This window comes from Podarcis pityusensis (assembly GCF_964106645.2).
Source record: "Podarcis pityusensis genome assembly, chromosome: 17".
Taxonomy (NCBI): domain Eukaryota; kingdom Metazoa; phylum Chordata; class Lepidosauria; order Squamata; family Lacertidae; genus Podarcis; species Podarcis pityusensis.
Window position 1 is genome coordinate 6,291,360 of NC_138042.1, and position 125,777 is coordinate 6,417,136.

General features: G+C 44.0%; 4 protein-coding genes across 9 annotated transcripts; all 4 read right to left on the reverse strand.

The window, feature by feature from the left end:
- Window positions 1-5,900: 5,900 nt before the first annotated feature.
- FDX2 (ferredoxin 2) lies at window positions 5,901-11,725 on the reverse strand. The gene is made up of 5 exons (XM_080988384.1): window positions 11,588-11,725; window positions 10,937-10,976; window positions 9,507-9,613; window positions 8,312-8,399; window positions 5,901-6,716 (listed from the first exon to the last, which is right to left on the reverse strand). Exons 1-5 carry the CDS (start codon window positions 11,700-11,702, stop codon window positions 6,560-6,562), a joined length of 507 nt encoding a protein of 168 aa, XP_080844510.1. The 5' UTR covers window positions 11,703-11,725; the 3' UTR covers window positions 5,901-6,559.
- Window positions 11,726-14,624: 2,899 nt separating this feature from the next.
- RAVER1 (ribonucleoprotein, PTB binding 1) lies at window positions 14,625-37,788 on the reverse strand. Of its 3 annotated transcripts, none has more exons than XM_080988116.1 (15): window positions 37,564-37,788; window positions 31,167-31,233; window positions 29,381-29,850; window positions 27,056-27,247; window positions 26,235-26,364; window positions 25,451-25,551; window positions 24,791-24,874; window positions 22,895-23,006; window positions 21,264-21,499; window positions 19,763-19,856; window positions 19,201-19,343; window positions 18,589-18,666; window positions 17,735-17,860; window positions 16,405-16,488; window positions 14,625-16,308 (listed from the first exon to the last, which is right to left on the reverse strand). In XM_080988116.1, exons 1-15 carry the CDS (start codon window positions 37,771-37,773, stop codon window positions 16,162-16,164), a joined length of 2,274 nt encoding a protein of 757 aa, XP_080844242.1. In that variant the 5' UTR covers window positions 37,774-37,788; the 3' UTR covers window positions 14,625-16,161. The 3 variants fall into 3 exon arrangements, with proteins under 3 accessions (XP_080844242.1, XP_080844241.1, XP_080844243.1); XM_080988115.1 differs by having other exon boundaries at window positions 24,791-24,877; XM_080988117.1 differs by lacking the exon at window positions 24,791-24,874.
- A 3,236-nt stretch (window positions 37,789-41,024) lies between these two features.
- Window positions 41,025-94,391, reverse strand: TYK2 (tyrosine kinase 2). Of its 4 annotated transcripts, none has more exons than XM_080988055.1 (24): window positions 94,269-94,391; window positions 80,210-80,414; window positions 75,534-75,657; window positions 70,853-71,012; window positions 69,764-69,927; window positions 69,199-69,583; window positions 66,755-66,943; window positions 64,369-64,526; window positions 64,151-64,268; window positions 62,674-62,866; window positions 61,135-61,241; window positions 60,294-60,470; window positions 58,813-58,900; window positions 58,274-58,401; window positions 57,027-57,162; window positions 54,860-55,011; window positions 52,803-52,953; window positions 51,448-51,545; window positions 50,047-50,239; window positions 48,705-48,823; window positions 47,259-47,431; window positions 46,455-46,572; window positions 45,232-45,342; window positions 41,025-45,142 (listed from the first exon to the last, which is right to left on the reverse strand). In XM_080988055.1, exons 2-24 carry the CDS (start codon window positions 80,391-80,393, stop codon window positions 45,008-45,010), a joined length of 3,561 nt encoding a protein of 1,186 aa, XP_080844181.1. In that variant the 5' UTR covers window positions 80,394-80,414; window positions 94,269-94,391; the 3' UTR covers window positions 41,025-45,007. The 4 variants fall into 4 exon arrangements, with proteins under 4 accessions (XP_080844181.1, XP_080844182.1, XP_080844179.1 ...); XM_080988056.1 differs by lacking the exon at window positions 94,269-94,391 and adding an exon at window positions 93,994-94,246; XM_080988053.1 differs by lacking the exon at window positions 94,269-94,391 and adding an exon at window positions 93,744-93,851.
- Window positions 94,392-99,480: 5,089 nt separating this feature from the next.
- On the reverse strand, window positions 99,481-113,619 carry CDC37 (cell division cycle 37, HSP90 cochaperone). Its single transcript, XM_080988258.1, has 8 exons — window positions 113,437-113,619; window positions 108,772-109,053; window positions 106,341-106,446; window positions 104,526-104,641; window positions 103,417-103,539; window positions 102,733-102,915; window positions 101,342-101,413; window positions 99,481-100,030 (listed from the first exon to the last, which is right to left on the reverse strand). The coding sequence occupies exons 1-8, from the start codon at window positions 113,536-113,538 to the stop codon at window positions 99,878-99,880; spliced, it is 1,137 nt and encodes a 378-aa protein (XP_080844384.1). The 5' UTR covers window positions 113,539-113,619; the 3' UTR covers window positions 99,481-99,877.
- Between the last annotated feature and the right edge of the window lie 12,158 nt (window positions 113,620-125,777).

Genomic DNA, 125,777 nt, shown 5'->3' on the forward strand with positions numbered 1-125,777 from the left:
GGGGACGCTTCGGCTCCTCCCTCCTTTAGGGGCAACTGATCTGGATTCGCCCCGTTCTCACGAGCAGGTGTCAAGAGGAGCTAACCTGGATCCTCTGGGAGCGGCAGCTTCTGGCTCAGCGCCCGCCGGATTGGACCCTCCGGAGCTGCTGCTTGCCTCGGATTCCAGGCAGGGCGGGCTGAACAGATCCTGCAGGACGGAGAATTCCGGGAGCTGCCCGTCCACGAAAAGCTCGCCCTCCATGCTTAGCCGGCCCAGAAGGAGCGGGGAAGCGCGGCTCTCAGATATTGCTTGCAGTGGGCCGGGGAGGGCGTTTAATTGGATACAGCTGAAAGCCCAGGGCGCCGGCAGCCATAAGGGGAGGGGGGAGGACCATTAGGAAGACTACAAAAGGGCCCGGGTCGCGGGATGAGGTGTGTGGAGAGAGGGTGGAGGCAGGATTAGCATCTCTGAGAAAGAGTGTCTTCCTCCGGAGTCCCGTTTAGGCTGCCAAATGGTAGGAGGGATGCCGTCAAGGTGGGACTTAGAGGCGGAGATGCTCAGTGCCCCACTTAGCAGAAGGAGCAGCAGGGTCTCTGCCCACCAGCAACGCCACAGGGCTAGCTTACCACATTTTGGTGTAAAGCACATTGCACCTGAATTGTTGTCGTTGTTGTTTAGTTGTGTCCGACTCTTCGTGACCCCATGGATCAGAGCACGCCAGGCACTCCTGTCTTCCACTGCCTCCCGCAGTTTGGTCAAACTCATGCTGGTAGCTTCAAGAACACTGTCCAACCATCTTATACTCTGTCGGCCCCTTCTCCTCTTTCCCAACATCAGGGTCTTTTCCAGGGAGTCTTCTCTTCTCATGAGGTGGCCAAAGTCTTGAAGCCTCAGCTTCAGGATCTGTCCTTCCAGTGAGCACTCAGGGCTGATTTCCATAAGAATGGATAGGTTTGATCTTCTTGCAGTCCATGGGACTCTCAAGAGTCTCCTCCAGCACCATAATTCAAAGCATCAATTCTTTGGCGATCAGCCTTCTTTATGGTCCAGCTCTCACTTCCATACATTGCACCTGAATAGCAAACCCCAAAGGTTAAAATTACCTTAATGCCTTCTTTTACAGAGAGGGAAACTGAGGCAGCAGAGGCATTAATTGAGGGTACTCAGTGTTTGTGACTGAGCAAGAAATCCTTTAAGAAGAATGAGGTAATGTAGTGGAAGGTTGACTTCATATGGGGCTATTAGTAGCCATACCTAAACAGAGCCTCCATGTTCAACTGCAGTGTATCTGCCTGCATATGACTTTCCAGAGACAGTATTGGAAACGTATGTTGGATCTGGTACAGCAAAACTCTCTCAAAAGCTAGAAAATTGAACCAAGGCCTTTCTGGTGCTGTTTTCTAGCCAGCAACCTTCTTTCTCTGCACAGCCCCAAGGATTATCTAGTCCAACCTCCTGCAATGCAGGAATCTCACCTAAAGCATCTGTGATGGATGGCCAACCAGCCTCTGCTTAAAAGTCTCCAAGGAAGGAGAGTCCACAACCCTCTGAAGGAGACTGTTCCACTGTCAAACAGCTCTTACTGTCAGAAAGTTTTTTCGTATGTTTAGTTGGAAACTCCTTTCTTGTAACTTGAAGCCATTGGTTCCAGTCCTACCCTCCAGAGCAAGATGAAAGAAGCTTGCTTTATCTTCTTCAAATAGCTAAAGATCTATCATATCTCCTCTGTCTCCTCTTTTCCTCATAAGACTTGGTTTCCAGACCCTTGATCATCTTGATTGCCCTCTTCTACAAATGTCAATGTCCTTCTTAAATTGTGGTGCCCAGAATTGGACACAGTATTCCAGGTGGGGTCCAACCAAGGCACAACAGAGCAGTGCTATTACCTGCCTTGATCAGGATGCTAGACATCTGTTGATGCAGCCAAGAATAGCATTTGCTCTTTTTTGCCTCTGCATCACACTGTTGACGTTCACCTTGTGGTCTTCTAAGACCTCCAGATCCTTTTCACATGTACTATTAGCAAGCTAGGTGGCCCCCACCTTATATCTGTACAGCTGTTTTTTCCTGCCTAAGTGAAAAACCTAATGTTTGTCCTAGCTGAAATTCTTTTTGTTAGTTCTCCAATCTGTTAAGGTCTTCTTGAATCCAGATTTTGTCTTCAGTGGCATTAGCTACCCATCCCTGTTTGGTGTCATCTGCAAATTGAATGAACAACCTCTCAATTCCTTTGTGCAAGTCGTTTAACAGATTTCTAAATAACAGCTGGCCCAGGACAAAACCTGAAATCAAGATACAATATGTCTACAGCATTCTTCCACCAAGCTTGTAACTGTCAAAAAAGAAATGAAATTTGTCTGGCATGACTTGTTTTTGAGAAACACAGCATCCTTTCTTAGTACTTGCAGACCAACTGTTCTAGGAACTGTTCTAGGAACTTCCTGGTTGGTAGCTGTGGTCTAGTTTGCAGACATGGGCAGGTCTTAGACTAGTGGGATTTATGTTCTTGAACCCTGAGGTCCACCAACCAGAGCAAGATGCAAAATTCTGGCAGGGGTGCCAACTTAAATAAAATACTGGGGGGGGGGGGGCTCAGGTGAGCCCTGCCCCACTTAATCGATCACATGATATGGTGCATGCATGCACACCATTTGAATGGCAATGCCCATCAACTTAAATCTAGGGTTGGGGGAAGAGGCAATTATCTACGGCCCTCCAGATGTTTTGGGACTACAACTCCCATCATCCCTAGCTAACAGGACCAGTAGTCAGGGCTGATGAGAATTGTAGTCCCAAAACATTTGGAGGGCCGAGTTTGGGGATGCCTCACAAGTCATACAGAGGACTCACCTGTGTGTATGTTTCGTTTCATTTCATGCATGCATGCATTCCCTGCCAAGGAGCTCAATGTGGCATGCATAGTTCCACGGTCCCAAGTTTATCCTACCAACATCCCTGTGAGGTAGGTTAGGGTGAGAGAGAGCAGCTACTCCAATATTTCCCAGTTGAATTTAGTGGCTGAGATTTGAGCAGGTTTTCACTACACCACCTGTTACAAATCTATATCTGAATTACTACAGATCAAATATTCCAACAGCCTAACTTATGGCAATATTTTTGTTGTTGCTGTTGTTGTTAAATATCATATTCAAAGTTGATGCTATGCTACAAATCACCCAGCAATCTACCCTTCAGTCCAATCTACCTTCTGTCCACCTTTGGACTTGAGTGGTGGGTTTGGATGTGATCATTGCAGGGTCAAAACCATACTTAGCCACAAATCTTTCTCAGCTGAACCTACTTTTCAGACTTCCTGTGAGGATAAAATGACAGTCCCCAGTGTACAGGTCTAGACTAGTGGGATCTATGTTCTTGAACCCTGAGGTCCACCAACCAGAGCTAGATGCAAAATGCTGGCAGGGGTGCCAACTTGAATAAAATACTGTAAAAACCAGTTCTGGTGCTCTAGACTTGTGTCAAGCAATTAGTCTTCCTATGCTTTGTCTGTATTGTATTAGCTGAGCCATCTGCTTGTCAGGTTTGATGACAAGCTGCCCCATTATGGGCAAATGCCCCATTTGCCCTGTGCTCCTAGCAGCCTTGTTGCAGAGCAAAGCTGTAAGGATGAATGAACCCCAAAGGAGCCACCCTCTGATGCTGTATTCATGCCTCCAGAGTTAAATAATGCTTGGGCTTGAATTATGAAAATCCCTATGTCGGGGAGGTGAAACCTGTAGCCCTTCAGATCTTGCTGATGGACTACAACTCCCATAATGCCTGAGAGCTGGAGTCCCAACATCTGGAGAACCACAGGTCCTCTGCACTGCAAGCCTGGGAACAGGTGAATGGATAGGGAAATGTTTCCATTATAAATGGACAGAACCCTCCTCATAAACACATCATAGCAAATCTCTTTCCCCATCAGAAATCCTCTCCCACCCACCACAAAAAGCAGGGCACTTTGGACTCTGCTCAGATGTTTTGCTTTGGGAAACACTGACCCCAGTTCTTATCAACTTGGCTCCCTGCATGGAGAATTTATTCACCAACCTGGACTCTTGTTTAAGACATCCAGCACTGGTGCAGGCAGATTATACGTGTAGCACTCCCTGGGGATGTTCTCAATCTTTTAAAAGTTCTTTTTGTGCACTTCTCTTCCCTTATCACAGGAATAGACAAACTTGTCCCTCCAGATGTTTTTGGCCTACAACTCCCATGATCCCTAGCTAACAAGACCAGTGGTCAGGGATGATGGGAATTGTAGTCCAAAACATCTGGAGGGCCGAGTTTGCCTATGCCTGCCTCATCAGATGTTTCTCCTGGACAACAAAAGGCCAGGACTGTGTCTATAAGTCGCTTTGAGTCACTTCCTTGAGCAAAGCAATTAACAAATATTAATAATATAACTACTACCTGTGATCCTCCAGATATTGTTGGACTACCAAGTCCCATGTGATGACCGCTGCAGTTCAGCAACTTATGCTCAGCGCCTCCCTATCTCTGCAGTTTAGGCAAAGAGAAGCAGGAACTGCCAAATTCAATTTATTGATTACCTGGGGGGCTCCCTGTGTAAATGTCTGGGCATACAGATAGTTGCACTGGTCCAACTATATTGTGTACCATATTGAAAGTATCTGCTTCCAAATACAGTGGTACCTCAGGTTAAGTACTTAATTCGTTCTGGAGGTCCATTCTTAACCTGAAACTGTTCCTAACCTGAGGCACCACTTTAGCTAATGGGGCCTCCTGCTGCTGCCGCACCTCCGGAGAACAATTTCAGTTCTCATCCTGAAGCAAAGTTCTTAACCCAAGGTAATATTTCTGGGTTAGCGGAGTCTGTAACCTGAAGCGTCTGTAACCCGAGGTACCACTGTACTTAATTCTGCAGCTACAGTTGTGTGTTTCTGCCAGTCAGTTTCTAGTTTTGTCAAAAGTTTAAAGACATATTTGCAATCAGGATTGCTATGCAGTAGGATGAAATAGCCAGCTTCAGGCAGTACCAGGAAGGCAAGAAATGGTGTGTGAATGGTGCACCAAGTTTTTAAAACTATTGACCCTAGCCAAGAGGGCTGCACTGCTTAACTTGGCTGTATGTCCCACTCTGTTCAGTTAGGCTTACTCCCAAATAAGTGTGCACAGGACTGGAGCCCTTGTTATCTGACAGTAGCAATAATTTTATATAAACAGCACTTTTAAATGAGCGCACCGCAGAAAACATTTTGAGTGAAATCCACCACTCATGTACAGATGTTCACCTCTGGATTTAATCTTCTGATCATTTCAACAGTAGCTTAAGCTCAGCATACCTTTAATGCTGTCTCCTTTCCCATTCAATGTCCACTACTAATGGTATTATCAACTTCAGTCAGGTTAAGTGTATAGAAGGAACTGTTTCTGATGGTGTATCACCACTTGCACTATAATGGAATTATTTTCCTTCCTCCCCAAACGACTTGCCAATATGCAAGCTTGTACATTTTTTGAAAGCATTGGGAGACCTAGAAGAAGAAGAAGAGTTTGGATTTGATATCCCGCTTTATCACTACCCGAAGGAGTCTCAAAGCGGCTAACATTCTCCTTTCCCTTCCTCCCCCACAACAAACACTTTGTGAGGTGAGTGGGGCTGAGAGACTTCAAAGAAGTGTGACTGGCCCAAGGTCACCCAGCAGCTGCATGTGGAGGAGCGGAGACGCGAACCCGGTTCACCAGATTACGAGGCTTTTGCTCTTAACCACTACACCACACTGGCTCTAGTTGGAATAGAAGAGGGAGGGGTTATTTAAATGAATTTTAATGTGAAGATATTATTGAAGAGTAGATGGATTGTTCTTGCCTGTATGGTATTCCAATCAAACACAACTCTGTATATAATAAAAGTATAATGCAAACTGAATGTCACAATGCAATTTGTACACAAATGCAAGAACAACAGTAATAGGCTGCTTTTATTTTTTTACTGATAAAAACCAGAGGAGGTGTGGGGCAAGTGCCTTCCTCCTCTCAGCTTCTTTGGTGCTATGAATGATGTTGCTGACCGATCTTCTCAGCAGTCAAATGGCAAGTGAAAGACAAGAAGTCCCCGATGAAAATTAATGCACTTGCTTGTGCAGCAAGAGAAAACACAGAAACAGAGAGAAAGAACACAATCAAAGTGTTTGTGGAGGGTAACCCACTCCCCTCATCCCTCGCTTTCCTTCCATGAAGCCAGTACTTGATGTGCCCACCTTAAAATAGTGGTGCTGGAGCCTCTTCTGCCCTTGAAACATTTCCCACAGGACTTGGGAAAGTGCTTCTAGGTTGGGGGAGGTACATCTCCCAACATCCTTCTCAAGCCATGAATGCAGTTAAGCAATAGCTTAAGGGAGGCTCAGAGAGGCAGAAAGCTCTGGCCTTACTCAGAATGCTCTCTGGAAGATACACATTTCTTTTCTTTGCATCAGTCTTTTGTTCATAGAACACAATTTTATTTTTTAAAGCATCATGCGTGCTTTGACCGCATCGCTGTCTTGCTCTCTGACGGCTGCTTAAGAGATCAGGCTCACTTTGGAGATTGGTCCAGCCTTTGGCTCCATGGCACTCAGTGGGGCTTGGGGACGTGCCCGTCCACGTAAAAGTTCCTAGTGATCTTGGGGAGGGTGAACTCTGCTCCTTCCAATTCTTTGTCGAGGATAATCTGGCAGCCAAGGCGAGAGTTCTCCTGAAGCAGTGGTGCCATGTCTAACATATCTTCCTCCCTGTGAGAAGAAAAGAAGAGTGACTTCCAGCCCATAACCCCCAAGGTGGATAAGAAGATGAAGAAGAGTTGGTACGACCAGTGCTAAAATACCAAGCAAGTCCACATTATAGCTCATCTTAACACATTTTAAACAAAAAACAAGAATCAAGTCACTAGATGAAATTCAACGCTGAACTATGGTGAACGTTCACGTCAGTGCAAGCAGTGCAACTTGCCAGAAAAAAAAATCCCCATTATCCCCCTCTGATCAATATACATCCTGATGTATATATTGTGCTCTAGGGGGCTTAGTTTGGTCAGAATTAAGTATACACTTCCAAAGGTAACACTAACTACATTACTACTTGTTACAGGTAGGTGTTGGTCTGCTGTAGTCAAAATAAAAAAAATCCTTCCAGTAGCACCTTAGAGACCAACTAAGTTTGTTATTGGTATGAGCTTTCGTGTGCATGCACACTTCTTCAGATACACTGAAACAGAAGTCACCAGACCCTTATATATAGTGAGAGGGTGGGGAGGGGTATTACTCAGAAGGGTGGTGGGAATGGGTGATTGGCTGATAGGTGTGGTAAACCTGTTGATGACTGTTAACAACTGCAATTGGTCTTACAGGAAAAAGCAAGGGGTGAGATGGCTAAAAATAGCTATATCATGTATAATAAGAATCCAATGTGTCTATTCAGACCAGGTCTCTCCATGGTTTTAAGTTTGGTAATAAGTTGCAATTCAGCAACTTCTCTTTCCAGTCTATTTCTGAAATTCTTTTGTAATAAGACAGCTACTTTGAGATTTTGTATAGAATGTCCTGGGAGATTGAAGTGTTCTTCTACTGGTTTCTCTGTCTTGTGATTCCTGATGTCAGATTTATGTCCATTTATCCTTTGGCGTAGGGTTTGGCCTGTTTGTCCAATATAGAGAGCTGAAGGGCACTGTTGGCATTTGATGGCATACACAATGTTAGAAGATGAGCAATTAAATAGTCCTGAGATGGTGTGTTTGATGTTGTTGGGGCCAGTAATGGTGTTGTCCGGGTGTATGTGGCAGCAAAGGTGGCATCTGGGTTTATTGCAGGCTTTAGTACCAGTGTCCATGTTAAGTCTGGATGTGGTATTATTGTGGGTGAGGAGTTGTTTAATGAGCCACCATAGAGGGCCATGAAAATTTGTGTCCCAGGCCTTTTAGACTCTCCTATCCATGTACTATCTGAAACCCAATGGGGGCATTGATTGCCCGATGTGAAAATACCCCACTAGAGCGCTCTCTCTCTCTCTCTCTCTCTCTCTCTCTCTCTGGCACTGCCTCCTTTTTTTTGCACCAGAAACCTGCCAGTTTCTTCAGGCTTGGACAGCAGGGCCCTCCCAGCCATTGCTGAGGAAGTTGTGGAATGCCATCAGCAGGGAGCTAAGAAAGGCCATTTCTGCTACAAGGAGAGTGTCAAGGGATGGCTCGGTAAAGCATGGGGCTCTTAATCTCGAGGTCATGGGTTTGAGCTCCACATTGGGCAAAAGATTCCTGCATTGCAGGAGGTTGGACTAGATGACCCTCAGGGTCTCTTCCAACTCTACAATTCTATGGTCCTAAGGTGGTCCTTACCGTTCATCAGGCTGGGGGAGCTTGTCTACAACATCATGGCTCACATAGACATGACAAGTGGAACAGGCTAGGGAAGCTTCACAGGCACCTGTGCAGATAAGAGGCAAAGACAATGAGAGAGATTTTGCTGCCAAATCAAGAGAAGCCACTCTGCATGCTGTGCACTATTCCAATCACCTGGCCTCTCAAAAAGTGTATCATAAAACAAGAAAAGGGCAACCAAAATGATCAAGGAGTTGTGGCACCTTTGATATGAGGAAATACCAGAGCTGTTGGGACTTACCATATTTTTCGCTCTATAAGACACACTTTTCCCCTCCTAAAAAGTAAGGGGAAATATGTGTGCGTCTTATGGAGTGAATGCAGGCTGTGCAGCTATCGCTGAAGCCAGAAGAGCAAGAGGGATCGCTGCGCAGCGATCCCTCTTGCTCTCCTGGCTTCAGCGATAGCTACACAAAGCCTCTTGAGCGCAGCAGGAGCGCTTCTGCTTCTTCGCTCAAGAGGCTTTGCATTGCTTTCTTGTTTCTTGTTTTCCTCCTCTAAAAACTAGGTGTGTCTTATGGCCGGGTGCGTCTTATAGAGCGAAAAATATGGTAGTCCCCTCCCCCATACAACAAGGGGAGAGATGGGGGGGAGGGAGGGTGTAATATTTATACATTGATGAACAGTGTGGAGGAAGGGTTGAGTTTTACTCCTTCCATTATAATACTAGAACTTGATACTGTGACCAGGTTACTTGAAAAAGCACCCATTGCCACACAAAGTGAAACAAGTAACATTGGCTAAGTATTTTAGGGCTTTGCCCTCATAAAGCAACAGACAGGAGCAAGTCATTATACAATAGCCACATTGGCAAGCACACAGAATAATTAAGAAGCTGCTCTGTAACACCCAAGTTATTTACAATCTCAATTGAACTTGCCTAAACAGATGGGATGAGTTGCAAGTCAATAGGAAGGGATTTTACAGTGCTGGGGCACTACCAAAAAAGCATACTTGCACATCATTGTGCATACCATTAGCCAAAATGGCTAAATACTACCTCCATGTGCAGAGACAGTACATATCAGATAACAAAGCATGCAGGAGAAGCTATATTTGGACTCCCCAATGGCATCTGGCTAGCCACTATTGGAAAGAGGATGCTAGACTGGACTGCTACATAGCCGGATAAAGCAGGGCACTTAAGACCTACCTTCTAGCTCAATGCCATGTTTCTGAGCCAAGCGCAGCACATCATCCCCAATTCTGCCTTGCACTGGGATCCTTTGCCCAGACCGGTCTATAAACACCACATTCACTCTGAGGCAGGATAAAAAGCATAGGCACATCTTCAAACAATTGACCTTCCCATAATTGTCAGGTGCTGAAAAGCTACAAGCATGGTTGAAAGTCTCCTGTGTTTCTGCATAAAGGCACAGATTACCAAGCAACAACTAACAGCTGACTTAGGTTTGGAATTCCAAATTTTCTCATCCCTCTATACTATATTTTCACTCATCTGTTGTCATGCTGGCATTGTTATTGTGACTTTTTATATAGGATCTGATTGTTACTATTAATGTTTGATGATGATGATGATGATTTGTGTTGGAAGCTGCCCAGACTGGCTGGGGCAACCCAGCCAGATGGGTGGGGTATAAATAAAATAAAAATAAAAATACAAGGGTGCGTGCATGCCCAACAGGACAAGGAAAGCCTAGGACCTGAGTAGGCTGGAGGAAGGAGTGGGTGGCCCCACCGCTGGCAGAAATAGGAGGGAAAAGTCTTTCTCCCTTTTGTTCTTCCCCTGCTGCTGTGATACATTGCCAGTAGAAGGAAGCCTGCATTCTATCAGTGGTGGTGGGACAATGACTTTCTCCTCTTCATTCTCCTCTTCACCACCACCACCAGCAGCAGTGGGTGAAGGAGAGAAAGCAATATGGGGAGCATGGCACTTGGGGACTTTGAGGGGGTGGATGGGGGCAGGGTTGGGCAAGGTGCAGAAGGAAGTTGGCAAAGGGGTTGTGGGATGCAGCAGGTAGGCAGAATTGGTAAGCCAGTCCCCAGTAATGTTAAAAAGAAACAAACAGGAAGTGCTGAAGACTCAACAGAGCAAAAAGCTCCTCTAGCCAATTGAGTTTTAAGTGTTCAAAGTTTAGCACTGGTGTGTATCAACATAGCAGCTGTAAAGGGAGACAGATGTACATCTGGTATGCAGTCCAGATGCACTCAAAGCAGCCCCCCCTACATGGTCCTGCCAATGCATGATACAAGTAACAAGTGGTAACTGCAAGACCAGCATAGGATGAGCCACCACCCCAGTAAGAGCTGCACTGTGAACTAAGCAAACAATTGTACCTAGTGTGTTTTGCTTCCTGTATTTCTGGTTAACACACACAGGTATTTGTGAAGCTGCCACCTGGATACACCACTGCAGAAATTAGGCTGCTAGGACTCTTGCAACCACCTAGCCTAAGTATGTACGCTACTTACAATTAACAAGCAATATTTCAAACTACGAATTCTCATTGAGATGATGCTATCAAAAGCACAAAATATGTCAACCGCCCAAAGAAGATCCAAGATTAGTTTAACCCAACCCACTCCCCAAAATTAAACCCGGCTACATTTTGTAGTACTCACACTTCTGCGGCAGAGTTCTCCTCTTCTGCTTGAAAGGTCACTGGGGGGAAAAAACACACAGCATTTTATTTATTTATATGCATTTAGAGCCTTGCCTTTTACTATTCAATCTCAAGGCAGGGTACATATGTTGGTGTTAGCCGCCCTGAGCCCAGCCCTGGCCAGGGAGGGCGAAGTATAAATAAAAAATTATTATGATTTATTATATAGCTTAAAGCAACAAGGCACGTCATGCGTAACACTAAAGTGTGGACTAGAGCCCCCAAACTTCTGGAGGGCACCAGGTTGGGGGAAGGGAGGGAGTGATCCTCCTCTGAATTACTCCAATTCGGAGCAAGTTTGTTTGGGTGGCCAAATCGAACTTCTGACGAAGAACAATCTGAGCTGTTGGTTACACAACAGGGGGAGAGGGATCCTGCTGGAACAAAAACACCGCCGATGAATCCCGAGGCGCCCCTCGCTTCGTGACCAAGTTGTGGTGCTGTTGTTGTTGTACATTTATTGACACACCGCCTTTTCCCCGACGGGGACTCACGGCAGCTTACAGGGAAGGGGGAGGGGAGGGAAGAAAGAGCAACCAGCCTCCCCGCATCCCGGTAGTCTTTTCCTGACCCCCTAGGGAGAAAGGAGCCCCGCTCTCTCCTCGCCCACCTGCAGTGCGGAAGCCCCGGGGCAGGAGCCGGCCGGCCGCCGCCGCCAGGACCCGACGGCGCCCCGGACACCGGGAGACGCCAGCGCCGCCCTTCGCGGCCCAGGAGGCCGCCATGACAGGCGCCACGTGACCGCCGGGGTCAGAGGGCGGCGGCTGTTTCCGTGGAAACGGAGGGGAAGGGGAGCCTGGCTCGTTGCGCGGGGATCTCCCCCACTCCTGGAAAGCAGCGTTGTCTTATTCTGCCTCCGCCCCTTTCAAAGGGAGTCTCCCTTGCTTATTCCGGGTGGAAACATTTGTGGGCGGAGGCTAGAAAGTGTTGGCTGAGAAGCGTTTCGAATTACCAAATGCAAGATAAATAATGTCAACAAATCCACTTGCTCAGTTGATGGAATGTCGCCTGGTCGCTGATCTGGCCTTGGGAAGCATCTGCAGAAGGATTAGTACTGTAGTTTTTATGTGGATATTGTTGTAAACAAAACCTGCCCTTTTCCCTTATGGGGTATCCAAGATCCCAACTAGAGTTCTTACGTAGGTTCCCTATTGTTAGGAGAAATAACAGAGACCAACCAGAGAATACTGAGAAGCAAAGCAGCTAGTAAGCCTGATCTCTATTGATCTGTTGCAACAGGGTGCTCCCCTCACCCGCAGGAGAGGAGGAGGAACCCAGAACAAAGGTGTGCCCACCCTTATATAGACATTTTAAATTCCCTGCCCTGGAGTCCAAGACCACCCCCAGAAACATCATGCATATATCACAGGAGGGGTGTAGCTCAAGACCACCCCCCACATACCTACATCACAGAAAAGGTGGTCTAAAACAGAAATGTGAATGTTGTTTTTCCTGTCTGCCAGGTTATCTGATAGTCTGTCACCCATTAAAATGCCGATTATGCAATTCCTGAGACAATGGGAAGGCTCCCTGACCCCCTCCCTCCTTGCAGAGGAAACATTTGGTCAGTTTGGGAATCAAAAATGGTTTCAGGTCGGTCTTCCTGTGCTGATCTATGTACGTGCTTGGTTGGTACATTTATAAACATTTAATATATATCTAAGACCTTAACATTCTTATCACATTATGTAGTTTTTAATGTGTGTTTTTAATAACTACTTCGCTATTGTAATTATGTATCTTTTCATATTGTAAGCCGCCTTGAACATTGTTTTAACTGTGGAAAGGCGGCATACAAATAAAATGATGAAGACGCTGATGATGATGTACTCCAAAGAAAAGTGTCTTTCAGTGCCCTCTTGTCTCATTATGACATCTATCTTTTCGTGATATATTATGCCTGGAGAGAGAAAAACTTCCTGCCAAACCTGTCCGTATCATACTAAAAGGCTGAGATAAGTTACTTGCCAAGAGCAGAATCACATAAGACGCAAGAGACTGAAGAGATCAGATGCATTTTTTTAATTTAAAAAGCTGCAAATCAAACACAAATTGTTTGTTTGTTTGTATTTTTAATAATTTTTATTAAAGAATTGTGAGTGGTTCCACAGGACTTCTTCATTCTTAGAAGTAGTTTGGGTGAAGCGGAACTGGATTTTGATCAAAGCAGTTTGTCCAGAAGAATCCTCCAAATATTGCTGCTTTTAATGATGTTTAGAGTCCACCCTTTCCACCTTCCTAAGCTGCTTTTAAGTAACAAGTCAGAAGACCCAATCAGATCTGTTTTATTGGAAGTCATTTGGGCACAACGCTACTTGAGAACTTTCAGTGCTTCTGTTTTAGCATCTTAGAAATGCAGGATATCCCCTAACTTTGCAGATGCTGAAAGGACTAAAATAACCATTTTGTTAGTTCCTCATGGACAAGGGAAGTACAAGGTATTTCAGTGAATGACAGTCTTGGCTGGGATACATCTAGAGCAGTCAGGCATATTTAAACATAGGAGGATTAAGTCCAAAAGGCCCTGTGCTTGAATTCACTTAAATTCAATACCAAAATAAAGCAGATGAGCATGGCAGCCATGGAGGAAGCAAACAGAAAGTGATCTATGAGGCAAGAAGGCCTACTGCTTAGCAACGGTAGCAACCGTTTCTCTGGGAAATGGCAGATCTTAATATTTTAATCAGAAGCCAATGGTAGCCCTGTTCCATCTTGTCTCACATAAGCTTATGGATGGTCCACCATTAAATCTTACCTGTTTTTCCTTTTGGGACATCACTATGTAGCCTTCTCACTCTCTTCTGGTGCATATTGGATTTATACACTAGTTAGCACCAAAGGTGTAAATAAGCCCTTCATCAACATTGTTGTAACAAGGTCCATTTATCTAATCTTGAATATTTTGACAGGTATTATGTTTAAAATCTATGGAACAAATGGAGATACTATCCCTTCAAGAGTGGTTGAGGGCCGACAAGCCTTTCATAAACTAAGAGATTATTTCCTTTGCCCAGTGGAGTGAGAGCACTTTGCACAACTTGCATTGTACACTGAAGCAAAGCAAGTGTATGTGTAATTTTGTTTCGATACAAAATTGTTTCGTTTTTATACAATATGTTACAGAGGAGGGAATTAAGTATACCTTACAGGAAAAAAATTCTTATAAAAGACGACACAAATCTATGCTGGAAGGATATCATTCAAACTTAATCCAACTTTTCCCAAAGAAATTAGAAGTTGTAGTATTCATTTAGAGGAGCCTTTGTTGAAACAGATACTTTACCTGTAGTCTAGCACCTTTGCACTTTAATGTGGTACTATTTGAATAATAATTCAACCTGTTTTGTAGTTACAAGTTTGGGGGGGGGGAGTAAACCTTTCTCAGCCAGAGGGTCATATTTTCTTCTGGACAACTTTCCAGGTGTTGCATTCTTGTGGCAGGCAATGCCAGAGGCAAAAGGAAGAACAACAATGGATGTGACTCGTCTTTGAACACAGCCTACAATTTAGTGCCAGTTCCAAACACACACTCACCTCTCCATCTTCTATTTAAGCCAGCAAGTAGTATTACTTGCTCAAAAACATCTGCTTCCACTGCTCATTATTCTTAAAGCTCCATGCACAAAGAATGAAAAAGTGAGACAAGGTTTGATATAAATATAACTTTACTTTGGAAAGTTGGTATCCAGCTGCCAATGGATTTCAAATCCCACGACATATACAGCTAACCAAGCAGTATCTACAGTAGAATCATCATAGCATGTTTATAAAACAGAAAATGTATATAGGCTAAACTACAAATCCCCCAGGAAAAAGGCCACAGACCCCTTCTCTGTCTCAAAGCAAACTCCACACACTGAGAATGGGTAATATGGAACTACTGTGAACCTAAGATGGTTAAGCAACTTATAGGGCCATTTATTTATCTCTGTACCAAGCTAAACCTGGACATTGTTCAGAAAATGTCCTGGTAGAATAGGGTTGTGCTTTCCATCTTTTCACCCTCAGCCCAGTGTAAGGGGAAGAGGATCATTCACAGCCCATTAAGTTCAGACTGGAGCTTGAAAATGCCAGTTCAGTGGAACCCACTCAAAAATCGTAGCTCTGCAAAAAGTGCAGGTGTAGCTTCAAAGCTGGGTCCTCTCAAAAAGCCAAATGGAGGACTCCTGTTGCCACCAAGATGGAAAAACACTAAGCAAAATTCTAAGTCACCCCAGGGAACAACACCCAAAGGCAGACCCAGCCACAGGAGCCTGGCTTAAGTGTTATCAGACTGCAGGATCAGCATTAAGACAAAACCACACTCACTCAAAAAACCTTTGCACCCAAGAGGGAATTGGTCTAAACCAATGAAAAAACAGCAACAACCCAAGGAGGGAGAGAATTTAAAACAAGTAAATCAAGTTCATAGAGTTTACCAAGATCACACACTTCTAAACTATGTATTTTTAAAGGAAGTAACTAAAAGCATGGATTTTTTTTAAAAAAAGGTAATTTACAAATTAATCATAACCAAAATAAGTACACAGACTTAATGTTTAAAAAAATAAAAGCAAAGTCAGATTGCAGGGGAGGCAGAGTCATGTCTCTACCTGGGGGCCGCAGGAGCATAGTGAAGGTGACAGGCTGCAACTGACCAGGACCGTGTTTTCCAACGTGACGCAAGAGTTCTCTGTTGCCATCTTCTTCCTCTTTAGTAGTTTGCTCTATCACACTGCAGCAATCCAGAGGCACCTACAGAATGCAAGTACATTCCTTCGCTGGAAAAAGTGTTAAGGCAAGACACTCGTATCTCTAGAAGACAAGGCCCTTGCTCAACAGGACCATGCAAGTAGAATATACTGCAATAAGAGCACAGAACAGGAAGGAGCCCAAGTAGGGAAAAGGCATCCAGTTTCATTTTGGTCCAGCTGACTGAGAGGCAGTAGGGAGCTGTCTGCAGTTTGGTGGTGATTCTCCTGATTGTCGAAATAGCCTCACTTAGGGAAAAGGGGAATTTGCTGCAAAAAGCACCAAGGGTTCATCTTCAAAGCCCAGGATGTGCTTGCACTGGATCCCATGCTCAGAAGCCAAGTCCTCTGCACAGAGTCTTAAAACCAAGTCTAAGCAAAACATTAAAAACATTTTTACAAAAATTTACATATTTGGGGAAGGAGAAAAGTGAGTGCTTCTATAGGAAACTGATTAAAATATCCTCTTTCGCTTCATATAGGAGTCTGCGTAGTGCCCTCCCAGGCCTTGAGAATGCTGACCCACATAGCTCCCTTCTGGGCTGGGTTCTGGGGATGGGAGCAGGTGGGAAAAGGCCCGTTTCTGGCCACCAACCGGAGTCTGCAAAAGCAATGAGGGGGAAGAGAGGCAGAATTAGGGAAATGACAAGACATGGAGGAGCTAAAGGTTTCAAAGGTCAAAGCGGTACCAACCCACCTTTGAGTAGGTGCTGTGTGAGTGACTTGTTGGTCCTAGTCCCATGATGCCATCTGCTGCACTCACAGGTGGCATCCCAACTGCCTGGAAGAAAAGGCAAGAGTAGAACTAACATCATTTCTGACTGCGAGGCTGACACCCCCCTCCACTACCCAGCGTGATACTATGAAAAACACTACACTGATAAAGGCAAGATGTCAGTCCTTCAGGGATATGGAGGAAAAGCTAGGTCTCACAAGTGGCCTGAGTGAGCTGGCTTGTTTGCTTAGAATGGCTGTAAACCTGCCCCCCAACCTCTCTGGCTGTCCTGTGAGATTTCCTTCCAAATACTTTTTCTTTGAAGTTCCTGAAGAAAAGCATCCAAGAATTTCACGCTAACAAATGAAGCCAGAAACCCCCTGTGCAAAATAACAGCATGAAATTAGACTAATTTATATCTTGGGGTCAATCTACAGAAGGGTCTGCAGTTGCAGGTTTTGAGACTGCTAGTAATACAAGAACAGATCACTACGCTTGCCAAGGCATGTCCATCAGGATCTTGCACTTTAAACAGATCAATGCAAGATCAGAATGCTTTTTAAAAAGTATCATCAGTTTCCAAAAGGTTTACAATGTATCATGGGGTCTGCTGTTGGCAAAGCAAGCCCAGAGCACAGTATAGGCACATAAACTAGTTCTCTTGTTATTTGGATCCCAGCCAATGTTTCCAGTCTTGGATAATTATACTAATATTTTCCTTCTTGTTCCAGGCTCTTGCCCTCCAGGTATTGTTGGGACTACAATTCTTGCGATCCCTGACCAGCAGCCGTGATGGCTGGGGCTGATGGGAGCTAGAATCCAACAACAAAATAGATTCTCTATTCCCACTATAATAATCAAAGCAATTCCATGTTCACCTTTTCTTTTACAAGATCTGCAACTCATGCACTTTGTGGGTTATATCTGAAAGTGTTTGCAATCTCCCTTGATCATATTCTACTGAGGTTTGGCCATTTCTATCTTCAGCTGTGTGCAAAAGCTGTTATCATAGGGAAAACCAGTGGCCACAAACTCAAATGAAAAGCATGGGGGGATGCTTTCAGACAGCCAATGAATGAGTTTGTCTTTGTTTTGCTTTTTATGTATTTTGTGTTCGCATTTTGTATTTTTATGTTGTGAACTGCCCTGTGATCTTGGGGTGAAGAGAGGTATACAAATTTAACAAATAACAAAACAAAAATGAGACCACAGCAGCAAGTGACTGGAGCTGTTTGTGTGCCAGTGTAGCATCCAAAACTATCCAAATTTGCTTCCTAACACAAAGCACAACCATCATTATGGGAAATCTTACTTTGTTTAGGTGGCTCTGTCTGAGCCCAGCCTGAAGGCCGCTGGTGAAATAGGAGCTTGGGGATCCGGAATAGAATGGAGGCAGAGGGGCTCCAAGGCTGTTCCGTTCAAACCCAGGTGATGACACCTGGAAAAGGGGAACAAGATTCACACCGGCTCCTTGTACGCAGAGCTTCTCACACCCCTCTCCACACTGTAGGACAGCAACAACTAAAAATGACTGAGCCCCTCCCACCAGCCTATGCAGCGCTTCTAAGTGACAACTTGCCTTGGAGAGGGAGAGAAAGGAGGATGGCAGCAGGCACTTGTCACCAGTTCAGCACTGCAGGATGGCTAGAAGAAAGAGTCCGTTTCCCGCCCACAACCTTCCACAGCTCTGTGCCCTCCTTGTGCATTCTGCTACACAGTTAGCGACCGTTTCAAGTACGGCTTGCTCTTAACCGCCAAGTTTGTGGGTCTTCCTTACCAGGCCATCTTCCATGCACATTAAACTAGCGCAAATCACAACACTTCATAACGACAAATCTCATAGTTATGGCATTGCAGCATTCTAAACCTACTGCCTTTCAGGGGATGAGGCCAGTAGCCGACATTTTTTAGTGCCACCATATCAAATACAACACTGTATTTAGGAATATAAATATGACAGAGGCAGCTGCCTTGGGACTAGCCCAGGGGTAGCCAAAACGGTGCCCTCCAGATGCTGCTGGACTCCCAACTCCCATCAATTCACACCAGCATGGCCAACGGCCAGCAATTATGGGAACTGCAGTTCAGCAAGGACACCATGTTGGCTGCCTCTGGATCTACCCCAGCCAAGCTAGGTAGAGGCATTTAAAACAATGGATGTTTTACCTTCTGCTTGTTGTGTGCAAATCCACCTAGCTGGGGCCCTGTCTCTCTGGCCTGCGGATACATTCGCGTTCCCAAGTCCTTTTGATAGAAAAGAGAAAAGGCAGGAACTCTTTAATCCTGAGTTGTGTAAACTGGATATAGTGATGCCCCAAACTTTTCATAGCTGAGTTGGTTAGAGTGTGGATCCTCAGGGTCCCTTCCAACTCTGATTTTATGCTTCTATGTCATTTGAACTGATATGGTCACCAGTAAGGACTAGAAATCTGTGCCTACAGGAACATAACATTTATTTCATAAAATTCATACATCACTTGATTGCAAAATAACCTCAAAGCACTTTACAAAAAGATAAGGCAATAAACTCAATAAAAAATTACAACCCTAAAACATACAAAAGGTAAAGTACTAAAAGAGATTAAAATTACACCCTAAGCATCTGGGCAGGCTTGTCTAAACAAGAATGTTTTTAGCAGATGCTGCCACACAGAATAATAATACAGAATGAAGAAGCAGAGCCTAAAGGGCATTAAGATAAATGAAAGCAACTCCAGCGCTTTAAACTTGCTGTTTATATTCAGAAGCCATGGCCATAATGGATCTTCAAGTACTCACTGGCTGGTAGTCAAAAGCACAGCCGTCTCCTGTCAGCCCAGAAGAAGGCAACACAGCATCAGATAGGGAGGCCTGTGGAATTCTGGGATTTGAAACATTGCCCAGTACACCAGTCTTCAAGCTGAATGCTTTGTTGGCCCCACCTACAAAGACAAAAGAGCTGACTAACAGCATGCAGGCAGCACGGTAGAAGAACCAGGAATAGGAAAGGCTTTGTCCCCCTCTAGACTCACCTCAGGGCTGCAGGAAACACCCTCATTGTCTAATCATGCAAGGCCTATAGCTGCAGGCAGAAAGAGCACTAAAAACTGCCATGCCTCTGCCCTGGTATTACCCATCCTGCCTCCATAAGACAGCTCAAAACACACCAGAAATTAGATTTTCTAGCAAGTACTAGAGGGCACAGTTTTGTACTTTTATTTCCCCTTGTGCCAAATAAGGGGTGGCATTCAGATAACTTTTATTCAGTGTAGACCCACTGAAATTAACATGTCTAAATTTGGCCCATTAATTTCAACAGATCCACTTTAGCCAAATACCACTTAAGATGTGGCCACCTTACCTCCAGGCTTGTTCGTAGGGAGAAGACTTTGCAGATTTAAGTAAGGATTGAGTGGAATCTTGAAGTCTTTGGGTGGCTCTCCTAGCAGAGAGACCTGTAAGAGAGGCAACAGTGAGCACCATTTTCTAGAGGTTTCCAGCTGGTGCCCCTAACAAAGGCGAATCACACATTGTGTGATAAAAAAGTTAAACAGTTTTATTTTTTGAAGAAAAGGTGGATGCATCCTCTATTAAAAAATAAAAAGTTAAAAGTTAAGTCCAATGTTGGCGCTTGGTGAAGTAATCTATTGGTTTTAAAGAGATTCTCAGCAACAAACACTTGGCAGTTTTTCTTCTAATAAAATGTCCAAGAGGATATACATGCTTTTGACATACTGATTACAGAAGTGTGGACAGGCTAAACACAGTGCCTACACTATGCTGAACATCTTCCAGCTGATCACTTGCAGCCCAATTTTGGAAACCCCTGGAGTCAGTTATGCTATAAGGGGCTCCTCTTGGTAGTTCCACCTCCTGAGGGATATACCTCCCTCAGAAGTTTGGTGTGTGTGGCCCAGGGGGAGTGCCTTCTCTGCGGCAGCTCTGAAGATGAGGAATATCCTCACCACAGATGTGCATCTGGCTTCTTCACTATACAGGTTTTAGAAATGTTTTTTACCCTGGCCTATGCTATCCAAGAAAGGGACGCGGGTGGCACTATGGGTTAAACCACAGAGCCTAGGACTTGCCAATCAGAAGGTGGGCGGTTCGAATCCCCGTGACGGGGTGAGCTCCCGTTGCTCGGTCCCTGCTCCTGCCAACCTAGCAGTTCGAAAGCACGTCAAAGTGCAAGTAGATAAATAGGTACTGCTCCAGCGGGAAGGTAAACGGCATTTCTGTGCACTGCTCTGGTTTGCCAGAAGCAGCTTAGTCATGCTGGCCACATGACCCAGAAGCTGTACGCCGGCTCCCTCGGCCAATAAAGCGAGATGAGCGCCGCAACCCCAGAGTCGGTCACGACTGGACCTAATGGTCAGGGGTCCCTTTACCTTTACGCTATCCAAGATAGGTGTTTTCAGGGCACACCCTATTCCTGTGACTGTAATTTGCTTTAACTGTTTTCAATTCTGAATTTTAAATAGTTGTTTAAAATTAGCCTGCCCTGGGACCTGCTGCTGAAGGGCAGGTAATAAATTTAGTGATAATAATATCTAGAAATCTAGGAACTGGTTACGTTTCTATCCAGTTGCAACAGTTTCATCCCAGGGTTTCAATGCGGGCATGAGAACTGAAGAATTCAAAAGCAGGAGGAGAGCTGCAAGGGAAAAGGGACAGGAAGGAAAAGCACAACTGAAGCTGTCATGCAGTATAAAAGCACTTCAGTCAAGACCCTCACATGTTTCTGAACTACAATGATGAAGGACAGGAAAGCACCACATAACATATACTCAGATTTTCACAAACATAAACCTTCACAAGGTACCGGATTCCTCACAAAAGTTCATTGATAGCCTCACACTTACCCCAGATGATGGAGGCCCATTTTCTGTCTGCTTTGGCTTCTGAAGCCCACTGATCACAGACCCCAGGATAGAAGTGGTGAGGCCTTGCAGCCCAGGTGGGGTCAGGTGGGGTCCTATCCCAGAGTTCTCCCTCTCCATTCCCAATGGTCCCAGAAAGGATGGCAAAGGCAGGTTTCCTGAAGGCAAGATTGGAGACTTCACAGGTCCTGGAGCCATATCAGAAGGTAGGGAGCCACCTAAGGAGAGGACATGCACCCAGGTGAGAGCCACTTCCTAAAATAAAGTAGTTTTGGAACCCAAATCATCAGGCTGGGACAGTCAATTTACTGTTCAAATGTTGTCAACTAACCACTTCTTTAATTCATGGTGGTTAAAATACCTTAAAGAGTAGAAAGTCATTTGCTGGACTTTTGCCAGTGAGTAAGGGAGTAAAATGGGGCTACCCAACCTGCTAGGGATTTATACATAACCTGCTGGTCTGAGTCCTTTCCACAAGAGCAATGAAAAGCTCCAATGGGGGCAAGAGCACAATGGGTGGGGTGAAAGTTTGCTACCACCTTCAACAAAGACATGGGTGGGGAGACTCCTTCAGAGAATGCAAGAAAGGTAGCAAACCCTACTCTTCTTCTATGTTCCCCAGGTCGGTGGCTTCATGTGGAGCGAAGACTCAAAACACCCCTTCATTAAACACTACGGGACTCACTGCATGGAAGGAGTTAATTTGCTCCCTTCCATGCTATCCTGCTCCGAATGAGGACTTGCTGAACAACTTGCTGTGCAACTAGCCTGCAACCTCTCCCTTCCTCAACAACTGCAGGCCTGAGGATATACTTGTTGGATCTGTTAGCAGAGTTCTTTGCTCCGCCAATCTTCCTCTACACAACTTCTGTGAGGAGTGGCGCCACCTACCTAATTTCCACACGGGGCTGCAGGAGCTACTCTGAAGTGAAGAGAAGTAAAAATAAAATGCACAGAAAGATTTCTCGTGGGCCAGAACAAGCAGAACATAGCTGAAGAAGGAACTGCTGCTGCTCGCAAAAATAACAACAGAGTTACTGTAGTTGCTGTATGAGTAGATCTTGATGAGATGAAGTTGCTGTGAGGTGCAGCACCAATTATGCTAAGATTTCAAACAAACAAAAAATATTTTGCCTTCTCACTACATCCGAAAGCCTTCTCCTATTCAAAGGACAGTCTGCTATACAGCAACCCAAGTAAATACTCTCCCTTCTGTTATGATGAAAGAATTCTGGCCTTGGATCAGCAAGGTAAAATTCACACACAGCTTTATTGCAGTCCATAGACCCAAAATACAAAGTATAACAATTGTGTATGTTAACAGTTATTAAGGTGGTTTCTCTTCAGATTGTATAAATCGTCACCTTTTACTAAAAGTAAAAATCTATAAAGTAAGTTAAATGAGAAAAATAAGAACAGATAAGCTATATTATGTGGTCAGTCAGTTTCTGAAAGAATCAGGAGTTTCCTTGATCCATAAGTTTTTCCATACTTTCACTGCCTAGGTATTGACTTTATAGAACATAATTTCCCTAGCTTCTAGTAGAAACCATCACTCAAAAATTAAATTCTGCAGAGGATGTTGTTATGACCCTATACCACAAAGCACTTACCTGAGGACATCTCACTCAGTAACTGATTTCCTGTCTGAGAAGTTGGTGTGTTTTGCATTCCCAAAGCATGCTGCAAGGAACCCAGCGGAGACTCTCCCAAGATTCCTGGTTTCTACAAACAAATCAATATGTTCCCACAATTAAGACAGGAAACAAGACTGTGTGTGATAAAAATCCAACACACTCAAGCCAATAACCCACTACAAGCCACTAATCTCAAGCAAGGCAATGGCAAAGGCATACTGATCCAAATGGTTAAGGAAAAAGGGATCAACTACATACAGCCACATCACTCATGTCTCTAGAGCAGGAGCAGTGGTTCCCAAGCTTCCCCCCCCCCCCAACGGACCACTTGAAAATTGCTGATGGACCACTTAATGATTTTTCTGCCTGTTGCAGCAATTGTGCTGTGCTAGGTGATGTATGGTTTTAAAATTAATTTTTTAGTGTTTCTTTTATTTCTAACATTTTGCATTCTATTAAATTCAGACTGCAACACAATAAAGTACAATATAAGAATCTAAAGAAGCAGTAAGAATACAATTGAAAACCAGTATTACTGTTTAATGCATACATGCTGCAGATCACCTGAATGCAGCTTACAGACGCCGGGCAGATCATTTTGCTAAACCAGTGCCCAGGTAACTGAGTACCACCGGACACTCCTGGCAAGCTATGTTCAGATACAGAACATAGAAAGCTCCTGAGAAAGATGGCGCTTTATAGATAGGAGAGAGGTGCACCAATGTCTTTCAGATGGACTTCACAGGACTTTGCGGTGAAGACTTGAGTTTAGCTGTTGCAAGTGGCCCAAATGCAACACAAACAGGATTCTACAGCACAGTTAGCTTAAATTCCATCACACTCATGGCCTTTTCCCATTCTCCAACTGTTCTTCTACAGCTGTATTTCCATTTCAAAGCAACCCTCAGAGAATCCAGTACAGAAAGTCCTGGCTGCTAACTTCCTTGCATCACGGTTCTGAGTATACAAGTTACTATTATTTGAAAGATCCTGTACAGTGATAGTTGGGATGGATTTTGCTGTTCAACTGCAACAGGGACAACATTAACAGCAGGCAAAACCACAACATTCAAGGCTATTTAATTCCGATGCAACTCCACCCCAACCATGGCAAGTTCTAATAGTTGTTTGTGGCAGATTCTTCCATCAATGGTTGGAGGCAGCAAAGCAGAATAGAAGCCTAGAGAGCTATGCTCTGAAACCCAACTTGTTGAGAACAAAAGTCTGAAGTCTGATAAGCAATGGTTTTCAACAAGGAGGCATCAGGAAGAGGTTTACCCCATCCAAATTCAGAGGGCCTATGTCAATCCATTTGGGTATACTTCCAGAAGGAGATGCAGATGTGGAAAACAGCTCTACCTCTTTGCCCTCTACTCCACTGCTCCTTGTCAAATAATGCTAGATATTTGGAAAACTTCAGACCACCATGTACAGAACTGCTCCATCATGCACAATTAATTTTGCTCCACAACGGTACAGCTCAATTGATGGTGCATAGGCCCACATCACTCACTGGAATAAATGTGCTCCCATTCAGCCTTAAGGAAGCGAAGAGGCAGTGAAGAGGACTTGCATACTGACAAGAATGCTCCTCATCAACCAAGAACCCTCTCTTTATCAGAAAGCCTTCTACTAGTCATGCTAAATGCTACCGCAAGCCAGCCCCCCTGAAACTATGGGGTTTAAGGCTTAAACAGGGTGAAGTCCTAGATCTAGGAGGATGTCTTGCACAACACATCCTCCCCAGTGAGACTAGAATATGATTAAAGCTGGAGGATGGTCCCTGCAGTGCACCTTCATGCAGCGTACACACAATAAACACCCACACACAAGCAGCGTGATTTTCACACACAGGTCTGGCCTACCACTCACATGGAATATGGCCTGGTTTTCCTTGTTCTGCAGGAGTTGTGTCCAGACCTGGTTTTGGACTAAGAGCAAGTTTCCAAGAAATGCCTTCTGGAGCAGAAAGCAAATAGAGACCAGAGACAGGGTTACTAAAAGCCAAAAGAATTAAAACAAACAAGAAAAAACAGAGAAGGAAGTTGGAAAGTAAGAGCCTGCATCAAACTCCTGCTGTTTGCAAGCCACCCCAAGGACATTTCTATTACCAGGAGATCAAGCAGACTAGATTTTGCCCTGTAGGAACCAGATGAAACCACAGCTGATAAAATTCTCCCTGCCATTCGGCATAGCATTGCAACAGTACACAGAGAAGTTCCAGTGAAGAATTAAAGAATAGATGCAACTAGATTCTTTTGAGTGTGAGGCTAAAGTGAGTTAGGCTGCTGGTGAGTAGTGGAAGAGAATGATCCCCAGGTATAACCCCAAGGTACTTGTTTCCAAAGCAGTCGCTGCCCCTGCAGAGATATGTATCTGTATATAGAGGGGGTTTTTTAGGAGCGGGGGGGGGGAGAGAGAGACAAGGAGATTGTTCTTTATCTTCTCGCAATCTGGAACACCAGCCCATCCATGGATAGGGCAAAGATTAACATCAACGTTATTTTACCTGCAACACTGAATGGCAGTTACCTGTTGTGCTTGTGTTTGATTTTGAAGCGCTAGCTGAAGCAGAGCTGTGGACAGGGCAGGGTTGCTTAGCAGGTGCACTGATGGAGGGGCTCCTAGGATTCCTGAAAAAGAAAAGGAAAGTTTTAAAAACTCTCCAATGTAATGGGGTGGGGAATCCCTTAGCAACCTCTCAAAATACTGCAGTAATGCAAACTGAACCAAAAAGAACAGCCCAAACCGTGAAACCCTTCATCTTTTAAAGTTATCAGAATACCTTATTCACTTTTGCTTTTGATGAATGAGTCCAAGTTAGGTTTTTTTTTTTTCTTACTTGACAGCACTAGTTTGTTAGGCACAAACCCTCACATTAGATAAACTATGAGTAAGAATGAACACCATTTTGGTTGCCTCATGAAGAACTCTAAAGCATATACTACATCTGTAAGTGCCATCTTATCCATTCTGTATCCAACACAAATATTTGGTAAGAATTCAAGCTCTTTCTGATCTGAGGAAAGCTTCCCATCTTTTTGAACCTGCTCTTCTACAGCCCAAGATAAAAACAACAACTGTCATATCTGTATCGTGAATACAAACAATCCCTGTCTGATTGCAGCTCCAATCAAGTCAGTGACAACACATCTGGCCATTAGCAGATGCCACTAGGGCTGAGGAGATCTAACATAGGGCTGAGATCTAACATACTCAATGGGCTCACAGTGGGAGGAAACCCCAAGATCACATAGCTCAATACCAAAGGTGCTTTCAGAGACATCCTATTTGAGGGCCACTTACGCATACTTGCCTTGCTTTCCTCCAATGGCTCCATGAAGGAGAGGGTTGAATAAGAGCTGGACTGACGTAGGATTCCCTAAGCTGTTCAGAATCTGAAGAAGATTGGGCTCGGGAAGAAGCCCTTTTCCACGGTTAAGTGCCTGTAAAAGCAACAGCAGCAAAAAAACAAAACAAAAAAAAAATCAAGAGGCACCAGGACTCACTAACTGATAGAAGAACCTTTTCATGATTATGACTCTAACCATGCAGGAAGGGAGCATCCGAGTGTACAGTTAAGGTTTCAGATCACAAAATAACTAACAGTTTACAACACAGAACACTTAAGACAGACAGCCTGCCACATTGGGCCATTGGAGGGGGACCTTTGGGCTTCTGTGAGCTGTATTTTGTTTTGATTCAAACATGTACCCTTGTAATGAGGTGAGCTGAAATGTAATTAAGTTGCTCTCCTTTTTACTTAATGAGTCTATCAGTATCAAACCATCCGCACAATACAGTGGATGCCCATATAGAACAGATAATGGCTACAGGAGGAAGCCTTGTTGATGAGCAGAAGTCTGTCCAAAACCAAAACAATGGAGGCATTGTGTCAGTCCCTGGAGATGCAACACCCAGCTCTGGGCCAAAGTATAAACCTCTTAAAAAGATACAGGCACGAGGAGAAAGGTGGATAAAGGAACAAAAGGTGGTACACTATTGGCAAGGAGATGATTTCAAACTACCCACAGGAAGAGGCATCATTTAACATATTTATACCACTTGCTATGAAGAAAATCTCAGTGCAGCTCACAACATAAAACCATACAGTAATTATTGTGAATTGAACCTTACTGTTGCCTGTGCTGCTATCAGAGCAGCTAGCATACTTCTCCCAGGAGGGCCTGGAGCACAGAAGGACACTCTGATGTGGTTTCCAGCAAGTGGCAAGCCATTGGTGGCCTCTTGGACCATCTCTGCTATCTCAGCTGACTCGTACTCGAGGACTGCAAAGCCCTTTAGCTGCCCATCCTGACCACATGCCAACTATGCAAAAGGAAAAGAAGGCAGTAAGAAGGTGACTCGGCACAAAAGAAAGAGGACATGGCTGCTTTATACGCTTTGAGCCAACCAAAGGGAATCCCAGCAAGATTCTGCATCAGTAAATCCTCCTGCGCTTAGGACAGAAGTAGTCAATGTGTACCCTCCAGATGTTGAATTCAAACATCCATCAGCCCTAGCCAGTATGGCAAGTAGTCAGGGATGATGAGAACTGTAGTCCAACTTATGGAAAGCACCACAATGGTTATCTCTGGCTTACTGGGACATGTATCACCTCATTTTGTCAAGAGAACCAAGCTACTACAAGAGAATTGCTAGGCTAGGGGTGAATGACAGAACAATCTTACAGCAACCCCCCACGAGAGTCTCATTAGCACGATCACAACAGCCAACCTCATTCCTCTTTTGCCTTAAGGTTGGTAACCAACAAGCACTTTCCCCCTCAAAAAGACCAACAATGCAGTCAAAGAAAGCACTATGTTGCAATTCACATTTTGTTATATGGAATTGGGGGGCAGAGGAAGGTGAAGTTATAGCCAATAGCCCTGTTATTAGCATGACCAGACTGTTACAACAGGTAATTTGGCTAATTATATCCCATTTGCACTGATGGGGCTTGTGCAGCTTTTAAAATATGCAACTGCCTGAGCCAGAGTCTTTTACATTTTCTACCCAACAGATTAATACTACTACTTAAATTGGTGTGGCAAACAGTCTACTAGTGTGGCTGCATCTGTTGCTACAGCTATCAGGTGGCAAAAAGGATATAGCCCATCTCACGTTTATAGAAAACCACAAAAAATATGGAGGAGACAGGTGCCAGTATTTCAAAACTATATAGAATTGAATAGAGACTATCTGTGGCCACAGAATTAGGCTTCTATGTTCTTTACATTTCCTTGACCCTGGCCAGAAGTGCAATCTAGTCAACATGGACTACATGATCCTTGTGGTCCCTTCCAACTCTACATTTCTATTACAGTGGTACCTCTGGTTATGTACTTAATTCGTTCCGGAGGTCCGTTCTTTTTTTTTTTTTTTAATAATATTTATTACTTTTATAGATTACAAAAATAGAGAAAAAAGAAAAAAAGAAAAAAACAGAAGAAAAAACAAAGGAGAAAAAGAAAAAGGAAAAACAATACAATATAAACAATACAAAACACAACCTAAACTCAAAACTAAACACATTAAACTAAGCTAAACAAACCCCACTCCCTAACCTTAACCCTGAATAGAACAAAACAAAAACAATTTAAAAACATACATCATCTCTTTTCCATACTCTATCTTTCATTCCCTTGTTTCCTCGACCTCCTCACACCTCCCTTTTTGTATTCCACTTCTATTAATTGTTTCAGCAAATCCTTTCCATCTTTCTCCATTTTCTGTGATATTGTAAATAATGTATTTTTTAACCTTATTTTCCATTAAAACTAAAATACTTATATGTGCTTAACTCCTTATAACATTTCTGTTAAGCCTATAAAAAATAAAAAATCATTCCACCATTTTTCTATCACTCATTAGTTTTACCATAAGTCTATATATAAACTTTAAATTTCGTTCCGGAGGTCCGTTCTTAACCTGAAACTGTTCTTAACCTGAAGCACCACTTTAGCTAATGGGGCCTCCCGTTGCTGCCACACGATTTCTGTTCTCATCCTGAAGCAAAGTTCTTAACCCGAGGTACTATTTCTGGGTTAGTGGAGTCTGTAACCTGAAGCGTATGTAACCTGAGGTACCACTGTATTCTATGTTGAGCACACAGAAAAACAAACTTATTGCTTTTGGGATAGGTTGTGTGATTCAAGCAAACCAATTTCTTTGAGCTGGAAATTATGCCAAATGTTAATCCCCTGGCAGTGAGTGACCAAGCACTTAGGACCAGCAGTAAGTTTCTAAATTTCATTATTGAAGAAATTTGTGACACAACACTGTTGTGCTATTCACAGAAGCAAACTGGAAGGGGTTGCAGCCTGATCTTTTGTTGCTTCAGAAATATCCTGGTAAATGGATTCTAAAATAAGTGCAATAAGCCTGTTGTGTGAAACTGCTTTGAGTGCTGCACTAAGGGCAGGAAGGGCAGCCCTCTTCCCTGTGGCCCAAGGTGCTTACCTGACAGAATGTTGGAGGGCAGATGGCAGAGAAGGTCTGCCTCAGTTCTTCTAGGTCATTGTAATTGTGTGGCAGTTTATCTATGCATAAGCACTTTGAATGAATGAGGTCCAGGGTCAACTGGTTAACATCTGTCCAGTGAACATACAGAGTCCGTGTTCCCAACTGTTTGCCCAGCAGGTCAGATTTTGCTCGGGCTGCTGAATCCTTTTTCATGTACTCCACAAAGCCATAGCCTTTGGAGTGCCCCGTCTTCTCACTATACACCAAGAAGCAGCGTTCCAGGTTCCCAAAGGGCCGAACCAGGTCCTCAAACTGTTGCTGCGTGTAAAGCTGAGGCAGGTTAGCAATGCAGAGCAAGGCATCTGTAGGTTGTAACTGCACTGTGATCTCTTTGTCTCGCAGCTTGCTCAGATGGAATTGCTTAATGGCCGATTCTGCCTGTTCCCCATTCAGTAACGTGACGAAAGCTGCAAGAGATCGAGGTTATGTAAAAGCTGTTGACAAGACGTTATATAGCAACACACAAGTCAAGGCCCACAAACCTCTGCATAGATTTCAAGGGGTATACAGTCAATCACCGTGCTTACGGTGTGAGTTACATATCCAGTTTAAGAGCACATCTGTGGTTACTCTTGGTGTTTCCCCATCCTAAATAAATTTTGTGCCTTTTATAAACTTGGTGACTACTCTGTTCAAATAATATACAAGTGACTTAAATTTGCTGATATTCATCCCTTGCTAAGTTTGCTTTCTTCCCTCTTTTTTCGTTAATGTATTTACACATACATCTAAATCCCAGTTTTACTCCATTTTAAATTAATATTTTATTAAGAGATGATTAAGTCTAGTCAAAGGTGACTATGGGGTGCGGCGCTCATCTAGCTTTTCAGGCTGAGGGAGCCGGCGTTTGTCACAAACAGCTTTCTGGGCTTCTGGCACAACGGGACACCATTACGAGTGCCAGAGCGCACGGAAACTGTTTACCTTCCTACCGCAGTGGTACCTATTTATCTACTTGCACTGGTGTGCTTTCAAACTGCTAGGTTGGCAGAAGCTGGGACAGAGCAATGGGAGCTCACCCCGCTGTGGGGATTCAAACCGCCGACCTTCTGGTCAGCAAACCCAAGAGGCTCAGTGGTTTAGACCACAGTGCCACCCGCACTCCTTGATTGATGTTAGGATTGATGGGATGAATGGCCCACTAGTAGAACCACCAACCTTCAGGCATGCATGCCAGAAGCTTTTCCTTTTCATGAACAATTTCTAATGCACAACAATACCTTACTGTTTAAACAAGGAAGAATATATGTGTAGCCTTGCCCAACCTGTGGAAAGTGAGTTATGGATATTCAGAAATGAAAAGAAAAAGCCAATGGTGTTATTTCCAGCACAAAAACCAGATACCCCCATATGGCACATACAAGACCTCATGGGGCTCCCGGGCTTCTAATTTTCCAAATGAAGTCACTAGCCACCTCACATATGGCTGAATGTGCAAAACTGAAGGATGATCACACGCAGAGGACAGTAAGACCAAGACAAACAACATGTTCACAGCAGTGAGAGCAAGCAAGAAGAATATTAGAAAAGACCTCCACCCACATAAACTATGTGCATCAACCCAATCTTTTAGTTACCCATGAATCTGCATTCAATGGAGATTAATTGAAAGGGGATGTCCATTCAGCTAGGTTCAGTAGATTATTTTTTATTTGTCAAGAGTTGAACAGAGTCAACCCACCCTATGACAGAAAGGAGAATTCTGTAATGCTAGTTTACTTACCAGTTCCCTTGTATTTATCCACAAAACAGTACTTTAGTTCGTAGTCACTTAGCAGATCATGAACTTCCTGTGTAAAGTCAACAGAAGAAATCCAGTTTGAGCCAGAGTGGGAAACATTACCTCTTTCATCAAAAGGAATCCCAGCCGCTTCCCCCACTCCAGTCCACAGAGGCCAAAATCTGCCCAGAGGATAGTTTCAGCAAAATACACCCAGTCCTCATTCCTGAAGCCAGTCACACCCCACTGCTAAACTGCAGAGCATGAAATGAGTATTTCATTTTATAGTAAAAGCTGCATCCACGTACTGGCAGCAACTCCAGCAAAGCCTAATCAATGCTTTGAGCATTTCCTGGTTCTGGATTTTTTATCTGAAGATTTATCTTGCAGGCTTGGACAAAGTCCAACTAAACATGCCACACAATTCAGGTTTTCACAGAACTGGTTTGAAAAGCTCTCTCTTGTTGAGCAGAAGAGTAAAAGTTTGGCAACATTGTGTGTGTGTGTGTGTGTGTGTGTGTGTGAACTGACAAAGTCAAATAGCAAATATGCTCTGCTCTTAAAAAGTCCCCTTTCTGGGTTCAAACTCAGTAATATTACTGGCCACCCCTCAAATAAAGTAATCAGATACACATTTTGATCCTAAGTCCATAAAAGCCCTATAATAATCAAATACGGTTTTGGGAAGTCTTCTTAAAAAATAATTCTTTGTTAAAGTGCTTGTAACTTCAAAACTGAATGTGATGGAAAACAGAAGTCCCTCTCTGTTTTATATGGGATACATTATTAGAAAATTATTGAATAAGCTGAGGATTGTGTTAAGTCACATTAAGAATAACTTTACTGTGGTGTGGTCTGACAATCCCTGTTGCCAGTTTATAATAAGGTTTGGTTGACATAGGCTCTTTTCCTTTTCACATGATGTATCTGAAATAGTAAAATATGTTTAAATGTTGTACCGTATTTTTCGCTCCATAGGACGCACTTTTTCCCCTCCAAAAATGAAGGGGAAATGTGTGTGCGTCCTATGGAGCGAATGCAGGCTTTCGCTGAAGCCTGGAGAGCGAGAGGCATCGGTGCGCACCGACCCCTCTCGCTCTCCAGGCTTCAGGAAGCTATCCGCAAGCCTTGCAAGCCCGGTGGGAGTTCCCGCGGGCTCACAAGGCTTGCAGGCAGCAGCCTGCAGCCCCAGCGAGTGTCCGCAAGCCTTGAGCGCCCGGCAGGAGGTCCCGCCGAGCGCGCGAGGCTTGGGGCGGCAGCCTGTCGCCCGAAGCACGGGGAGCCCTCCGGAGGGCTCCCCGTGCTTCGGGCGAGTGTCTGCAAGCCTTGCGCGCCCGGCAGGAGGTCCCGCCGAGCGCGCGAGGCTTTGGGCGGCAGCCTGTCGCCCGAAGCACGGGGAGCCCTCCGGAGGGCTCCCCGTGCTTCGGGCGAGTGTCTGCAAGCCTTGCGCGCCCGGCAGGAGGTCCCGCCGAGCGCGCGAGGCTTGGGGCTGCAGCCTGTCGCCCGAAGCACGGGGAGCCCTCCGGAGGGCTCCCCGTGCTTCGGGCGAGTGTCTGCAAGCCTTGCGCGCCCGGCAGGAGGTCCCGCCGAGCGCGCAAGGCTTGGGGCGGCAGCCTGTCGCCCGAAGCACGGGGAGCCCTCCGGAGGGCTCCCCGTGCTTCGGGCGAGTGTCCGCAAGCCTTGCGCGCCCGGCAGGAGGTCCCGCCGAGCGCGCGAGGCTTGGGGCGGTAGCCTGCAGCCCGAAGCACGCGAGGCTTGGGGCGGCAGCCGCGGCAGGGGGGGGGGAAATAATTTTTTTTATTCATTTCCCCCCAAAAAAAACGAGGTGCGTCCTATGGGCCGGTGCGTCCTATAGAACGAAAAATACGGTAATTTATTCTGAAATCATCCATTCTGAGATAAACGAGGAACAAACTTACCTGCTCAATGGATATGTTTTGGATATGCTATATTATTATTATTATTGTTATTATTATTATTATTATTATTATTATTATTATTATTATTATCTGCCCATCTGACTGGGCTGTCCTAGCCACTCTGGGCAGCTTCCAACAAACATAAAAGCGTAATAAGACATCAAACATTTAAAACTTCCCTACACAGGGCTGCCTTCAAATGTCTTCTAAAACTTAAAGGGTTGTTTATCACCTGGACATCTGATGGGAGGGTGTTCCACAGGGTGGGTGCTACTACTGAAAAGGCCCTGTGCCTGGTTCCCTATAACTTCACTTCTCGCAGTGAGGAGTTTTCTGCAGTGGCTCCCCATTTGTGGAATGCTCTTTACAGGGAGGTTAATCTGGCGTCTTCATTATATATATTTAGGCTCCAGGCAAAAATGTTCCTCTTCAACCAGACCTTTGGCTGAACAACATTCTACAGCCTTTTAAATGTGCATGTGGGGGGTACTGTTTTTTTGTTTCCATTTTAACTATTTATTTGTGCTTTTATCTTGTATTTTTATCTTGTGAATGGCCCCGAGATCTTTTGATGAAGGGCGGCATAGAAATCTAGTAATAAATGTCTCAAGGTACAATTCACAAACAAAACTGGCCTACATTCACCATTATAAGGATTAGTTGCCAAATGATTTTGTGTTGATGGCATTAAATGTTTTTCAAGTAAAAAGATGTTTTAATAAAAGAGAACCAGAAGGCACTATACCTCCACTTAAAGATGACATTATGCTCTGTATTTACTGAGGGAATTGCATAATCAGCATAAATCATCAACCAGAACAGCTGGCACCACAGGAGATCAGCTTCCTTTCCAGACTGCAGTCTTCCTGAACAGCAGCAAGCCAATATTTAGCATGTGCTTTATGCTGCCTGAGGCAACACTTTCGCTTATTGCTCAAGATACTTTTCACTTCTGGCAAGCAGGCGAGCTGAACAGGTTACCTCATTTGAGGCATGTGTGATCTTTTCACAGAAAGGAGTCAACCTCGCTCAAGGTCAAACTCTGCCAAGCCAGCTAGCTCCACCATTCTGACCATGAGACCAAGAGTGCATAGATGGATAAGCAAGACTCTGGTTTGAAATGTGCCTCTCAGAGGCAGCTTGAAACACTCCAGTGTACTCTTCCGACATAAACCTAGCCAAACTCTAGGGAGAGGGTGTTACTGACGCCCTTGAAAAGGCAGACATTCCAATTAAAGGCAATTCTAGAAGCCTGCCTCTGATACTTTGGCAGCAATCAATAGTGCTTGGGAATCAAGTGATCTCACCCAAACAATGAGGACAGGTCACAGGGTCAAACCTTCACCTGGTGGGCTGTTCAACTGTTTCTATGTAATAATGTAAAATGTACACAATGAGGATTTCCTATGAAGTTCCACTGTCCTTTCTAAAGTACAATTGCCCTTCCTGATCAGGCAATTCACTCCACTACAGGATGTGGATGCTAATGTAATCCTCACAAGAATATTTTTTTTAAAATGAGACATTTATACAGAGGTGCATCTTAGAACCTGTTTATAAAACACGTACAGTGGTACCTCGGGTTACAGACGCTTCAGGTTACAGACTCCGCTAAGCCAGAAATAGTACCTCGGGTTAAGAACTTTGCTTCAGGATGAGAACAGAAATTGTGCTCTGGCGGTGCGGCAGCAGCTGGAGGCCCCATTAGCTAAAGTGGTGCTTCAGGTTAAGAATAGTTTCAGGTTAAGAACGGACCTCCGAAACGAATTAAGTACTTAACCCAAGGTACCACTGTATCTCTAATAAATGGTATCTATCCATTTAGGAGTTTTGGCCCACTTATAGTGGGCCAAAACTCTCTGCCTTGCTTACAGAGCTCCGGGAGACGCCAGCGAGGCTGGCGAGTTCCCACAAGGACCTCACAGAGACCAATAAGCAAAGTGGAGAGCTTAAAAGCTCTTTCTGTGCCAGGAAATCTAGCACAAAAGGAGCTTTTAAGCTCTCCACCTTGCATGCAATTAATTGGCGGCATTTCAACCAACCGTCTTTCAACTGCTCAAGGTTGAAATCAGAGTTCTTCCGGCTTCAGCACTCTCCCCTCAGGTCTCTATGAACTAAATCTGAGAATGTGCATAGACGCCATAGATTCATTACATTTCTAGTCCACCATTTATCCAACTCAAGGTGGGCAATGACCAGACAACCCACACTTGATTAGTTTCAGCAAAGTTACTGCATCACATGTTCTGTGACACATCTTGAAAGAGATGCAAATATGTAAACACACAAAGACAAAATGTTAGCACACTGCTTCCTTACCACTGTATTTCCCTTAACAACTCTGTTGGAGTGCTACTATTCTGTAATAAAACATGCTCATTTGTTTCCTCAAAAGCAGACAACTATGGTCAGTTTAATTTACAGTTCATAGAGAAAGGTTTTCAGCAATGTATAATGGTGTGTTGTGTGAATAACTTGTCATCTTCCTTCTGTGTTAAAACTGCTGCTCATCAACCTCACTAAGTGGATGCCAACTAACTCAAGAAAACAAATATCTCTTTTTAGCAATGTACGCAGCAAAACATAAGAAGCCCGCCGGCACTTTAAAAGCCAACGTATTTCTTACTGCTTAAGTTTCAGAGTAAAAGCCACTTCAGCAGGTACATCACGTTACTCACTTGACAGGTGAAAGGGTTACAGAAGAAAAAAGATTGAGCATTAGGGCCAAATTCTATCCAATACAAGAGAGCAGCAGTAGATGTGTCAGAGTTCTTTAGAAAGTCCAAATGTAAACAAGATAATAATAAGCATTTTTTCACCAACATGAATGGTTATCACCAGTGACTGCTATTGTGACTATCTTGAATGTATTTGGACTCTGCATAGAAATACCACACCTTCTAATGCCCCTGGCACTTCTTCACCTTTTAAATTCACAGTTTACAACCCTAACTTCTGGTTCCTGCATTTAAAAACACAATGCGTAGGTTATGGGAATGTATTGTGCTATTATTATGTATGGTGACTTGACTTTATGATAGTTTAGTAATGATTCACTGGTTGTTGAGAGTGAATTTGGTTAATTATTATTTGCTGATAATTTGAGAATGATATTTTGTCTAACAGATTATTGAATATTACTTTATTTGATAGAACTTGTTTATTTTAAAGTTGTTCTTTTTATTATGACTTATTTTCATTGGATCAGATCATTATAAGACATGTAATCCTGGCTGTATATTCTGTTGTTTCTTCAGCTTGTAAGCCACCTTGAGTACAACAATACAGAAAGATGACGTACAAACTAGAGGTGTAGTGAAATATATTGATGATACATAGCTGAGGACAAAACAATGCACAACTGAGAGGTCGCCTCTAGCCCCATAGGATTATGTGCATTCTTCTACAACAGCCATAGAAACAGAAAAGATTGATGACGTGTCTGGCTCAATTCAGACATCATGCTGAATTATGGTTATGGCTTAGCTATAGTTTGTGGTATGGTGTCCAAGCTAACAAAGTCATGGTGTATAAGTGGGCAGGAAGTCAGATACAAAATCCACGGTCTGAAATCTGTTTGTGAACCATGGTGTCTGAGTGTCTGTATTGCAGAACACACATCTCTTCCCACTAGCAGCACGTTCAGAACATGCCCTTTCTTCAGTGAATGTGTGAGGGGCCAAGGTGGCTATATACCTGCTAAACACACACCCTGGACACCAACTCTTCCTCCCCTGGAGGCTGCACATTCAGTGTCTGTGAGACAGAGATGTACAAAGACAAGAGCCTTGTTTGCGTACAACTATACCTGTGAACAGAAAATATGTTGCCATGTCGGCAGGGGCTCATCTACAAGGTGTCATCCAATCGTCTCTCATGTGTTCACTGTGTGTGTGAACACCCCTTAAAATAGCTGAACAACATGTCAGACTCCCATTTGCATCTGTCCTGGGTTGCACCTGGGGCGTGAGTTTGTGAAGGGTTTGAATATTCCCCCATACTCCCTACACGTACAACCCTATGTCAGAGAGAAGGTTCTGTGCTAACTTTTCCTTGGCAGACTAGCTTTGTTTGCAAAGATCGATTTCTTGAAGGCTGAAGAAGATCCACCGCTTGCTGTAGGAAATGATACAGCCAGGAACAGATAAAATCGCCAAGGGCTTTTCGTTCGTCTGTTTTTCAGCTCTTACTTGGTGAGAACTGAAGTGAGAAAAGCAGTGATGATGCTTCGCTAGGAAAAGCGAATTACCTCACCCGGATCTCGAAACTTTTTCAGATAGCGCTTCTGAAAGGCAGTAGGTAGGGCCAGGTGCTGGGAATTGAGGGTCCACCCTCAACCAGAGGCAGATTAGTCTGCCGCTTTTCGAGAGCGAAGCGCCCTTCGCCGCGCGCGCGCGCAGGCTTGAGGGTTCAGCAGAGCTCCTCCGCAGGCAGGAGAAGGTGACTGAGAAAGGCGGCAGGGGGGCGGGGAAAAGGCTCACCTGGTTAGCGACGTCGGCGGGCAGCCCCCGGACGAGCACCTTGCGCCGGTTGCGGAACTGCCGGGCGCTCCTCTCCAGGCGGCTCCTCACCTCGGCCGGCTCCAGGCGAGGGAGCTCCTCTTCGCGGGCGCTGGCCAGGGCCGACGAGGCAGAGTCGGTCGCCGCCGCCGCGGAAACCCCCGCCACAACCGCCGCCGCCGCCGCCGCCATCTTGGGACCCAGCCGTCCTCTTCTCCCGCCCTCAGGCTAAGATCAGCGAGAGCGAGGGTTGGGAAAGAGCGGCGGCGGCGGCGGCACGCCGGCAGCCCATTGGTCTGAGTAAGAACTCGGCCCGCCTCCCGGGCAGTCGTTGGTCGGGCGCGCCAATGAGGTAGGGCCGGGCCGGGGGGCGGGGAGGAGTGGTTAACCCTTCGCGGTCCGCGCGGGAGGCGGCTGCTGGCTCTTCTTCTTCCGGTAGCTAGTCCCACGCGCTTGAGGGAGGAGTTTGACCCGAGGCCGCGGTGCGAAAGCCCGGCCGGAGCCGAATAAAGTGAAGCGAGCGCGCGGGCTGGTACCCCGGTAGGGCTCCGGAGAGGGAGAACCGCGTGCGCAGCCTCGGCGGGAGCTTGAGTCGCACCCAGCCTGCTGCCAGTTGTTGGCTTTTTCTATATATATGATGTATTTCCTGCGTTATTGTTGCAGAATGCACCAGTACCCAGGGCCGGATTTAGGTTTTAATGAGGCCCTAAGCTACTGAAGGTAATGAGGCCCTTTATATGTCCAACTGTCCTTTGTCACAAATTGTCGCTGGTTTTTTTTGTTGAATATACAGTATGTTATATGGTAATTTATGGATCTAATAGGTCTCTAAAGCCATTTGCACATAACAAAATCTGTATTTTATCAAATTAATTGTTGAACTGAAATACAATTAAACAGTGAAAAACTGTTGCTATATGTAGGTTTTATTTTATTTGTTTTTTATCATATTTTGGAAATGTACATCCAGGTGTTTTTTTTCCTTTAAAAATTTGTGGGGCCCTAAGCTATAGCTTGTTTAGCTTATACGTAAACCCAGCACTGCCAATAGCCATGGTTAAGGTGCAAGGTTTCTAAATGTAGATACCACTGCTAACATTTAAGCTAACATAATATCCTCCAGGATCAGGTATCCTGGTCTCACAGCGGCTAGCCAGATGCCTCTTGTGGGAAATCAGGGAGCAGAATGCAAGCTCAAGAGCAACCCTTCTCTTCTGTGGTTTCCAGCAGCTGATATTCTGTGGCACTCCTACTTCCAACTATGGAGGTAGAGCATTGTCATCATGGCTAGTAGCTATTCATAGCCCTCTGCTCTAGTCCTCTTTTAAAGCCATCCAGGGTGGTGGCCATCACTGCTTCCTGAGTTCCATGGTTTTTACTATGAACTGCATGAAAAGGAACTTTCTTTAAGCTGTCCTGAATCTTCTAACACGTTGTGGGTGTCTTTGAGTTCTAGTGTTAGATTGGAAATACAGGTGTACCTTACAGGACCCGCCTGTCTGTTAGCAAAGGGGATACCAGGAAAGGCTTTATTTGAATTAATTTTGGGAAGCATTTTAATCAATTTATTGCATGTTTTTATGTATATTGTGTTATTAATATGATGTTAGCCGCTCTGAGCCTAGGGGAGGGCAGGATACAAATAATAAATTATTATTATTATTATTATTATTATTATTATTTATTATTAATATGTGTGTGCTAAAGCAAAGTGACAAAATCAAGTTGCTATTGGGACATTAAGAACATGAGGCCTGCTGGATCAGACCAAAGCAGCCACTGTCTCATTTCCCCCGTGGCTGAGCAGCTGCCTGGAGGAAGCCCATGAGGACAGGAAGGCAATAGCTTCCGACTCCTATTTGCTTTCTTTAGCTAGTAGCTGGCTCTCACCAGCCCCTGAACCTTTTCATCATGACCAGCAGCAGCCATCAGCAGATGCAGCAAGTGGGCCTGCTAACTGGCACTTGGGTTGCTGAAAAATAGGGTTTCTCCTCTTAGGTTTTCTAATATGCATAGGATCTGGCCACTGCTTACTCTTCCTCACCCCATTCACACTTGAGAGTTGCTTGGTTTATGCCATTCTCAACACTTTTCACACTGTTAAGGTAAACTCCTACCAGGAGGATGGCTCTGTAACTGGCAGGATGGCTTTTGTCTTTTAAAGTGTCATGCAATGTTTCTGATTTAAAGTGTCATCCTTCCTGCTGCCACCCTGATTTCTTTGGGGATGAAGCTTTCTGTTATTCCTTTCTTTATCCTTTATCCAGCACCATTTACTTTTATAAGAAGAAAATTAGGAGTTTGAAATCTTCCATGAGGAATTGCTCAAGAGAAACGGCTAGACCTAAGAAAGCAACTGCTTAAAAATTCAGCCTTTGCTCATTTGCCTTCTTTTGCTCCTGAACTACTTTAATGCTTCACCTTTCTTCCTCCGACACACTGATCACAGTTTCTCAGCTTTCCTCCCCCATCCAGGTTTTTCTCTGACATTTCTGTACCTTTCTGATCCTAGCATTCTTTTTCACATGTCTCCTCTTTATCTTCTTCTTCCATGCCCTTTATTTTCTTCACTGCCACCCAGTATTTCCTTCCCCCTCATTTTTAGCCGGAAACAGGAAGAGCACTGAGACAATGTTTCCTCCTCTCCCTTCACATTAAAGTTAGCTCCTAAATCTTGCAAGAATAATAAACTTGAGCATCATTGTAGAATGCAGATTTACCCAGTCTGTCTGAAAACTCTTTATGTATATATTTTTCAAAAGTTACACAAGGAAGCTGTGGAATCGCCATTGCATGCTAATGGCATCTTTCAGTATGCAAAGATCAAGGGCATTTCCAAAAGTAAATACAGTGGTACCTTGGGTTAAGTACTTAATTCGTTCCGGAGGTCCGTACTTAACCTGAAACTGTTCTTAACCTGAAGCACCACTTTAGCTAATGGGGGCTGCCGCTGCCACTGCGCTGCTGGAGCACGATTTGTGTTCTCATCCTGAAGCAAAGTTCTTAACCTGAAGCACTATTTCTGGGTTAGCAGAGTCTGTAACCTGAAGCGTATGTAACCTGAAGCGTATGGAACCCGAGGTACCACTGTACTGGGCTTCTTAGGGAGGCTAAGATAGTTGTCAAGGGTACATAAACAAAAGAAGTATTGTGGCACCATAAAAACTAATGGATTTATCATGGCATAAGATTTTGTAGACTAGAATCTACTTCATTTAGTGAAGTGGACTCTAGTCCTTGAGAATTTATGCACAATAAAACTGCTAGTTTTTAAGGTGCCACAAGACTGTTTATTATTAATGGATTGTGCTGTAAACAATAAGCACAACCTGTTGAAATGTGTGGTTTCGACACCACACTTTGAATATACTCTAGATTGCCATTTTCTAGTAATGGTAATTTTCATAAAAGCAGCCTACAGTAATCAAGACTCCACTGAGCCATTAAAAGTTACATGGTGTTTATTTGAATAAAATTTAAAGGACATCACCAGGATCTTGTTACATGTGGTTGGGGATTCTAGCTGCTGCTAGAGTAGTACAGAATACATTCACATTAGAGCAGGGTTTCCAGTAGAGAGCTCTCAATCTCTCTCCTTCTATGCACACACCAACACCCACACCCGTTTTGGATGCATAAAAAGTGGGGAGGAGAGGGGAATTAAAACCTGCCCAGGCTTCTGTGGAGGGAGAAGTCCTTGCCTCAAATCAAGTGCAGTTTCAGATGCAAAGTTTTCCAGCTTAGCATTGTAGCCCAAAGACAATTTGCCAGCCAAAACAGGTGGATGGGCTGCCACACTCCATAGACAGGGCTGGTAGTGCAGGCTTGGGGCAATCCTGAACCCACAAATAACATGTTCCGGGGGACAGAAGACAAGTTTTGAAAAACAACCATTTAAGTTTATAGACAGTTTTGTATGCAATTATAAAAAATAAAAATAGAGTTTAACACCAAATGTCTCTGCCTTTTCTATCAAGTAGTCCCATACACTTGAGGAGTAATAAAGAATAACAGAGTTGGAAGGTGTCCCAAGGGTCATCTAGTCCAACCCCCCTGCAATGCAGGAATCTCACCTAAAGCATCCATGACAGATGGCCATCCAACCTTTGCTTAAAAGCCTCTAAGGAAGGAGAGCCCATAACCTCTTGAGGGAGACTGGCTACCAAATCTCCTGTCTCCTCTTTTCCAGGCTAAACATATCCAGTTCCTTCAACCACTCCTCATAAGGCTTGGTTTTTTTGCTGCTACATCACACTGTTGACTCATGTTAAGCTTGTAGTCCGCTAAGATCCCTAGATACTTTTCACATGTACTGCTAATAAGCCAGGTCTCCTCCATCTTATATTTGTGCATCTGGTTCTTCCTGCCTAAGTGTAGAACCTTACATTTATTCCAGTTGAAATTCATTTTGTTAGCTTGGGCCCAGTTCTCCAATCTGTTAAGGTCACTTTGAATTCTGATTCTGGCTTCTGCGGCATTAGCTACCCCTCTCAGTTTGGTGTCATCTACAAATTTGATGAGCATCCCCTCAATTCCTTAATCCAAGTCATTTGTAAAGATGTTGAACAACAATGGGCCCAGGACAGCACCCTGCGGCACCCCACTGGTCACTTTTTCCAAGGGTGTCGAGGAACCATTAATGAGTACTCTTTGGGTTTGGTCAGTCAACCAGCTACAAATCCACCTGTTACCTCATTAAACCTACATTTTACAAGCTTTGTAACATCACAGTCGAATGGATAACCGCCACCACTTCATGCTACGAACACTTTAAAGGATATGGAGGGATACCACTCAATAAAAAACAAGTATAAGGCTGTGATCCTATATACCTTTGTTTTTAAATAACTCTTTTGAGTTCAGCAGGCCATACTTCCCTTGGCCTTCAAGAATTAGTTTCATAATTCTTTAGAGATTGACTCAGGTCTGCCAGGAGTGGGAGACAACAGAAATTAAATGTTTCTTACATTCCTTCTAAGAGACAATGATAAGAACATTTGACCAGTCTTACCTATACTTACCCCCCCCAACTGTGCCCCACCTGCAGTCTCTGAAGTATTCTGGCATGTGTGGGGTGTTAGGGTAGGGGTACCACCTCTGGTGGGAGACACCTCATGCTCCTTCTGGGGTAGTTTGTTCATCCTGCACTCAACTCCTAGGACAGCCTTTCTCAACCTGTGGGTCCCCAGATGTTGTTGAACTACAACTCCCATCACCCCTAGCTAGCAAGGCCAGAGCTCAGGGATGATGGGACTTGTAGTCCAACAACATCTGGGGACCCACAGGTTGAGAACCGCTGCCCTAGGAGCTGTCAGCATGCAACAGTTGCCACACCCCAAAAAATGGCTTCAACTGGCTGGGTAAACCAGGTGAGGGTAACTGATGAGTCTCAAACCCTTGTAGAGTTAGAGACTTCCCCTAAATGTGAAGACAGGCTACAGCAGATTGAGTGGACGAGACCAATAATGGGCCCACATGTCAAGAAAGCGGTTTCTGCATGTGCTGTAGAGGGAAATGAGGGGGCAGGTGGGGCTCACCAACCTGGGAAGGTAGCCCATCTAGGAGGAGGACTGATCCTAAACCTCTCCTGCCTTGTGGGATATCTTCGGAAGAAGGCTAAGGAGTAAACCCTACACAAATCCAGAGTGGAGTCCCTAAGATGCTTGGACGGCACCCTGTAAGCCTCCTTCCAGCAACTCCTGCAGCCAAGCTGGGGCCAATCATATTGCTCTGCTTTCTTTTGGATCACATCAGTGAGGACGAGAAAGGGCCTTGTCATCTGGGTTGTACAGGACCTCCATACACACTGTCCAGGCTTGCATCCCAGGGAGGTCACTTCGGTGCTTGACACACTTGACTTCACCTCCAGAGGTCCACTCCGTTATCTCTCAAGACAGATGGATGCCAACAACAGAAATTTGGGCCTCAAGCTAGAGAAATGTCAGAAAGCTATGCTCTCATGGGTAGGTGACAGCTAGTTTTCATCATAGCTCAGTCCATAAAGCATGAGACTTGTAATCTCAAGGTTGTGAGTTCAAGTCCCACATTGGGCAAAAGATTCTTGCATTATGGGGGCCTGGACTAGATGACCCTCATGGCCTCTTCCAACTCTACGATTCTATGATAGACTAAGAATGTGGGCTTGATAGCAGAGACCACTGCGACGTTGCTACATAAGAATGCTTTTTGGGAAGCAGCAACCAAATTAGTGGCCAAAACACATTTCTCTTCTTCAATTTCCATACAATTTAAGGCCTGAAGCTTCCTTTCTGCCCCCCCCCCTTCAAATTCACATTTTCTGACTGACAACATCAGTGGATGGGTGTGTGTGAAGAGGGTTGTGGTTGGTTCTAAACCAACAATAATAAGGAGAATGCGTCTTGGTACAACAGAAATGGCAGGCTTGTTTATATCCTGGATGGTAGGCTATGAGGAAGTTCAAAGAACAAGTGAGGAACCTACTGCATTAGTTAAGTTCTCACTGGGGGCGGGGAGCCATATTTCTGGACAACAACCTTTTCTTTATTTGGGAGCAAGTAAGGATAGCTCTTTGGGAGCAATCCTTTATATACGCAAATACAATGACTTATGTATGATAAAGACATTCGCCTCTCCAGTATCCAATCAGCTGAGACCATATCTGGCTCCACACTGGACTTCTAAAGGGTAGATGAGAGCCTTCTCCAAAGAGAAAATACAAATATATTATAGGAAGAGGGGTGGTGGTGGTATGTAAAAGCTCCTGCAGTTCTGAAACACCTAGAAATCAGGTGGGGGGGGGAGGGTAGTTTATATATCTTTGGGAGTCCAAAGCATTTACTTTGAAAAGAAAGGCCAAAGGCAAGTCTCAGAAAAAGCACATTTCCTTCAAAAGTTTTTGCAAGGAACATGAAAGGGCCAGATACCTCGCCTCTGTTCCATAAGCAAGTGCAGCACTTAACATATTGGTCCAAGATGGTTATTTTCTATAGCAAGCTGGAGCACTGCGCTTGAATAGCTTGGGCCTCCTTCCCATTCTCTCTCTGCATCAGACCAACAGGCCCAGCAGTCTGTTAAAAAGACTGTGAGGAAGTCAACTGATTCACTCACTTTCCTGCACCTGTGACCTCACATACTCAGACCAGGTATTGTGGCATTCCAGGCACAGGCTGGGTACAGCAATTTACACTGCTTCATAAATAGCCTCTGCCTTTGTTCAGGGCAGAGAAACTTCACACTCATTACATCACATTTGGCGAGATCAAAAGGCAGAAATGTTCTGCGCTGGTTCTGGATACCAAAACAGCAGAAGTTAGAGTCTCAAGGTGTGCCAGTAGTCTGAAGCAGCTTCCATGGCACTGCGGCTTTCCAGGCACAAAAAAGACAGAACTGAGACACCGAGTGCAGAGAAGTGTGTGGTCTTTGGCCGAGAATCTCTGCATCCTGCTCAACACACGCTGAAAACGGAGGGGGCTTGAGCCCTGTACTTTTCATGGAAGGCTTTGAGGATAGGCACAAGGTTTGTGAAGGCCGGGCGGAATGAAGCTTCCGATTCCCAACAGTTTTTCATAAGACGGTAAATCTGTAGAAAATGGCAAAGGTTTAGAACAGCACACAGAATAAAAAGAGAAAGAACAATAAGAGAAGAAAGAAAGGGAGAAGCAGACTCGCCTCACAAGGACAGTCCTTTGGGATGGGCAGCCTTTTCCCTCTATCCAGTAGCTCTATAAGCCTCAGCACTGTCATTTGTCCCTGAGTTGCTCCAATCATCTCAATGAATTTCTAAGACAACAGGGGAAAATATGTTATTGAGCACTTTGAGAAAGAGACAGGGAGATGCCATTGAGATACATACACATACCACACATGGTCAGCTCTACCAAGGGGTGGACCAGCCAGCTGCTTGATAGCTCAGTTGATAAGAGAATGAGACTCCCATGATCTAAGATTTTTGATGACCACTGTGGTCATCTAGAATCATAGAATTGTAGAGTTGGAAGGGACTCTCATCTAGAACAAACCCCCTGCAATGCAAGAATCTAAACTAAAGCATCCATGACAAATGGCCATCCAACCTCTGCTTAAAAATATCCAAGGAAGGAGAGACCACCCAGCGACGTTGCATCCTCCATCAGTGCCTGGGGCTGGGGTGTGGAGGATGAACAAAACCCACTATGCCAACCCAGCCCCCACCACCAATGCCACCAGGTGGGTGCAGGGAACAGGGGTCTGAAGGAATGGAGGCGAGACAGGCGTTGCTGGTGCAGATGGGCTGTGTACCACACACTGACGAGCTTCACAGAGCTCTTTATTAGCAAGCATATGCAAAATCCACCGGACACATTCCAGACTTTGCCCTTTAACTTCTCCAGTCATGAGCTCTCTGGGTGTCGCCCTGTTATCTGCGCAACCTGTTCCACCACGTCATGTTCCCATCAGAGGGGGAAATGAGCAACCCTTTTGCAGAGGAGGCAAAGGTCAAGGACAGCGCACAGCACATTGCAAAAGAGACAAAAGGTAAAAGATAGGTCATGGCGGCTAGACACGCTGTGGCAGGGTGCCCTGCGCCCTGCATCTGCCATCCCTACAGGGGTCTATAACAGAAACCCACAGTAAAGTCCAATCAGGAAGCAAACTATGGTAAGGCAAGTATTGTCAGAACATTGCTGTACACAGGCTCTGTGCCAAGTGCAGTTAGCCACGGGGCCAGTGTGAGTCAAAGCACCCTGGATTACTGCACTGCAAGTGAAACTGCATAGTCAGTCTCCTGAAGTGCAGTGATCTAAATGTGTTCCAAGACACATTAGATATTTGTAGACTTAAGAGCCCTGCACATTGCAGCACTGCTAAACAAATGCTTTCACCTCCCTTGTATGCCCAGCAATCAGACTCACCGCTGGGGGGCTTTGACTAGAATCACAGTGTGTTAAGAGTTCATATAAAGTAACTCCAAAGGACCAAACATCAGAAGCACAGTAGAATTTACAGTCCTTCAGGCACTCCACAGCATACCTACAGCACAAGGAAAAACAAGAAAACAGAGCCGATGAACAGAAAATTTTTAAAAATGTAAAATTGCATTGCTGTATCAAATAAAGGTTCATCTAGTCCAGCAACCCATCTTCCAACAGGAACATGTTCAATACTTTTAGAAAAACTCACAACAAGGGAATGAAGATTATCTTTTTATCCCCAGTGGATAATATTACCTCTTGAACATGCAAGTTCTATTTAGATATGGCTTCCAGCTAGCTAGCTAGGCAGGTATCATAAGCCACCTTGCTGAATCAGGTCATCTATTCCATTTCTCAGTCTCCAGCAGCAGCCAGACATATACCTCTAAAAGCTCACAAAGAGGGCATGTACTTTTAACATTCACTTATCTCCATTCTTCCCTTATTCTGCAGATATGCTTTTTGGTGTTCCCATAGAAGTTGAAGAAGCACACAAGTGCTGCCATTTCCTCCAGTGTCAACCATTTCACGAAAAGCTAAACATATTGCAACATTAACCAGAAGAAAGGATAAAGTAAAAAGACAGCAAATTCTCTTAGAGACTGCCATTCAAGAGCTTGGGGGTGTTCATGGGAGTATTCAGAATAACATCTTGCCCCACCTCAGGACTTGATTTTGAGTTACAATGCAGTCAAAACCCCTGTAATGTCTGAGAGACATGACATTTTATGAACGCTCTCTTACCAAAAAACAGGGCTGTCTCCATCTTCACAGACACGGTAATAGTCATGTCCTTCAGGGATAGCTTTAGCAAGACCAAAGTCTCCAATCTTCACTACATTCTCATTCTCCAAGAGCACATTTCTGGCTGCCAGATCTCTGTGGATGTAGCGTAACGAGTGCAAATAAGCCATTCCCTGCAAAGAGCAAATATGGTGTTATTCCCCACCAGCTTTGCAAGCAAGGAAGACAAACACCCAGGACTATACTCTGAATCAGAGGCCCCGGTTTTGAATTTTAGCCTATGTGCCTACTAGACCAGGTGAGTGGCCCATCTGGTCCAGCATGCTGTTCTCACAGTGGCCAACCAGATGCTTATGGGAAGCCCACAAGCAGCACAAACCCTTTTGCATGGTGTTCAGAAGCATCTCTGCCTCTGTCAGTGGAGGAAAAACATCTCTTTCAGAGTCAGTACAGTGGTACCTCAGGTTACATACGCTTCAGGTTACATACGCTTCAGGTTACAGACTCCGCTAACCCAGAAATAGTACCTCGGGTTAAGAACTTTGCTTCAGGATGAGAACAGAAATCGTGCTTTGGCGGAACAGCAGCAGCAGGAGGCCCCATTAGCTAAAGTGGTGCTTCAGGTTAACAGTTTCAGGTTAAGAACGGACCTCCGGAACGAATTAAGTACTTAACCCGAGGTACCACTGTAGTTAGTTATCCCCCATGAATTCATCTATCTTCTTTCAAAGCCGTCCAGCTTGGGAGCCATCATTATGGCAGCAATTTCCATAGTTTAACTATGTGGTGTGTGAAGTACTACAGTCATACCTTCAACTTCCAGAAACATTCAAAAACCAAGGTGCAGCTTCTGATTGGCTACAGGAGCTTCCTGCACTCAATCGGAAGCTGCGTCGGATGTTCGGGTTCCAAAGAATGTTTGCAAACCGGAACACTCACTTCCGGGTTTGCAGCGTCCAGAAATGTTTGAGTCGCAAGGCGTTCGAGAACCAAGGTACAACTGTACTTTCTTTTGTCTGCCTTGAATCTCCCAGCATTCATTTTCATTAGAGGTCCCTTCTCTCTATCCATTCTCTCTGCACCGTTCATAATTTTATACATTTATATCATGTTAGCTCTTACCAACATTTTCTCTAATCTGAAAAGCCCCAAATATTGTAACCTTTCTTCGTAAGGGAGTTGTTCCACACTCTTGATCATTTTGGTTCCCATTTCCCCCTGAACTTTCCCCAGCTCTATCATATCCTTTTTGAGGAAAGACAATCATAACTGTACACATTTATCTTCCCAGAGCCAAGGAGCAGCCATTTAAACAAACCCCATAGCCTATTTCAACCACAGGAGTCGATGCCTCTTCTAGAACTCGACCAATAATCCCAAAACAAAGGAATACTCACTGTACCGGCAGCTACATAAATTTTTACATCCCAAGCTGATACACCTTACCTCACAAATCTGCTGGGCAAAGAGGAGAATGTGGGCCAGGCTGACATTGTGCTTGGGGAGATAATCTCTCAGGCTCCCCAAAGGCACATACTCCATGATAAGCTGCACAACCTTTTCCCCTAGAGTTGGGGAGAAAAAAAATCCAACAATGATATTACTCCAAAAGGAAGTGTTTTTACCTTCCCACATTTCATTATCTATAGAAGCCCTGGCATGGGAGGTATCACTTATAGGGAAGGAAAACAGCAGGTGGAGACCAATTCAAGGCCGCAGTGTGTAACCATGGTTGGACTGGGATTTTTTTTTTTTTAAATAAGTTTTTCCTTGGATAAACAAAGATCGTAAGAATAATAAATGATACAACTAAATCGACCAATCCTTCTCATGTCATTTGTATATCCCAAAACTAGCATAATAAATTTGCAGTAATATCTGTAACATACGGTTCATTATTAGCAGACAATGCTAAGTTCTTGGTCCATGAATTGGTTTAAAGTTTAGACAATAACAAAGAGGAAACAGGAAAGAACAGAGTTAATGAATAACACTCGACATCACACAGACAAATGCCTAATCAGGAGCCCTTGTGGTTGTGCTTCAATTAATAATAATAATAATAATAATAATAATTTATTTATACTCCGCCCATCTGGCTGGGTTTCCCCAGCCACTCTGGGCGGCTTCCAACAGAATATTAAAATACAATAGTCTATTAAACATTAAAAGCTTCCCTAAACAGGGCTGCCTTCAGATGTCTTCTAAAAGTCTGGTAGTTGTTTTTCTCTTTGATATCTGGTGGGAGGGCGTTCCACAGGACGGGTGCCACTACCGAGAAGGCCTGGTTCCCTGTAACTTGGCTTCTCGCAGCGAAGTTTGAGTAATAGTCATTTTTCCTCTTATCCTATCAATGGATCAAGTGTTAGAATACTGATGACTGTGGGAGGGGGGTTCAAAGTGAAGATAATTTATGTTTAAATTTAGATCTATGCTCTATGCCTGAAGGGCCATACTTCAGCCATAGAGCATCTGCTCTGCATGCAAAAGGTCCCAGGTTCACTCCCTGGCATCTCCAGGTAGGGCTTGGAGAGATTCCTGCCTGAAACCATGGAGAGTTGCTGTCAGTCAGTGTAGGTAACAATGAGCTAGATGGACCTGATTGAGTATAAGGCAGCTTCCTATGTACCTATGGAAGTTCTCAGTTCTCAGGGTAACTGTGAGAAAGGAACGTGGTAGATGAAAGCACAATCCCATTTGTCATCTCCTGTCTCTCTTCCCCTGCCCACAAGGCACTCCTATCAACTGCCATCCAGCCCTCGAGGTGCCAACTCAGTAGATGCCATACCCTGCTCACTGCAGCAGCCCTTGTATTTAACAATGTTCTCATGGTAGAGGGTCTTCAAGATGTCAATTTCTTTCTTCCAGCTTGTCAGCAGCTGCTGGCTGCAGCCTGATTTCAATGACTTCACAGCTACCATCTCACCAGTACCATCATTGGTGGGATCATAGCAGTATAAGCTCACTTTGCCAAAGTGACCCTAGTAGAAAAGGAGGAAAAACAAACAAGCCAAGAATGAGATATTTCAAAAGGCAAATCATTCTAGCTGCTATCCTGTTAGAGCCTTCACTGCACCTGGCTGGCATACATCACTTTTTCCAGAAGGTGGACTAATAACACTCTCAGGTAGAACAGTATCTTGCCACAAACCAGTGCAGGGATTAATCTGACAACAGGATCCACCTTCGCCCAGTATCCCTATCAAGCTCTGCTGACAGAGAGATGGGAAGGCCTGGGGCGGAGGGGACGGAAAAATTGGGGGGGGCCAGGTTTCCCCCCGTTTTTTTCCAAACAACAACAAAAAAAGGCTTTGGGGAAAAACAGGAAAAAACCTGGTTGTCCTCCCCCCCCCCCCCAATTTTTCTGCTTTTTTCCCCAGGCCTTCCCAACTCTATGCTGACATAAGACAAATACCATATTGGCCCAAATATAAGCCACACCTTTTTTCCAAATTCCAGCCATGAAAAGTTGAAGTGCGGCTTAAATTTCCCTTTAATTTTAAAGGTTTGGCTTATATTTGGGTGCAGCTTATATTCAGGCCAATACGGTACTGAATTTCAGAAACCAATCTGAACCTTGCAATATTTCCTAAGGATCCCGCTACGTAACAAGAATGGCTTCTGGAGTCACCCTCGTGCCAGCAATTCTACCTTTCAGAAGCTGGTTGTTTTGACTATATGCAATTTGGTTTAATGTGTAATTCCCCAGAAAGTAACAGCCACACAATTTGTGAGTCTACTGAATTCTACATTTTCCTTGTGAAAAGGTTATCTCAAAGTGTGTTGGGAATCAACATTTTTTGCCTTTAGATTTTTTTCTACAACTGAAACGGATCATTCATTTATTTAAAATATATATTTATTAAAGATTTCTTAGTTTACAAAAAGACATGCATTGTATTATTATTATTTAGTGAATTTATATACCGCTCTATAACCAGAGGTCTCACATACAACCCTATGTCAGAGAGGAGGCTTTGTGTTAACTTTTCCCTGACGACTAGTTTTGTTTGCAAAGATCTATTTCTTGAAGTCTGGAGAAGATCCAACACTTGCTGTTGGAAATGGTACAGCCGGGAACAGATAAATCACAAAGGGCATTGTTCATCAGCTTCAGTTTCAGCTCTTACTTGGTGAGAACTGAAGTAAAGAAATTAGTGATAATGCTTCACTAGCAAAGGTGAATTACCTCACCCAGATCTCGAATCTTCTTCAGATAGCGCTTCTGAAAGACAGTAGGGTCGGGTACAGGGAATTCAGTGTACACAGAGCTGATGTCAAGGAGGTCTGAAAAAATAAGAGGAAGAAGCTAAAAACACCAGGCAAGATGTACACTGACCAGTGGAAGGAAACAAATGCACTGGATCATCTTAGATATATTTGAGCAGAGAAAGATTTTGGTTCTGTCTTAATTTTTTTTGTTCCCCATTTAAGCAAACCATCAGCTTCCTAGGTTATCTTTGCCCTGGTTCACACATTATAATAAGCCAAACCAAACCAAACCAAACCAAACCATGGCTTGTACCTCTGGGCAACCAGAGAGATTATAGCCACTTTGCTCCACCTGTCTCTCTGCTGCTGTGCTGAGCCAAGCCATAGTTTAGCTAAATGCGTCACCCAGACCATGAGCCATAAATGCAGGACAAACATGCGTTACTTACAGCTCATGGTTAAGGTAAAGGGACCCCTGACCATTAGGTCCAGTCGTGGCAGACTCTGGGGTTGCGGCGCTCATCTCGCTTTATTGGCCGAGGGAGCCGGCAGCATGACTAAGCCGCTTCTGGCAAACCAGAGCAGAACACAGAAACGCTGTTTACCTTCTCACCAGAGCGGTACCTATTTATCTACTTGCACTTTGACGTGCTTTCGAACTCCTAGGTTGGCAGGAGCAGGGACCAAGCGACGGGAGCTCACCCCATCGCAGGGATTCGAGCTGCTGGCCTTCTGATTGGCAAGTCCTAGGGTCTGTGGCTTAACCCTCAGCTCATGGTTAGTCTGGAGATAACTAAACTACGAACCCAGGTTTGGATAACACACAATGCGAAGCAATAGCTTAGCTCAGAACAGCACCAAAATGACTTGGGAGGAGCAAAATGTCTGCAGTCTGCTGTTCTGGAACCCATAGAGCCATGGCGTGCCTTTGCATGACAAGACATCATTGTAGGTTTACTTATGCTGCCTTATACCATACTTGTATGGTGCAGTCACCTTGATTTTGCACTCCGTTTAACTTTTACATTTTCTTTTCTTGAGTTTTACATCTTGCTCCGAATTCAGTATTTTATGCTGTAGTTTGTGTTAACAAAGTTTTACACTTTAATTAGTACAGTCCCAGACTTCACTGGTACTCCAACTGAATCAACTGTGATGAGGCCACAAACAAAGGGATTGTTTGTTCTTCTCACACGTTAACTGGCCCAGTTTGCAGACAACCCCTTCTATGGCACTGTGAGACTCCCAGGAAGAGGGGTGGGGTAAGGACACACTATATCAGATGTCTGAAAGCTGCTTTTTCAGCATCCTAGAGGCCTCTGGAATCCTTACTATGTGGCTGCAGTTGTGTAAGGTCTCGTAAGATGGTCCGAAAGGAAGGCCGTTCCCCAGGAGAATAATTCAGGCACTGGCTGATTAAGGTAGCAAGTTCTTTGAAAGATGGTTCTGGAAGGCGATGTTTCTTCTCATAAAAACGCTCTTTCTGCAAAAAGGAGTACAGTCTGTTGCAAAGCAACACCAGGCTTACAAGTTGAAAATGCTTGCATTTCTGGGTCATACAGATATGTCTAAATTGGGACAAGTGAACCTAAGGCTCAAAAGAGCATAGCTGCATTCCATTAACTTGTTTGCTTTTTTCCAATACTTTATTTACACTTACGTGTCATACAAATAAACAATAAATAAAACGAACATATAATACCAAACCAGAAAAAATATGAAGCAAAAAACCCTCACAGAAATACAATCATGATAGCAAAAACTACAGACAAGAATATAGGCGCTATATTCTCCTACGAAAAAGAAAAACCATTAACTTGCTTTCTATGGCCATGAAAATTGCTCTAAGCACACTAGTCCTCCATAATTTTCCCTTATTCTAGTTCCTGACCAACCCTCCCCCCAGCATGTTATGGAAAATAATATAAAAAGCCACACAACTCCCAACTAAATTTACAACCACAAAACAAAATGTAAATTCAGCAATTTTAGGCTTCTCTACCCAATATTACTTAGCATTTATGCAATCCTATAACCACTTACTTGAGAGTAAGCGCCATTAAATTAAATGGGACTAATCTCTGAGCATACATGCACAGGACTGCACAATTAAGAGTGTTATGTGTATGTAAAGCACTTTAATCCTCACAGCAATCTTGTAAGGTATTACTATCGCCCTAGTGCTGATTAGGATGGAAGAATAGCAGCTTGCCTCAAGCCACTTGGCAAGTTCACAGCTGGGGAACTTCCTAGCTCACAGCTCAGCTATGAGCTAAATAATTCAGTGTGTGCGCTTTGCTCACAGAATATGCTTTGCTTTTGGGTGTAGAAATCAAGATCTCCCCCCAAGTTACTGTACTTTTCCATGTATTAGACGAGGGTTATTTACTCCAAAATAAAGCAAAAAATTGGGTGGGGTGGGGTGTCGTCTTATACATGGGTACTGCTGAGGGGCGAGGGCCATTAGTTGCATCCGCGAGCAGGATCTAGCGATTGGGTGGGTGAATGGTGTCTGCTGCAAGGGCTGCTTTGTATTGGCTGCTGCTTTGTCAAATGGGTGGGTTATTAGCGGATGTGGCAAGGGCTGCTTTTGATTGGCTGCCGCTTTGGCAATTTGGCTTTCGTTGCTTGCGATTGTTAGCGTCTGCCAGCTGGGTGAGTGATATTCAGTTCGGCATGACTCAGGTGAATTCTCCCCCCCAAAATCTGAACAACTCTGGGCAATCCTCCACGAAAAAAACTGAACAACTCTGTCCCATCTCCCCCCCCCAATTTTCTTAAATTTGAGCCCCCCCAATGTCTTATACATGGGGGTGTCTTATAGACAGAAAAGTACGGTATGCACCTGTAAACTGGGCAAGCCAAACCCAACAACAAACTGGCACAACATTCCTATGGAAGAGTTACAGCTCAGATCCTGCCCAGTAGATACATCCCAGAATTTGATGATGCTCTGGAATAGGTTAGCTACTCTCTGCAGGCACCCTGTTCCAAGTCCTGCGGGCAAGATAGAGGAGGTCCTACTGTTTTAAAGGGTACTTGGAAAAACATTGTTCTCAAACAATATTTGATGTGTTTCGACTAATTTTTTTGCCAAGTAAATAACAGATAGATAACATATATTATGTAAGAGAAGTGAAATTGGGGGGGGGGGGGACCCAGTTAAAAAGATAAGGAAGAAGTAAGGAGCCGCAATGAGGTGGAGGGAAGTCACATGCGAAGAAGTATTGATTTATTTTGGTTTACATTGGTGTATAAGATAACGTATTTTGAAGAACGAAAGGAATATGTATACAAATAATCAATGCAAAAACTCAATAAATAATATTTTTTTTTAAAGATAGAGGAGGTCCTAAAGGAGCAAAAAAGAGAGCAGAGGCAGATGCTACCTCAGAGGCGGTACGTTCTTTCAGTGGCACATCCGCATCAAAGCATATCTCCAGCAGTGTGGTACCAAAGCTCCACTTGTCAGCTGCTGTACTGAGGTTGTTTACGTCTCTGACACACTCCGGAGCAATCCATGGGATCCTGTCAACTCGCTCTTGCAAGAAGGAAAGTCAAGAGTTAGAAATCCCCCAATGGATAACATATAAGTAAATACAAATATAGTGGTACCTCGGTTCTCAAACGTAATCCGTTCCGGAACACCGTTCGATTTCCAAAACATTTGAAAACTGAGGCGCAAAGGGCTGACTGCAAATTCAACTGGAAAAACTGAAAAGCACGCAGCGGGAGCAATTCGACTTCCGAGGCGCGTTCAAAAACGGTAGCAATTACTTCCACGTTTTCAGCGTTCGAAAACCGAAACGTTCAGCTTTCGAGACGCTTGAAAACTGAGGTACCACTGTAGCAGGCAATATTTGACATATTTAATACTAGTCCTAGTTTTGAAGATGGTATGATAGAAAGGTCACTCAGACACTCACCTAGGCAGTGTTCATGTGGATTGCCATAGGATGTAATGCGCAATGTGCACAATCCACATGAAGGCCTGTACATATAGCCACTCGACTCACGGAATTATTTTTCCTCAGATATGGAGGTGAAAGGTGTGACCTACACTTTCACAAGTATGGGATAAGCACAGTTTTCCCCAATCATCCGTAGCCATTGGTCTGGGAAGAGAGGGTTTGTAGTGCAGCAACCCTTGTGGACCAAAGGTTGGGGAAGTCTATGCCAGTGCAGGAAGCCTCTGCCTTAGAGGAATCTACTCCTTCAGTACAGAGCTATTCTTCTCCAGTTAAGAGTCTTAACTAGATGCTTGTTTTGGTTGCTACAAGACACAACTCAGTTACGTACTCTCAGTTCTGACAAAGCCAAGCAAACATCTTTTCTGGAATTTCTCTGGGATGCATTTTCCATCTATTAAAGGAGGCTCTGCAGACTATTACCGTATTGACCCGAATATATGTCGCACCTGAATATAAGTCGCACCTTTAAAATGGGGGGGGGGGAGAGGAAAAAAAGGAAAAAAATACCCGAATATAAGCTGCTCCATTCCTCACTGCTCCTGGCTGCATACTTGGGAGAGGGAGCCACATTGCGTTGCCAGTGGCCTTTCCCCTTCCTTCCTCACTCTCTCCCTTCCCGGCCTTGCGGGGAGGATGGGGGAACTATGCATGAGCTGGGCGCAGCTTTGCCACACTCCTGGAACCGTTTGCCCCATGCTCCTGGCTGCATACTGTAAGGTCGTGCATATAAGCCACACTTTAACTTTTCACAGTCGGAATTTGGGGGGAGAGTGAGGCTTATATTCAGGCCAATACGGTACTTAGGACACTTCAAAGGGAGCACGCTTTAATAGCAAGTTGAAGAAGTTGAACGGACCAATAAATGGAGGACAGATTCCTCACATATTAGAAACAACGCTGGAAAAAAAAGGGTGAATTATGCTGCCACTGGCTTTTATGCTGTCTATATTGTTTTTTGTCATGTTCGAGTAACACAGTAAGCCTGCAACTTGCACAGGGGTTGTGTTGCAGGGATTGCGCCTAAAGCCAAAATTGTATATAGTCAAATTCCACTGGGTGGAAGGTGGGATTCCCAAATTCAATTTTCTCGGAACCCACTTTTTGTTTTTTTACTTTTTAAAAAAAAAATGGCACGAGTAAATCTGAATCAGCACAAGTGAAATGTGTGCAAGTTGTGGGCTTATTGTGTGTCACTGAATGATATACAGTGACTTTGAAGTTTTATAAATGAAATAAATGGTTAGCAAGAGATGTGGCGTAATACTCAGAAGTGCAGCTGCCCGACACTGGAAGCAGATCACAGGCAGGCAGACATTCCCTTTCTTTAAACAGACACCCACCCACACCTGCACCCACCTGCTTCTGAAGAAGCTGGTTTTGGAGATGGGACGCGGAGCTGCTGCCAGAGAATGGTGTCAGGCACAATGCTCACTCACAGCAAACTATACACCATGACCTACCTCCTGCGATACGCAAACAGGGACACTGTGTCCAAATTAATTCCCTCTGCTCAACTCCAAAACCATGCACCTCCAGTGAAAGCGAACGTGAAAAGGGAAAAAGCCCTCTGAAGAGGAGGGTCTACCTTCTTGGGAGAGCACAGCAAAGTTGACTCCAGGGTCGCTGAGCTTAATGAAGGGGGTCGAGCCATCTTCCAAACCTTTCCTGGCCAACAGGATGTTCTTGGCACATACGCTGCCATGCACCAGGTTTTTGCCTTCCTGTTTAAATAGATGCAGAAAGGTAGTCTGTGAGAAGCCCTGTCTCTTTAGCATGCCTACTTGCAACTCGGCCGTTGATCCATTGTGCCTCCGTTTCCCCAAGGGGATCGCTAAGCAAAAAGCAGAAAGCTAACTGGTTCAGTAGTCAGCTGGGCCTCCTTGCCAAACCTTAAAAGTTCTTTTAAGCAACTGGTCTACTGTCCATGTCTCTATGCTGCCGCCCCTGCCCTACCCAAACATCAGGGAAAGCAACCTTGAACTGCAAGTGCTGCTGCCTCTGGCTGATTCAGGCACTTCAAGCCTGAGAATCACAGACTCAGAAGGGGTCAAAAAAGCATGAAACTCTGAATTCTTGCTTCAAAGCAGGATCCCAAAAACCGACAAGCCCCAAATGGTTTGACAATGGATAACCATCTCCTGTTCTGTTATCCGTGTCGATCAGGTTGTGGGATTCTAAGATAATCGCTAGTGGACAGTTCTGCCCCTCTCGCTTCTCCCAAGCAAGGTGGTTTCCAATGTCATAGTTTACAAGGTAGGTTTAGATTCATAGTTATTTCTCTCCCCAAGAGAACTGAAGTTCTGGCAGGTAGGGGAAGGAACACAGTCTAAGCAACACTCTCATCAAGACGCCACATCCCTGTCAGGGGTAAAGGTAAAGGTAAAGGTAAAGGTAAAGGGTCCAGTCATGACCAACTCTGGGGTTGCAGTGCTCATCTTGCTTTATTGGCCGAGGGAGCGGGAGTACAGCTTCCAGGTCATGTGGCCAGCATGACTAAGCCGCTTCTGGCGAACCAGAGCAGCGCACGGAAACGCCGTTTACCTTTCTGCTGGAGTGGTACCTATTTATCTACTTGTACTTTGACGTGCTTTCGAACTGCTAGGTCGGCAGGAGCAGGGACCGAGCAACGGGAGCTCACCCCATCGCGGGGATTCAAACCTCCGACCTTCTGATCAGCAAGTCCTAGGCTCTGTGGTTTAACCCACAGCGTCACCCACATCCCAGTGTCAGGGGTAAGCCCTGGCAGTTAACGTGGCATAAGGTGGTATACACCTATAGTGAAGATCTGACACTTCCAGAAGGTTGGCTCCAAACCCTTCTAAGGAGACTTACCAAGTAACTCAGGGCACTTGCTAACTGTGCAGCAACTGTGAATTTCCAGCCCACCGTTATCCGCCCTTTGTTTTTCCGCAAGAAGACATCCAGGGGCCCATGCTCAATGTACTCTTCCACCATTATATCTGAAAGCAGGAAAAGGAAGAAATGTGATAATCCAAAAACAATATAGGTTTAGTACTGCTGCTTCTCAGCAGTGGGTAACATATTGGCTGAAGAACATGAATGGAAATGGGAAAAGGCTATTTTGGTTGCTCTCATAGATCTAAGACAACCACAAAAGGAAGATGAACCACAGGCAACTGTCTTCCAAAGTAATCTGTCAAGACATGATTAAACATGGATAAGTGGGTGGAAGTCTGACACTGTTTCCCCAAATACAAAATGAAACACACGGTATTTCTCAAATAATAAAAAACTGCAGGACCGTAAGAATAAAATAGTGAAATATGCAGGGCAGCTGAGAACACAAGACAATTACATCTCAGTGAGCTATACAGGGAGAAGCCACACAACAGAAAGCAGTTAATACTCACTCTCTAAGCCCCTCACACAAACCCCGTGCACAAAAGCCAAGTGGATGTGGGAAACCTGGCTCATCAGACTTGCTGTTTCAAAGAATGCCTGCAGAGGACAGAAGGGAGGCCATCACATGAGAGCTGTTATCCAAGGAACGCAACTGGGGCACTTCAATCCTAGCACAGGACCAGATTCCAGCAACTACTGATTGGATTCCCAGCCCAATAGCAATTCTGCAGCTCTTCTTACCTTTTCCAGTGTTGTGCAGTTAATTTTTTATCTGCCATTTGCATTTGCCATCAAGACAAATAAACTTCATAAACAAACATTTTCTAAAAAATAAAGCTAGCTAGAGATCTGTTCTGGTTCAAAATGTATCTTGCATTTACTTTTTTATAATCACACTGCTGTAATTATATTTGTTGTTATAAAAGGAGGTAGCAATTCTGGAAACAAAAGGGAAAAAATGTAACTAAATAATAAAATAAGTAAAATAAAAACTAGTTGCCAGCGCACTGATCATCACATTTGACAAGAACATGTTTTCTCCTAAGAGTTCATTATCCAAATGACTATATAGACAAATTGGAAGATGAACCCGTTTGCTCCACTCACCAACCCTCCTGCCATTAACCTGCCATTAACCCCCTATACCCACTCCATACATGTAGACACACTCCATACAAGTAGACAGCTAGGATGCCTATTGGCTCCCCTGCTACAGTTTTAAGATCCCTACTCCCTTTCTCTTTCCAATTTGCTTATTAGAAAGGGATGTATGGGGTGTATGGGGAGGGGTAGTATCTCTGGTGGGGGACACATTGTGCTCTTTCTGGAGTAGTTTGTCCACCTTTGGTCCCCACCCTACACTCAGTTCTCACCTGTGGCTCCTAGAAGCTGTAAGCATGTGACTGCAGCCACACTCTCGGAACAGCTTTGACTGGCCAGCTAAACCAGGTGAGGGTAGCTGATGGGTCTCAAACCCTCAGTGAGTTAGGAACTTCTCCTGAATGCAAAGACAGGCTCCGGTGGATTGAGCGAACGAGAGCAATGTGGATCCAACGGTCAAAAAGATGACAGATGGGGCTTGTCAACCTGGGAAGGTAGCACATCTAGGAGCAGGAAAACTCTGATTCTAAAACTCCAGTGACTTTCAGGACATCTTTGGAAGAAGAAAATGCTAAGGAATAAACCCTACTCAAATCCAGAGTGGAGTCCCTAAGACAGTTGGATGGCGCCTTGTACGGCTGCTTCTGGCGACTCCTGCAAACAAGCTGGTGCCAAACGCACTGCCCTGCTTTCCTTTAGACCACATCAGTGAGGTTGAGAGGGGAGTCTTGTTGTCTGGGCAGCCCAGGACCTCCCCCCCACCCACCGCCCAGGCTTGCACCTTAGGGAGGTAACTCTGGTGCTACTAATGCAGCGGTTTGATTTCCTCCCCTGCCCAGAGGCATACTCCATTGTCTTTTGAGATAGACAGCTGCCAATAACAACTCACCAGGACAATGTCCCTGTGGCTAGGGTCAAGCACTTTGAGTACTACATGCATCTCACGATTGTTGTTGTTCTGCTCGGTAGAGTAGTATTCCGTCTCGTCATCACCATTAGCTGCACCGCATACATGCAGCACTCCATCATAAATGTTGGTGCACGTCCCTTGTCCCAGGTGAGCTCTCTGAAGGAGATTTAAGACATGGATGTGTTATCATCATCATTTTATTTGTATGCCACCTTTCCATAGTTAAGATCATGCTCAAGGCAGCTTACAAGATGGAAAGATTTACAAACATAACAAAAGTAGTCATAAACAATAAATATAAAACATCAAAATGTACACAACCAGTTTGAACAATTTCCACATTATAAGATCTAAGAACAAAGCTACAAAAATAATATAACAGTAACAACAAAAAGTCAACAAAACCCCCCACCAACCCACATCCCAGTCCTATAACCCACCATGGTTTCCTGTGAATCTTTCACTCCAACTAGAACTAAAGACAGGATTCATAGTTCTGTTATATAACAGTAAAACCAACTTCTGTCTTCCAGCAATGCTTGTTAGGCACACAGTGAAGTCAATTTCCACCCCCTGGAAGGCATAAAACTCATACTGGAAGCCATGAGACTAGACACATAAGCAACATCTAAGCAACTTGTCTAATAGGTTCCTAAGCCTTAGTTTGGCATTACATCAAAATTAGCATACTGCATGGTCAGAAGACTTGGGATTAAAGTTCCTTGCACGAAAAGAGAATGTTAGGTCCTTTCCAGGTTGATACACCTTTATAATCCTAATCCTTCATCCCCCACAAAAGTCACAAGACAACAGGGCTGACCTGGGTGATCTCATTCTTTCGGATCTGATGGAAGCTCAGCTGCGTCAAGTTCAGAATTTGTCGGGTGCTGTCCTTCACTTTTCGTGTGATCAGCAGGTCTGAGATCTCTGTAGGAGAGAGATTAGTCCCAAAGATCAGATCTACAAAAGCACACTAAAAAAAAAACAAGAACAGAACAGAACAGAAAAGCAGACCATTTCTAAGAAAGTATTTCACAACTTTGTTCACAAACAGAAACTTGTATATGGGAGGGTATAATAATCAGTAACTGCATGCTGCTACCCAATGAGAGTTAAGAGGTTTTAATTTAAGGAATTCCCTAAGTGAGTTTAATCAGCATTCCTCCCTGAATACAGCTTCTTTCTGTCAATATCTTGTTGCTAAATTAGCACCTCTTTCAAGACACTGGGTGGAATTTAATGTTCCACTGCAGAAGCAGTGCAGCCTGCCAGATCCCCTCTCTTTCACTGCATGCTGTTCTGGGGGTTCTCCTGCCCCCACCCAGAGCCAATTTCAGGAGGTGGGAAGGGGGAGACGAAGCCCGATTGCACAAGCAGAAGCCCTGTGTAAGCCTACTGATGGGGTTTCTTAAAGCTCGCCCAAACAGAGTGCACTGGAAAGGATGGTGCTAAAGTGAAGAACCTGAAAAGCTCAGGTGATTCTTGTTCATGAAATAATAGTTAGTTCACACAACTAACAGAGAGGTTTTACTTCTGGAAAACAACATGACAAGAATGAATAGAGGCTATCCTGGATATGTTCTCACACAGTGGCCTGATTCAGACATAAAAACAAGCCTCGGTTTCCTCTCTATACAGAAAACTGTGGTTTATTAAAACCATAGTTAAGAAACCATGGTATTAAACCACAGGTTAATCCTAGTTTGATATCCCAGTTTCTTCACTAGCTATAGTTTGTACAAACCAGAGTTTCTTGTATTTGTGTGAAATGAGAAAATGCAATTAAAACATATCAACATGAAACCCTGACTAGAAGCTTTAGCTATTCTCCTGTTAGAGCTGGAGAAGAACACAAGCCCAAGGTTTGTGACTGCTAGTTCTTTCAATTACAAATGTTGATTTTATACCTAGATCAGGCAAACGAAGTATATTGGAGGTCCAAGTTTATTCTTAACCTACAGTGAAAAATGCAGATTAGGGATGCTGCTTCCCTTGATATCCAATAGTACTCTCAGTGTAGATAGTGCTTAATTCTGGTTAAGTACCCAGAAACCACCATGTTAATGTGGCCACATACTTCTGTTTAAAGTCTGGTCTACATTATCCATGACTGTGGTTTTAAAAAGCTGCAACTTCAGCAGTAATTATGCCTTGGACCAACATCTGAATCCCCTGAACTGCTGGATATTCAGTAAAACGCTAAACAATTACAAGGTCTTGTGGTAAGAAAAAGGCCCTATGCTGTGTAGCAGATTCACCTCTTCTGTTTCTATACTATATTCATGTAGCCAGATTATCTTTGGGAGAATATCACTAGGTCACTGTAAAAGGAACAGTATTTACAATTCTTGACTTATACCTCCTGGCTTTGGGAGAGACCCCCTGCGGAAAATGAAGGTCTCATTTCCAGATCTCAGAGTACAGCCTTTAAGGGCATTCATCAGTTCTTGGATGCTTGGAAACTCTTGCTCCCAGCCTTCTAGCACAAAGGAATTCCCCTTCTTCTGGATTCGGAACTGTCTGTAGCTTGTGGCATCCTGGCTCTGGAAGGACTGTGGCAAACAAGAAGCATGAGAGAGAGTAAGAGCTGGACACTAGCCTACATGCCCAGCCAGCAGCCTTGCTTGAAATATGCAGACCATGGAACACATCTCTCCCCAAATGCCTGTCCCACTCACAGGCATTTCAAACTTTACACCCCCCTATTTGTCCCAATGATCAGAAGTCAGCAGACCACAGGAACATGCTTCTTACTCCTTCAATCTTCATGAAAAGCATGAGCACAGCTGTTTCAGACCAAATCACTTTCTACAAGCACAGCTTCCAGCTTCAAAAGCTGCATCAACCTGATTTCCGGGGATCTCTCCCCTCCACCTCAAGCCCCTTGCTATGAACCTACCCCATTCAGCAGGGTCCCTTGACCTTCTAAGGAGCATTTTTGGTAAGGCTGCATTGGGGACAAAAGTCAGCTACACCTGTTACACGTGATTAACTCTGAATCAAATCCAATCTATTTTTAATGGTTTTCAGTTTGCCTTATAAAAAATATAATAATGTACAGACTGTATTATAACAAAGTACTATAATTTGTTAAAAGAACTGCCTGTTCAATAGCATTAATGATCTTAAGAGTTCATTAAAAGTGCTAACTGAGGTTTGCAAATAACAACTCTGGTGTTTGCCTGCAGTAAGTAAGAATGGTCCCCAAGTGGTGAGCCACGGGTATGTTACAGAGTTTTCCAACAACAACCTCCAAACCTTTTTGGAAACAAGTGACTAACACATTTATATTGTGGGAAACTAGAGTCAGCAATCTTAGTTGACTTATTAATGCAACCATAAAGCGTACTCTGTGAATCTATGCAGACATCACACAAAACCAATCTGAGCAACCATGGCTTACAGCTGCTTATCAGCTTTCATTTTTCATCTGCTCAATTCCATTTTATGGACATACAGCAGACACAAGAACCTCAGTCCTGTTTCCCCAGTGGCTTTCCATTATCTTCATTTCTTTGTATGAAATTGGTTGGACAATATACTGCCAGTAGCCTAGCACAGATTGATCACCCTGCTCAGAATCAACAGCAACATACTCATACTTGGAAAAGGCTCATTCACAAAGCATCAAGGACAAGGGCTGTATTCAACAAAATAAATGTGCAAGTGAAACAACTTCCCTGCCTCTCCTCTCCCTGCTCTGTACCCAGATCTGCTCTGGAGGATTGAGAGAAAACTCAGAAACTATTTAAGAGGTGAACAGGGGATGCAGGGGAAAGTTGCTTTACACAACCTATAGAATTAGAACAGGCCACAACCACTTCCACAAATCTCACCTGGCCTCTCCTCAATACCGACAAGATCAATCTATTATAATCAAGGACGCTCCAGCGAAGGACATACAGGCCATCCTCCTGTTCTTCTCGCTTCAGTTTAGCCATAATAAATTCTTCACTAGGAAAAGAAAACATTTTAGATATGGCCTGTGGAGACCCCTGTCCCAAACCAAGTTCTGAGAAGAAAATGTTGAATGGTTTAAGCAGAGATCACTTACTGCATGGGTCCGTGGATACCATTCTGAATGCTCATTACCAACCGTGGCGGGGCTACTTCATGGCACAGGTAATGGTTAGAGTCAGCTGTCAATCTGAAATAACCATCCACCAGTGAAATCAAGGAGAGGGCAGCTTCGTAGGATGAAAGAGTCAGATCCTAGATAGAAATTTTTTTGAAAGCACAGTCATTAAGCATTAGTCCTGGGCCACAGTGCTGGGCTGAAGGCCCTTGGGAAGCTACAGTGCTTTAAGCCAGTGTTTTCCAGGCTGTTTTTTCCATGTACCACCTGAAAATTGCTGATGGTCTTGAAAGACCACTTAATGATTTTACTGCCTGTTGTAGCAATAGCAATGTGCTGTGCTGGATGCTGGATGGTTTTTAAATTTTATTTCTATTTTCTTCTTCTTCTTATAAATTTCATTCCATAGAATGCACTGACTGGCAAGCAGCTCTCTAGGTTGTCAGACAAGTGTCTCCACCAATCCTTCCTGGAGTTGCTGGACACTGAACCTGGGACCTTCTGTATGCAAAGAAGGTGCTCTACAACTGAACAGAGCTACTCAACCTACCCAGCTGAACTTGTTGTTTCTAAAAGGGTCTCTAAAAGCTGCAGATCAGTCATACAAGGCAACATTGGATGGAACAGACACATCCATCACATGTAAGGGTGGTGGGCCCATTCTGATAACCTGCCCTCAGAAAGTGATGGAACCCATTATGTTCCTGAATGCTCTGGGGAAAATTTCCATTGGAGAAAGATGGCAATCCTATGAGATTGCCTTTTGCCATATGTGCCTACTCAGCCACTCTGATCTGTGGCATTGGCACTGTTTCAGGTACCACATCATACCTGCTTCACATTTGTAGTAACTTGATCTTTTCGTGTGGCAGCACTTATACTTTGGAACTAACTCCCTGCCTATTGCTATAAGGCAGGTGCCTTCACTGTACTTTTTTGGCATTTGCAAGTTTAGAAAGTTGCTGTGTGTTTTAATCTGGTTTTAGACTATTATTGTTTTAACTTTTCAAAAGTATTAAATTATTGCTAATTTTTGTTTGTGGTAATTTAAGTGTTTTGTCTTTTTTGTACAGTGGTACCTTGGTTCTCGAACGGCTTGGCTCCTGAACAAATCGGCTTCCGAAAGCCGCAAACCTGGAAATGAGTGTTCCAGTTTGTGAACATTTTTCGGAAGTCGAACATCCAATGCAGCTTCCGCAGCTTCCGTTGAGTGCAAGAAGCTCCTGCAGCCAATCAGAAGCCGCACCTTGGTTTTTGAACGGTTCCGGGAGTCGAATGGACTCCCGGAACAGATTAAGTTCGACAACCAAGGTACCATGGTAAATTACTTTGAATTTTTTTTTACAATCAAGTAGTGTATAATTTTTATGAATAAATATACTGTTGTGACACCAGGACATGGGGGAAGCGAACCAAACTGTGCATATCCCTAATGTCTAGTTCTAGTCTAGCAGCCCAGAGTATGCACCTTTGAGATTCCATATGCACAGAATTTGTAGTCTGATCTCATAGTGGCCAACCAGATGTCTATGGGAAGCCCACAAACAGGACATGAGCACAAAACACTCTCTACACGTGATTCCCAGCCACTGATATTTAGAAACATACTGGGGGTATAACATAACCACTGTGGCTTGTAGTCACTGACAGCCTTATCCTTCAAGAATTATCTGATCCTCTTTATGCACGTATGAAGAATTACTTTCATTTGTCCTCAATCTTCCAAAACTTAGCTTCATTCAATGTCCCTGAGTTCTAGTGCTATGAGACAGGGAGAAAAAATTCTCTTTATCTGCTTTTTTCATACCTTGATCATTTTCATTGCCCTTTTCTGAACCTTTTCCAACTTGGACCTATCCCTTTTGAGGTGAGGCAACCAGAACTTTACACAATATTACAAATGAAGTTGCACCACAGGTTTGTATAAAAGCATCATGATATTGCAAGTTTTATTTTTCAATCCCTTTCCTAACAAACCCTAGTACAGTGGACCCTCAGCTTACCTTACCTTCGGGTAACATAACTTTCGGGTTGCGAACGCGGCAAACCCGGAACTGTATACTTCTGGGTTTCACCTCACATGTGTGCGCAGAAGTGCTCTATTGCGCCACGTGCACGCGCAGAAGCAGAGCCTCATGTTGCGGACTTTTTGGGGTACGTACGGACCCCCGGAATGAATTAAGTTTGTATCTGGAGGGTCCACTGTAATGGAATTTGCCTTTTCCACGGCTGCTACACACTGAATTGGCATAATTCAGCTACCTGCTGTGACCTGAAGGCCTCGTTCTTGGTCAGTCACCAACAGTTCACAGAAGTAATTGTAAATGAATCGAGGTGAGTAGCAGAGGGACACATTCCCACCTACCAGGCACTTATTGTCTTGACGGTGGATGCTGACTCTGCAGTCTTTGATAACAATGTGTGTGATCTCCTGGAAGTCACAGAAGTGTACCCATTTGGATTCACGTCGTTCCATTGGCTGGTAAGGCTGCTTGTGGTCTTTAGTCCTGGCCTTCTTTCCCAAATAACCTCTTTGGGGATGGCTTTCCAATCTCTACAAAAGAAAGACAGAGCTAAGAGCCCAAGCTCCAGGACTGTCACACCAGCACTGCAGCACAGGTAGCTCCAAAGGCAGTTTCAGGGTTGAAAGAGGGAGGAAAACAAATTACCCTACTATTGAGCTTTGAGGATTTTAGGGCACTAGGTCATGCTATACACATAGTGAAAATGCAAGATTTGGCTGATGTCAGGGACTGGCTAGAAGAGGAGTGGTGGAGACTGCCTGCCCAAGAGGCTTCCAGGGAAAGTGCAGGAGAGGACAGTTTGGACTCAGGTTTATGGTGGTGGGAAACAGGAAACCCCCCCAGAGGAGGAGGAGGAGGAGGAGGACTGGGAAATACTGGAAGCTGGGAGTCAGGAGGGTGAGGAACAGGAGGAAACACACAGAAGCCCCGGCCCTGAGCAAGGATAGGAATCAGGTCTAATAAAGGCAACATCAGCACCAGCTGACAGCTTGTCCCTTTACAGCCTCCCAGACCCACTGTTTACCTCTAAAACAAGACAATTACTCCACATAACAGAACAGAAAACCAGGCAGAAACAAAGAGGGTCCCTTGAGGTCTGAAGCATAGAAAATAGACAGGATGGGAGGAGCTAGCCACTTTGGGCAACAGCTCATGCTGCAGGAGTATACTTCATGAATCTTGGTGTGTTTCTGTGTTGACACTAATAAAAGAGCTGCTAGCTGAAGTGAGCTGTGTACCTTGTTTCTCTCTGCTATTTGCCAAATGTGCTTGCTGCTGGCTCCTGTGACAGTTGACCAGCATTTTCCAGAAGCTGAGTATTTCCCAGCCTCTGAATCTTTTTGGCCACTGTTAAAGTTCTACTGCTGAGAAGAAGCATGCACATAGCTAGGTGGATAGTTTGGAGAGTGAGGATGTCCAGAATAGCAACAGTGGCATAATACCCATGAAGGAATTCATTTTCCCCACCATTTTATGCTGCTGTTTTTTGCTGTAATATAGTTGAGGTGGTATCCAACAGAGTACTTCCACTAGAGCAAGGACTTCTGGCTACACAACAGAACTGTGCAAGGGGAAAACTCAATTGCACAAGCTGAAATCCTTGCACTAGTATGCATACTAGTATCCATACTTCATTGGATACCACCCTGAGTTTCTGATTTAGAGATGTTTCTGCCAGGAGGTTCAAGTTCCCAAGAAGCAGTTTCTGTGGCTACAAACTGCTGTGGCTTACCTTGGATCATTGGGAGCACATTTGCCAGTGCTCCACAATCTCCACCAATTCTGTAGTGACTTTAAAACTCAACTAATGGTGCCAGAGCCCTAAACGACTCAGGTCCAGAATATTTAAGGAACTTCCCTCTATGCTTATGTTCAATTACCACATCTAAGATGTACCTGGCATGACTTTGCTATCAAGAGTGTAAAGACCCACAGAATGGCATGCACTGCGGTGGCATTGAGTGGAATTTTTTATTGCTACTAAGACACTCTTCACTTTTCTGAAAAACTTGCTCTTCAAAGTGTGTCTCCGAAGGCTGAGTCAGCTTAAAGACTGAAGCTTCTGGCTGCTATCCAATCAGAGGCAACCAGCCAACTAGCCTACTTATTTTCAACTATATGGTCAACCACAGTGCACTTGTTCACCACTGGTGAGCACGTATTTTAGGTCAGAGATCAAAAGTTTAGCCCAAGGTCCTCAGGTTTCTTTTGAAGTGCCTCTGAAGTGAAACACATGTCAGGATGAGACAATCCCTGCCTCCAAAGTCAAAGCAAAGGCTAGAGTGATGGCAGGAATAACAGCCACAATGTGCAGCTTTGAACCCTGCAAATTGCTTCTTGAAAGGGACAAATTAGTCAAGACAAACGCAAAATGTGCAAAACCCTTCTAAACTTAAGTCTCACATCTACATCATCATGGTTAGGGTTTACTAACCATGTCAGGTTCAGTTTATTCAGACCTATATTTTGAACCAGTAACCTGATTCCCAACCCCCATCTTTTTGTGACTCTTGCTCTAGTACAGGAAAGATATAACTGCAATTCAGCTTGGGTTGACCCGACTTCCTGGCTTAACTATTGGTAACTTGGGCTTTTCATTAACTGATTACTTGCCCTGATCCCCTGAGAAGTGAGCTAAAACCCAGAGCAAAATTAATGTATTGTGCCAAATAAAGTTAAGTACTCAACATGGCTTTCCAATCCAGGAAGTGGAGTCCCAGTGCCCAGGGATGGAGAGATTGTTACTGATGACAATAGGTGGTGATGAACTCACAAATGAACTTACCTCAGCAGAGATGGGACGCCACTGAATGCCATCTGTGCCCGTGACCAGAACCTCATGCGTAGCAAGCCTGTCACTGGGAGGAGGGGAATGGAAGTTCTCCAGAAGTGTGTGCCCACCATTGATGTAAAGTGGCACCTTCTCACCCTCTGAAACAGTTTCCAGTGAGAGGACCATGAAGAACTCACTCCCAAAACGTGGGGCCAGGTTCTCCAAGGTCACCAGGTACTTATACATGATGTCCTGTTCCGTCAGCTTGCCAGAGCTCATTGTATGTCTCTGGAAACGTTGCAAGAACTTCTTAAAAACATTCCTCATGCGGAATTTGGTCAGATAATTGTTTTGCTGAATCTGCCGACAAAAAGAACGGGGGATGCACTCCTTGAAGCTGCAAGAGAAATAAACACAGTAAGCGGGACGACCAACCCATGTGTATCAATGCCACACTTCAAGTGAAGATGGGGGGAGAGAGGACATACCAACAACCCCCTGCAAAGCAGTTTGGGATTACTGGATTGGGAAGCACACCATAAACACAACTACTTGTCCCATCCCCACAATAATTCACCTGGTTCTCTCTGTCACTTCTTCAAGGGAGATGCCTCTCTTAAGTGCAATGTGACACAGGTGGAGGACAGCCATCCCCAGGCTGTCATTTTTAAACTGGTGAATCTCCTGCTCAGTGTGTAGGTCTTTTAGAGAGGCAATGTCGTTAATGAAGTCATATTTCCCCTGGGAAGAAAAAGATCAAAAATTATGGAGGTACATTCCCAAGCTAACAGGTCCCAAATCAGTCTCTCCTTTGGCTCTTCAAGTTAGCTACTGGAGATCTGAACTCAAATGATGTCAGGGATCCAAACTGCAGTCTCATGTAGGCAACACTACTAGCAGTTGTGTAAAAAGGAGGGAAATAAACTTTTCCATCTTATCTCATCCAGTTCTTCCAAAATTTAGGGCTTGACTACACACCATATATGAGGTGGAATCAGGCTGCCTAATAACTATGAGAAAGGGGTTTCTCCTTCCTTGGTGGAATGTGGCTCATTTGGCTGGCTTGACCTCTCTGAAAACAGATCTAGAATATAAGAACTAACTATCTGCATCACATTTCCTCAGAGGAAGGAGGAAAGCTGAGAAGTCTACTAATCTCCCCACCCCCGCATGCCCCATTTCATCACTTCCCTCGTGCTGGCTTAGAGTCTGTTGATGTCACCAGTAGCCTCAACAGCTTTTATCCACTCCTGCTTCCTTACTTACATTTTTTGTGTAAGTAATTTCATCCTCCTGGATTGCTATTTACCGCCTAAGCTATTTGACAGACACTTAGGCTCCAAGTGCCTGACATACAGAGTTATTTCTTCTGTGTGCGCTTCACTGTGGTGTACCTCTTCTCTGCCCAAGGCATGCTGCAGTCTGGATTGCACAGGCTGGTCAGGGGAGATGGATGAATCTGCTGTATAGCATGGAGTTGGCCTTTATGGCTTTGAAAGTGCAACTGAAGAGATATCTAAGTTTGCCAGATGAAGCCATGGAATCTCAACAAAACTCAATTTTAAGGAAGAAGGATGGAAACCTCTCTGGACAGTCCAAAGAGGGTGGGATGGCAGATACATAACAGGCTTAATCTGAACAGAACAACATCAACAAAGCTTCATACTTGCTCAAAGAGATACTCAAATGATGGTTTATCCAGCAGGGCACTGCCTTGCTCGCCTCTTGCTTGCTGTGACTTGTCCTCAGAGTCACTTGTGCGATGGAGGCTGCGACAGACAGCTGGCTCCTTCTCATTTGTCCCATGCCAGTTTCGGAAATAATACCTGAGAGAGAGAGAATATGCACATCTTACTTGATGTATGAGAGGCAGGAATGATTAAACTTTGCCCAGGCAAGGTGCATATTCCTCAAGGAACGCAAGACCTAGGTCAGAGAGGTGCTCTTCTACTTCTTCCAACTCTAATTTATGGCATCTATGCCTTGTACCTTCTCACCCTCACAGAAGCTTACTAGTTCACAATTTGTTAGGCCACTTTTCCATCCAGGCTATCTGAGACATATAGTATAAGTGGCCTGAAATGCATGGAAGGGAGTCGAACTCTTTCCAAGTGCTTGTCTCTCTGATCACTTGGAGGAAATGAGTCACTCAACCTGTTCACCAGTGGTAAGCCCACTTTTGAATTTTTCTTACATGTTTCATAGCAAGAAAACTATTAGAACAATGGTTCTAGACAGAAGTCCTGTAGTTCCGTGAGAAAATAGTAGTCAGTGCAAACCAGAAAACCATCTGTACAGGTCACAGCACATAACACAGTTCAACTGTAAATATTTTAAACTTAACAAAAAAAAAATGTTTGTGGCACATTAAGTACACATTTATTATGGCATAAGCTTTTGTGAGTTACAGTCCACTTCATCAGATGCATGAATTAATCTGAGGAAGTATACTGCAACCAATGAAAACTTATGCCACAATAAATTTGCTAGTATTTAAGAAACAACAAGACTAACACAGCTACCCCCTCTACAGTGTTAGAAACTAGGCTGAAAAGCTAGGAGCCATATGGCTCCTGGGGCCTGGATTGTGGGTGCCAAAACAGAATGTCTCGTGGCCACTGGAGGGGATGGGAAACACTTTTTATTATTTTGATAGGCATGATTTAATACGCAATTCACACAAGTGACACATTGTTAATATCACATTTTTAGCAGAAATTATTAATACATGTTTAATTAGGTGTTTACAATAAAAATATTGGTACCATACTTCAGTTTTCAAAACACTCTACTCTTTATTGTTAAACTCCTTAACATATTGTCTATCCTTAACATATACTTCAAGGCATCAAAGCACATAAATTTCAGTAAAACTTGAGTGTCAGCCAGGCGCAAAAAAAAGCACCCAGACTTTTTGAGGTCCTCGCAAATGGAGAAACTTTAGGCACAAAATGCTCCTGGCACCTGCTAATTTCGAACCCTGCCCCTCTAGAAATTCTAACTTACTGAACTTAATATAATCTTATGGCAGCTGATTTACCAGAGTGATAAAAAGCAGGATTCAACCTAGCCATGAATTCACTGGGCAACTTTTGGCAAACCACTCTGACTTAATTAGCCAGATAATACTGACCCATCTGACATAGCTGATGCAAGGATTGCTGATAGCATGCCTGTAAAGTGTTTTCAGCACTTAATAACAGTGCTGGATAAATGCTAGCTACAATTGCTAAAGCAATTCTTTATTGTTTATGTTTTAGAGACAAACAGTATCAAGGTTCTTCTGGGATACTTCAGCTGGCAGTGAAAATCTGTTTTCTAAACAAGTATGATAAAAGGTATCCTTACTTATTTTATTTAACAAAATTTGTATACCATGTGATTGCAATAAAACCGCTAGCGGTTTGTAAGAATTAAAATTATCAATAAATACAGTTAAAGCCAATTAAAAACAGTTAAAATCCTAGCAGTAGATGCAAGTAAAATTGTACATGAACTATGAAGCCATTCAGACACTCTTCCTAGAGATTAACTAAGGCCACCTAACTAGGCTGACTTAAGAGTTAAAACAAAGATGCTGTCTGTAGATGTATGTGCAAGCAAATTTTGTTCAGGAAATACAGTACACACACTAATACGTATATATATTACGCCAATAAAGGCTGAATATCTGAATGAGTATGAGAGTGTGTGTGTCTGTGACTTCATGAAATTGATTCCAGGGTAGTAAAGAAGTGGAATTTATTCACCAGACAGGAAAACCGGTGAGTTTCAAGATAAATGAACTTGCTAGGGTAAATTAGATTGAAACAAGCTTATAATACTGATAAGCATGGCTATATCTCCTGAAAAGGTTCTGTCAAAAGGTAATACTGCTCCAATGTTAAAGCAGTGTACTCTGGTTCTATTCATCTGGTTCATTCTATTCACCACACACAATCTAAACTAAAGCCCAAGCTCAGCTCAGCATTCGCAGAAACTGAAGGATGTTCTCTTCATTGATGTACTAGGCACCCTGCCCACTTCCTTCCCACCCACTTCCTTCTCAGATCACAGTTGCACACACGCAAATCTGCCTGAAGGATCTACAACAGTTTGTACCAAAATACACACAACAAATAGACCTTGATCACAATCCTAGATGCACTTACTAGAAAGCAAGTCTCACTAAACTTAGAGGGACCTACTTCTGAGTAAATATGCTTAGGACTGCACAGTTAAGGAGTCTGAGAAGGAAAGAATACCCTACTAGTGGTGGAAGCTGGTTCACTGGGGGGCAAGCAGGGCCCTCCTAAACCAAGCCCAGCCTTCCTTCAGTCAGCCCCCACCTGACTGCTTTCTTACTGCCAGCTCCCTCTTCAGTCTCAGTTATTACCCTTGTAGAACTCAGCAGGGAGGATGGGGACAAAACAAGAATTGGCCCCTTCTGTCATTTGCTCTGGTGTCACCCTACCAGTTCCAGTGGGCACCAGTCACCATTGCCTACTAAGGTTACTTTTCTAAAAGTGTATATGATGCCCCAAGGAGCATCAACATTCCAGATACATATGAAAATTAGATTTGAGGAAGTGTTGAAATGAGGCCAGGCTGAGACCTCTCCCTCTACTTTCAAACACCCCAGTATTGTTGTGGTACAGCAGACAGGATGCTCTTTTTATACTAGCACATGCTCTCTGGCAGAAACAACCAGCTCTTTTAAATTATGTAGCCAAACCACACTGACCATGACACAGATTCACCTAACTTGAGGGAGGAAGTATGCTGAGGAGGAAAAAAAAAACGACAATTTAATTTTGACACCAACAGCAATGGCGCATGTGTTTTCCCATTATTAAATCAATGTATTATGTCCTGTGCCATTATTCTACTCTGAATTCAAAGTGGAAGACACTACTACTGGCAAATGTGGACATACTTAATGCTTCCAGAACAAGGGCAAACTAACTACGTATTATGAATGCAGGATGTATTGCATTCATGCCTTGCCATTCAACATGCCCAAAGCAGCATCTCAATATACCAAACACTACATGAAAAACCATTTTAATACACAACAATAACTCAGTCATTTCGATATTCTATGGGTAATAAAGCAAACACCTGCTCGGTCTAATGGAACTTATATAAATGAGACTTACTGAACATTTCTTGACTATAATAATCTTACACTGCTTTCAGAAAGCCTAAATGGCTATGCACAAGTAGGTTTTCCTGGGCAAATTACTTTATTATATGTAAGAAAACTTGCAAAAAAATGCTGCCATGTACCCCACTTCCTAAAAAGTAGGCCTTGCAACTATAGATAAAATGCCCACTAATAATTACAATTTATTATTTATATGCTGCTTGTGCCAATGTTTTTAAAACATAAAAAGCAGCAGTTAAGTACCCAAATCCACTGTCTTCTAAACATCTTTCTGAAGAATGATGTGCAGCCCCTTCTGAATGCACCAAAGACCGTGATTCGGTAAACCCCTTCCAAGATGCTATTCCACAGACCCAGGGCCACCATAAAAAAGCCATTATACTTGCTAAGGCTGACTTGACTTTACACAATGGCAGAACGCAGGGGAAAAGAGATGACCCCAAAGGTATTCAGATCCAGGTAATCACCATATACAGTGTGTGAACTTTTTAGAAAGCATATGCTTACAGTATGTTGTCTGAGCTCTGGACATAAATCACAGAGAAGGAGATCAACCTGCTTCTTGATTAGTTTTGAGCACTACCCAATTACGATCAATTGACCTAATAATTCAGGGGTCAGCATATTCCCTGGTACCTGCTACAACAGGGGCCACCGACCTTACCAGACTGATGGGCACATTTTGTATTTTCAGAGACGCCATGGGTACCAGTCACCAGTCATGGCATAACACAGAATTAGAGGGAGTGCAGTCATTCCTGCTTCTCACCCCATCCCCTGCACAATGTCAGGTTTACCGTGGAAAGCTATGTCCTGCTATTTCCGATTGTGGAGATACAGCAGTTAAACGCACAAGGGGAATATAAATGTTTAAGATGAAGAAAATAGCACTGAGTCTGGGGATTTCTATTGCATGGTGTCCCAACTACTCACTTACCAATCACAGTTCTGACTTCCTTCACCAGCTAAAATCACTGGCAGGCAGGAGAAGCTAGGTTGGCTCATTTCACAGAAATCACTTAGAAGGGTACCTGCACATTTTGCTCCATAACTTTCTATCTAAATGAAAGCTCAAGCATCTCCATGGGCTCATGGGTGCTAGGCAGGGGGCTCTGCAAGCACCCAGTTGTAAAGCCAATAAATATTTAATCCCAAAACTACAGAAGTGAAGGTGAAATACATGGGGAAAGGATGTTCTTACCTCAAACGAAAATGCAGAATCAACTTAATGCCACTATCTATGTCAAACACATGGTTAGGAGGGAACCATAATTTGGCCAGTGGATCATACAGTGCAAAGAAGCTCAAGCAGATTGGCGTGATTCCTGTGGAAGACAAAAAGATCTAGTAAGAAATGTTGAAGGAAATTATCATATTGGGCACAGCTCGATAGACACTCCTTAAAAGGCACTAATTTCTAACTGACCCTTTCCCTGAGATAACCCTGAGCCCAGGGTTGGGGAAACAATCAATACAAATAAGATAGCATATTACATGAAACCAAGAAAGCACCCTTGTCAGTTGTAACATTATCTTTACTGCATCCCAATGTCATCTAAAGGCAGAATTGAGGTTCCTATCCCCAGGATTAGGGTGCATACACAAATGCTTTTTTTCTTTTTAGTGAAAGGACCTCCTGCTCTGAACTTCCACTGAAGAGGTTTTAGGCACACACACACATCACTCCAACCTGACTTAAAAGTACTGTATATGGAACTGCATCAGCTGCTGTGCTGGGCAGAACAGAAGTCAGCGGCACATAAAATTTTACTCCTCTGCTCCTGGGGCCCATGGTCTACATGTGCAGGTGAGAGGTGCCTTTTTAAAAAAATCATGAGGACGATTTAAAAAGCTCCCAGCATTAAGAACTAGCACACCAGCAAGAAAGATTTCAGTTTAGAAAACTAGCACTATGGGGAGCAGGCTATCTGCAGAGAGCATTAGAAATGTGGTCCTTTGCCTGCAGTCTGAAGTGGTACAGTCTATTCTACCTCAAAACATTTATCTATAACCTGTTTTCCAGCTAAGGTTGGGTCCCAAAGTGGTCTACTATCTACACAATGGTATAATGTAATTAGGTATATGCTGGCATGGTTGCAGGGGTGGTCTCTTCTAGTCCCTGACAGCTGGTGACCAATGGACCAGGTTTTAGGATCTCAGGATCTTCCTTCCAGGAGAAGTTCCACTGAATGTGTGGACTAGGCTTCAGCTCAAATACATTCACAAATATAAAAAGGGCAACAAAGCTCATAAAATCCCACTGTTCTATAAAGTCAAATCATGCCACAAGTCTACCCCAAAATGTATAGAATGTGAAGGTACTCCTAGGTTTGGATCCAAGCGTTAAGGCCCTGCCAAGCTAAAAAAAACAGGCAGAATGCTCAAGGCTTTAAGCCTAGCTGAACAGCTTCAGACTGTAAAGCAATTTGCAGTCCAGTGTCATCTACCACACTTCTTTTATGTAACTGCAGATTTATACAACTGTATGTGATAAGGAGCTGCAGGAAATCAAGCAAACCACTCATCCCCCTGCAAAATACTTTTCTAGTCCTTTTATTAGAGATCCTTTTATCCTGGGGACTTCCAGGGGAGGGATCACAGCAGACTGAAGGTATTTTGTCAGTTTTTTACCAATGGTGATAACAGTGTGATGTTTGCTGATAGCTAGACACAAGTCTGGCTGCCAGCTTCACTTCTTTTCTTTTCATTTTTAATATATTTTTATTAAAGATTTATTGGTTTATGTGCAATGTCTCTTTCTTCAAGTTACATTTTCTACAGATCAGTTTCATTTGTTGAGACATTAGTGTTACATTAGGAAGAAAAGGGGGAAAGAGGGGGAAGGGGAATGGTGAGTGGGGTGGGGTCAAGTGGCAATGCTTCTATTCTACTTACTGTATATGTGGGGTTGTGTCAGCGTCACTTATCTGGGTTCTCTTTACTATTCACTTGTATTCCTTTGGTGGTGAGAGAGGTTGGAGTTGGCCTAGGGTGTGGTTGTTTGTGCTTGGCTGTGGTGAACCTATTTTTCATGTTTGAGTGGGATATGTGTGTGTATTTTTGGATCAGGTTAGCCAGATTGATTCAAATGCTGTTGGCGGGTTCTTGTTGAGCTGTGTATGTGATAAAGGGTAACCATATTGGGGTGAAGGCATCTTCTTCTATTTGTCCCCGTGTTAGTTTCAGTTTGTTGGTTAATTTTTATAATGTGATAGGAATTTTATGGTCTTAGATATATGGTAATGTTCATAACCGCACATACATAGATCAACACAGGAAGGCCAACCTGGAACCATTTTGATTCCTAAACTGACCAAATGTTTTCTCTGCAAGGTCAAACTGGAAAAGTCTCCCCATTGTCTCTTTCCTCACAAATCCTGTCTTAAGGACACATTTAAGATATGAATAGGGTGTGAGCCTGTGACCTGGCCCAGGAAATAAGTATTTTACCACTACAAAAGAATGGCCAGGCTCCCCAGGCAATCCAATCAAGTAACTTGCCAGACAGGAGATAAACTGTGACAGGAGAAAAACAACATTTAAATTTCTGTGATGTAGGTGGGATGTATCTGAGGGGTGGTCTTAGGTTACACCCCTTCTGTGATGTATGCATAATGTTTCTGGGGGTGGTCTTGATCTAGAGAATGGGAATTTCAAAAGTCTTTATAAGGCTGTTTCCCATACTATTTGATACCATTGGTCTATGCTTACTCCTGACAGGTCTCTCCAGTGTCTGGCTATGATGTTTCTGGCTGCCGAGAGTAGGTGGGTTATGAGCTCTTTGTGAGTGAGCATTATTGTCTTGGAAGATGTTTAGTAGACCCAGTTCTGGGGCGACTTCTAATACTTGCTTAGTTATTTTGCATATTTCTTATATGACTGACGTCCAGAAGAGTTGGATTTTAGGACATTCCCACCACATGTGGAGGTATGTGCCTGTGGAGGTACATCCTCTCCAGCATTTTGGTGATGTTCCTGGGCATATTAGCATTGTTTCCGTGGTGTTAAAGGTAAAGGTAAAGGGACCCCTGACCGTTAGGTCCTGTTGCGGACGACTCTGGGGTTGCGGCGCTCATCTCGCTTTACTGGTCGAGGGAGCCAGCGTACAGCTTCCGGGTCATGTGGCCAGCATGACTAAGCCGCTTCTGGTGAACCAGAGCAGTGCATGGAAACACCATTTACCTTTCCGCCAGAGTGGTACCTATTTATCTACTTGTACCTAGTCACTTCTGAAAAGGAGCTGGAAAGAAGGGATTGCTCCTCGTGGGACAGGGGGACTGCTGAGGGGCTCATCTCCTGCCCTGTGAGTTGAGTGACTGGAAGCTGAGAATTGTCAACTTGCTCAAACTACACTGGAGTCCTATTATGGGCACCTCCCTTTCTTAATTGCCTTCGGAATGAGATAATTTACAACCTAAAAGAGTTTCTGAGTCTGTTAGCAAAAAGCAAAAACCAACACCTGGTGAGTGAACTGCTTTCCATAATAAGAAGAAGGCAAGCAAGCAAGCTACTGTTCACACCATCATCAAAGTGACAAAAAGCTGGATTTATGGTGCGAAATGAGAAAGTTTTAAATGGACAAGGGACATACGTGAAGCTTTTTATTTTTTCTTACTCTTTGACTAAAGTGTTTTAAGTAATTGAAAGCTACTTTGCTAGCTAACACTGCATTCCTGAGGATGGAATTTGCCATATCTCACATTGTTGCCAAAACATGGTTCAATTGCTGAATGGATAGAAGCTGTTTAGAGACAGAAATTCTAATAAAGTGAAGCAAGAAAAACTTCAACATTCAGAATGCTGCTTACAAGAAAAGGAAAAGAAGAAAGAGAAGGGGGGGAGAGAATGAGATCTTCAGGGTCCCTGCTCACTGTGGATATTCTTATGCAGATTACGACAGAGCAAACAAAGTCTCTTAAGAGATCAATAGACTTTAGAAGAAGAATTAGAAAATTGAGAAGATTAGAAGGATCAGTCAATAAAATAGAGGCATCCTATACACAATTGACTGGGGAGGTAGGCCAATTACCGTATTTTTTGTTCTATAGGACGCACATTTTCCCCTCCAAAAATTAAGGGGAAATGTGTGTGCGTCCTATAGAGCGAATGCAGGCTGTGCCGCTAAGCCCAAAGCCAGAACAGGAAGACGGAGCACTGCGTAGCGCTCCGTCTCGCTGCTCTAGCTTGAGGACGGCTGCGCGCAAACCTCTGCAGGGCAGCGGGATGCCTTCACCCCGCTGTCCTGCAGAAGCTAGCAAGGCTGTTCCCAAGCCAGAACAGCGAGACGGAGGGCTCCGTCTCGCTGCTCTAGCTTGGGGACGGCTGCGCGCAAACCTCTGCAGGGCAGCGGGGCGCTGCGCTCCAAAGGCTTCAGGGATCTTTGAGGCTGGCGGTGGGGGAAAGCAGCGCTTCCCCCCACCGCCAGCCCCACAAGCTCTGGTGAATGTACCTTGAACGCACCTTGTTTTAGAGGGGGAGAACAAGGAAAAAAAATTTTTCCCTGTTCTCCCCCTCCTGTATCATTACAGTAGTCTTGTCTGGATGTCACTGGATGTCACCAAGGCAAGGTCTGCCTTCTCTAGTTAGGAATGGTACACCAGCTACCACCCTAAGCTAGCAGAAGCCACCACTGCCACCACATATACCTCCACGTAAAATGTTGAGTCCAGGAGGGCTCTCAGACAGTGAACTTGCTCCTTCAGGGGGAGTACAACTCCATACAAATCCAATTGCAAGGCTCCACTGCAGCCCAAGCCTCTGGATGTCATATTCCAATGGTTTTCTATAGATATTGATCCACATGGGCGATAAGGCACTTCTCCAAGAAGGGCTACATGTTTCCCACATTTCTCTAGACAAGCCCTATGGGCCACTTACCAATCTTCTGTGCAATATCGATGCAGATCTCTTCAGCACAAGGAGTCCCTTGCATATAAGTCTGGTACTGTTCCTCCTGCTCACCCTTCCAGTGAAGATATACCCTCAGCCCTCCAGAAGGTGAAAAACGACACCCCTCCATGTCTGATTCACTGTGCTTCACTGCACAATGACACAGTGGCATTCTGCCAATTCTTCCAAGTCCCTAGGTGGGAGGAAACAGAGACCTCATTAAGGAAACCTAAAACGCTTTCAGGAAACGTAGTCTTCAGCAACGCATACTCTCAGGAACATAGAGAGAGTGTGTAATACAATGTAATATATATAGTGAATGATTCACACCCCTACACCACTTCCCTTTTGATAGTATCAGGAAGAGCTTCCAAATACATGAAGTCTAAACCAGAGAAACGGGGGACTTCCGGAGGCGGCGCGAAACGGCAATGGCGGTCCTCTTCAGCTGCTGAAGAGGGGCTCCGCGGAAAAGGGTCGTGCGCTGCGGCACAGCGACGACCCACTCAGAAAAACCACGGGTAGAGTGAGCCCGTGGCCGTGGGATTCGGCGGGCACCAGGAGCGACCTCCGAAACGAAGAAGGGACCCCGTAAGGAGCCCCGGAACGTGGGGGGGGTAGCGGTGCTGTGAATCCATCGCTCTTTCCGCGGAAGTGAAGCCGCGCGGCTGCTGCTGATGAGCGCTGACCTTTCTTCCTTCAACATTTGATTCTGAAACTACTTACTCGTGAGTAAGAAATCTGAGACTCTATTTGAACTCAAATTTGTAAATTTTGGCTGAAAGCGGGAGACGCTAAAAAGGAAGTCAGTCTTCCGTCTTTGTTTAAAGTATCAAGCAAAGTTTTATTAAAACTGAAGCTTTGAAAGGAGCTTAAAAGAAGTTGGACTATACCCTGCAAATTCGGACTTGATTGGTTAAAAGTAAAAGAAAAGTTAAAACTATATTATAAGTGGACAGAGACTGTGATTTTTCTCTCTACTTTTTGTGGATTACAAAGTTACGAACTCAGCTCTCGGGCTGCCTGGATACAAAGTAACATCAGACAGTGGTAACTGTGTTTGAGGCATAAAAGTCACATTGGGCTACTTTGTAAATTACAAGAAAGGAACTGTGGTGTGCACCTTTGTAAAGAACTTTTATTTCTGCAGTTTAAAGTGAACCCAGAGGGCTCTCTCCCTTGTTTTGGTTTTTATTTAATTTTTATTTGGGAACTTAATGGTGGAAAATTTCCATCCTTCTCCCTAATTTTCTGGGGAGCTCCCCCTGCTGGATTGTGGAACTATTTGTCTCTGAGAACTGCTGCCTGCCTTGGAATTTTTTTTGTGTGTGGATGTTTATTTTCTAGATTGCTTTTCCCATGGGATTTACAATTTGACCTTGAAACCTGGACAGCTGTGGAATGAGTGGTGCAGCAAAAACAAGGGCTGCTAAGAAAGCAAAACAAACTGAACTGTTGCAATCAACTCTGCCAGTGCAGGTGCGTAGGTCATCTGTTCCAATTGTGACAGGTCTACAAGAAGGCCAATCTAGACAGCCAGCTTTTGGGGATATGGCTGCAGGAGGGCTAGACCCTGTTTCTAAAGAAATATTGGACCAGCTGGCGGCATTAAACAAGAAAGCAGATGAACAAGCGACCAAATTTGATCAGGTGACAGCTACAATAAATAGATTGACAGACCAAGTTGCCCAAAACACACAGGCAATAGGAAATTTTGAAAAAAGCATAACAGAAAATCAAAAACTGGCTGAGGAAGCAAGTACAAAAGCAGACCTTAATAAAAAAAGGATAGAGGAACTTAGTGGGGAAGTAAGACCACTGAGTAGACAGGTTACCGAACAGCAAGCGTATCTGTCGATGGCAGAATTGAAAAATAGGGAAAGCAATCTTAGGCTTAGAAATATCCCAGAACTAGAAAAAGAAGACTTGATTGGCTATTTGACAGCAGAAATATCTAAGTTCTGGGGTTTGGCAGAAGAGAAGGATTTTAAAATTGTCACCGCTTTTAGATTGGGAAGAGTGGTCAAAAAGGACAAACCAAGAGATTGCTTGATCATTTTGAGATATAAGCAAGAAAAAGAGAACATACTCGGCCTACATTTTAAAAATCCATTGGTGATACAGGGAAAGACAGCAGAAATCTTTAGAGATATACCAAAACAGTTGTTGGATTTAAGAACTACATATAAAGATCTGGCAAGCTTGCTGAGAAACAACTCAATCCGATACAGGTGGGAATTCCCTCAAGGACTATCTTTCAATGTGAAAGGGAAGAAGGTAAAAATTAGAACACCAGAAGAGCAAGAAAAGTTCCTAAACGATTACGGGGAGGACCTTCGGAAAGGAACAATAGGTACTTGGCCACCCCCCACGCCTGGTGCAAAACCAGATCCACCTCTGGATATAGACGACAAGGGAGACAACCCCATTGGTTGACAAATTGAGCCAGGATGTCTCTGCAGCTTTTTAGTTGGAATATTAATGGCGCAAATTCCCCCGAGAAAAGGAAGAGAATTTTTCATATATTGAGGAAAGAACAATTAGACGTCATCTGCCTTCAAGAAACTCATGTAACTAGGCTCCATAGAAGAGTATTAACCAACAAGAGACTAGGCCAAGAATTTACATCATTAGATAAAGTCAAAAAAAGAGGAGTTGTGATATATGCAAAGGAGAGCCTAGCACCAAAATTTGTGTTTAAAGATGAACAAGGAAGAATTTTGGCGATTGAAATACAATCACAAGGAGAAAAATTTCTGATAGTAGGAATTTATGCACCAAACGAGGGGAAATTGGAATTTTACAAGAAGCTGCATGAGATAATGCTGGAATATATTGACTATACTAACATCATTTTGATGGGAGATATGAATGGGGTTGTCTCCACGCATATGGATAAGTCACAAAATCAAAATTTGACTAAAGTTGGCAGATTACCTAAGACTTTTTTTGAACTTACAGACAATATGGACTTGATTGATATTTGGAGGACAAAAAACCCTCTAGGTAAAGAGGGAACATTCTTTTCTGAAGCCCACCTATCTTGGACAAGAATCGACCAAATCTGGATATCTAGAGGACTGGCTCCTAAGACTAAAAAAATAGAGATCTGCCCTAAAACTTGCTCCGACCATAATGCTTTGAAAATAGACTTAAGACTTACACCAGCTGGATCCTTCAGATGGAGAATGAATGACTCCCTGTTTAGAGATCAGGAGATCGTGAAGAAGGCCCAAAAAACGATGAAAGATTACTTTGAAATAAATTTGAACACTTCGGTGGAAAAGAAAACAATCTGGGACGCGAGTAAAGCTGTTATGAGAGGGTTCCTGATACAACAGAATACCATAAAGAAAAAACTCTGGAATGGTAAAAAGGACAAGATTTTGGAGAAGATAAGAGACGGAGAGAAAAAGTTGAGACTTAATCCAAAATCAAAAGAGGTTTTAAGAGAAATAAAATTCCATCAAGCACAATATGTGAAACTGACAAATCAAGAAATTGAATGGAAAATTAAACAGATGAAACAAAGATCATTCGAGTCGGCTAATAAATGTGGGAAGCTGCTGGCATGGCAGCTGAAAAAGAGACAAAAATTGAACTTTGTTACCAATCTAGAGGTTGAAGGAGAATGTATTCAGAAACCAGAAGAAATTAGAAAGTGTTTCCAGAGATACTTTAAAAAATTGTTCACCCAAGGACCCCAAGTGGAGATGGAGATAAATAAATTTTTAAAAAGTCATGGCCTGCAAAAACTTACACAAGATAAACAAACAGCCCTGAATTACAAAATAACACAACAGGAAATTGAAAGTGCCATTCAGAACATGCAGTTGGGCAAATCCCCAGGCCCAGATGGACTTACCTCCAAATATTATAAGACATTGAAGGAATATTTGGCTCAACCATTAATGGAGGTATGTAACCAAATTATGGAAGGGAAGGGGGCACCAGAATCGTGGAAAGAGGCATTCATCACCTTGATACCAAAATTGGAATCTGAAAAGACTCAACTTAAGAATTACCGTCCCATCTCACTCCTAAACGTGGATTACAAAATTTTTGCTGATATCTTGGCAAATAGACTGAAAAAAGTTTTAAAAGAAGTAATTCATAAAGACCAAGCAGGCTTTCTCCCTGGCAGGCATTTGTCTGACAACACCAGGAATATTGTTGATGTTTTGGAGTTACTGCAGACAAATTTGAATACGAAAGCAGCTTTGATTTTTATAGATGCGGAGAAGGCCTTTGATAATATATCTTGGAAGTTTATGAAGAAAAATTTGGAAGGGATGGGAGTGGGAAGGGCGTTCCAAAATGGTATTGAAGCAATCTATTCAGAGCAAAAAGCTAAATTGATAGTAAATAATGTGGTGACAGAGGAGTTTAAAATTGAAAAAGGAACACGACAGGGGTGCCCCTTATCACCCTTGTTATTTATTTCTGTCCTGGAGGTGCTGCTTAACTTGATCAGGAAGGATCAGCAGGTGGAAGGAATACAGGTTGGAGGAAAACAATATAAACTGAAGGCTTTTGCAGACGATTTGGTTTTGACATTACAGGAGCCAGAATCTAGCACAAAAAGAGCTTTAGAACTAATTTCTGAGTTTGGTCGGGTGGCGGGATTTAGGTTAAACAAACAAAAAACTAAGGTCTTGGTAAAAAATTTGACACCTTCAGAAATAGATGGGTTTCAAAAGGAAACAGAATTAAATGTGGTTAAAAAAGTGAAATACCTGGGGGTTAACTTGACCGGGAAAAATTTGAACCTATTTAAAGACAATTATGTAAAATGTTGGACCGAAATCAAAAAGGATCTAGAAATTTGGTCAAGATTGAAACTTTCCTTGTTGGGAAGAATTGCTGCCGTTAAGATGAATGTATTGCCAAGAATGCTGTTTCTGTTTCAGGCCCTGCAGATCGTAGACAGAGTGGAGTGTTTTGGAAAGTGGCAGAGGGACATTATGAAGTTTGTCTGGCAGGGCAAAAAGCCCAGAATAAAATTTAAAATATTAACAGATGCAAAGGAAAGAGGGGGATTTGCCCTGCCGGACTTAAGGTTGTATTATGAAGCTGCATCCTTCTGCTGGATGAAAGATTGGTTTTTGCTAGAAAACACTGATGTCCTAGATCTGGAAGGGTTTAACAATGCTTTTGGATGGCATGCATATCTGTGGTACGACAAGGTGAAGTCCCATAAGATGTTTAAAAACCATATTGTCAGAAAATCTTTGTTCATTGTCTGGACTAAATACAAGGACTTAATGGAAAATAAAACTCCGAGGTGGTTATCACCGATGGAGGCTAAGGCCACAAAAATACTTAATATGGGGGGTGGTTGGGCAAAATATTGTGAAATAATAGAAAGAAAAGGTGACACTTGGAGGTTGCAGAGTTTTGAAAAATTGAAAGGAAAGGTGCGAGATTGGTTGCATTATGCCCAAATTTTAGAGATATTTAAAAAAGACAAAAAAATCGGCTTCCAGGTGGAAAAATCAGAATTAGAGTTGGAATTACTTGAACCTAAGACGAAAGTGCTCTCAAGAATGTATAACTTGTTGCTTAAATGGAATACTCAAGATGAGATGGTTAAATCAGCCATGATTAAATGGGCACAAGACATTGGATACAACATTATGTTTGAAGACTGGGAAAGGTTATGGACCACCGGTATGAAATTTACGGCATGTAGTGCCTTAAAAGAAAACATTATGAAAATGATATACAGGTGGTACATGACCCCAGTCAAACTCGCAAAGATATACCATCTGTCAGACAATAAATGTTGGAAATGTAAAGAGGCTGAAGGAACATTCTTTCACCTCTGGTGGACATGTCCGAGAGTGAAGGCCTTTTGGGAAATGATTTATAACGAGTTGAAAAAGGTATTTAGGTATACCTTTAATAAGAAACCAGAAGCCTTCCTCCTGGGCATTGTGGGCCAGAGAGTGTTAAAGAAAGATAGAACTTTCTTTTTATATGCAACTACAGCAGCAAGAATCCTTATAGCTAAATATTGGAAGGCACAGGAGCTACCCACACTGGAAGAGTGGCACACGCAACTGATGGACTACATGGAATTAGCCGAAATGACGGGCAGAATCCGAGACCTGGGAGAAGAGGCAGTAGAAGAGGACTGGAAAAAATTTAAAGACTATCTACAAAAACATTATAAGCTATATGAAAGTTGAGAATTTGCTAAGTTTTGAGGAAAACATGCTTCAGTATTGAGAATTGAAAATGATTGAAACTAAGTCATAATGGTGAAAAGTTTTAATTTAGAATATATAAACAGATGAAAGTACAAAAACATACGAACAAGGTATTAATTTGCTGTATAATACTCCTTTATTGTAAAGAATGCAGGGATGGAAGATTTGGGGAAGTCCAGTTGAATATGAAAAAAGATGTGGAAAAGTGAATTTTATTTTTTCTAACTTTTTCTTTTTTTGTAAAACTGCTTTTGTTGTGTAAATTGATGATGGATTTTGACTTTGGAAAATAAGCAATAAAAAATATTAATAAAAAAAATAAAATAAACCAGAGAAACGGGGTTACAGTCAGTTTGTAGAGGAAAGGCAGCTTAAGCAAAAGGATAATGTGGAGTATCCACAAATTGCTTGATTCTCCCAGAATCCACATATACTAGTACCCAAACAACCAGCTCAGTTTGCAATAGTTCCTAGCAGCTCTAAAGCACAGGTGACAGCAGGGCTGGCCCAGTGTGTTCTGCCACTCCAGGCAAAACTGAAAATGATGCCCCTGCAGCTGGGAGGGGCAGCATTGCTGTAGCAGCAGTAAAGGACCACTGGATGGTTTAGTCCAGTCAAAAGTTGACTATGCGGTGCGGCACTTATCTTGCTTCAGGCCAAAGGAGCTGGCATTTTTCCACAGACAGCTTCCTGGGTCATGTGGCCAGCATGACTAAACCGCTTCTGGCACAATGGGACACCATGGCAGTAGCCAGAGTGCATGGAAACACTGTTTACCTTCCCGCCACAGCGGTACCTATTTATCTACTTGCACCGGTGTGCTTTCGAACTGCTAGGGTGGCAGAAGCTGGGACAGAGCAACGGGAGCTCACCATTGCCACATGGATTCAAACCTCCAACTTTCAGATCAACAAGCCCTAGAGGCTCAGTGGTTTAGACCACAGTGCCACCCATGTCTCATAAGGTGGTGTAAGTGGTGGTACCACCCGTCCCAGTTGCCCAGAGCCTGCCAACCTGAGGCAACTGCCTCACCATACTTCATGGGTGATAGTGAAGTTACCCACCAGCACATGAGAAAGAAGGCACATTATAAATAATCACATAAGGCAGAAATGGGCACAGGAGCCAAGTGTTATTCAGTTCATCATCTCACTGTTCTAGCTGGTAGGGAGGGATGCATTATATAGGAGTCTCATCCAAGAACTACAATGGACCTCATGCATCATTCAGTTCAACCCACTGGGTTGAAGCTATTCCTGAAAGAACCATTCTTTTCTTCACAAACAACTGACATGGTCAACATTAGGAAATATTTTACCATCTCTAAATCTAACACTAGTGATTCCAAATGAAAACACACTTTCCTGCTTCATGTACAATGAAGTGTTCTTTCATACCAAAGTAGGTGCAGCAAGCATTAACTCAAACATCTGGTCAAACCAGAGGTCTCATTTCTTTCAATAGAGACCAAAGCATCATAATACCAGCCAGCAGTTATACTATGCAGGAGTAAAATTCCAGTCTAGGAATGCAATTTCTTGCTGGTTGTTTATGCAGAACAAGTAGGAAGAGCAGAATTCTGTCCCGCCACCCAACTGTTCCTCTCTACTCCTGGTATTTAAAATAAAATAAATATAATAAAATCAGACCTACTATTTGGCTTCTGAAAAAGGGGAGGTTGATTCACTTCAGCATCACAAATTATATGGAATATATATTTATATCCCTGTTACTGAAATCTATGTGTATGTTGTTTAAGGAGTTCATCTCAAGTTCATGTAGGACACATACTTGATCAAAGGACATGCTGCTTTTCCTCTCCTTGAACATTCCTATTATAGTAATTAAAAATAAATATATCTCTACAAATTATACTGGTTCTGCAATCTAGGTTTCTTTATCTGAACTTGGTATGTTTTATCCTAACATTTTTTCACACACACATACACACAGGCTGGGGAGGACGACCCCAACTCAAAGTTAACTTGAGAAGTACATGTGTGCAGTGTCTGAAATTAGCCAGGTGCACTTTACAACTGGGGCAGGTCCAATTGTGACCACATGGAGATCTGTGGATGCCAGGCTGATGGCTGAAATCTCAATCTGGCTGGCCCCCCAGGTTTCCTAAGTAGGTAAGCAGAAGAGCTTATTTATTGCATTTATATCCCACCTTTTTATCCAACGAGTACATGGTTCACGCCACTACTCAGTTAATCCCTACAACAACCCTGTGAGGGAGGTTAAGAGGCTGTGACTGGCCCAAGGTCACCCAGTGAGTTTCATGACTGAGTGGGGATTTGAACCCTGATCTTCCAGGTCCTGGCCCAATACTCTAACCACTACACCACACTGGCTTCCTAGAGTACCTCTACTATGCTATGAGCTAAATTAAACAGGTAAATAAATATGGAGGAGGCAAAATGCCACTTAGAGAAGGATGTGAAATATTTTCCTTGAAGCTTGAATTTGTTTTATTCTGGATTGCTTTATTTGATGTTTTAATATGTTGTAAACCACTTTGATTTTTTTTCATTTAAAATATAAAGTAGTATGGAAATAAAATGTATAATAATAAGAAGAAGAATAAATCTAACCTGGGGGAAATGGCACCTAGACATTCTGTTGTGGTAACCATAACCTATGTTTATGGTGCCATTTGACAATTACCTTATATATCTGAGTTTCTAACACTGCATGTGTGGCCAGATTTTCTGAGGTAAATGGAAAGGAATGCCAAGCCAGAGGAAGGGTGCAGAACAATGCAGAATTGATTTTTTTAACTTCTATCTCTTGGAACCTATCTTTCAATTCCAAGAGTTTCACTTTAAAGGGAACTGGAAGCCAGGTTTCAGAGGCACACATGCACAAGCATTCTATTAAGGGCAAAAATAAGCAAATGGTTTTCCTTTAAAGCTAACAAGTTTATTTCCGTGCAGCATCCTATGCTCCAAACCAAGTATTATGGGCAGTAAGAGTCAGCATTGTCTAGCAGATAAAAATGCCTGAACCTGGACTTTGAAAAACCTCAGTTCAAATCTGACATAATCTACCAACTCTCTGGGTTGTCTCAGGTACTAATCTTGCATCCCAGTGTCAATTTCTGAGCAAAGCTTGAGGATAAGTGTTGCCTCCACCCTTTCCTCAAAGGAACGAAAAGCAAGCAATCGGCATGTATTTTGACAGCACTTCTTGTTCAGCATATTTTATCTTATTTATCCTTTTGTGTGGAAGTATGTGGTTACAGGGTGTTAGGACTGGAGCAAAGATCTGTCATGAAGTCCACTGGGTGGCATAGGCTGGTCAGTCTCTCAGTCTATCCCACCTCTCAGGTTTTTTGGGAGCTAGTGTACATTGCCTTGTGTCCATTGGAGATGGATATAAATCTAATGAATAATAATCATTAATATATGTTGTCTGCCATTTGCACAGTCTTATAATTGTGCAGCAACTTGTAGCTAAGCCTCCAATATTAAAGCCAACACACTCTATCCAGTACAATAGTACAGTGCTGAGAGATACACCATGTGCTCATTTCTACTCCAAGAGAAATACACTATATGCATCTTCCATTTAACAAAGTATCACAGCTGCATTTGAAGTAAGGCCTGAACTTCAGAACTTCTTCACCACAATTAGAAGGAATGGGAAAGAGTTTGCTACAAAGCACTAAAGTTAACAGACCACATTCAGTATCTGCACATCTGCTGGACTAAATAATACAGGACTAATCACTTGGGAGAATAGTTAAACAGAAAAGGAGATTGAGATCCAGGCTGCCATCCTTGCTGACTCAGATCGGTGGCCCATGGGCAAATCAAGTTCTCTTTACTTTGGGGGGGAGGGAAGATGTATAAAACAAGAAGTGATTTCAGTCTGAACAAGAATGGACAGAACAAGCACGACAAAACAAACAGGAATCCATCCACAGTTACCTTATTGCTTAGTCTTAGAGAAACAAACACAACAATATGTGCAACAGTGCTCTGTTCAGAACCCTGATTAGTTGAACTGTGCATCTATGAAAGGCATTTGAATAATAAGCAAGAAACTTTACATCCTAGACCCTTCTTTTTATTAGGCTCCCATTAAACTTTCAAACCTGCAATACACTAAGAAACTACCTTCTATGTTTTCCTATTACAACACTTGTATTATTTTATGATAAACCCATTATATAAACCCAAGCAGTCAGGTAGTTGGCTAGCTCATACTTTGGCAATGAAAACAACTTCATTCAAGTTAAGAATTAAAGCTAAGATTTTACCTGATGTGCTCTTCCATGCTAACCAAAGAATACAAAATTACACCACAGCAAATATTATAATCCCATGAGCAAAGCATTTGGCAAGGGAGAAGGCCAGGTGGAAAAACACTTGCCAGGATACCAAAAGCTATAAACACCTCCACAAGTTACAAATCAGATCACACTATGCTGGCCAAGCTCCTTCATAAGCAATAAAAATTACCATCTTAAAGGCCTGATATAGAAGACAAGTGAGTCCAGCCCACCATACCATCTCCTTTCCTTGGGTAATACCTGTCCCACAGTAATGTTTCTCAGTTCATTTCACATCCCTTCAGTTTCTTCTCATATACATACAGCAATCCTAGAAAGACCCACAAGCGTTCCTCCAATCTGCACACATCATTTCTTCCAACGAAAACCACAATATGTCAGCTTGTAGAAACATCCTGTATTACCCCTTTCACAGCACAATTCAACCTATACTGGTTTGAACACGTTTATAAATCCTATGATCTTCCTAGAACTCCCCGCCCCCCAGAAACAGTCCACTAACTCCCTGCACAAATCTCTATGCAGCCCAGCAATTGCCTTCTTTCCATAATGCTAACTAGCATTGAGTTTATGCTTTTATAATGTTCAAGTCTTCACATTATCTTGTTGCAATTCCAATAACCCTGTAAGGCAGGTCAGCACTACTATCTCTGTACTGCAGATGGGAAAATGAGGTTGTCTGAGAGATTTGCTTGCTATAGATCACTGAGTAAGTTCATGCTAGAAGACAGATTTGAATCAAGGGCTTCCTGATTCATTGGTTTATCAACACTAATGTAAGTAATCAGTGCTCTCTTATTGGGCACCAAATATGTGTTGAAATACACTGGAATTTCCACCACCATGTGAAGCGACAATGCACAGGAGAGCTTTTTCTGTGGTGGTCCTCAGATTGTGGAATCGCTTCCCCTCCAAAGGTGTGCCTCACTTCAGCAAAGGTTTTGGGGTGGAAGATGTTATATGCATGTAACCCACCCAGGGACTGCATGGCAAAGGCTGGTATATAAAGGTAAAGGGACCCCTGACCATTAGGTCCAGTCGTGGCTGACTCTGGGGTTGCGGCGCTCATCTCGCTTTATTGGCCGAGGGAGCCGGCATACAGCTTCCGGGTCATGTGGCCAGCATGACTAAGCCGCTTCTGGCGAACCAGAGCAGTGCACAGAAACCCTGTTTACCTTCCCGCCGGAGCGGTACCTATTTATCTACTTCCATTGACGTGCTTTTGAACTGCTAGGTTGACAGGAGCAGGGACCGAGCAACGGGAGCTCACCCCGTCACGGGGATTCGAACCGTCGACCTTCTGATCAGCAAGTCCTAGGCTCTGTGGTTTAATCCACAGCGCTAATAAATAGTCAAAGGCAGGCTTCCTCTGGTTTCAAATCTCCCTCTCAACCAACCATCTACAGAGACTCGTTTGCAGACAATATAACCGCAGTTTACATTAGATGGTCCACTGGATCCAGAAGCTCCCAACCCCCACTCTCTCTCAGACTTTTACTTTGCCTCCAACTGCCAAGGTCAGCTTCTCTATCCTGCATCATCCCACAGTGCACAAACTAGCTAAGACCATGTTATAAGTTTCTTTGTGAACTTGTTTAGGTAAAGAACACCAACAATTTATTTAAAAAAAACAAACTTTCTTCATTTCATTTATCGCCCTCTGCCTGCAGCACTGTCTGGGGCAGATGTCAGGAGCAGGTCAGCAATAAATCACAGGGCATCAGTGAAGTCAACTCGTTATTCAAGGAAACACAATTAGTTAGGGAGGCCAGGCTTGTGAGCGCAGCAAGTTGTCCTGGCAGATCTTGTCCCTTATGAGGCAGCTGCAAGAACTGAAGGTCCTCACCTTCCCACAGTTGCCTAAGCCTCCTCCTTCCCATGGTCCTTCCAAAGCAATCTGAGACCAGCGGGGAGGGAAGCTGGTTGCATCAAGAGAGGAAACACCCCCTGGCTTCTTCAGTAGCCTGCATGATCTCTGCTTCTTGCCCCCCTCCCTTCCAGCCTCTGCTTCGGCATCTGATTCTGGACTGCTCTCTGCCACAGGCTCTCCCCACTCAATAAACCTTGTTGCCTCTTCAGCTTCTGACACTTCCTCTTCTCAGTCTGCTCCCTCTTCTCCCTCTGACCACTCATTGTCATCCCACCTCCAGTCCCCTGGCTCTGAGCCTTATTGGGGGGGGGGGTCCCCAGCTGGTGCCTCCCAAAGCTCCTCTGCTTCCAGCCTGTCCATGACACTTAGTGATCTGGTGTTGAATACTGGCTAAGAAGGTGAGTCAGGAAGTCCTCAGGAAAGATCTCATCTCTACCATGAGCACACCAGACAGTGTGCAGTATTATCTTCATACTGCAAATGTGGATGCAGAAACGGGGAGGGGGGGAATCTGCATTGTCTAAGGCTATCTTGCACTGGTATTATTGGTATTACTAAGATTATGTATAAGTGCTCTGAGGCACACATAATATTCTGTGCAGTGTACCCTATGTAATATGTATTATGCACCAGTGATTCTTACAAGCCTTCATAAATAGTGAATCCACCACCACCTTTTCAAAGCTTTCTTCTTCTTTCTTCTCATAGCCTCTCTCTGGCCTCCAGATGCCCCTCACCCTGAATCTAAACCTTTCACTGCCTCCATCACAAGTACCTCCTCAACAGCCCCATAATAACTTTGCTGGATCAAACCTGCTTCATTACTTGGTTCCCCAAAGCAGCCAGCTAGAAGCATGAAAATGTCACCATCACCAGCAGGTCTTCTTTCAAATCAGGAGTCTACATCTAAGCTTCTGGTAAGCATGCAGATAAGCATGGTCAACAGGAACATTGAAAGATCTCTCTGTACTCATTGATTTGGCATTAATCTTCCACACACGCAATCTTCCCCAACGCATACATCACAGCTCTCTTAAGTAAACAAAACATAATAAACTGTGTAAATGAATAGAAGAAGAAATACAATTTCGACGCATATTAAAATCAGCTCGACTCAACAACACAAAAGCTAGAGGAACTAACTTCCACCACATTATTCCCACGACTCTTTTCCCAACAGCCATCCTTCCTCTCGCTGCAGGTGCCATCCTCATGCTCATTTCCAAGGCTCCGCATTTTGTCAAAACATCTAGTTCGCACATTGCACTCGTCAGCTCTCTGGGAAGAGATCACGCCACTAGAGAGAAGCGCCAGCGGAAGTCAGGGGCCGCAGAAGCAGCCACACGACTTGAGGGGACTGGTCTACCGATCCTCCAAACACCGCGTATCTTACTTTTTCTTTTCTTTTCAAGCTGCCTCGAGGCGGAAAGCGGCTGTCGGCGCCAGCGCCTCTCGCGGTTGGCCTCCGCCTGCCACAGCTCTCCCAAAGGTAGACTGCCCCTGGGCGTGGAGGTTCCACCGGCCGCCGGGCTTCGCACAAACACCGACGGGCTTGGGCTCAGAAGGCGTTCCTGAAGGGTCGCCAGAGCTTCCGAGTTTGCCTTCCTTAACCGAGTCCTCTACTCCCCGCCCCCCCCCGGACAGCACTTTCCTCCGCCTCACGCCTACCTCGCGACCTGGGGGAGGGGAGCCCCTCGACACCGACGCCCCCCCTCCCGCCGCCTCCTCAGGGAGCCAAGCGCAGCCGAAGGCCCGCCCGCCGCTCGCGCCCGTCGGACAGAGACGAAGCTCGCAATAGGCTCCACAGAGACACCGCCTCCCATTGGCTCGCCCTCCGCCTCCAGGCGCGCCCTTTGCGGCGCCCCGCCCCCCTTCGCCGGGACTCCACCCACCGGCCCGCGCGCCTCTCCATTGGCGGCTCCAAGTGAAGGGATTTACTTGGAGGCCTCGGGAGCGCATGCGCACTTCTTGTCACCCTGAGCTGCTCTGCCTGCTTCCCTGGTGAGGCGCGCACTGCTTAGTGGTGTTGCTGCGGAAGCGGGGGGAGACGGGTTGCCTTTATGCAGCAAGGGCGTAGGGTGGCCGTATTTCAGAAAGTAAAAACCAGGATACCCCGAAAGTTGTTGAGCAGCTTTTTTGAGGAAGACCTCGAACTTGTTGAGCTTTTTTTTTTTTTAACGAAACCATCGAAATTGAGCTTTTTAAAAAGTTGTTATTAAATTTGTATACAGTACAGTACTGTCCTTCGTCTGATGATCTCAGGGCTGCTCACAGCATAAAAATAAATAGCAAAACAGTTCCCCCCAGTACATACAAAGCATTGTGCAGGGACAACTTGAAAAATCATTGTACAGTACTGATCAGCAACACCATTTATATTAGCAGTCAAGTGTTCAGAGTACTTTGTTTTCTCCATAGTCCTTATGAAGAAATAAACATATAAATGAGAGTATTGTTCTTCCTATATTGCAGTTAAGATCTGAGAGCAGTGAAATATGGCAGGGGCAAGAACAGACTTGGGAATTTCTTTGCTTAAAGCTCATACTCTTTAGCTACATGAGCTCAAATACTGCACTGTGGTCTAAACCGCTGAGCCTCTTGGGCTTGCTGATCGGAAGGTTGGCGGTTCGAATCCAGGGTAGGCTCTTGTTGCTCTGTCCCAGCTTCTGCCAACCTAGCAGCTTGAAAGCACACCAGTGCAAGTAGATAAATAAGTACCACTGTGGCAGGAAGATAAACGGCGTTTCCGTATGCTCTGGCACTCATCACGGTGTCCCGTTGCGCCAGAAGCGGTTTAGTCATGCTGGCCACATGACCCAGAAAGCTGTCTGCAAACACTGGCTCCCTTGGCCTGAAGCGAGATGCGCGCCGCACCCCAGTTGCCTTTGACTGGACTTAACCGTCCAGGGGTCATTTACTATCAAATGTGTGTTTAGTTAGCTGCTCTTGCTCCCACTTCTCTTAAGTTTCTAGCCTAGTTAAAGCCTCGTGAGGAATGTTCTGATCTCTGGCCTGTTATTCTTCCCTCATCTCACAAACAGCTTGCAAATAATTCCAGGGAGCTTTTGTTATAATTACCTAAGTCTCTGCATTCTTCTCCCATTTGTCTGATGGCCTTGAAGCTTCTGTGCTACAGAATGTATGTGGGTGGGGAAGGAGCACAGAAATGACAATGGAGAGCATTTGCATGGGTATCTTTGTTAAAACACTCGGAGCATAATGACTGCAAGTCAAAAAGATGCAAAATATAACAAAGCTCAAAAAAGGGTTATCGGTCTACACAGCTAAATTATCTTGCGAAGCACAGTCACGCTCAAAGATAGACATGACTCCAAGAGAAGCCATCAACCATACAATTTGCAAGGTGTTCTGAAGACCAAGCAAACAACCAGAATCATTGTACAGAGAAAGGTGGGCTGGTTCTCACTACTATTCTATCCTGCCTTGGAAAAGAACACACATAGCAAGTCAAATGCTATTGGGCTAAAACAGGGATTCTGAAACTAATATTGTGAGTTTCTCTCAAAAAACAAACACCTTCTCTCCCTGCCACTGCCACCCCTGGCAAAAAAAGGACCAGAAACTTCACTGGTGATAACACTTGGAGAGAGGCAATGGGCAATGGCTTAGATTAAAGAAAAAACAAGGGGCAGATGAGGATCTGAGGTATGAAACTTCCTGCGTTCTCACACATAAATACATAAGAATTCAGGGTTTCTCAGTGGAGCATTAACTTTGCCTTCATTAGGACAGCATAGGAAAAACTCTTAGTGAGGATAGCAAGTCTGAAACAAGAACAGACTCCCTCGGAAGGTGGTGGACTCTCCTTCATTGGAGACTTTTAAGTAGAGGCTGGATGGCCATCTGTCCTGGATGTTTTAGTCGAGATTCCTGCAATGCAGGAACTAGATGACCTGCAAGGTACATTCCAACCCTACAATTCTTTAATTCTAAGCGTCTGCGAGGGAGCTGGCTCTCTCTGGTAGCTTGTTGTGCAAGGAGAATGGCAGTGTTTTGCGTGTCCCCTCTATAAGACATTACAAATTTACTTTATTAAATGGAGATATTGAATCATTAATATTCAGTGCATTATTGGTGTTTTTTAAATATGGTCAGGCACAAATACCTGAGTAAAGTCTATGTATAGACCTTGTAGTTTAGGAGGGGGGGTGGGGTGGAATATTTAATCATTTTATTCCCAGCTCATAATACTGCATCAATATCACTTATCAATATCACATTTTTGTCAGAAACAAAAATGTTACTTCCTGGGCTCCTAGCACCTGCAAAATGGAATTATGCAAAGCCACATAATTCAGTCTTCCTGGGCATAGGGCTGCCTTTTATTTTTTTAGCAAAGAGTAGAACATTCAGTCCTAGTTATGCCCAGCCCATGCACAATGGCTTTTGTGCAGCAGCAGATGGGATAGCTTTCACCTGCAGTGTCTTTCAACTTCCGTTCCCTTTGTTCAATCTAAATTTCTGGCTGCCAAACATTTATAGCTAGACATGGCGTTATTATTATTATTATTAAAATTTGTATACCACCCTTCATCCAAAGATCTCAGGGCAGTTCACAAGATAACATGGCATGTATTCTGACTATATACAACTCCCATTCACCAAGAGTGTCAAGTTCTATTTAATGCGGAAACCAGTATTCTCTCCCCGTCACATTTGCTCCCATGTTTTGGGATCTGTAGGGCAATCTCACCAGCCCCGGCTCCCACCGTCAACAAGATCTCTATGTTCCCTGGTTATTAGTTTTATCTTCCTCCTGCTTCCAGTCAGCAGCTTCATGCCTGTGCACAGGATGTATGAACAGGAATTTAAGAAGTCTGGTACTTGTAGATATTGAGCACATATAATGCATAGGTCCTGGAATTTCCTGTACAAACCACCTCTCTTTCCCAGGCCTAGGGAAGCTGCTTGTTCTCTCCTAACATTGCTTCTGGTTGGCTCCAGGTCATCTCCCAAGATCTGGAGAACATGTTTGCTAAACATTCTGAATCATGACTGGCCTTGGTTTTCTGCCCTCCTGTTCATGAGGGTATTCGCTCCCTGCCCATGCTTGGACTGCACTCACAGCAAATTAGTTCTTTAAGAAAGTGCCTGCAAACGTAGGGGAGAAGCAATTAAGAGTATGGTCCAAGTTTGATTTATACTCCATCTCCCCACAAAATGCCCAAGACAACTTAAAATATTCCTGTTTCAAAACGGCTACTTAATGCCCTGTAGCTAAAACTGCAGCATCTATAGTGGCTTACAGCATTTGTCCTACTTTCCATGGCAGTGAGATAGGAATGCTGCAAACCGATTATTTTGCCCTGCAAATTTTGTGAAATGCTAAACAGTTATTTGCAACTTTTTAAAGCAAGAATATAATTTATTCCAATGAATGATGTTGACTTAGGTGTAGGCAGAACTCAACCTTTACCAAGAACCAGACAGAATATTTTATTTTTTAGCTCAAGCCCCTGGAACCAATACCTGAAAGAGAACTAAAAGCAAAGCAAAAACACTAATCATCAGTTCAGAATAAAGGCTCAGGTAAAATACTGATGTGATCCCCTCTAGGCTATCATTATGATGCAAGAATACATAAAACCAACATCTGAGAGAAGGTGGCATTGGGCATGCCATAAAGGTTCATTTTCTGCAAAGAATGGAGGAGATCCTTGCATGAGTTGTCCCTCTCACTAGGCAGGACAGACATAAATTAAGCCTTTTTGCCCTCACATGGGAGGGCGAACGCTCCAGTTCTTTACCACTTAGCTCCCAGTGCAGGTCAGGTGACAACAGTTTTATCACCCTATAGACTTGAGGAGAGGCTGGCATAAGGCTAATTACTTGGCTTGGAAGTGGAAGTTCGACACCCAGCTACATAGAAGTAAAGGCTTTCTTAGAGAGTACCCAGTCCTCTTTATTCTGCTGATTCCTCAGATGGGGAAGCCATAGGAACAATGTCCCCCACAGCAGCGGGCCACCTCAGCTGGGACCCTGATTCTGAGGAAACAATTGAATTGTTCTGGGAGGTTGCAGAGGCTACGGGTCCATCACCAGCCACCTTTGGAAATTTACAGTCAGATCTCTTTTGGAGAGAGGCTCTTGGTCTAACGCTACAATTTACTGTGGGAGACTGAAGAGAAATGTCTGTGCATTATAATGCACTGCAATCTCTATGTACTGTAAAGTCCTTCCCTATGGTGTAATACTCAAGAGAGTCTTTCTTGCTCTTACACGTTGAATTGCAGAGTTGGGAGGGATGCTTATGGTCATCTAGTCCAGCCCCCTTGCCCTGCAGGAATATGCAGTAAGGGAACTGCCCCCTGAACACTCCTGCAGAGCTTGAAGCATTCTTTCTACAGCTTTGGCCTTTAAAAAGACAGGCTATCTATACAAGCCGTGGTGGGGACGTCAACAAGGCACCACACAGTGCAAAGTGAAACAGGCTCCGAGGGTCCGGCAGGTAATCCTAACAGACTTGAAAGTAGACACAATAGTTCTGGTATCTTGCCCAAGCATCAAAAATCATGTGTCAGTGGATGAGCCCTAAATTTGCTACCAAGCTTTTACTAACCCACACTGGAACTCGGGTGGTGTACCACAAGCTGTCCATTAGTGAGTCACATCACTGTTCTATCTAGCCCCGTATTGCTTAATCGGACTGCCCAGCAGTTCTCTCCATGTTCCAGCCCTCCTACCCAAGATGCATTAGCTGGCGATGCTAGGGATCAAATTTGCACCTTGCGCACCTTCATGTATTCCGTCACTGGACTATGCACCCCGCTGTTCCCGCAGTCAATCCTGATCTGGAACTAAACAACAACAAAATCAATGGTTCGATTCCCAAGAGAAAAGACACACCGTGCTCACTGACTCTGTTCCACTCTCAGCTAGTTCCGTCTTTATTTGCTCAATAGCCTTTAACTGGTGGCCAAACAAAAAGATATAACAGCACATTTGTAGCTATGACACCAACTGGCGTTACCACAAGACAGAGAAGGTGGACTTGCCAGGCCCCTATGAGCCTGCACGGTGTGGCAGACCCTCCCCTAAAATGGAACACAGGGCCTTCCAACAGTTTCCTTACAATTCTGCAGGGCTTACAGGGAGGGGCTTCTGATGTGGTGAAAGAGCAAGAGCTAGTCAGGAAGCAGCTCATATAATTCATGAAGTGTGTAAAAGCACATCATCGCTGAATAGTTTGGTGTAAAAGAAAGAAAGGAGAGAGGGTGACAGGAGAAGTCTGCTTTAAAGAAATCTGCGCCAAAGGTTCAGGGGCTTCCTTTGTCTTCTTCACAAGTCTCCTTCTTAAATTCCTCATAGACAACATCTGGCTTGTCATCCTTCTCTGCACCCTCTGCTGTTCGGGCATTTGGCACCCACAGGCCAGAACTGATGCAGCGCTGCATGTGGTATTTCGCTTCCTACAATGGGACACAAAACACATCCTGCTTAAGGGCCATATGCACGTTACACTTTACATGACCTAACAACTCTAAGGAATTCTTATTCATTAGGCTTCTAAGCAATGGAAACTACTGATAAAACCTAAAGCTTTGAAAAATGCTTGGAAAACATTGTTGTTCTTTTTTAATAGGAGTCAAAGGTTCACAATCTCTGAACTAGAGGAGTATTTGACCAATATGTGGCATATAACCAAAACTGCAATTCCCAGGAAGGCAACATAACATTGCAGTCTGCAGGCTGCCTGCACAACTCCATCAGCAGATGTGCTAACATTACAAACTAGGAGAGATCTCTTGGAAAATAGGTAAGCTCTTTAAAAACTTTTGCAATGAAAGTGAGTAAATACCAATTCCTAACTGAGCTAAGGGGAGCTCATCTATTACTAAGTTTGAATGTCTTTTATCCTAAAATGAAAGGTTAGAAAATAAAGCAAGACTGTGAACTTCAAGAATAGTCTTTAAGGTAAGTAGTTTAAACAAATCTGCAGCAGAGGCTGCTATAGCAAAGTATACAAGAGGCATAAAGTCTCTTACCCTAAACCAGTGATGGCGAAACTTGGCCCGTCAACTGTTTTGGGACTACAACTCCCATCATCCCTAGCTAACAGGACCAGTAGTCAGGGATGATGGGAATTGTAGTCCCAAAACAGCTGGAGGGGCAAGTTTGGCCATCACTGCACTAAACCATAGGTCTTTACAGGCAAAAGGGAAGCTTCTGTTGGGATGTATCAATTTTTTATAGAAATGATGACAAAATTCCCTCAAGTGGCTCTATGCTTAAGGAAAATTTTGGTTAGAAAAAAGAAATTTGATTAGAAGGGGAGATTTCCCCCTGCAAGTCTGATTCCTAATGTAAAATATACAGGTGCTTATTTCAGTAGCTTATCAGGCTTGGAGCCAGCATGCAATGCTGAAATTTAAGCAGGGTACCAAACACAGCTAATAAGCTGTGTAGTGGAAGGTCAATAATGCTTATGGTACCTGTGTAGATTAGGGTGCTTCAGCATGGAATTGTATGCGCCAAACTTCCCAAAATGGGCTGCTGCAAAAAATCATACAATTTACGGATTTGGAGGGCACAGAGGAAGTTTAATTATTGACTGTGGCAGATGTGAGCACGTCTTCAAGCCTTGCGTCAGAGGGGAGAGTAGTGGCAAAGAGTGCTCATACATGTTTAAACGTATAAATTAACATCTCCTATATCTATCTGGATACATAGTCCCATAACTTGAAAGGAAGGAGTCTAATCCTAACTTTGAGAATACTCACAGCAGGTTCCATTTTGCTGATAGCATCCTGAAGCATCTGTACATCTTTCACATCAAAGCATTTCTGGAGCTCCTGGGAAGAAGAAATATGCATGTATATAGAGGGGAAGAGATGAAAGCACTGCAGAAATCTTGAGTTGTAGAAACAGTAAAGGTAAAGGGACCCCAGACAGTTAAGTCCAGTCGCGGATGACTCTGGGGTTGCGGCGCTCATCTCGCTATACAGGCCGAGGGAGCCGGTGTTTGTCTGCTCTGCAGACAGTTTTTCCAGGTCATGTGGCCAGCATGACTAAGCCACTTCTGGCATAAAAAAACCCAACACCAGAGCAGTGCACGGAAATGCTGTTTACCTTCCTGCTGGAGAAGTACCTATTTATCTACTTGCACTTTGATGTGCTTTCGAACTGCTAGGTTGGCAGGAGCTGGGACCGAGCAACAGGAGCTCACCCCGTTGCGGGGATTCGAACCGCCAACCTTTTGATCGGCAAGCCCAAGGCTAAGTGGTTTAGACCACAGCACCACCCGCGTCCCAGTGTATACAGTACAGACTATCTAAAGCTCAGAGGCAGAGCACATGCTGTGCAAGCAGAAAGGCCTGCATTCAATTACAAATAAATTGGCTATTAATAAAGTAAACTCTCTAGAGTCATAAAAGTGTAGCATTGGAAGGAAACCTGAGGGTCATCTAGTTCAACCCACTGCAGTGCAGGAACGCCAACAAGCTTCTAGGAGCCACAGGTGAGAGCAAAGTGAAGGATGGAGATCAAAGTTGGACAAACTACCTTAGAGGGAGCATGATGTGTCCGTTGCCAGGAGTACTCCTCTTCCCCTAACACCCCATACACCCCAAGGTGCAGATAGATAAGAATAGAAATGGCTAGAACCCTGGGGCTAAAATAAGGTTAAAATTGAATATAAGCTAGGGGTGGCTATCCCTCCAGCCTGGGAGCCAGACCCATTGCCCCAAATGTTTTCTTCTGAGCTCACAAGACAATATTGATTTAGGTGGCAGCAGCAGCAGAGAAAAAAATACACAGGTAGTCACAGCACCTCTGTTCAGCCAAGAACCTTGCTAGGCATATAAATTGCCCCCTCCCCAGTCATCACACATCTCACAGGCTAAAAAAAGGTAATGAGGGAAGCCTCAGCTAATCTACACGGATCGGCTGAGGAGAGGCTGTGTGCTTGTGTGGGAAATGTTCTGCGGCCACGCTGTCTGCTTTCACACTCACCCCCACTCCTAAGGATAGACCAAGAGTGAATGGACAAAAGCAAGTTAACCACCATGCGCACGTGCGTACACACACACACACACGCGCACACACACACAGGGAAGCAAAAGGGTTAACCTCATACAATCAATTTGTTCAGTTAGAAGCATTAGTGACTCACGGGTGGGAGTGATTCATACACCTCTACAGGATCAAGGCCACCAGGCCCCAGTCGTTTCTGGCGCTCTTCTTCTTCATACTCTTTCATGGCTCTCTCAATGCGTGCCTTAGCCCGGCCCCGCACCCGCTCTTTGAAGGCTTCCAGTTCATCATTAAAACCCTCCATGTACTGCTGGTCAGCAGTCTGTACGAAATTGGAAAAGGTGGCAGGTAAGAAAGTGGTGGAGGACACACATGAGAACACAGTACTGAGCAGATATCTTGCCCTTTAACAGGGGAGCAAATCAAACTTTACAAGATGTTACGCTGATCTTGTCCATAAAATGCCAGCCAAAACCTAAATACATCATGCTATTTGATAAATACACTCAAGCCAGAACTCTGCTGAACTACCAGAAGAAATGAGTTTTTAGAAGCATTACCCCCTCTGCAGAGACTTCAAAGGGGCCCAGTATAATCAATGATCAGTTGACTGGTAGTCACAGAGAACCTCTTTCAAGCTGTGTAGGTACTGATCAGCTAACTAACACCAATCAGCTTTCAATTTTCATATATTACTCATCTGACGTCATTATGACATCATGTGACTGACAGGTGAATGGTTCAACTCACCTGTCAAAGTTGGTCCGGGGGTGGGGGAGAGCCAAGATAAGGTTTTCCTCTATTACCTGGGCAATAGTCTCACCTTGATTTTAGCAAAGAACTGTCTGAAACAAGCTCTAGGGTCAACTTTCAGGCTCTTGGCCAGCTCTAGGATGAACTGCATCACTATGGTCTGATGAGCCACTTGTTCCATCAGGGCATGTTTCTGAGACAGGCGACAAAAGAAGAGTTGCACTTTTAAAGACACACTCACACTCCCCTTGTCAATATGTCATTTGAGCCTGGCCCAGCATGCAAATGATTACATTAAGAACGTCATTCAAAACTCACTCCCAATCCTCCCTCTCTCCATCTCAGCTTCAGGCTCCCAAGGTTACAACCATAGGATACCAGATGACCCAGAACCATGTCCATCAATTATACAGCATTCTGCCTTCCTGGTCCCTTCATTTCCCCAGGATAGTATCTAGAATCAATGCTGTGGTTTTGTGTTTTTTTTGCAAATTCACGAGGCCATCTCTAAAATTGGAATTTTCTTCTGGGCATATAGCTGGCAGTGAGACAGCAGTGGCTGACTCAGCAAGACCCGGGCGCTACAGACACAAAACAATACTTGAAATAATTCCACTGTCAGAGGAAATAAATCTTGTACAACAGGTTCAAGCAATCTGTTAAATGTGACAGAAGAACCACATTGGCTGCTTATGAGGTAGCCAGCCATCAAACTGCACAAAGTGACTGAAGCAGGTTCACGGAAAACTCTGCTATTAACTCCTAGTACTCAAGCAACTGCTAGATCTAAATACTTATTTGGAACCTTAATAATAAGACCTGAAATACAGGCAACCCCCATTTACGAACGTTCAATATGTGCGACTGCGCAAACGCACATCATGCCGAACCTGGAAGTGACCCTAAAACATCATAAAAAGGGGCATAACAGGGTGCTTGCAGGCTTTTTCAATGGTGTTTCAAATACATGTGATTTCACTTAAATGTGTGGTGCCTTTGAACATAACCCCCGTGTAAATGGGGATTGCATGTAAATACAGGTAGCAGGCCCTTAAGGGCTTGCCTTGAAGTCACCAAAGTTTCTCAAACACACTGTCCTCATTTGTTTTGAGTCATACACTAACAGTCCTCAGTCTTTTCCACTGCAGCTTCTGGAAAAGCTACATCAGCTTTACTCACCTCTTCTACTTCCAGATCGATACACCAAATGACTAAATAATTGGCTGTCTCTTCACACACAAGATACGGGTTATCAGACAGATATTTCTGGCTGTCATCCCACCGCCGCAGCATTCCTTTTGGAACAAGAAAATAGGAGCATAAAAATCAGATTGGGGGGGGGGGGTAATTTCCTAACCAGGCTTTTGGACTTCTAACACACAGATGACAGCACTGTAAAAAACTGCTAGCACTTTACAGTCCTATAACAGGAAACACATAAGCAGCAACTGGGGAAGCCAGAATAGTGATGAAGTTTGACTTGGGAACATACATAATATTAAAGAAGTTAAGTCCTTATGGTAACAAGATTATTAAAACAAAGAAAAAATTGCAATTGGTCAATTAGTACAAGGGCGAAGGATACTGGTTTCTAAAAGCTACTTTATATAACCTGAATCAATGTTCATGTAAGATGCATTGATGTTCATGTAAGTTAATGCTATTTATTTTTAAATGATCAAGCAGAGCTGCTTTTATTTTCTTAAACACAGTATAAGAAACTTATTCCACACGAGTGCTAAAAAGGCTTGCCTTTTTGTGAACACAGTCCTCAATGCAAAATGTGATTGCTGGTCCTTGTTGCAATGGCAGGGTTCAGAAGCAGCAATAAACCAGTCTAGAACTACAGTAGCAAGGCTGCCAAGTATTGGGCTCAAACGCTCCTCTCCTCTCACTTTATCAACTATAGCCACAAGGAGACTGGAAGCTTTTGCTTCTGGGTCCCCCCCCCCCCCCCGCCAACTACAGTTTCATACTGTATGGGGACCAGGAATTGCTCACTTTGGCGTCTTCCTAAAGCATGGTTAAGACCTAAGAGACTCTGTCTTGTTTTGCACAGAAAAAGCAATTTGGTCATTGAAAAACAAAGCATATCTTCCAATATCCTAACGCTGGGCTGGAGATTAGGGTTACGGTTGGAGTTGGGTTAGGGTTAGGTTGTAAGCAACTCATGGAGTATTACATCTGCACATCCTCATTTTTCTAGATGCATTTCTCCAATGTATTATTTACAGAGTAGGCGCTGGAAATTGGCAGCCCCCAATCCAACCAATGCTGCCAGCTGGACCAGGCAAGCTCCAGTTACCTTTAGCTGCAGCCTGACAGGATCAGGCACATGGTTATGTTGATTACCGTACCATTCCCTCTCCCAGAATAGGACCTAATCCAATTTTGTAACCGGGAAAAACAGATACCCATGTTCTCCTGATATAAGCAAACAAAAAGGGATTGCAGTAGAACATGAGTCAAGGTAGGGCACAGAACATAACATCCTGTTATCCAGCTCTGGGTGACCAGACAGATTTCTACACAGTCTCCTAACTACAGTGAGAGCTATCTGACTTTGCTGAAGGGGGTCCAGAGCACCCTGCTTCCCTGCACATAGGGAAGACAGAGAGACCATACTGACTGTGTACAACTACTCATTGGTTTCTGGTACTCATGACTGCAGAGTCCCTTTCTTCTGATCTTCTTTGAAAGAACGTTAAGCTAGAATTACAAGCCAGCCACACCAAGTCCACCTAACTGCAAATGAATATCAATCAATACTTTATTGTGGTCCAAAGACCCATAAAACATAAAATAATTTTAAAACTAGATACAGTTAAAACGACCAGACAGACAGATGGTAGAACCAAGGCAGCCAGCAAATGAATATCAGTCCACAAAGGTTGTATCTGCAATTTGCCACACTGATCTCAAGTGCTCTTAGCCACAGAAAAAGAAGCTGTTTAACCCAAAGTACTCTCAGATCAGTGCAGAGTTTTCCCTTACCAAAGTGTTTAATTTGCTTCTCATACTTCTCCACATATGTTTTGTGCTTTTTCTCTTTCTGTTCTTCTGACTCCTCGTCCTGCTCCGCCTTGACATTGAAGACACTCTACAACAGCAAAGGAAGCATGGTTAGAATCACTATTGCTACCACAATGCAGTCAAGGTTGGCCAAACCAACAAAGGGTGGCCAGGATAGTCCTAGGCTGAATACAGTAAGAAAAGGAAAATACCAGCAAAAGAATGAAGAGATGAAGCAGCTTCAAAAGGATCAAGTGCAACTGAACAGATAAAACAATCCAGAAAACCCAGGATGAACAACCTGCAGCTCTACAGAGGTTGTTGCACTACAACTCAGATCATCTCTGACTATGTGGTTGGTGGGGAAGGGGGAGTTGGAGTGTAACATGATCTGGAAGGTGACAGGTTTCCCATCACTGCTGTAAAATATTTGGCAGCCTTGGACTTAATTTAGTCATCTTTTTTTCTTTTTTAAACATTTTATTGAAGGAAATCATCAATACAATAAAAATCAAATAAATTAAAAAGCAGCACAGTATATTCAAGTGAGACTTAATATTAAGTTGGTAAAGTACTTAAGACCATTAGGAAAGATGAATTTCACATTTTATTGTGGAGAATGAGTCCTATGTGTTTATTTTTTCTATGTAAGATAATTTTTGAGGGTCCTCCAAGTTTCTGGCAACACATAATTTATGAATTATTTTTTCAGCTAATGCAAAACTCCACATATTTTTATACCAAAACAAACACCACAAATCCAGCAAGGTTTTCCATTTCTGGGCAACTGAGGTTCTAGGCAACACTGACTCTATGTCAAGAGTTCCCGAGAGCTGAAACTATTCAAATGATCATCCCACAGATCTAGTAAACAAAACTGTGCTGAAGTTGGAATGGAATGTCGGAGTATTTTGGTCTTGGCAAACTTAACTAAAACTGATTCCATTGCCCTTGAAGATGAGTCACTCAACTCATAATACTCTGAGCCTTAACAAATGGGTTTAAGGGAGTCTTTCTGAGGCTTTCATTTCTTCATCCCAGAATATTTCTAAGGCTTGATTCCCATTCTTGCTTCCCTCAGTTCAGTACTCAGGAAATAAAACCAGTGTTTGGTATGCTATCCTAAAACCTAATTGTTAGCAACTGCATTTTTTTTATTTTACAGATATAATTGCTGTAAAAACTGCTTTGATTTTTTAAAATTAAATTGTGGCATACAAGTATTTTTAAAAATTTGTAGAGTTCACTTTTCATCGACAAGAAACAAGAAACAAACAACAATCTTTGCTAAAAATTCTGATCCCTCCAGAAGCCTTATTATCAAGCCCCCAAAAGTTATTTGCCTGCAAAATGTTTTACTTACTTATTTATCACTGATAAGAGTAAATGAGTATAAGTAAAAAGAAGGAGACAACATACACAACAAGCCATAAATAAATGTAGCATATCACTCTCAGTAATTAGAAAACAGACACTAATGCACAGCAAACACCCAAGTGAAAAAGCAATTATTGAGCGGGCGCTTAAAGCTCTTAATAGTCCGGAAATGACTGGCAGAATCCGAGACCAGGGAGAAGAGTCGGTGGAAGAAGATTGGAAGAAATTTAAAGACTATTTACAGAAATACTGCAAAATTAATGAATGTTAGAATGATGTCAGAATGAAGTTAAGTGGTTTTAGCAGCAATGTTATAAAGGTGTATGTAAAAATGGATTGTTAACAGGTGAGAATCCAAAGTTATAATATATTAAGTTAAAGGATTAAGACAAAAACAAAGAGGGAAAGAAATTGCTGAATTAACTAACTGAACTGGAATACAAAAAAGGGAGGTGTGAGGAGGTCAGGGAAACAAGGAAATGAAATGTAAGGCATGGAAAGATGGATTTGTTTTTAAGTGTCCCTTTTTTTTTGTATTTTGTATTTTTTATTGTCTCTAATTTTTTTCTTATTTTTTTCTTGTCTATGTAACCTTTTTTTTGAAACCTTAATAAATATCATTTTTTTTAAAAAAAATAAAGCTCTTAATAGTCAGTGCCAGGCGCAACTCAGAAGGCGTTTCATAACTGGAATGCTAACACTGAGAAGACCCTCCACTGAGTTGCTGCCTGGAATATTTTAGGTGGCTGTAGCACTACCAAAAGGTCCTCTGCCACAGGTCTTAACAATGCATGGGCAGGTGGACATGGGAGAAAGCTTTCCTTCAAGTAACTGGATCCGAATTGATATAGGCCAGGGTATTGAACAAGATTTTTAACTGAACAAGATCTTTCATACAGTTTTTCTGATATGTGTAAAAAGTCATCCAAGGCCCCGATATGTGCAATTCACATAATTTAGTTTAAGGCTAGACACTGAGTCTTCCCGGTAGCAAATGAGTGCATATCAATCAAAGCTGCATAGCAACTAGACCCACCTTACTGAAGCCATCTCTGCTGAGTGTGTCCACATTCCAAGGCATGTTCTTTTCCTTCTTCCTGAGATCGTCCGCCTTCTCTTCCCAACTCTTCTCTTCTTTCTTGAGTTGCTGTGCCTCAGCTTGCAGCCTTTGCAGCTCACTTTTGGTGCTATCTACGTTGGCCAATTCAAGCTCTTTTATCTTCTTCTGACACTCAGCTAGTTTCCGCTTGCAATCCCGACACCCTTTGTCCACCTCTTCTTTCTCCTTGTGGAACTGCTCCATTCTCTCGACTCGGGCCTGAAAAATGGGTTGTATTCAGTCAATATAGTCCAAGTGACTACAGCCTCTTTATTACTTCATGTTAATACTGGGACACTTCCAACCCAGAATGCGGTACACCAAGTTACCTGTATGAAATATAGCCATCTGGCACCTTCTATCGCAAAAAGGTTAGTTCATTTCTAGTTTAGAGTAGTGCTGTCAGCTGAGACCAGGACCTTACACACACACACAACCTCCAGTTGACAGAGAAATGTGGGACAAAGTCCCCTGCCACCAGCTGGTGGACATCTGATGTATTCATCTTTTTAAAAATAAATAAAATCCTAGCTGTTTTCTCCTCCCAACCAGGCAATATTAAGCTCCTGGCAGAAGCTCAAGTTGAAGAACAAGAGCTAAAGGGCTCTTAATCTTTGACTCATAGCCTGTAGCCAGCAGCCCAAGGAACAACTTTCCACTTCCACCACATGGAGACTAACTAGTAAGTATGTGCAAGGGCACCAGAAGGCATCAGGGAAGATTGCTACTGAAGGCCCCCATGGGTCAGCATAAAGCAAAGATATAATCTTTCTTATTCTAAGCTTCTAGGGGTCTGTACTTGGCTAGAAAGCCTGGTGTAGGGTACTGGACTGTTTCTTTTTATGGCAACTATTAACATTGTAAGTATTTGTAATTTTATTTTAATTTATTTTAGTTGTTTTAAAAAAGTTATTTAGCAGTTATTACACAGATTGGATGGTTAGAACAGAGTGGTGGTGAGAGTAGCCTTAACTCTTCTGGCTGTGTTAAGCTTTTTAAAGAGGAGAATTCAACATTGTATTAAGTTGATTGTTCCGTCAGAGCAAGCTCTTCAGCCTACCAGACAGAACAAGCCCCCTCTCCTTGTTCAAGGAGTCTGCCTGATACATACACCCAGCAAATTTAAGGTCTTAGGAGGGGGGGGGGTGTGAAAGCTGTGTTGCACAAGCAGAAGACCTTGTGCAAGGCTTCCACTGATGGGTCTTGTTAGGTGGATCCCACCCTTAATATTTATCAATGTCAGTTCAGGCTTCTAGCCTCAAAAAATGAGGGATATAAAAAGCTTGATGAGAGCATATTTTCATCCTTGTGACAAGGCTTTCTTTTGGCCCTCCTATGTTGGAATTTTACAATTTTATATATTTATATTTTTTGCTTGCCAATTTGTTGGGATTTTATTGTACTAATAAAAAACTCTCACACACAAACCTTTACATGTGCAGAAAGGGAGTGCATGTATAGCGCACAAAGACAGCAGCCAAGCAAAGAAGAAGAAGCTGCTCCGCCGCACATGAATACCTCCTACCTACAAACATCTTTCTGCTCCTGCATACACAGCAGCGTGGGTGGGTGGGTGGAGTAGCTGCTGCGGTGGTCGCTGAGAGTTTTGGAACCCAGGAAACAAGGCTGGCATTGCTTTCTGGGCAAAGCTTTCCTGGCAGAAATCTGGTATCGCAAGTCAAAATATTCAGCAACCAGTAGGAGAATACTTCAAATTCCAAGTACACCCTGCTACTCTGACCTTGAAGTCATCATACTTCAATAGCAACTACAAGACTTCAAAAGGGAGCATATCCAAAATGAGATTGCTGAACTAGAATTTATCAGCAAAGCTGAATAGCTCAATTCAGATTCCTGGCTTGTCTTTCACTCCATAGAAAATAGCAGTCTCACTTCAGGAGTTCAGACTAACAGAACAATAATATTACAATGTCTTTACTCCTTCATATTGTGAATGGATCACTCATTCTTATCTTGCATAAATTTCTGTATAACAGAATTACAAACTTACTGCTGCTACCTTTTGCAGTGTACTCATGTGTGTTTATCTCCATATCTGTCAACTGAGGACACTTCACACAACATATAATGGGCTTAATGGAAACATATGCCACAAATAAATCTGCTAGTCTTTAAGCTTCAAAGGCAAAAAGCTCTGCCAACATTTTACACACACTTTCTAGTTTCTAAACACAGCAAGTTAAAATAGCAAGAATCAAGTAGAGTTTTCAAGGCAACGTTGTGTTATTTGACAAATTCCTCTAGCCTCTGCAAGGGAATGGGGACCAGTAGTCCTAACAGGGAGCTCAGGCAGGATAAAGCCGTTACAAATGTAAGAAGCGTTACAAATAAAATGGGCAAATAAAATGTAAACATAGGAGCAGCAAAGCCAATTCTTCCTTCAAAAGACATCACATACTGTATATGCAATTTCAAGATCATTACTCTTTTTGGCAACCTCTCCTTGATTTGTCATTCCATCAAGCTCATGCTTGCAAGCTTTAGACAGAGGCTCCTGTGTGCAGCAAAAGATATGCCTAGTAGGATTAATCCCCCAGCCTATATGGAAGGAGGTCAGAAGAGATGATCATCTCCTCTGATCTCACACACTGTGAAGTGTTACCTGGGATCTAGACGTTTTTGGCATTATGCTGCCTTTACACTCTTGCCATTTTAACTTGCTGTTCCTTGGAAACTGACAAGACACACATTAAACTTATTACACGCAGGGCTGTGTGTCTTCTGAACCTACATAAGGTGAGGCTAGAAACTGGAAAAAGTTTGAGCTGCTGAGAAAACGAAGCATAATTTTTTGCATTTATCAGTTTTATTCCTGTGCATCATACACATTCATTCCCACATGGTAAACACTAATCTTATTAAACATTTGGGCAGTTGCAAACTAAGGTTTTTCAATTCATTATTTGGCTGCAAACCAATCTTGTTCATAAAGCAAAATTGCAAAACAAATTGTGGCTGGTTTTTGTGTTAAATATATGCTATACGGTAACTGATGGACGTAATAGGTATCTAAAGCCATTTGCACATGCAGAATGTAGGCACCCTATATACAGAAATGAGCAAAGCAGTGATATTTTAGGGAGCAGGCTAGCAGGCAGGGCCCATTACTTACACCATAGGAGCCTACACAACACAAAACACTCTTGCTGTATCTGTTTTATATTATTTGTTTTTTATCTTATATTTTGGAAATGTACATCCAGTTTTTCCCCCTTTAAATTTTTGGGTGGCCCCAAAGTAAGCAGGGCCCTCAGCTATAACTTGTTTAGCTTACAGGGGAGAGACTCCATCAGGCAAGGCCTCCTTCCACCTGCCTTGCTCCACCCTCTGCTTCTCAATGTGTATTGTATTGTTTTATGTACTGTGGCTTGCCGTTGTTTTATTGATTATGGTTTAGATATTACTGTAACCGTTGAGTGGATTTCTGTTTAACTTTTATATGTTGCCATTATTATTTTATACTATTCTAATGATTGTTGAATGTTACTTTTTTGATGGAGGTTGCCTATTTTAAAGTTATGTTTTACTATCACATTTTTGTATTGCATTAGATTGTTACAAGATGTACATTTTTTGTTTCTTCAGCTTGTAAACCGCCTTGAGTATTGTAAGATAGAAAGGGGGTATACAAATTAAAAATGATGAATGATGATACAGTGGTACCTTGGGTTAAGAACTTAATTTGTTCTGGAGGTCCGTTCTTAACCTGAAACTGTTCCTGAGGTACCACTTTAGCTAATGGGGACTGCTGCCGCCGCCACGCGATTTCTGTTCTCATCCTGAAGCAAAGTTCTTAACCCGAGGTACTATTTCTGGGTTAGCGGAGTCTGTAACCTGAAGCGTCTGTAACCTGAAGCACCACTGTATGTCCACCTGTCCTTTGTCACCAACAAATTGTGGCTGGTTTTTGTGAATATATGCTATATGGTAATCGATGGACGTAATAGATATCTAAATCCATGTGCACATGCAGAATGTAGGCATCCTACATACAGAAAGGAGCAAACCAGTGATATTTTAGGGAGCTGGCGGGGCCCATTACTTACATCACAGGAGCCTACACAACACAAAACACTGTTGCTGTATCTAGGCTTTATTTTATTTGTTTTTTATCTAATATTTTGGAAATGTACATCCAGGGTTTTTTCCCTTTAATTTTTGGGGGGGGGCCCCCAAGAGAGCGGGGCCCTCAGCTATAGCTTGTTTAGCTTATACGTAAATCCGGCACTGCTCGGGGTAGAAGCGAAGGGAGGAGCATAACGGGAAAGTGGCGCGTCCCGTTCAGCCGCGCGCGCTCAAGAAGCTCCAGGCCTCCGAGGGGTCGCGTAGAGAAGGCTCGCCGGAGAAAGGGGTCGGGGTGGCGGCGGGCGTGTTTCGAGAGCCGCCCTGGCCGAGAGGCTGCGGCGGAGAGGGCAGGGCGGGGGGAGCCTGAAGGAGACGGAGGAGGGGGAGCAGGCCGGCCTTTCCGAAAGCGGAGGGAAGACACTCCGCCGGCGCAGGAGCCTGGCGGGAAGGGAAGCTGCTGCACCTGAGGAGCTTCTGCAGGCGGGGCGGGACGGGCTCCCTCCCTCTCCCCCTCACCTGGTGCCGCCATCGGAAGAGGCTGGGCGTGTCGATGTTGGGGTGAGTCTCGTCCTCATCGTCGGACACCTCGATGTGGTCCCAGACGCTGTAGTCCACCATGGCCGCCCTCCTGCCGGCGTTGCCGCCTCCGCTGCTGCTGCTGCTGCTGCCTCCTCCGCCTTCCGGAGCTTCCGCTTCCGCTTCGACGTCACTTCCGGAACCTCGCGCCGCGCCGTTACTTTCTCCCACCCAATGGGGGCGCGTGCGCCGACCGCTTTCTCGCCTCCGCGGCGCCGCCGCCGGGAAGATAGAGAGATACGAAGCAAAGATGAGAGGTGCCCCACTCAGCCGGCACTCGCGCGCCCCAGGCCTGTTTTTGAAAATGCCCAGGTGACACGTCTTTCCCCGGGAAGTGCCTCTTCGGCAGCCTGGGCTGTGGCCGAAGGGCTCCTCGGGCGGCCTGGCGGCTGCACATAGACATAGCCCGGTTCATAGCTGTCATGCGTCCCTTATTTGGAGGGACAGTCCCTTATTCCAGCGCCATGTCCCGCTGCTGTCCCTTATTGATGGATGTCCCTATAAAATAAATAAGTAAATAGTAGGTGCTTTATAAATTGCCTATACTGAGCAAACAGCGAGGGAGAGAGACGTGTAACCCAGAAGCAGCAAAAGTCACAGAGCCTGCAACATTTCCATGCAAATTGTGTTCGTCATAAGTGATGGTACAATGTCAATTAATGCACCACTGCAAAATTAAGCGAGTCCCAGAACTGTCTCCGTTTTAGCAATTCAACCTGCTGGCTGGCAGTCAAGATGCCTTCCTTTGAGCGCTATGAATTTCTGAGCGAGCCGTTCTCATCTTTCCGTTCCTCTCTGTCGTGCACAAACACACACACAAGGTGACCAGGATTGCTGCGGCTTCAAAAGTTGTTAATTCACACAAACGTGTCAGTGGTGGTGGTGGTGGGGAAGAGAACAAAGGCGCATTCTCTCTCCTGCTGGCCATAGCTGTCAAGCGTCCCTTATTTGGAGGGACAGTCCCTTATTCCAGTGCCATGTCCCGCTGCTGTCCCTTATTGATGGATGTCCCTTCAATGATGTCCCTTAAATTTCAAAGGAAGCAGCCCCTCTCCCTCCCTCCCTGCCGGCCAGGGAGGAGGGAGGCTCCAACTGTGTTGCTTGGCTGTGTTGCTCACCCAATAAGGAGTCTAAGAACACCGGGGGGGGGGTGGATCTTGCATGCCTTGTGTCGATCAAATCGGCTGTGTTGCCTGGGGACTTGCCTTTGCTCAGCGCTTCCCAGTGGAGAGGCGATGGTGGTTTTCCTTGAGGCTTCGTTTGGCTGCTGGCTGGGCTTTCTGCCTTTGGCTCAGAGGGGCTCAGAAGTTGAACATACCTGTGCTGAGTGCTCGGATCGGAATCGGATGGATACGTCATCAACGGCCCACTCACCCTTGCCAGCAAAAAGGTCTGTCTGCAGCGGGGGCACATGGTAGAAGAAAAGGAAAGGAGATCTCGTGGGAGGGGGCCTTTTGAACTTGTTTTGGAGGCTCCTTCAATTGACTTATGGGAGAAAAGAAAGGAGCTGGTTGACTAAAATGCTGGGTGACTGGCAATCTCGTGGCGAGGGGGGGAGGCTGTGTGTGTGTGGCTAGTTAATGCAAGCTGAGGAGGTTTTTGAATGCTGGACGCCATTTTGTTGCACGTGCTGCTGCAAACTTTGCAGTGCAAAGCCAGGCCGGGGAGCCATCTTAAGTTGAGGCTGCAAAGGCCTTGTGGTGCATGTGATTCAGATTCTAGTCAGTTGAACCTATGGTTACAAAGTTGGTTGGACAGTGCTCTTGAAGCTACCAGCATGAGTTTGACCAGACTGCAGGAGGACAGGATGACTGGAGTGCCTGGAACAGGTGAGGCTGCAGGTCCCTTATTTTGGCTGCTGGTCCCTTATTTTCAAATCTGTAAGTTGACAGCTATGCTACTGGCTCCCCTCGAAAGGGTGGCCCATCCTTCCTAAAGGCCTCATTTGTTCACTCATTTGTTATTTTTGGCCCATCTCTGCTCCTTTAAGATAAAAGGGCTGGCAAATCCCAAGCTATCAAATGAGTACCTGGCAAGGAAGGCTCTGTAACTGCAGCTTCAGGGCTGCGTAAGACACAGAGTGCACTTAAAACACACAGACTCCCCTGAATAATCCCAGGAACTGCAATTCACGTTCCCGCGTGACACACAGGCGGGACCCCGTGCCGCCTGCTCTCTCCTTCGCGGCCTGTACGAAGGGGCTAAGTGGCACGCAGGCACCCCACCGATTTCCACAGCAACCTGGCTGCTGGTGGAAGGGGATTCACACGTCTTGGAGGAATGTGGGAATGGAGGGGGGGATTGCTAGGAGGAGACGATCCTAAGGTGGGATGGAATGGAAGTCCAGCAAGCAAACACCAGACCTCTTTTTCTCCTCTTTATTAGAAAACCTTTGATGCCAAATAGGAATGAAGGGGTCATATACATGCTCAGTTCTGGTGGCTCTGCATCTCTGAAGGCAGGAGGTGTATCTTCTCTGGCCTTCTGCTGGGCACTGGCTTGTTCTTGTTCAAGCAGAGTCTGTGGCAGCAAAATGTTCTGCAGAAAAGGCCACCCGGAATTCCAGATGTTGCCACGTCTAGCGAGGGAACGTGGCTCGGTGGAACACAGCAACCAAAGAGCAGAGGTTGCCAGAATTACCACCTAAGGTCCTGCGTTTCCAAATGCAGCCACCTGCGATCTACGGAACTCCTAGACGTAGTTGGGTACAAGTTCCATCTTTTTTAAGAACAGTTAAATGAATGGAGGAGGATAGGCCTAACAGTGAATATTTGTGTTAACAACTAATAATTGAACACTTGGGGGGTATTCTCTCTCTTTTCACCAGGTCCTACAGCCCAACTCTGGCCAGATGCAGCCAGGCATTGCACTGCAGGAACAGATTCTGGAACCCGCTGGAGGAAGAGCCTGTGGAACTCCCAGAGACAACTTTATTCTCTCCATGCATTATGAAAAGTCCACGCCGCACCAGCACTCCCTGCCTTCTAAGTGGGTGGTGGCCCACTGTACGTGAGCATGAGATGGAAGGATCTGGCGTAGTTGTTTTTCTAGAGGCAGGAGAGCTCCGACGAGAGCTCTGACGGGTACAGAGGAAAGGGGCTGGCCAGGAACAGCAGCAGCAGCACGATGGCACTGAGGATCATCACCATCCTGTTCCATATGGCGGGGAGTCTGGGGGGCTTCTGGGTTGGGAGGCAGGAGATGATTGAAGGCTCTTGTAGGCTGGATCTGGAAGAGGAAGCAAATGGTTCAGATTCGTAAATCTGGTTGTTGGGACACTTCTTTGAATAATAATAATAAATAATAATAATATTTTATTTATATTCTGCCCTCCCAGCCAAAGCCGGGCTCAGAGTGGCTAACAACAGTAAAATAATACAGCATTCTTTATGGACTTAGGTAAAGGGACCCCTGACTGTTAAGTCCAGTCGCGGATGACTCTGGGGTTGCGGCGCTCATCTTGCTCATCTTGCTCTATAGGCTGAGGGAGCTGGCGTTTGTCCACAGAAAGCTTCCACTAAGCTGCTTCTGGCGAACCAGAACAGTGGACAGAAATGCCTTTAACCTTCCCGCTGCAGTGGTACCTATTTATCTAATTGCACTTGACATGCTTTCGAACTGCTAGGTTGGCAGGAGCTGGGACCAAACAACAGGAACTCACCCCGTCGTGGGGATTTGAACCGCCAACCTTCTGATCGGCAAGCCCTAGGCTCAGTGGTTTGACCACAGTGCCACCCAAGTCCCTATATTACATTATTGTTATTGTATATTACATTAAAAGTAAAGGTAAAGGGACCCCTGACCATTAGGTCTAGTCACGGACGACTCTGGGGTTGTGGCGCTCATTTCGCTTTATTGGCTGAGGGAGCCGGTGTACAGCTTCCGGGTCATGTGGCCAGCATGACTAAGCTGCTTCTGGCGAACCAGAGCAGCGCATGGAAATACCGATAACCTTCCCACCAGAGTGGTACCTGTTTATCTACTTGCACTGGTATACTTTCAAACTGCTAGGTTGGCAGGAGCTGGGACCAACCAACGGGAGCTCACCCTGTCGCGGGGATTCGAACCACCAGCCTTCTGATCAGGAAGTCCAAGAGGCTCAGTGGTTTAGACCACAGTGCCACTCGCATCTTTATGGACTTACAGGGCCTCAAAAGGTCACTTCCACAGCAGTGTCAGAGGTCTCCTCCCACAGCCCTCTTTGGCCTTTCAGGGTAGGAGCCGTCAGAATCATAGCAGATTTGGCTCCAAGGCCGTACAGCTGCCCAGCCCTATCCCGAAGCACACAGCAGAGAGATGTCTTTGTCAAATTGGAAGGAAGCTCGCTTACCCCTGCTCAATGGTGATTGCGATTTCTGCTGGCCGGGAGTCGAGGTGCTCCTTCTTGCAGATCCATGAAAACAGGCACAGAGAGTGAAAAGAAAAAGCAGGCGCTATCTGTTCAAAGCTCCCAAGAGGGCAATAAACGAATAGAAAATTAGTTTTCGTTGGTGGCGAGAGAGATTGAGGGCCATGGTTGGTTTGCCTTCATTTACAGTGGTACCTTGGTTCTCAAACTGAATCCGTTCCGGAAGTCCGTTCCAAAACCAAGGTGTGCTTGTTGGGATACTGCCAGGGAGATAAAGTCCATCATGGCCCCCAAGCCGGCTGCCGGACGATCCATCGACCTCCCGTAGTCACGCAGTATCAACAATTAGCGACATGAGTTTCTAGAAGATTTCTTGCCACATTCCAGAGCTCATGCACACTCTATCAGCAGATAATGCACAGCCAAAAAGTTGCAGTCAGGAGAGCATTATTTACAAGTTTATTCAGCGTTGATCAGAACACAGAAAACTTGACTGCCTGCTTTAGTGTCTACGACACAGAGAGAGAAAACGAAAGCAACAGAAAACATAAACATCCTGTGAACAGGAAATACGCAGACTCTGCGACTCACAGCCTGCTCCCTTTTAAGGTGGAACAGAAATATCCCAACAGTGCTTTCCCATAGAAAGCGATGCAAAACTGATTAATCCATTCCAGGCTTTTTTAAAAAAACCTCTAAAACAGCAATTTAACTATTTTACTAACGAGACCATTGATCCATAAAATGAAAGCAATAAACAATGTACTGCAGTCACACAATCAATCAGCAGCTGAACTGGGTTCCACACAGTCACAAAAACAACAAAACAAGAGCTGCAGAAGCAAAAACGCAAAATAAATAGCAAAAAACAGACAGACCTCAGCGTAATATTCAAAAAGGAAGTGTAGCACTCAAATTGGAAGCGTAACACTCAAAACAGAGCACGTTTGACTTCCGAAAAAGGTTCACAAATCAGAACACTTATTTCCGGGTTAGCAGTGTTTGGGTTCCGAGTTGTTTGAGTACCAAGGCGTTTGAGAACCAAGGCACCACTGTATTATGTTCCCACGGAGGACCTTAAGGTCCACAAATGGCAACATTTTGGAGGTTCCAGGTCGCAAGGAGGTTAGACTGGTCTCAACTAGGGCCAGGGCCTTTTCAGTACTGGCCCCAACTTGGTGGAACGCTCTGTCACAAGAGACCAGGCCCCTGCGGGACTTGACATCTTTCCGCAGGGCCTGCAAGACAGAGCTGTTCCGCCTGGCCTTTGGTTTGGACTCAGTCTGACCCTTATGTTTCCCTCCCCTTATGGTTTTGATCTATGGGCTACTTTTAAAATGAGGCTGCATTTTAAATTGCATTTTAACCTGTATATTAAATTGTTTTTTTTTTTCTTTTTTCTTTTCCTATTATGTTTTTACTGTAATTTTACTGGTGTTAACCGCCCTGAGCCAGGCTCTGGCTGGGGATGGTGGGGTATAAATAAAAATATTTATTATTATTTCAAGGAGATCCCACCAGGGCTAAAGTCTGGTAGGAAGCACAAGCTCAATGGGCCTCCTAAATCCAGAGGGGTGGAAGTGGCTGGAGGTTGTCCAGTGTTACCCAAAGAAAGCACTCTGCACATGCTCAGAAGTGCATTCCTTACAGCTTCAGGATCTCCAACCATTCATTTCTCGGTTGCAGCCCAAGGCAGTGAAGCCACAAGGATCCAGGGATTCGTTTTCCAGTGTTGCCCAACCTATCAACTGCTTACCTGCCCAACGTTGCTGGCTGGGGTTGGCCAAGTTTTCTTTTTCGCCCGTTGCTGTGACTTCTGCCTCTTTGGTCGTTTCCCGCTTGCCTGGGATTGCACTGGGAATTGCAGATTGAAGACACGTAGGGAGACAGGCCCACAAGTCCCAGTGACCTGCAGAGTGGACCGTAAGATTATAAGGTGCTGCCCTCTATGGAGCCAGATCATTGGTCCATCTAGTTCAGTGTTGGCTACACTGGCTGGCAGCAGCAGCTCTCCAGGGTTTCAAGCAGAGGATTTATTGCCCAGGACTGAACCTGGGGCCTTCTCCATGCGAAGGATGTGCTGTACCAAGGAGCGGTGGGCTCTTCCCCTGTTATTTGGAGCACCTGCTTGGCATGCAGAAGGCCTTGGGTTCCATCCCTGGCATCTCCAGGTAGGGCCAAGATGGGAAACTCTGTACAGCCACTGACCATCAGAGCACACCAATATTTCTCAAAGCTGAGTCCCTGGTTGTTGTTGGACTACAACTTCCATCATCCCTAGCTAGTGGGATGAGTGGTCAGGGATGATGGGAGTGTCGACGTGCAGAGGGGCCGGGAGGCCAGCTGGCAAGCCCAACTCGGACGTCTCCTTCCATCAGCCCATGCCCCGTAAATCAGTGACCCGAACTTCAAAAGCCAGGACATGGTATATGTATGCATGTACAGTGGTACCTCAGGTTACATACGATTCAGGTTACAGACTCTGCTAACCCAGAAATAGTACCTCGGGTTAAGAACTTTGCTTCAGGATGAGAACAGAAATTGTGCTCCGCCAGCGCGGCAGCAGCAGAAGGCCCCAATAGCTAAAGTGGTGCTTCAGGTTAAGAACAGTTTCAGGTTAAGTACGGACCTCCGGAACGAATTAAGTACTTAACCCGAGGTACCACTGTATTTGGTATGAAGTTGTGAGGGGAGGGGGGGTTAAAATATGCTCCCCATTCCTGTTTTTGAAAATGCAAATACAAATGAAAAAATACATACTTCAAAAAGTGAAAATCTGGACACAAAAGTTGTTTAGGAAAACACAAAAATGCACAAAAACACAAAAGTGCATACCACAGTAACAAACAAAAACAATATTATCCCATCCCACACTTATACATCGGGCGGGGCATAATAATTATTATTATCATTAATGATTTAACTTGTTTACAGTGATTCTTCGTATATTCTACAAACTTTTTCCAGTTTTCCTTGAATACCCTTCCTGATCTCTTATTCTGCTGGTTAGACTCGCTAGTTCTGCATATTCCATCATCTTCATCTGCCACTCCTCCCTCATCAGAAATGCCCCCTCTTTCCATGTCTGAGCATATAAAATTTGGGCTGCTGTAGTTACATAGATTAATATTTTTATTATTATTATTATTTCTGGGGACATCTGACTCAATTATTTCTAAAATAAAAGCTTCTGGTCTTTTTTATAAAAGACCTTTTAAACATCCCCCCCCCCATTACATTATATATCATCTCCCATAAGCCTTTAGCTAGTTTACATACCCACCACATAGGTAAAACGTAACTTCTGGTGGTTTTTGTTATATTTCCTGCCATTACCTGATTCTGAGTGTTATGTACTGAAGTTCTCACCCTGGGCCAGCAGGGGGATACTGTAGATAGTTATGCAAATGAAGGATCGAAAAGTGACGTTCAGTGATTGGATAGTTTGTATGCAAATGAAGGATCGAAAGTGACGTTCAGTGATTGGATAGTTTTAGAAAATGGCAACAGTTACATTGTTCTGGAGCTCTATATAAGCAGGCTGACTGAGCTCCTCAGTTAGTTCTGTTCCAGCTTACAAATAAAGGGCTGCTTTGGAAGAATCACTGTGTCGTCTGATATGTTCGCCCACAACTTAGCACTGAGCTATACATCTTTGCTAACTTACTCGGTGTCAGGTTCCTCTTATATGTCATTTTCATATAATTCTCTTTCAATGCATAAGCTGTAAATTTTAAATCCATTTTCCACAGTTTCTCCCACAAAGTAAATTCAATATCATGTTCCATATCCCTCGCCCAATGTATCGTATCAAATTTTACTGATTCATCTTTTCCCACTCTCATAATTTGTACATTCTAGAGATCAGTTGGTCTCTATTTTCTATTTGCTTTTGAATTGGAAACTTTGATCCATAAAACCATACTGCTTATGTAGTCTAAACATTACATTTCGTTGGTGTTATTGTAGCCAGTCATTCACCATATTACTAACATCTTCTAATTTATTCAGTTTTACGTCTTGCTCTAAACAATCCAGAAGATCTCTGTATGTTCCCCAATGCTGGTCCATGTTCAATCTTTTCAAATAAATTGTTTCTTTGGGTGAGAGTTTCAAGCAGGTTTTTTTATTTCTCCCATATTCTATAGATTCTTTCTAACTACATGATTCAAGAAGCTGTTATATATGTTGGCTTTACCATACAATATGTATAAACAAGGAGACGACACAGGAGTTGGGATGCAAGTGAGCTATGCGGAAGCAAGCTGCCGGCTAGCTTTGCAGAGCCTCTTTTTATTAGCAGAAGTCAACAATTGGAAATAGTAGTGTAAACCCTGAACATAACATATTTCCAGCAAGGGCACATTTCTAGCGTGAGTGATACACGTGTCAAACAGGTGCTTCCCCTGACGTTAGACCAAGTCTGATCCCCCCATCACACTCCAGCCAAGTGAAACATTAAGCAGACAGTTTGCGAAAGGACAAAAGGTCAAGGGGAAAACCCTGTTTTTCAACCAAGAAGGCAAAAGGTCAGAGAAAGCAAGTGTGATGCTCCCAGACATGCTGTGGCATATTTTGTGCGAGGTTTGCCTTTGCATTATGGAGCATTACCCTTACACAATAGACATGCATGCCAACCAACTTTAATATCATACCCCTCTAAATCTAACAGCTGAGTGTTCTTCAACTGTATCCACTCCTTCAGCTAACATAAACATGCAGCTTCATGATATAAGCGTAAGTCTGACAGTGCGAATTTGACTCTGGTACTCCATGCTAAAATTTATTTTATTATTGTTGTTGTTGTTTTATTATTACATTTATATATCAACATTTTCTACAAGGAATTCAAGGCAGTTTATGCACTCCTACGCCATGTCCCCTTTTTATCTTTACAATGACCCAGTGAGGTAGGTCAGACAGAGAGACAGTGACTGGCTCAAGGTTACACAGTGGGCTTCATGACTGAGCAGCTATTTACCGTATTTTTCGCCCCATAGGACGCACTGCCCCATAGGACGCACCTAATTTTTTGGGGGGTGGGGGAAATAAAGAAAAAAAAATATTTCCCCCCCCCCAGCACGGGGCAGGCACGGGGGAAGCCCGAGCTTCCCCCGACCCCAGCCCCCAGAACAGCCTGCTATCCGCAAGCCTAGGGAGCCGCGCCGGTCTCCCCAGGCTTGCGGAGAGGTGCTCGAAGCCCGGGCGTGCTCTTCAGCGCGCACCAGGCTTCGGAATGCAGGCAGCTCTGCGCCACCCTCCGGAGCCCCGCGCGGCTTCGCGCCGGGATCCAGAGGGTGGCGCAGAGCTGCAGGAAGCCCAGGAAAGCCTGCATTCGCCCCATAGGACACACACACATTTCCCCTTCATTTTTGGAGGGGAAAAAGTGCGTCCTATAGGGCGAAAAATACGGTAAACTCCAGTTTCCCAGGTCCTAGTCCAACACTCTAACCATTACACTAGACCGGTTCTCTAAATTGGACAGGTCCCTCTCCACAAAGGCCAAAAGCCTCTTCAATGGCTATAGGGTGCACAGAAAGGTAGCTTGGTTTGCGCAAAGGTGTGCGTGGAGGGGCTTGTTTTAAAACAAAAACCCAAACTAGGGCTGCTACCTGGGACTGGTGCTGTGAAGGAAACCCTGTCTGTTAATTGGTTCATGCCAGGTGCCAATCAACGGGCATGAAGAGAGGGCAGCAGCCCCTGTATGGGCAGAGGCAAGCTCCAGTTGGCTATGGTCTGTGGAGCAGGGGCAAACTCTCAGGAAGAGTGTGAAGACTTGAAGAAGACTTTGAATTCAGACTTGCAACAGAAGCTTTGTCATCTATTGTTCATTTTTCCCACTCGTCAGTGCCAAGTGCCATGGCAGCGTTGGCAGCAACAAAGGTGAGTCGCCCACATATGTTTGGCACAGACCAAAACAACTTAAGTCAAATCTGTCACTACTTTTTTTTATGAGAGAAACCTTTGAATAAGTAGGCCAGTCTCTCAGCTGTCAAAGCAGCATCAGTGAACTTTGCTCGGAAGAAACAGACCTGTCTTCTGTGGCAGGTTTTGTAGCCACACTTGTCATAATGATCAGACAGTCATACCTGGTTATCAAAGCTTGTTTGTTCACTAGATCTTGCCTATGGTATTTTGCCACCTGGCTATTGTATTACCAGGTGGGCATGGGAGATGCCTTCATGGCTCTTTTTTTACAATTTCAATTTTTCATGTGTCGTTTTCTAGCTTTACTCATAATTCAAATGCTGAGTAATAAGCAGGTCTGCCTAGCACAGAGCACGTCTCCTTCTCAGAAGACCTGGCCTTTTGACAATAGCGTTATATTGTATTTATTTAATAAATGGCTGGATGCAGTGACAAGACAACAAAGGAATGATTTAAGACCAGAGATAAAGAGGTGGGGGAGATATATATAGAGAGAGAGCGAGAGTGAGTGTGTATTGGGCCCAAACTAACAAAATGAAATTTAATAGGGACGAATGTAAGATCCTACACTTAGGCAGGAAGAACCAGCTGCACAAATATGAGATGGGGGACACCTGGCTTGCCAGTATTACATGTGAAAAGGATCTAGGGGTCTTAGCAGACCACAAGCTGAACATAAGTCAACAGTGTGAACCCTCCCTTTCACCTTTATGTTGGAAGGGGTGCAGAAAGCTTGGTTCATTAATTAATGTTTGGTGGGAATGCCCCAATGTTAAAAACCTTTAGAATGGAGCAAGCATAGGCAAACTCGGCCCTCCATACGTTTTTGGACTACAGCTCCCATCATCCCTAGCAAACAGGACCAGTGGCCAGGGATGATGGGAGTTGTAGTCCCAAAACATCTGGAGGGCTGAGTTTGCCTATGCCTGGAATAGAGTATTCCCCAATTACAGGCCAACCCCTTTCTCCAAATCTTGGCTTAGTCCTACTTTCCTCAGATATTGACTTAGGCTTCACCCTGCAGCATAGAGAACTAGTAGACTTCTTACTGACCGCAGCACGATTAGCGATAGCTCACCAATGGAAGAACCAGAGTGAAATATCTTGGACTACATGGGAAAATAATATATGGATACAGCAATGTCTGAGCGTCTCACCAGACACAGGAGGGCAGTTAAAGGCATACTGAATAGAGACACCTTCCAAGGCACATAGGCCCCTTTCTTTAACTCTGTTAATGACCAAAATCAAGACCTTGGTATACCAACTGTTCAATATTCTCAGTGGAGAGGTTATGCTAAGTAATATGTTTGAATGTTGAACGTGTAAATGTATGTCAGTGGATAAACAGGCACCCTTAGATGTACTGCTGGACAAGTGTTTGATGGTTATTGTTTATGCATGATGCATTATATGTGATGCAGCAGCAAAAAAAGCTAATGCTATTCTCGGCTGCATCAGCAGAAGTATAGTGTCCAGATCAAGGGAAGTAATGGTCCCACTCTGTTCTGCCTTACTCAGACCACACTTGGAATACTGCATCCAGTTCTGGGCACCACAATTTAAGAAGGATGTTGACAACCTGGAAAGTGTGCAGAGGATGGCAACCAAGAAGATCAAGGGTCTGGAAACTAAGCCTTATGAGGAACTGTTGAAGGAGTAGAGTATGTTTAGCTTACCTTAAAGGCTGACCAGCAGTAGCATAAGCCCCTGAGGATTACAGTTTTCAATTGGCAACTCACCTGCACAAAACGAATTGCGGGGAAATCTGCAGCCCTCCAGACGTTGGATGCCAGGATCCCCATTCCTGCATTACAGCATGAGCTGGCTTTTCATGAGTCAGGCAATCAAACCACTGCCCTGGATGCAGGTGGATTTGTTAGTTGAGATTCTTGCATTGCAGGAGGTTGGACTAAATGACGCTCATGGTCCCTTCCGATTCTATTATTCTAAATGTTAGACCAACTGCCTTTTTTTAAAGGGATTGTTTCCACACACACACACA

Coding starts and splice junctions, on each gene's coding strand:
- FDX2 (XM_080988384.1), bottom strand. CDS start 11,702: ATGGCGGCCTCCTGGGCCGCGAAGGGCGGCGCTGGCGTCTCCCGGTGT. Junction 10,977..11,587: donor CCGGGGCTTCCGCACTGCAG/GTGGGCGAGGAG, acceptor TTTTCCCCCCAG/TGACCTTTCAAGCAGAAGAG. Junction 9,614..10,936: donor GAGAACTCTGCCGCAGAAGT/GTGAGTACTACA, acceptor ATCCTGCCTCAG/AGTGAATGTGGTGTTTATAG.
- RAVER1 (XM_080988115.1), bottom strand. CDS start 37,773: ATGGCGGCGGCGGCGGCGGCGGTTGTGGCGGGGGTTTCCGCGGCGGCG. Junction 25,552..26,234: donor AGCCATTGGAGGAAAGCAAG/GCAAGTATGCGT, acceptor TTTCTTTTTCAG/GAATCCTAGGAGCCCCTCCA. Junction 16,309..16,404: donor CACACAGCACCTACTCAAAG/GTGGGTTGGTAC, acceptor TTGCTTTTGCAG/ACTCCGGTTGGTGGCCAGAA.
- TYK2 (XM_080988053.1), bottom strand. CDS start 93,836: ATGCGGAGCCTTGGAAATGAGCATGAGGATGGCACCTGCAGCGAGAGG. Junction 64,269..64,368: donor GGTATCCACGGACCCATGCA/GTAAGTGATCTC, acceptor TTCTTTTCCTAG/TGAAGAATTTATTATGGCTA. Junction 51,546..52,802: donor TACACAACTGCAGCCACATA/GTAAGGATTCCA, acceptor TTATTTTTTCAG/ACCTCCTTGACATCAGCTCT.
- CDC37 (XM_080988258.1), bottom strand. CDS start 113,538: ATGGTGGACTACAGCGTCTGGGACCACATCGAGGTGTCCGACGATGAG. Junction 101,414..102,732: donor TGTATGAATCACTCCCACCC/GTGAGTCACTAA, acceptor TCTTCTTCCCAG/GAGCTCCAGAAATGCTTTGA. Junction 100,031..101,341: donor TCAGCAAAATGGAACCTGCT/GTGAGTATTCTC, acceptor GTCCCATTGTAG/GAAGCGAAATACCACATGCA.